The sequence below is a fragment of the Staurois parvus genome, unplaced genomic scaffold (genome assembly GCF_062004578.1).
Source record: "Staurois parvus isolate SC_StPar_1 unplaced genomic scaffold, SC_StPar_1.0 ptg000355l, whole genome shotgun sequence".
NCBI lineage: Eukaryota > Metazoa > Chordata > Amphibia > Anura > Ranidae > Staurois > Staurois parvus.
The window spans coordinates 1,030,674-1,174,852 of NW_028318151.1; the positions used below are offsets into that span (position 1 = coordinate 1,030,674).

Here is a 144,179-nt window from a genome sequence, read left to right on the forward strand (position 1 = left end):
AGACTCTAAGAAAGTTGCAGACTGAATTTACTTCTCTTTGACCTTTATTAAAGACTAAGTTTCTTTGGAATTTCTTTACTTTGTTTTACTAAAGTTCTCAGTTTTGTTCTAAATCAGATTGTGACTACATAAAAAAATAGAAAAAAAGTGCAAAGTAAAAATTCGATCAGTCTTATTAATTAATTTTTAACTTTGATTTGTCTCTTTTTTTGGAGGGGGGGGGGTGGGTGAAGAATATTTGTGACATATACAATGTGACCCTGGACCTGGTATGATTGGAGAGCCCTGCTCCACTCCTGGATGGTTACACGGTCTCACTTCTACATGGACTCTGTCAGTATAACCATGTGACCACTAGAGGGCAGTGTGACATTATCTCCGGTCTCAGGAAGTGGAAGGGACGAGTGACCTCTCTATAGTGAGGAAGGACGGTGGGTGACACGTGTGTGCTGTGGGGGGCTGTGTTGTCTGTTCTTGTGCACAGGATATGCAGGAAACTGTTTATGTTTCATTTATGCTGGAAGCCATTGCACCTCGCCTGGTACCATGAGAATGAGTGTCTTACAAACCATCATGCTGACTACACAGACTGGTGCAGGGAGAGGTGTTGCTGTGTGGTCAGGTATATAATGTGTACACCCCATGTAGCAGGATGCAAGGACAAAGCTCATTTCTTCAAGTATTCAGCGGCTAGAGCTGTCATGGACAAGGATGGGCAGGGGGGCAGGGTGAGGGCTCATTCACACTCTGCATAGAGTTCTCCTTGAGATGTGTATCTGGGGGTGTTTATGTAGGACTGCTTGTACACAGAAGGCCAGCCTGTGGCTGTATGCTGGTCATCCTATGAGTGCTTACCTGCATGTGCAGTTGGATTAGGGTTGCCACCTCATTCCTTTAAAACCGAACACATTAATTACACAGGTTCCGGGGCTAATTTATTGCAGATTAGGCACTGAGTTTAACCCTCCTGAGTAACGCTGCACCCAAATTAAATGTATGTCCTTTTTTCCCCACGAATTGAGCTTTTTCAATTTGATCACCTGTGTGGTTTTTATTTTTTGCGCTATTAAAAAAAAGACTGACAATTTTGAGAAAAAAAACAATATTTTTGACTTTTTTTCTATAAAAGTCTAGTAAACAAATGAAAAAAAATCAAATTTCGTCATAAATTTGGGCCAAAATGTATTTTGCTACATGTCTTTGCTAAAAAATAATCCCAATATGTGTAAATTAATTGGTTTACGTGAAAGGTATAGCATCTACAAATGACGGAATATATACTGGAATGGTGGAATATATACTGGAATTTTTTTTTTCACTAGTAATCAGTGACTTGCGGTGGACATTCTGACATGGGGAACTGACTTGGTGTCAGTGACATCCCCAGTGACACCAATACAGTGATCAGTGCTAAAAAAAAAAAAGCACTGACACTGTACTAATGATACTGGGCAGGAAGAGGTTAACATGAGGGGCGATCAAAGAGTTAGCTGTGTGTTGTTTTATTTTCCCAAAAATAGTTTACTGATATAAGAGCAGACAAGATAGCAGCATATAGAGCACATACAGCTATAAATCACATTCAGAACATGGACATGACATGTTGTCTCCCGTTTCGCAGACGGTACTCATTGTAAACTGTAATTCAAGGCCATGTGGAATGGAACAGTACATCAAACATTACAACCAATGGATACGCAGAGGAAAGAGAATATTAGCAATGTAGGTGTGTATGATCACGTCTTGAATCTCCACATTTAGGTATGATGGAGTGGTAGGAAGAGTAGGGTATGGAGGGCACTGAATGTTGTGGACGCCCTGGCTTACTTATTCATAACTTTAGTGTATGATATAGTTGCGGTGAGTCATTTTTGTGTTAAGGTAGGTGTATTCTGGTTGGTGGTGAATGAATGATAAGGTGGAGTGACAGGTGTGAAAAAAAGAGAGATGGGAAAGAAGAACTGAACGAAAAAGAGATGCAGGATGAAATGGTGGGGGAATATGGGGGAAGAAAGAAAAGAGAAAAAAAAAAATTTTTTTATGGGGGGGAGAAGTAAGGTTATGCGGAGGTAGCGTGTACAGGTACTAGAAAATTAAGATGGAGTACATCCCCGAGTATTAGCCAAGCCAGAGTGTGTTGTTTTACTGTGTGCTGTGTGTTGGTGCGTCCCTATAATTATTATTATACAGTATTTATAAAGCGCCAACAGTTAGCTCAGTGCTGTACATTACAAAGGGAGACAGAACATGCGACAGTACAGTAACAATACAATGCAATACACGAGGGGTTCGAGGGCCCTGCTCTTTCGAGCTTACAATCTAGGAATCACACTGCTTTAGATGGCTGTTCTGTGCACAGCCGTCCAAAGCAGTAGGCACAAGCTGACAGGGAGGAGAGCTGTATTGTTTATGTACAGTTCTCCCTGTCAGAGATCCTCGTCAATCACCCGCCAGAACCTGGTGATTGACAGCCGCAGCCACGAATGGTGGCGCGGGTAGGGTACACACCCTCCCCCCTACTTGGAAATGCAAAATCACATATATACATGATTTTGCACACCGTGCCTCCCTGTAGCAGTATATCTGCTATAGGGCGCTCGGGAAGAGGTTAAATACCATCTTAATCATTATTATTATGTGTTCGGTTTTAAAGGGATGAGATGGCAACCCTAGGTTGGATGTGCACCCCAGGACCAACACAGTTTGCATGCAGGGCCGCTTATCCATCCAAACCCAGGGAAGCCTTTTAATGTGCAGCTTCCAGCATCTGTGCAGGTTGCTGCAGAGATCAATTTTGTTTTGTTTGTTTTTTTAGCAGTGTACGGCTCTCCCGCTGGTGTATTTTTTTTTTTCTATCCATTACAATTACCTTAACCCTTGGGGAGTATCTAGCCAAACTTACATTTCTATTGCAGGATGAAAATCTGACATGTATCTTAGTAAAGACTTCTTAGAAAATCAGTGAGCCAATCACGCCAGCAGGAAATAAAGATTTTTGGAGGCATTCTGTACACAAACTGTGTGTAGTCCACCACCAGGTTGCCATATTGCATTGAATTGACAATTACCGTGCTGCAGATTAAAAAGGAAAGGTCATTTTTATATTACGACATGGCTTGCGTAGCAATTGTATGTGATAGATTTATATATACGCAATATGTATAAAGGTTGTTCCGATACCAGTTTTTATCGACAAATATGAGTGCCAATACTTGTTCTCAAATACCGATTACCGATACTTTTGTGGTGCAATTTGAACCCATAGAAAATTAATGGGTCAAATCGTACCGCATCCGCAGAGAAACTGCATGTAATTCAGGAATCGCGCCGCATTCCTGTTCAAAGCACATGTGATTCTTTGCACTGGGATTTGAGCCTATTCATTTTCTATGGGCTCGAATCTCCCTGCAAGGGTATCGGTTTCAAGTAGCAGAGCAGTAAACGAGCCCTTAAAGAATAAGTTCCTTTCAAAAAAAAAAATAAATGCATATATTTTTTGCAGGAAAAAGAAATGTGCATTTATTTTTTTTTTTCCTGCAGGAGCCTGAAAAGCATTGCACCTGTAATTAGTGGATCAGGGATGCAATGTCAGGCTTCTGCAGACAATCCCTGCAGCTTTCAGCTTTTCGTACCTTCATATGGACTGCCAGTTACAAAGCTGCAGGGCTTGTGAATGAACTACAAGAGTGCTCATCAGAACTACAAGCCATCAACTGCAGTGGCTGATGGTGGTTGTAATCTATCCATTCAAAGGAAACTGAATGAATGATGTTGCTGTGTGGACAAAACTCTGCATGAACGTGCTGTTATTAAATTGTGACAACAGGTGTGGGGAGCAGATCCTTCACCCGCTATCATACCCAGAGGGGTGAGGAAAATTGGCAGCAGGACCTGGAACATGCAACATGTTCCAAAAAGTGAACTTCTTCTTTAACCACTTGCCTTCTGGAAGGATTTACCCTCTTCCTGACCGGGCCATTTGTTGCTATGCGGCACTGTGCTACTTTAATTGGCAAGTGTGCGGTCATGCAATGCTGTACCCAAACAAATTTTTTTTTAACTTTCTGTTATAAAATATATCCAATAAAAAAATAAAATCTCTTGATAAATGTTGTCAAAAATGTATTGTAGGACATATCTTTGGTAAAAAACAAACAAAAAAAAAAAATCTCAATGAGTGTATGTTGATTGGTTTGTGTGAATGTTCTCACACCCTTATGCACTTGAGAACAGAGGTTTAGTAATCACTTATATAAAAAAAAGAAGTGTGTGTACACAATCGTATGTTTTGCCTTGTAATTCTATTTTAACCAGTTCCTACGCAGCCTATAGTACAGTGACAGATCCAGCTGGACGTCATATGATGATCGCCGCTGCTCTACGGCGAGATGTATGTATTGTCTATTGCCAGTACCATGTGACCGCTGTGATCAATCACAGCAGGTCACACGACACTTGTAAACAATGGATGGCTTCCTTTCATGTCATCCATTGTATACAATTGTATTGCTAGCTGTGATTGGTCACAGTGTATTATAAAAAAAATAGTTGGAGTGGGAGGATGTCATATGACATCCTCCCAGAACGAGAGAACCGCCTTGCGCCCGTCATTTCCTTATATGACGGGCGGGAGGCGGTTAAAAAAAAAAAGTTGAACTTTTTTTTTTAATTACTTAGTTTTCCAAAAAATTATGACAAAAAATTACAACTTCAAAAAATGTGCCATGCCTCTTACTAAATACCTCAGACTATCTACAAAAAGGGAGAATTTGGGGGATATCTGTACTGCTTTGGTATTTTTGGGCCTCAAGACATGACGTCAGCAGTACAGTAGGAATGATCGATTTTTAGATCTATACCTTAGTTTGTGGACTCTATAACTTACCTGCAGACTAAGTAATATGCACTGATTTTGGTTATTTTCACCAAATAAATGTAGCAGAATACATTTGGGGCTAAATTTATGAAGAACAATAATTTATTTGCAGAATTTTCTAACAATCGAAAACTTTTGTTTACTTAGCAGAAAAATAAAAAGCCCAGTGGTAATCAAATACCACCAAAAGAAAGCTCTATTTGCGTGAACAAAATGATAAAAATCTAGTTTGGGTACAGTGTTGCATGACCGCACAATAAGCATTCAAAATGCGACAGCTGAAAATTGGCTTTGGCAGGAAGGGGGTAAAAGTGCCCGGTATTGAAGTGGTTAAACTGAATGGGTTGTGTTACAAGGTAAGGGTTCACATATTCTTTAAATAGAAATTTCTGTGTGTGATGCTCATATGCAGGTAAAGTGGAATTAAAGGCACAAATAATTAGTTCCAACAGTCCGATGCATGTGAGGTCCCTCACCGGCATTGGCATCTTTTCCATGTGTTCCTTTGGGTGCCGATCTTGAGCAGTTTTGATTGCCTGGTTCATATGTGCGGGAGTACTGTCATCCCAGCACACTGGCAGTGTGTAGGAATGTAACCTGAGCTGTGCATGCGGAGATCATTGTATATTCCACAGAGGAGTGCAATCAGGCAGGTAAGTGCACATTGCACGTCTCTTATGCAATAAAAAGCCTGCCTGTTCGCAGTTCTTTATTTTTCACATTTAGCTCTGCTTTAAAGCAGAACACCAGGTTTCAGTGAACTTTAGTTTACTTCACTTACCTTAGGTTCACACTGATGCGGTCCGGAATTTGCAGCGTTTCTGTGTGAATTCTGCTCCGCCTCAGAATCACATCCCGTTCATGCAAACCGCTGCGGGTGTGTATGTTAAGTTAACAACACCCCGAAATCAGTCCGCAAAACGCGGTACGATGTGCAGAATTGGATCGCATAGGTGTGAATACCCATGTGATCCGATTCTGGTGTGGACCAAGAAAAGGGTCCTGCACCTTTTTGGTGCTGGTGCGATGTGATTAGAGCCATACAAAATGTATGGCTTCAATCGCACCGCACACAAATCGCATGTGATTTGCACAGGAATGCGGTGTGCTTCCTGTGCGATTCACATGCGATGTACCGCACTGCATATATGTGAACCCGGGATAACAGATGCAGCAGCTGTGAGAGCCATATAAACTGTATGTAGCTTCAAACAAATACAGTATACAGTGATGTGTTCTGGTAGAGGGACTAGAAATCAAGTCGGGCTAAGTGCTACTCAGCCATTCCAAAGGAGCTTTGTGTTCTATGAATGCATACAAAGCTTCCTCTGATAGGCTGAGGTGGGCAGATGACATCAAGATTTCCACCTCAGCCAATCAGAGGAAACCTTGTATTCATTCATATGGGAAGCCCCCACACCGCTGCCAGAACACAGCGCTGTATACTGTAGGTAGCTGATGCTAAATGCAGTTTATACAGTGCCCACATCCAGTGCATCTATTAATGAAATAAATGGTTTGTGTGGACCAGCTTGTTCCAAACCAAGCTCACTGAAAGTCCACTTAAACTGGCAATCGGCTTTAAGTTCCACTTAATCTGATGTTGCATTATATATGCCAAATAATAGTAGGAAAATTGCTTCTTTTTTTTTTCATTTTTTGGCTTCTCTCTAATTAAATCTAAAATAAAAACATCTACTAAATTCAAGACCTCATTGTCTCAAAATGGGTACATAAAAAAACATTTCCCAGTCCAAAGGGGGAAAGATTGTTACTTAAAATATAAGTACATTTTCAAACAAATGTGCTCATCTGTTTTTGTTTTTCCTCCTACTGACCTAAATTACCCCCTTTTCCCATACATATTTACCTCCATGCCATAGCAGTTAGATCCCTCTGAGTATATCTCTGTGCTAGCTGCGCCTGAGCATTATTTCCCTATAGACGTCAGAACTGCCTTATTTCTGCCTTTTTTAAGAGAATTTTAGTTGTTTGTCACACTGATTTATTGTCTCTAAACTTTGGGTTGCCTAATTAGATGAGGAGTTCTAAATTTACTGGCTGCGTGCTTGTTGCCCTCATTTTCTCTGACACCCCTTTTTCGCTGCCAGAGCCATTTTTGAATTTTGTACTCGGCTAAAAAAATCTTTAGGCCTGAAGATTATACAAAACCCCCAAACATTATATAGTTTAGAAAGCAGACACTCTAGAGCAGGGGTGGGCAAACTTTTTGACTTGAGGGCCGCAATGGGTTCATATATTGGACCCGGGGCCGGACCAAGAGTAGATGAATGATGTGTATGTGTCATCCATAGTAAGTATAGTAATATTCCCCCATAGTAAGCATAGTAATTAATCCCCCATATAGTAATTAATCCCCCATATAGTAATTCATCCCCCATATAGTAATCCATCCCCCATAGTAATTCATCCCCCATAGTAATTCATCCCCCACATAGTAATTCATCCCCCACATAGTAATTCATCCCCCACATAGTAATTCATCCCCCATATAGTAATTCATCCCCCATATAGTAATTCATCCCCCATATAGTAATTCATCCCCCATATAGTAATTCATCCCCCATATAGTAATTCATCCCCCATAGTAATTCATCCCCCATAGTAATTCATCCCCCATAGTAATTCATCCCCATATAGTAATTCATCCCCTCTATAGTAATTCATCCCCTCTATAGTAATTCATCCCCCCTATAGTAATTCATCCCCCATAGTAATTCATCCCCATATAGTAATTCATCCCCCCTATAGTAATTCATCCCCCCTATAGTAATTCATCCCCCCTATAGTAATTCATCCCCCCTATAGTAATTCATTCCCCATATTAATTAATCCCCCATATTAAGTCCCCAAGTCCCCCCTGTGTCAATTCACTTACCTTTACTCCGCGCGTTCCTCTCGCCGTATTCCCGCGCCGTTCCGGTGTAGCATGAAAATCTGTCTCCTATGAGGATCTGTCCCCCTCGACGTATCTGCGCATGTGCCAGTTTCAGGTATTAGCAGCCGATCGGCGATCTCCGGCACATGCGCAGATACGTCGAGGGGGACAGATCCTCATTGGAGACAGATTTTCATGCTACACCGGTCTTCAGGGCGGACTGTGAGAGGAGCCTAGCGGGAGCCTAGCTCCGCGGGCCGGATTAAAAGGTCCGCCGGGCCGTATACGGCCCGCGGGCCGTATACGGCCCGCGGGCCGTAGTTTGCCCATTGCTGCTCTAGAGAATAAAATAGTGGTAGTTGAAAATTTTTATGTCACATGATGTTACTGCAAAGGTCTAGAAAACACAACATTTCAGTAAAAAACACACTTACACCCCGGTCACATCAAAGCCGATTTTGAAATCGTGCAACTTACAGTGAAGTCGCATGATTTCCAAGTCGGGTGACCTGCCGATTTCAGTTGCGATTTGCAAGACATCTGACACAGATGTCTATACAAATCGCAACAAAAGTAGTGCATGTACTTCTTTAGAAATCGATGCGGATCTGACCAAGTCAGAACCGCACCAATATGACCGCTCTAATTGCAGACAATAGGGTGCAACTTGGCATGCGATTTGCATCACAGGAGTGCAGTTCGTTCCACACTCCTGTGGCCCATTTGCAGATGACAGCGGATTTAAGCTGTCTGGGGTAAGATCCTGACTTCAGGATCCACTCCAGAGTCTGGAGCAGCACCTGGCTGAGCCTCTCATTCACTGAGAACCTGAGCCAGCCACTTCCTCCTCCTCCAGAGCCCAGCACTCCTGTGAGTGCCCCGGGAGGGGCAGAGCAGGCAGAGGTGGCTGACAGTCGCCGCGGCGGCGGACGGACACCTAGGTAAGTATAATTGAGGGGGGGAGGAAAGCCCATTCTTTTCTTTTAACTTTTTATTTTCATCACATAGGGGATACAAAGTCCCCTATGCAGGGGCGGACTGACCATTTGGAAACTCGGGCACTGCCCGGGGTCAGTAGGGGGCCCCATGAGATGCCCCTGGTACTTTTTTCATAGGCTTTTTTGAGTTTGGGCAAGGACACAGGGGCCTCATGATCCCTTATTGCTCGGGGGCCCCATGAGGTGTCAGTCTGCCCCTGCCCCTATGTGATGATTTTTAGATGACAAGATCTCTTTCATGAGACATTCCGGGTCTAAAAGACCCTGCATGTCTCCTCTGGGCTTCACTGGATGTATTGCAATGCAGATCACATTGCAATACATATTTCCCTGGCTACTGACAGCATTGACCCGAAAGTGATTTCATACACGTCGCCTTCCAGGTCACAGCAAGGGTCCACCCGTTGCCATCCACCATGTCAGCCCCGAGCCCGTAGATGGGCACGCAGAGCCCGGAATACATGGCGGGAGTGGGTTAACATGAGGGGTGTTCAAAGGGTTAACTGTGTGGTGGGAGTGTTTTACTAGGGGCGGTGTGATGGTGCTTCACTGTAATAACACTGCTTTGGATGGCTGTGCTGTGCGCAGCCATCCAAAGCAGTGTGCCAGAGCTGACAGGGAGGAGAAATGTTGGTAAACAAAACAGTTCTCCCCGTTGGAGATCCTCGGAAATCACCGGGCGCCGGTGAGTAATCACCGGCCGGGACCAGGTGATTAGCAGCCGTGGTCCTGAATGGCGGAGCGGGTAGGGCGCACCCGTGCTGCTCTGTAGTAGTATTTCTGCTATAGGGCGGTCGGGAAGCCGTTAAAGGTGTTTATTTTTAACTGCTGCTGCCAATTTGACAGCAGTGCAAGTGTACACCCCTGAATGTAGACAGCGTGCACTAAAGGCTGTGCACCAACAGGACTAGCAAATTGGGAGCAGCTGCTGTGTCCCAGCAGACATGAATGGGACAGCCTGCAATGGGAACAGTTGCAGTACATGCTGCAGTACGCCCATGTGAATGAGGCATAGCCACAGATGAAAATAATGCATGGTGTAAAGCACATGGCACATGTGGTTCAGCTTTCTGTGAACTGGCCCTTTATTCTGCTTATGTGTTGGGTGCAGGACCAATGCTTGCCATGTCTATAGGTCACTGTGCTCAGCTGCTCAGCCACCAAATGTAATAAAGAAATTGTATATAGTGATCAGATAACTCTGATGCCTTTTCAGCAGGAAAGTGGTTTATCACAGCCATGATTAAGTACATTCTTGTGTAAAACATGTCAGCGTTATCTGACCACTGTGTGCATGCTGTATATGTTCTATACTGATAACCATTTTGGAGGCAGAGCAGCTAAGCGCGGACCTCATTCTTGACGAATGTGAATGTGCTGTGTAAGTGCAAGTGTACAATCCAAACTCGCACGTTCCTGTGTTAAACATGGCTGTGTGTTTAAGTGGGTGCTGCAGCAACCGTCGGCTGGAACCAAACATGCTGTCGCTCATTGTTTATATAATACAGCGCTGCTTTCAGCTGATACTTTTATTACAATCTGGGGAGTACTATGATACACCTGTGACCTCAATGTTTATATCCCCAGGAATGCTGTTTATACATACCTGATTATTGTATGGTTTATTTATTTTCGCAGTTTATAATGTTTGTTTACATTGATTTGAATGAATTTTTGGAGGGAACATGACATCATGGGGTGGGTCCGGGCTCATTTTACTTCTTCCTGATTGGTGAATGGTTTTCTTAAATAGTTTTCCAGTATCACATTGTCACATGCCTGATGAAGGGGTCCTGCGAGACTCTTAAACGTTACCTTGCTGTAACTATGTGATCGTTCATTAAATCTTTTGGACCCATATTGGTGATCTTCAGTGTGCTGGTGATATTCTTCTGTGCTGTGTAAGTAACCCATAACAACTAAGAAGATTTCAGTTTACTGATGGATTAGTTAAGTATGATTGGTTATCCCAGGTTACTGCACTGTGCACATTACCATGGTTCCTTTCACAGCCAGAAATTATATTGAATGCTTCCCCAAAAGGGGAAGTTCTGCTTTTAAGCCTTTTCCCCCCCACCGCTCCCCATTAAGGATTGGTACCTTTGTGGAGCTGGTACCCGAATTTGACAGGCACCTGCTCCCACTTCCGCTGCGATCGCCTAGGTGATTGAAAGCGGAATTTGTCCCCCCCCTCTCCCCGTAGTCTTCTGGGACATGTGACAGGCCCCAGAAGACTATGGGACCATTCACAAAGCACAGCGCTTCTCACGTGTGCACAGTGGCCCACACTGAAGATGCCATAGAAGAGGATGGCCAGTGAAACCAGCCGTGGTGAGGACACCGCTGGACTGAGGGACAGGTAAGTGGCTGTATTTTACAAGTCAGCAGCTACAGTTTTTGTAGCTGCTGACTTTTATTTATTTTTTTCCAGCTGGAACTCCGCTTTAACCTCCCTAGCGGTCTGATTATATCAGTATTTCTGTGCTCAAAGCAGTACATTTTTTTGCATGGAAATATGTAGTTTTTTTATTGTAGGCCTGTAATTTTTAGGAATAACTCACTGAAATCTGTCCGAACAAGAGTCTAGTAAACATCCCGGGTATGTTAAAATTTGGAACACAAAATCATAAATTATAATTTAATAAATAATCATAAAAAATAATATAATAATAATTTTAATTCAATAATATAATCAAACCAAAAACACTGAGATTTGAAATAGAGCGCCAAGTTCACACATCACTGAGCAAAGTCGCAGAATCGTTTTCAGTGTCTGATGACGAATTTCCCCACAAATCATTATCACTCAATTCTGCAAGTAGTTCTAATTTACTATCGCTGTTCTCTAGCTGGTATAAAACCGCTTTTGACCTAAAGGGACGCTTTTTGGACGCCATGGACATTTCTCAGTTTCCAGGCAGAAAGAACAGTAAATATGCAGGCAGGGCACAGGACAAAGCACTAGGGACAAAATGTATGTGAAATGGTTTGATACAGTAATGTTTTACTATGAGATTTTAGTGTATTTAGTGAATGTCACTTTTTGACATTTTTAAATTTCCTGCTGCTCCATCCCCGCGTGTCCCGACGTCACAGGGAACAGAACCCGGAAGACAGATGCCGGCAACGGCCGGAGGACATGGCCGGGGACGCTGCAGGGGACGCTGCAGGGGACACATTGCAGGAGCGCAGGTCAAGGTAAGTGCAGAAGGGATCCCAGAACAACGCTGCAGGGTATTCCCGAGTGTAGCTCGGGGTTACGACTTGTGGTGCTGAAACTTTACCCCGAGCTACACTCGGGAATACCTCCAGGGAGGTTAAGTATAGATTAGAAGGGAAAGATCTAGGTTTCTCCCTAAAGTGGAACTATCGTCTGCATTACTTACCTCCTCTCTAATGGTCACATGTCTGCAAAGACCCTCGCTGGCACCTACATCTTCCGGGTGTCGGTCGTTAGCTGTCTTGATTGGTTGGCAATGCATGTCTCTTCTGCGATGAATAGCCTGCATTGTAACCTTTTTCATTTTGACTTTAAAATATCCCTAACTTCTACTTGCTGAACGCGTGGTTCTATGAACTGTCTATTGGGGAGAGTAGGACATAGAGCAACATGAGGTGGTGGTAAAATACCAATTAAGAAACAGAAAATTTCAAGGTTTCATTATGTGAAAAGTACACATATTTGTGAAGTTAACATTTATTATGAGAAAATTATCATGAATCACAACAAAAGTAGTTCAAATGTCATATGCATTTTCAGCGTGCGCTGTGAGACACACTTCAGGAGTCTGCGGCCTACTTTTGCTTGAATAAAAAAATGTGGGAGATCTAACAAACGGGGCCCGAAATCTCAGTACATTGCACTAACCTTTGTTTGCATTCACTTGTGCAAGTCAATATTCCTATTGTTGTTGTCATCTTGTGACCAAATGTAATGTCAGCATTCAGGAGAAACTTAGCAGCCTATTTGTGGAAATAATCATGCTCACTTGATTTTAAGGCAAAGAGAAAGACAGCAACATTTTCCTGGTTGGCTTTCAGCAGTCACAGCGCAGTGTTGCTGTGTTTCATACACCGTGATAAAGAGGGAGGATTTTACAGCTGACATTATGAAAATGTATGACAATAACTATAAATTGTGTATTGCATTTTACTTAAGCTTAATGGGAAATATTGTAGTTTTCCGCGGCAGGCCTGTTAAAGCTTATGAACAAAGAATATTAGTTGAAAACCAAACTGACTGTAAGTAGACTTGCTTGGATGCATGCAGGTGCGCAGAACAGGGAGTATAATGCATTCGGAAACTGTATCTGAAATGTATTATTATTTTTTATTAACATATGATGTAAAAAGCTCCAACAGTTTTTGCAGCTCTTTGCAAAATAAAGGGAGACAGTACAGCTGCAATAGAATTCGAGACGAGAGGAAAAGGAGGGATTTGCTTGTGAGAATGTAAAATCTTAAAGGGAGGGGAAAGTGTGACAAAAGGTAGTAACTGTGGGGGGGGAATCATTTGATGGAGAAAGTGGAAATTTGGCCTCCCAAAACATATGTATTTTCACTGATCATCTAAAAGTGGACAGAATAGGTGATAGCAGGAGAGGATGGATTAAGGAGTTCCAGAGGAGTTTTGGAGATTGTAGTGAAGTTCTGGAGGCAAGCATAGGAGGAGGTAATGAGGGAGGTGAAGAGAAGTAGTACTTTGGAGGAATGAAGAGGTCTGTTTGGTCGATGTAGCTCAGAGAAGAGTGGTGGATGGTTTTGTATGCTGTTGTACGTTGTCAGTGGAGTGATTGGCAGAGAGGGGTGGTGAATATTAGGCAGTTGGTAAATTGTTTGGTCTCACAGCAGCATTTATAACAGACTGAAGAGGGGGTCGCTGATGTAAAAGTAGGACAAAAAGGAGGGAGTTGCAGTAGCCAAAGCTAGAGAGAACAACAGAGTGAATAAATATCTCTGTGGTGCTATTAGTTAAAGCGCTAGTAAACTCCGCTTTTGAAGTTGTATCTACAGGTAAGCCTATAATAAGCTAAATGGTAGAAAAACTACGCTTAAAGCTCAGCATTAAACAAAAATGAAAATCAAAACTCCCACAACTACTCACAAACACAATACCAGTGCTGAATAAAAAAACAAATGTGAACAAATACATTTGTATTTTTTAAGCCTATAATAAGGCTTACCTGTAGGTACAGTGAATATCTCCTAAACTTGTGCTGTTTAGGAGATACTCACACTGGATGCAGCCGGTGACATCACCGACGCATACGCTCTGAAGGGACGGCATACTAATACTCATGCTGTCCCTTCAGAACAGTGTGACGTAAACCATGACTCCCATGTGCATGCGCAGGAGTAGTGCCAAGGGAGTCACGGTTTACGATGACTTGCCAAGTTGAGCCAGGAATTTTTCTGTTTTGCTGTTTGACATGCGTCGCCCTTTCATATGCTCCTTGTTGTGAAGGCTAGTTAGACTGAGGCAGTGGCCATTGTTTGTACTGGGGAGTGGTGGAAGCCCTGTCAGTGGTGACAGCACAGCTGGAGGGCTACATCCTTAAGTATTTCATATTGTGCCAATATGCAATGCATACTAGCACATTATGCCATTGCCTTGGAGGAATGTTTTGAAGAGCAGCAGTTTATTACTGCTTTAAAAAGGGGCGTAATTTGGATATGTTACAAGGGTAAAGGGTGTCAAAATTTTAATATACTTTCTTCATTCTCTCTTATATGGGCATGTGGTTCAGTGGCTGCATACTGTAGTGGCCAAATCTTTAAATGCCTTATATGGTCCGTGAATAGGAACTAAAATAGTCTGGCTTTCAGGTGGTTAGGAATAAATTATACAATAAAAATGTAAGCTAAAAAGGATAAGAATTCAGCAGTCAAGCACGGAATAAGATGTATATAATTATAATAAAAACCTATTACACTTACAAAGATTGTTAGCGTAAGTGCTTGTAAAAAGCCCCTAATACTTAACAAACCCCCACATGGCAGCCAGCGGTGATACTATATGTTAAATAGTCCAGTTGCTGCAGTGGAACAGGTGGCAAACATCCTATGTTCTCCACTGCAGCAACTGAACCAGGGTTTGTCAACTGGGGTTCCGCGGAACCATAGAGGTCCCCAGTGATTCTGCAATGATCTACCAGTCAGTCACAGGCAGCTGAAGGGTAGATTGCATTCCTTCTGCTGACACATGCAGAGCTAGGCAGGGAAGTGACTGTGATACTGTTAGCTGTGGGGCGCTGTTCCCCGCTGGTCTCTCCTTTCCTATCCATATCAGGTGCTTGTATGTGACATCACCTGGGATGGACAGGAGAGGCCATCAGGAAACAGTGCGCCTCAAGAGGACTGATCACAGCTGCTTCCCTGCTATGCCCTGCTATGCTCTGCAAATGAAGGAAACCAGTACTGTAATGTACCATGCCGTGTGCCCCAAGTAATGTGCTCAATGTGTTATGCTATGCTGTGTGCTACATAATGTGCCCCATGTAACATGCCCTGCTCCCACATAATGTGCCCTGCTTCCCCCATGTACTGTGTGTAGTGTCTTCTCCTGCCCCTGTACACTGTATATCTCAAGTTGGACCCATAATTGAGCATCTGTGCAGAAAAAGAAAGCACACATTTTCACATTTAGATAGGTACATTTTAATATTGATTCTAATATGTAATACTGTTTCTAGAAATAATTGCTTATATCAACAGCTCGCTGATCATACCAATGTTCCATGTGAACATTATTTCAGAGGTTCCTCAAGATCTCAAACTTTTTGTCAAGGGTTCCTCCAAGGTAAGAAGCTTGAAGAAACCCAGAACTTGACTATTTGACATCCAACTTACCGCTGGACAGGTTGTAGAGGCTTCAAAGACTACATTGTGAACCTTTGCAAGTGCTTCCTCCAAAGAACTAAGGTATACCGCTCAGGCAAACAATCCAGATCAATCCACAACAGGTGCAGACTCTGGCTTGCCACCACACACGATGCAATAGGAAGACGGGTCAGCCGCACACCTGAGGATAGATGAATATAGTGTATATTTATTGATCCACAAAACACCAGGACATGAATACAGGACCTGTTAACGCGTTTCACGCGATCTCGTGCTTAATCATAACAAAGAAAACAACAAAAGTGCTGTCTTATATAGGTATTAGTAAAGAACACCTGTCCTAATCAGCACTCCTGAATCCTAAGGGTACGCCTACTAATACGTTGTAACAAGACATATAAAACCATTGTATCAAAAGTAGTGATCTCTGAGAACAAGAAGAAAGGAGGAAAAGAAAAAAGTAAAGTGAAGTGGAATAAAAGGAGAAACAAAGAAAGAGAAAAAGAATAATGGATAAAAATAATTGTGAAAAAATAATTATGAAAAAATTATAAATGAAAAATAGAATAACAAACAAATAATAAATATCCCAAGAAGATATGGGCTAAGAAGACACATTTGTAAATAATCAAAAATGTAAACATAAATATATGCAAAAAACGCATTTTGTGTTGAAAAAACACTGCAATATTTGTGTACAAATTGAGAAAACTAATACTTGGCAAAATAACAGATCCATCCTAGTGAATTGACCCTTCAGTTAGAATTACTGATCTTTACCGAGCTATTAGAATGACAGAACATCCAAGAACCTTTGAAGCGTTGTTCTAATCTTTCGTTTTTGTTTGTAAGCACTTCTGAGATTTGAACCTCAATAAATGGCTGCCGTAAATCAAACATAAAATGTTCAACAGTTTTCATGATTGTTTTCAAGCCATGCTGATTTTTCAGCAAAGCAACCAGCAATTTGTCTTTACAGAGACTTGAATCTGACAAGTTGGGTTCACACCCAGAGAACTGTTTTTATACAGCGTATTGATTGGTTAGAAACTTGGATTATCAAAGACCCAGAAAGATTGATAGAGTGTCACTTTTGCTAGATTTTCTAAATGTATTAATACTTGGATTAGACTGGATTGTGGCACTGCAGTGGTAAATCCTGCTCAGGAAAAGGCTGTGTTAAAGCTGCCATTAGCTGGCATTGTGCCGTGAAGCTGAGTTTGTTACTAATTACCCCTAAACTTCAAGGTTACAGTCAGAATCTACAATGTTCTCTCAACTCCGTATGCCAATCTGCCTGTCTCAACTCTACATGAATCAGAGCCTTTATCTTTAATAAGCACCGTGCTTATGTAGTTTAACTTTCTGCCTTTTTCCCCTCTGTACCCTAACAAAGCAGCGGGTTTTAGAACATTAAAAGGCCATTCTTTTGTAGACTCACTCTTTGGGCTGATTTTAATACTGCTTGAAGCGACTAACCATATGCCGCACCTTTTGTGCTTGTCTGGCTTTTGCTTTCTTTGTCATTTAATGAGAGGGTGCTGAGTTAACTATAATGCCTTTAAAAGGTACAGAGAAGCCAGGGGACATGTATGGTATTCAACATCCACACTGGTGACTCTCCTGCTTGGATTGGATCAAAATCATGGTTTTGTTTTGTTATTCATGTATACCTGTCACCTGTGCTAGATAGAAACAGAATGGGATTGATTTACTAAAACTGGAGAATACAAAATCTGATGCTCTACATAGAAACCAATCAGCTTCTGACTTCAGCTTGTTCAATTAAGCTTTGACAACAAACCTGGAAGCTGATTGGTTTCTATGCAGAGCTGCACCAGATTTTGCACTGTCCTGTTTTAGTAAATCAACCCCACTGTCTCAGACATGAATCTGTGCCATTTGATTTTTGGGAAGCCAGGTTTCAAAGCTATAGGCGAAATGATTAAAAAAACAAAGCCATTTAAAAAAACACAATTTCTAAAGTTAGTCATGCCTGCTTCCTAGCTTTAAAATATTCTTCTGTGCATCCATTTGGTCTGGTTATTATTTCTGCTGTAGTGTGAAATGTAAAATTTTCTATTCTGAGTCTGCAATTATTTCACTAGTGAGTTTCTATTCTGCTTCCTAAAACATGCTGACCGATGTATGATTGTCTAGCTGCCCAAACACTACCCTCGCCCACATTCAGACACTGTCGGCTTTAGATTGCATAGACCGCGTGTATGATTTAGTGTCATTCCCTTCTCTATCATTATCAACAACAACAGCTAGTACAGATGCCTCTGTCAGCTTTATGATTTTAGCTGGTGTGCAGTGGCTAATAGGGGTTTTAAAAAAAGGATTACAGCAAATTGCACATAGTATAATTTTGAAATAAGTTAGCATTTAAGTAGGTGTATATAAAGACTCGTACATATCTACATTTCATGGTTTCTATGATTCCTTATATATCTAGATAGATGTAATAAGTGTACTAGAATTTGAACTATATAGCAATTGTTATGTGGACGTTGTTACAGAAAACAAAAAATCTTCTGATTGTTTATTATAGGTGACTGTACTAAACATTGATTGCTTTATTCAGTAAGTCTGTGTCTGTAGTCTTGTGTCCTAGCTGCCATTTTATTTGGCATATCTTCCACTTTTTCTTTCTTTGTTGACCTCTCCTTCTCAAAATGCTAGTGGCCTGGCTGTCACACTGACCCTTTAATACTTCAATTTACAGACCCGGAATAAGTGTGCAGATGTGGGCATCTGATTTTTATCTGACTTTCCTGACCTGCATTCTTGTCCTAGGTCAGGAAATTAGAAAGTATTAAATCAGCATTACAGCCAAGTAACTGGCATTTTCAGGAGAAGGTCAGCACCTTATTATTATTTCATGACTTTGAAGAGAGCCAGTACTGAGAGAATTTTCTGTAGCGCCATTGTTCACTTCAGGCTGAATCACAATTGAATGGAATTTTACAACTCCAAATGCAAAAAAGTTGGGATGCTGTGTAAAATCTACATAAAAACAGAATGCAATGATTTGCAAATCTCATAAACCCACATTTTATTCACAATCAAAAACAAAAAACTTATCCAACGTATAAAGTGAGAAAATGCACCATTTTAAGAAAAAAATAAGGTCATTTTTAAAATTGGCAGCAACATGTCTCAAAAAAATTAGAATAGGCAACAAAAAGCTGGCAAAAGTAATTTGTACTGACAAAGAAGAGCTGGAAGAACATTTTGCAACTAGTTTTAATAATTGGCAATAGGTCAGTAACATGATTGGGAATTAAAAGGACACCTTTGAGAGTGTCTCAGAAGTAAAGCTGGTCCAATATAAAACACAATGTTCTAGACAAGCACTATAATCTAAAAGTAACCTGTATCATGGGTCTAGTCTTTTAAAAACATTCAGTGTTCTCAAAAGAGTTAATAATCTGGGCTTGCTACAACCTTGCTGCACCCAAGTTCAGCGGGCTCTGAATTCTGAAAGCAAATAAACACAGAGAGCGCACAGGCTCTGGTGCAGTACCCTTTAATAAGAACAGTAAAAAGTTAAAACTCAAACTAAATGCACTCACAATGCATAGCATGTCATCCTATAGACTGCTGGAATACAGTTCAACCAAGTCCTTTCACCGTCTCCCTATTAAAGGTCTCGTGACAGTGTGAGTGGTGTGTGTATTCCGTGAGGGCAGCCGCCTCTCCTTCTTTGAAAGAGAGGCAATTTACTTGAGCTGCATGACGTGGAAAGATTGTATTAAACTCGGCAGCACTAGAGGATCACAGTGGGAGTAGCCAGGACTGAAAATTTCAACCAACACATCATCCAACAGTATGAGGGACACTTTTCATTCATCGTACGTACCGGCCCTGTTGCTGATTTGTTTTGTTTTTTTCACTAAACTTAAATTAGACCACCTAACTTCAGTTAAACCACCTGACAATTTGTTTCTAGAAGACTGAAATGGTGAGACCAACTACTGTGTCCATTATAAAGGGGTTCTATTAGTTTACATGGAGCTATAACACCTAAAGGTTTATGAAAGCACTCAAAATCCCTAGTGGAAAGGAACCAAGGCAGCCAGATCGTGTTATTTTTTTTTCATCTTTAATGAGATTTATATCCTGTGTAACTTCTAATGTAATGCTGGGATAGCATAGATCACAATACTGTTAAGAGCTGTACAGTAGTGAGTGCATAGACATTTCTATAGTTGTTCATTGCTATTAAAATGTTGTTAAGCTCTCTGCCACAGTTATCCTACAGGATAGTTGTTTGAGTTGTTTTTTTTTAACTGTCATGGCAAATTGTCATTTCTACCTTTCAAATCGGGTTCTATACCACTGGCTGCATGTCTGGTTGTGTTTTATTTTGTACATTTTGTAAAACATTTGTAAAATATAATTTCTGTTTCCCACTAGCTGTCATTATCAGCCGAGTTTCCATTTTCCAGACTAAAAGGTCTCCCTTTTAGTAATGTACTTACTGCTAGTCCACACTGCTGCATTTTAATGCATTTTCACCCTCATTCAAGACATATGCCCTGACATTGCACATGATGAATAGAAAACTTAGATTGAGTTTATGATGGATGCTTTGTGCAGTCACTAGTTGAGTACTTTAGTACAGTAGAGGCAAACTGTGTGCTGTAGAGAAAATGGTTATAGAACGTTTGATGTGCGCTTGATATTTGGATTTCTGGTCTTCTGAGGACAAGTACTGTATAATACATGTTGATCATGGCAGTGAAAGCAGTTCAAACATACTGTATGCTGTCAGTACAGATGAACTGGGCTAGAACTGAAAGGCCATGGTAGGATAGCCACCCATACAGGAAATATGTAAGGTAAATCATGCACTTAAGAGCCAGAGAAAACATGGGTATGTTTTTATGATATTAATGTAGGAGGACCCATCTGAAAGATCGCACTTAGGAAGAGATCCAGGCAAGGACACTATACAAATATCCCTACCACTCAAAGAAAAACTAAACCTTTATCCATACAACATTCTTTCAACTTTCACAATGGCATGTATTTGATCTTGGGGTGAAAAAACAGAATACGAATGCAATGAGAAATTTTTAAAGATATGAGGTTGTGAAGACACTGAAAACAAACATTGAAAATTATATTTCTCTTTGGTTCATTGATGGACACAGCATCTTCTGTTCTCGACCACAGGGTTATATCGCCACCTACAGGTATAGGACACTAGGCAGAAAACTATAGGCAGTCCTGACTGATATAAACCCCCTCTTTGCATAGCAATCCAGTTCGTTCTGTCTATTGTCAGGAGTAGTGACCTAGCTCCCTGCTGGGACCTGTGGTTACATGAAATTTTTTTCCTGTTTTTTTTTCATGAGTGAAACTTCTATCAACAGCTTGGATGAATGAGGGGCTGAATAATATATCCAGTGGTCACCCCTGCCTGGCCAGCGAGCGCATGCAGACCCTAGCCACGCACTGGGTAGGCCTCAAAACCCCATTTGGGCCGGGGCGGCTGGCGAGTTAACCGTCTCGTGGGGACACATATGACTATGCTCTGGATGTCCGTGTCACAGTGTCTTCCTGGCTGACAGCCCCCACACTTCAGGGGAGAGGTGGTTCTGTCTATGGAGAGTACCCAGAGCTTCCCTGAACTGGTAAATAGATCTCTGCCCCCCCCCCTTCCAGGCAGGACGCAGGTGCTCCTCTTGGGATGGTCAGCTCTGTAGGGCTTTTTTCAGTTTTTGTCTGGCAACCATGTTCCCTATGTTCTTGCTGCCATAAGCGGTGGCCATTTTCTGGCAGCAGCATTTTCTGGCCTGGCAGCACTCCTGTGTGTTTCTGTGGGCCTGCTGTGCCTGGCTTTGGGAGGTGGGGCTATGGGGGCAATGTCTTTGGGGTCTGGCACTGGTTCCTCCTCTAGCAACTGCTCTGTGAGCCCAGCAGCAACCGGTTTCTTGGTGTCTGGCTCTATGTTGTTCACATGGGTTTGGTGGGTAGGGATATGGTGGCCATTTTCTTGTAGTCGCGTGATGGCCTCCCAGCTCTCTCCAGCCTTTTCTGTTCATCAAGTTGTTGCTGTTCCCAGGCTTCCTGACTGCAGTGTGCTCCTTGTTGCTCTTCAGTCTGCCTCTCCTGCTGTGGGACTGCTGGCCTCTCCGCTTTTGCCTGGTGTGATGAGCCCTGGTGCGATGAGCCCTGGTGCAGTATTCCTCCTCTCTGCTGGCCTGGGGTGCGGTGTCCTTTGGGAGTTCCCTTGCAACTAGTGGGCTTCCCTGGTGGTGCATTCTCTGTGGGTCCCTTTTGGAGATGGTCTTGATCAATCAAGACTCCCCACCGGTCCCCTCCTTGAGGTGGCGGGTCCCTCAGGGTCCTTTGTTCCCATTCACATGCTGGTGGCTTTAGGGCAGCAATGGGCAAACTACGGCCCGCGGGCCGTATACGGCCCGGCGGACCTTTTAATCCGGCCCACGGATGTGGCTGTCAGGATGTGTGTAGGCGGGGCAGTGTGACGAACGTGAGGGGAGGGGAGCTAGGCTCCTCTCACAGTCCGCCCTGAAGACCGGAACGGCGCGGGAACACGGCGAAAGGAACGCGCGGAGCAAAGGTAAGTGAATTGACACGGGGGACTTGGCTTACTACTTGGGGGGGAATAGTACTATGGGGGATGAATTAATATTGGGAATTAATTACTATAGGGGGGATGAATTACTATAGGGGGGATGAATTACTATATGGGGGATGAATTACTCTATGGGGGATGAATTACTATATGGGGGATGAATTACTATATGGGGGATGAATTACTATGGGGGATGAATTACTATATGGGGGATGAATTACTATATGGGGGATGAATTACTATATGGGGGATGAATTACTATATGGGGGATGAATTACTATGCTTACTATGGGGGAATATTACTATACTTACTATGGATGACACATACACATCATTCATCTACTCTTGGTCCGGCCCCCGGGTCCAATATATGAACCCATTGCGGCCCTCAAGTCAAAAAGTTTGCCCACCCCTGCTTTAGGGCGTAAGGTGAAGAAGAAGTGACCCCTGCCCTCTTCTGCTTTATCAAGCCACCTCGCACGGCAAAGGTGTTTCCTTACTTTGACAAATTTGTATACAAAGATTGGGAACGTCCTAAGAGACTTTTTGTGGTCCCAAAGTAGTTTGACATGCATTATCCCTTCTGAAGAAGTAGACCGCACCACCTGTTGTGGACCCTCCTATTTTCAGGCTGAATAAGGCTACTTTAATACTGGTGGAGGGGTCTTCGTCCTGCAAGGACCCAGCGGACAGAAAGGCGGAATCGCACGCATGATGCTCTTTACTGCTCTGGTGTCTCAGACCCTTACAGAAAAGGCCAAACTGCTTCGCCACGGCCTGGGCGAGGAGCAAGTTCCCCTGGCTGACATGGAATTGGTGGACCAGCTGATCCAGGGCCTTAAGTTTGTGTGTGATGCTTCCTTGGATGCGGCCCCCTTGCTCTCCAAGCTATCCATTTTGGCAGTGGTGCTTCGAAATGCGCTGTGGCTCAAATGCTGGTCAGCAGACCAGACCTCAAAAAGGCTTTAACGGATTTGCCTTTTCAGGGTGATCAAATCTATGGGCCTACCCTGGATGACAATCAATAATATTACTGGGAGAAAGAGTACCTTTCGTCCACAGTCCAGACAGGGTAAATAGCCGCGTCACAAACACAGCACCTCTTTTTCTGCGCACATCCCCCTGGATCTGCGGACAAGGGCTCCAAGCCTTTCAAGACCCCCATGGGGGGTACTAAGTGCCCCTGGACTGCCCAGCCTGTCAAGCTCGCTGTCAAGTCCTCTTTGGCATGAAGGTACGCCCCCACCTGTGTCCAGGGTGGGGGGTTGTCTGCACTGGTTTGCGGCCCCGTGGATCTCCCTGATTTCCGACAAGTGGGTCCATGACTTTATCCTGTCTCGATACAAAATAGAATTTAAATCCTATCCTCCAGAGAAATTTTTTTCCCCCCAACCTGCACCTCTCCTGCTCGCCTGTGGTCGTCGTATGGGGCTGTGCACAACTTGCTGTGTCAAGGGGTAAATGTTCCGGTTCTGGATGTGGAACGTTTTTGGGGTTCTATTGCAACCTGTTTAGGTTCTGAAAAAGGAGGGATGGTTTCACCTGATCTGGATCTCAAGGCTCTGACCGGCTTTGTGCAAGTGCAGAAGTTCAGGATGTCCATTTGGTCCTTAGTGGCCTCCCTTCACCAAGGGAATTTCTTGATGTCGATAGACATCAAATATGCCTACCTGTACATTCCCATCTGTGCTGGGCACCAGCGCTTCCTCTGTTTCACGGTGGGAGAGGAGCATTATCAGTTTGTGACGCTACCCTTTGGTCTTGCCTTCACTCCTCCAAGGTGTTTGCTCCGGTTCTGGCTTTGCTGAAACAACAGATAATTGCCATGATTGGTTATCTGGACGACCCGCTTCTCTTGATTTTGGAGAAAGTCATGGTGATCACGATCAGCACCTTGCAGGAGTTCAGGTGGATCTTGAATTTCCGGAAATCCACTCTGCTCCCGAGCAGGAAGCTGGTCTATCTGGGACTTGTTATGGACACGGCATTGGCAAGGTGCTTCTTCCACTGGACAAAGTCTGGAAGTGTCAGTCAGCATTTCAGCTGCTGCTTTCCCACAGGTGGTTCTCCCTCCACTGTTGCATATAGGTCCTGGGACTAATGGTATCTGCTTTCCCACAGGTGGTTCTCCCTCCACTGTTGCATATAGGTCCTGGGACTAATGGTATCTGCCTTTCGAGGCGGTTCTGTACACTCAGTTCCATACAAGGATCCTTCAGAAGAAAATCTTGTCCAAGTGGGACAAGCCCCCCAACTCCTTGGACTCCCAGATTCACCTGGATCAAAAGACCAGGATATTGCTACTTTGGTGGTATCGACTTCCTGTCCTTCAGGAGGGAAAATCTTTCTTTTCTTCCACTTGCAATGGACGGTGATTACAGTGGATGCTAGACTGTCTGGCAGGGGAGGAGTGCAGGGAGTGAGCTCGGCCCAGGGTCTCTGGTATTAGTTTTAATGTCCTGGAACTTCAGGCAATCAGGGTATGCCTAGAGCATCTTCAGGGGCACCCTCCCCAGGTCCATTTGGACAATGCCACGGCGGTGGCCTATGTCAACCACCAAGGTGGGACAGGGAGTGTGACAGCATCACTAGAGAACTCCCACATCCTCAAATGGGCGGAGCGTCATACGCCGGCACTCTCTGTTGTGCACATTCCCGGCGAGGACAGTTTGCAGGCATAGTACCTCAGCCGTCAAATGTTGGACCAAGGTAAGTGCTCCCTGCATCCTGGCATGTTTCATCAGATTTGTCTCTGGTGGGGCACTCCAGATATGGATCTCCTAGCATCTCGGTTCAACAGGAAGGTGCCGAGATTCGTGGCCAGGATGAGGGATCCTTTGGCGGATGGAACATTCTCTGCTGAAGTCATGGATCAATATCATCTCATATATGTGTTCCCTCCTCTCAAAACTTTGCCCCGCCTGCTGCGAAGCATAAAGGCCGAAGGCATTCCAGTCATTCTGGTGGCTCCAAATTGGCCCCAACACCCCTGGTATGCTGATGTGGTGCGGCTGGTTGTGGATGCCCCCTGTCATCTGCTGCTCAGGACAGATTTTCTGTCTCAAGGACTGATCTACCACCCTGCTTTACAGTCACTGGCTTTAACAGCTTGCCTATTGAAAGCCAAGTTCTAAAGGACGGGATTGTCTATGTCCGTCATCCCTACCATACTGAAAGCACAAAAGCCTTCTTCCAGGAAGATATACTATTGCTCCTGGAAGGCTCCTATGCCATGATGTGAGACTGTGGGTGTTCATCCCAGATTCCTTCTTGGTGGCTAGGATATTGGCCTTTCTGCAATGGGGCATTGAGAAGAAGTTGGCGTTAAGTACCATCAAGGGCCAGGTTTCTTCTCTGGCCATTTTCATTCAACGTTTTCTAGCCACACACTCCTTGATCCACACTTTCGTTCAAGGAGTTCAGCATGTGGTGCCTCCAGTACACTCCCCATTGCTGCCTTGGGATCTGAATCTGGTTCTTTCTGTTCTTCAACTACCTCCTTTTCAGAATATTAGGGAGATTCCCTTTCTTATGCTGTCCCAGAAGGTAGCCTTATTAATGACTATCACTTCTGCTCGCAGTGTGTCAGAATTGGAGGCCTTTTCCTGCAGGTCTCCTTATTTGGTTGTTCACAAGGACAAAGTGGTTTTCCGTTTGTGCCCTTCTTTTCTCCAAAAGGTGGTCTCTGCCTTTCATTTGAATGAGGACATTGTCCTACCTTTCTTATGTCCTAGTCTTTCTCATCCTAAGGAATTTGCTCTGCATGCCCTGGATGTGGTTCGGGCAATTTGGGTGTATCTGTCTGCTACCAAGTCTTTTCGGAGGTTGAATTCCCTTTTTAGTGATCACGGACAGGCTGAGGAAGGGTTTGACGGCATCCTCTGCCACCATTTCTAGATTAGACAGATGGTGGATCAAGCCTATACCATTAAGGGTCGGGTTCCTCCCTTTCCCGTAACGGTGCACTCTACTCGGGCGCTTAGTGCTTCCTGGGCTACCTGGTTGTCTGTGCACACCTTTACTAAGTTTTACAAGGTGGATGTCCCGGCATCTTCGGATGTTTGTGTAGGCTGCTAAGTTTTGCAGGCATCCATTTCAGATTCTGTTCCCTCCCGGGGGGGTTGTGTGTTCTGGTTGGGCTCTTGTTTTTCTGCTAAGCTCCTGTTCGCCTTGTTTTTTTTCTCCCACCCTTCACTTTGCTGGACACTGCTTTGGGATGTCCCTATGGTTGAGAAAAGAAGATGCTTTGTCCATCAATGAACGAAAGAGGAAATGGGATTATTTTTTTTTTTGCCTAGTTTCCTACTCCTGTAGGTGGCGATATAATTCTATGGTCAAGAATAGAAGATGCTGTGTCCGTCAGTCAACTCGGAGAAAGGGATTTTATGGCGAGTAACAAAAAAATCAATTTTTTTCCTTGTCCAGTGAGGGACAAAGGAAGTCATTCACCTTTTGGGTATACTTCTGCCAAAAGGAAGATTGTACATTTGGCAACTGCAAAACTGTAAGCCAAGCCAAGACTAAACCTTCATACTACCAAATCTTCTGTTAAGAGACTATGTTATTGTTTTACTTTTTGCTAGGACTTTTATTTAATTTTTCTTCAGTCGAGACTCTTCTCTACATCACTGCTAGAGCTGGTCTGTACTATTGCAGCTATTTGGCATAGCTGTTTTCAGCCCATTGTGTCTGGACCCCACTGTACTGGTCATTGTGGGGCTAGCCTGGAAGTGACCATCGGGCACTGGGTTACATGTAAGGTGAATTTTAGACCCTGTTTTGGTAACAAGTTAGCCACAGAAAGCTTGGCATTGGCTTAGACCTTGCCCTATCTCTTAAAACTCACTTTGAAAGTGGGCTGGTCAGTCCTGGAACAGGGAGCTACCACATTTTTATAGAAGGCTTATCTCCTTTAATTTCCCTGTTTCACACATATTTTGCTGTGGAAGGGGTTTACACGCTGTGGGACTGAACACTGACTTCATATACTGGGTATGCTGGGTGGAGTGTGTCTTTCCTGACATACAACGTTGAGAAAGTATCTCCCCACTGCTACTCCTGCTTGCAGAAGAGCCATGTGTAACTCAAGTCCTCTCTCCATTTCTGCTGCCCACTTAGAGTGACCTTGGTCATTTATAGCCATCCAACCCTTACCTGCTAGTTGTTCTGGGTGTTTTGGGAGTACCTGCGGCCTAGCTTTTGTACACTGAGCTTAAAGTGTAACTGCACTGCATCTGAGCACCAGAAAGCAAAAATGCTATTTCTTTCATTGCTAATATTCAGAGCAAACTCACCCATTCCTCCATGTGTCCATGCTTCATTTTGCTGAGAAATCACTTTGAAAAACACTTCCTAGCATTTCTGGCAGTGGCCATCTTGAGGGCAGATGATTAATGTAGCATTTACTTTCTGGAATCCATCTGCCCTTAGGTCAGGCATTGGCTAAGCTGAGAACCCTGCCTTCTCTCCTGAAGACTGTTGGGATGTATGAAATCATTTGCCTAGGCATGGAAACCAGGAAGTAACTGGAGGAATGTATAAAAAGTTTAAAACTAGTAAGTATGATGTACTTTACTATCCATTTACTGGTGCTAGCAGCATAAGGATTAAAAATAGTCCATGTTGGCAGAGAGTGAAGTTCCGCTTTAAATTTGCAACATGCCTGTTTATAGATGCAGAGGAGGAGTACCCACAGATCTAAATCCACTAACAGTTTCTGTGATGTTTCCTGCGTTCCTTCTGAAGGTGCAGACGCCTTCAACCTGGAATTCTGCTAACCTGTTTTCATATAATTTGTCATCAAACTCCTCCCGAGCTTTGCCAGATAGAGCCAAGTCCCCTGCTTTGTTGGCCAGGGTCACACAAGACTTTGGCCTTGTTTACATGGGGCATGTAAATCTATGCACCATGTGAGGGCCATGTACAGGGACTGGACAAAAATATAGAAACACTACATGATTTGCAGGTGTGAAAGTGACATGTTTTGCATTGAAAACGGAAGTGATGTAACATTCTGTTGCTTCCGCTGTGTATTGAGACACCTAGTTTACAGGTGGGAAGTCCCACTTTTGTCATTCACTGTGTGTGCTGCTAGTAATAGTCATGTCAGAACTTACTGAGTTTCAAAGAGGGCAAATTGTTGGTGCCCACTTAGCTGGCGCCTCTGTTACTGAAGTTGCCAATTTATTTGCGATGTTGCGAGGTACAGTATCAAAGGTTATGACAGCATATACAGTTTCTGGGATAATGTCATCTGATAAGTGGTCAACTGACCAAACAAGACAAAAGGATTTTGACACGGAATTAGAAAACAACTGCTGCAAAAATGACTGCAGAGCTCAATCTCAGTCTTCCAAAGCCCGTGTCTACATCCATAAACTGTGGACTATCTATCAATGTAATATCGCCTGAATTGAACTTCACACTGTTCCAAACCACCGGACATGTTTACATGTGCCAAACACCATCCCAAGCTTACAAACAGGACTGTCTTGTGCCAATGGTAAAGTAAGGTGGTGGCGCAGTCATGGTTTGGGCGGCCATATCTTGGTATTCTGCAGGCCCCATCATCACCTTGAAAGGTAGAGTCACTGCCAGTGACTATGTACAAATTTTGGCCAACCACGTGCACCCCATGTTTCAAACATTGTTTCCCAAAGACAGTGCCATTTGCCAAGACAATGCTCCAATTCACACAGTTGGTGTTGTCAAATTGCAGTTTGACGAGCATGCAGACGAAGTCTCACACCTTGCCTGGGAACCACAGTTGCTGGACCTCAATATCATAGAGCCACTATGGTCAAATGTTGGAGAACAAGGTTTGGATCCTGTGTGAACTAGAATGATTTTTGCATGAAGAGTGGTATCAGATTCCATTATCCACCGTCCAAGATTTATATTTGTCAATTTGCAGGAGAATTCAGGTTGTCTTGGATGCCAAAGGCAGTCCAACACCATATTGGGTAAGAATTTCATTCTTTTACCTGGTGTTTCCATAAATGTGTCCAACCACTGTATGTCGGCATAAGGATGCAGAGATCATCCTTTGCAGGCAGTCTCATAGCTGTCAAATGGGACACAACTGCATCGACACAGATGCTCCCAATGTGACATCCAGCATGGCTCTGAACTTGTCCTTTGTGGCCCAATTCTGACAATCCCTGGCTGGCACTGACTGCATATGCTTTAATTGTGTTCTTGTGCCTTCCCCTGCAGATTCTATGGCTATTCTACACATAGCCTCATTGGCTTTTGAGCTATCACTGACTATATCTAATTCTGAGTAGCTCCAATCTCTAGCTGATGAGATTATCTGCAGTCTTCAGCTATTACTCCACATGTAAAAGAAATTTAATTGTCATTATTAATATGGTGTGCACCACTGTAAAGATAGAGGATAAGCCTGCTGTGCTCCGTTTTTTCCAGAGCCCCTGAAGCTGCTGAAAACTCTCAATTGCACCAAGTCTTTGAAGCATGGAAATTGGAAGCTCCCTGACATGCCTTTGACACTCCTCAATCACTTCCTAGACTTGTTCCTGTTTGGAAAGGATTTAGTTAAACAGTGGTCCACTAGAGTAGTAGGGAATGTTCCTCCATTCTAGAACCTTAACGATGAGCGGTAGGACCCCTTCTTTAGAACTCCGTTCTCAGTGGTGGGCCTTGCCATTCACCCTATTTTGGCTTTGGCCAAGTAGGTGGTCTTTTCGCTACAGCAGTAGTTATAGCTTGTGGAGACTACGGCTGGAGCTTTACACTTCAGCTGTGATGGCCTGCTGGAAGCTTCTCAGCTGTCTCCTGCATTGGTCTTTTGTCAATACACATGTATGGAACACCCTTTTTAAAGTGTTGGTCTGCGGACCCTGTGTCCAAGAAGCACATGACTCACATGGTCTTCAAGGGACATCATCTCTTTGGACTGACCTTAATGTTATTATAATGGGTATCACTGGAGGCAAGAGCGCTCAGCTGCCTCAGGGTTCGAAGCCTAGGGAAATGTCTGCAAAGTCTCCTCGATGTCTTTACTTTGCTACTGGAGTTTGCACGTCATGACCTCCCAAACTTGGTTGTCTGGCAAAGTATGGGGTAAAAGCCTACTAAATTCTCAGAAAAGCTTTCATCAGCATGAAGATGCGTCCCCATTTTCCGAAGTGGCGGATTGTGTATTAATCCTTGTGGACTTATGTACACTATATTTTTACACCTGCTCTTAGGGGCGTCTGGTGTTTTTTCTTTCCTGCCTCTAAACTCCACTACATGTTAGCCTATGTGCCCATGCACACAAAGTTTTAGAGGCATTTAGTGGCAGGAGAGTTTAGAAGCAGGAAAAAAACCCCCACTGCCAGTGTGTCAAGGAGCAGCAGAGTTTTGGCAGAAAAAATGATTGACACTTCTAAACGCATGTAAATGCACGCTAGGAATGCTTAGCACTTAAACATTAATTTATTTCAGTGGCCAGTATAAATTATTTATTCTGGCCAAGTAAATAAATTAATGTTTAGTCGCTTGACACGGCTAAACGTGTTACATACTTTTACAAGTGTCAGGCTTTTTTTTTGCCAATATGCTTGTATGAGAGTTAGGAAAATGTCCTGTGTGTATGTGGCCTCAGGTGCTTGGATACAGAGAGTGATTTTTCTAGAAATACAAAATGAACCTTTGTACTTCCGCACCATCTTTTGGCTCCTCACTTTCGACTTTTTTGTGTTACCACACAAATGAACAAACTGACCTCTTCCCTTTGGGGTCGCCTGGACCAAAGTGCCATTGTCTCAGTTATTTGGGAGTTGCACTACAACCTGGTCATTGTTATCCTTCCCTAAGAGAACATCCTATCTCTTTTGGGGCCTGTAAGTTGAAGAAAATATGCATGGTATCTACCAGATCTACAATTCATTCCCTTCTAACAGGGACTTCCCTTCCTGGTTTCTGTGGTCAGTTAGGACGCACACCTACAGGTCCCAGTTCTTCCAGCGTTCTGACTTTTTAATCTTGCCTCTTCACTCTGAATGTTCACCAGGGTGATTGCCCCAGTATAAGCCCTAGTGCAGCCTTTCTCAACCTTTTCAATGCAGAGGAACCCTTGACATAACTTTCCAGTCTCAGGAAACCCCTGCTAAAAATGACTATATCTACAATTCATGATACATTAGTGTGATAGTCAGAGATAAGAATGCTCCTTACACTTGTGGTCATTGGGAAGATTACCTCATAGATTGCTAAAAAGATCAATGGTGTCAGTGGAACTTACCTGAGAGGCAAAATTTGCTGATTGCTCAAGGAACCCCTAGCAACCTCTGGAGGAACCCTGGTTGAGAAACCCTGCCCTAGTGTGTTTTCTTTGTATTCCCATTGTGTGATGCTTCGACAATCTCTTGTGGAGGAAATATTTAGCACGTACTCTGTTGGACAAAATCTCTCTGATTGTCCAGATGTCTCAATGATTTCATTAGATCCCAAATCTTCAGAACTCTGTGCTGGAATCCTCTCATCTACAGGTTGCTCAGATCAAAATGTTCCTTCCACAGAAATAAAAAAAAGACAAAAAAACTTCTGTCAAGAGATCCCTGCCCTTCATTGCGGAAGTTCTGTACCTCTCAGCTCTTGCATGAGAGTTGTGGGTCTGTGGGTAACTCTCATCAAGATAGACCCTTTTCTAAAGTCTCTCTCCAGACTGTCTCAGCACTACACTCTTCATTCCCACCTTCTGGAAGATTTTATCATTGGGTGTTAGCTTATCGAGTTGGGTAAGATGCATGGAGATCCTGCAGGTGCCTCAGTTTTCTGTTGTTTCTTGTGTTGCCCAGGCCCTCAGCTGGACTGCTTTTGATTGTCCTGCATGTGATTGATTTCCTGTATCCCTCAAGGGACTCAAAAGGATTTTTTGTTGAGTACAAAAATCCTATTTTTGTTTGTTAAGCTTAATGCTGTGTATAGACAGTCATGCCACTAACTTACATTTTGTGGCCTTTAAAGGATAAGTTCACCTTTCGTAACATGTTACACCCCATATTCAGGATGTAACATGTTACGAACAGACTGGTCACCGCTCCCCACTGTGACAGCTAGCAGGGGATCTTCTCCTCCCTGCTAGCTGTCACAATTTAAAAAAAAAACATGGCCTTGCAGGGCTCCTCCTGTCAGGCCACGTCATTCATTCACAATGTTTTGTGAATGAATGAACTATAAGTACCGACAGCCTTAGCGGCTTTCAGCTTGCAGTTCTCAATGATCTACCACGGCACTGTGGAGTGCTAGTTAATTGATTCTTCCTTTCACTATATCTGCTTGCCCGTACATCCCGTATGGGCAAGCAGATATACTTACAGGTCTGCAGGAGACTTGCATGGCACCAGCAGTCTGCTGATCACTGGGGCAATGCTTTAGTGGCTCCAGATCCCCCAAAAAATAATGAATGCACGTTTTTTTAAACCTATCGTTTAAAGCGGTAGTAAACACCATCAAGGTGACTTGTACCTGCAGGTAAGCCTATAATAAAGGTACAAGGTATAGTTCCTTAACATGCACCATTTGGAGATATTCAATATTTCTGCAGCTGGCGACATCACCAGCGTATGCGCGCTACACTCAGAGCTCTGTGCCTTGGCTGTGGCTCCCATGCACATGTGCGGGACCAACGCCATCGTGACCATTGAAACGGCCAGAGCACTGGGTGAAGATGTCAGTGGAGATAGTGCACTGCTGAAGGACTTTGTTTTAAAGTAAGTTTTTCATAATGTGCTAGTATGAATCACTTATGCTGTCAACTTGCAGGATGAAGTTTTTTTCCCTCTATGCTGACTTTACTGCCACTTTAACCTCTTCCCATCCACCCACTGCCTATAGATGGTGGATGGGAAGCTGTGCCGATGGGGGCTAACACCTTTATGTTATCCCTCATCAGCGACTTGCAGAGCGCGCACTGCTGTGTCCGGGTGATCACATGGTGTTTCACCATGTTTGCTGTGACCAATCACAGTAACCACATCGTAAACACAAAGTGAAAGTAAAGATCAATTCTCTCCGCTCTCACTGGGAGAGCAGAGAGAAGCGATGCTGCAGCCTTTATATGTACAGCAGCCTGTCACAGTGCTTGTACACTCACAGACTGCTGTGCCAGCTACCCCAGTGTCCCTAATTACTACCCCAGTGTCCCTGTTCACTGCCCATTATAGTTAATAAATATGCAGCCAGCCCGTCACCTGTCCCAGTACTCGCAATAACGCGGTCATACACATACCAATATCCTGATCACCGCCACACCCCACCCTGATCACTACTACATGCCATGCCAGTGCTCTCATCACCATACCCATACTAGCATCCTGATCACTGCCATACACCATATCAGCATCCTGATCACCCTGTATGCCATACAACATCCTGATCATCACCATACCCCATGCCAGCCTTCTGATCACCGCCATACTCCATAATCGCATCCTGATCACCCCATATCAGCGCCCTGATCACCACTATACCAGCGTCCTGCTCACTGCCATACCAGCGTCCGGCATTTTAGGGTCTCAACTGATCAATTTTCAAATATATATCCCATAGGTTTGGGTTATTTTTACCCCAAAGTGTAGCATAATACATTTTGGCCTAAATTTATGAAGACAATATTTTTTGCAAAATTTTATAACAAAAAAAATGAAAAATTATTATTTTTTTAATTTTGGGATTTTTTCATTTATATAGCAAAAATAAGAAACCCATTGGGGATCCAAAATAAAGCTCTATCTGTCTCAAAAAATGATAAAAATGTCACATGGGTACAGTGTTGCATGACTGAGCAATTGGCACTCAGAGTGTGAAAGTGCTGAAAGCTGAAAATTAGCCTGGCCTGGAAGGGGGTGAAAGTGTTTGGACTTGAAGTGGTTAAAGGCTAAGTTCACCTCTTGAAGAAAAAAAGCCTATACAATCAAGGGGCCCTAGTGAATATTAATAAAACTTTACAGCTCTGTAAAATGTTCATTAATTTTGTCATACCTATAGGCCATTTGGGCCACCTTGGAAGCCTGGCTGAAAGCCTCCCAGGTAGCAATACCCACATCCTTGCCTTATTTCTAGGATGTGAAAAATGTGGACACGCACTCCCTCCATTACAGGAGGGAAAACCAATGGTCTTTGCATCTTAGCAACAAGGCAGGACTAGGTGTGTTTTAGACATATTTCCAGGAAGGCTCATATGGCCTACAGGTAGGGTTGCCACCTCATCCCTTTAATCCCAAACACATTAAGTACACAGGTTCTGAAGCTAATTTAATTTAGATAAGGCAATAAGTGAGTTTAATTACCACTTTAATCAGCCACAGAACCTGTATAATTATTATGTGTTCAGTTTTAAAGGGATGAGGTGACAACCCTACCTATAGGTATGACAATAAAATTGACTGAACATTTTGTAGAGCTGCACAGTTTTTTTTTAAATATCTTCTGACTGCATATGCTATTTTCTGGAAAAGATGAACTTAGCCTTTATTGTTGATATGTGCCTCCTAGGGTTTCAGAGTTCCCACCATGGACATAGCATTCAGCCCAATGGAAAATATGTGGTACTGAGTTTCTTCACCATAGTGATTATCGTAATATGCAGGAAATAAGCTTTTAACCATTTTAATTATACACATATTAGATGTCGAGTGCTACTATAAGGACTGTCAAAGTTATTTGGTACTTTCAAAGGAAAGAACATAAGCAGACATTTGACATCAGATTTGCAGAAAAATATTCGGTTCTGGCTATAGAGATACAAATAGTCAAGAGTAGGAAGAGATGCACAGAACGTTAACACTGACGTAGCTTTAACAAAACTATATTTAAGGAGTAATTGAAAAAAACATCTTATGTAGGTGATCAGGATTTTATCCATGATTGTCTGCTATGTACAGTATGTCTATGGAGGTTTGCAATTACACAGATCTCTTAAAATGAGTATGCAGATACAGATTACTTTCCAGATAAGCATACTTATTCTGGACCACTGAATGTGTTAAAACCATGCAGGCACAAAAAAAATTAAACATCAAGTGAAATTAAAAAATATATCAGACATGCATGAGGGGTCTTTATTGTACTGTGTCAGCTGTATGCACTGATCAGGCTACAATGGATGTCTGTTATCACTCCCCATTATATTTCTGTACTGTTCTGTCTTTGTTCTAAGTACAACCTATGTCTTGGTTGCCCATATACTGTATTATTTCCTTATGCACTAGTTACCTTTCTAAGATTTTTTTTTATTATTTTCACCTCTTGATTCAGTCAGTAAGTCTGTTTTATTTCAGCTTTCAGACGAAGCTGTCCAGCAAAAGCAGCAGTTAGAAGGTTGAGACAAACCATATAAAACTGACAGGGGTATTTAAATGGGTTAGTTTTTATTCATTTATAAAACCTTTATCCCAAAACGAAAAAAAAAAAAATGTTGCTATAACTGCTAAAAAAAGTGTTAGCTGCAGTTTGGCTTTAGTTTTCTTGTCAAGTACATCTAAATCTGCTAGCACATAAAAACGCTACCCTCTCCCCAGACTGGCAATGCTGCTTCATCCAGAGTGGAGACACCCTAAGACAGGAATTGTGTTACTGGACAGATCACCATGTGAAAATTTAAAGAAAACATAAATAAATGAAAGCAAATGCAGCTGCCACATTTAAAGGGTAACACCACTTTTGTGGGGAAACAAATTGCAAATGGAAAAAATAATATAGCCTATACCATTTCTACACAAGCTATATTGTATTTGAATGTTATTAAAGATTATCTATACTTTTCAATCCGCAGTGCTTTTTTTCTGTAAAATTCAGTGCAATATGGCAACCTGTAGGCAACAGGGCGGTTGAACAAAAGTCGATTGGTAGATTGACTTGCGTTTAACCACAGTGGCCACACATAGATCGAAATTCGACAGGTTCCTGCTGAACCAGCCGAATTTTAATCCATGTATGGCCACCTACTCTTGAACCTACGAGCTACATTTTTTTACATTTATTTTAATGAGTACACAAAGGGACATATTTATAAAAGCAGTAAAATGTTAAATTCTCCTTTATATTCGCTGCAGGAAAATCTTCCTGGTTCATGTGTTTAAATGACAGTGATTTATTCGCCACCATAGGAATGTTACTGCAATATAAATACAGGGGTTGGACAAAAAAAATGGACACACTACATGATTTGCAAGTGTGAAAGTGAAGATATGTTTTGATTTGAAAGCTGAAGTGATGTAACACTCTTTTGTTTCCGCAGATGATGAAACACCTAGCTAGCAGCTGGGAAGTCTCACTTTTCTCATTCACTGCATGCGCTGCTAGTAATACGGAGTCATGTCAGAGCTTACTGAGCTTCTAAGAGGGTGAATTGTTGGTGCCCGCTTAGCTGGTGCCTCTGCGACTGAAGATGCCAATTTATTTGCCATGTCGTGAGTTACAGTATCAAAGGTTATGGCGGCATATACAGTTTTCGGGAAAACATGGTCTGATAAGCATAAGCAGTCTTCACAGGACTGAGATTGAGCTCAGCAGTCGCTTTTGCAGCAGTTTTTTTTCTTATTTCGGGTCACAATCCTGTGCAATATCCATTTTGTTTCTTCCGGTCAGTTGACCAAGTCGAATGGGCTTATGATTATCAGATGATGTTTTCCTGGAAACAGTATATGCCATCATAACCTTTGATACTGTACCTTGCGACACGGCAAATAAATTGGCAACTTCAGTCACAGAGGCACCAGCTAAGCGGGCATCAACAATCTGCCCTCTTTGAAGCTCAGTAAGCTCTGACATGACTCCGTATTACTAGCAGCGCATGCCGTGAATGACGAAAGTGAGGCTTCCCACCTTTTAGCTAGGAGTCTCATCACACAGCAGAAGCAAAAGTATGTTACATCACTTCCACTTTCAACGCAAAACATGTCTTTACTTTCACACCTGCAAAATAGTGTTTCTATTTTTTTTGTCTAACCCCTGTATGTCCTCAATTGTTAGGGTGCAAGTCAGTGCATAGTATTAACTGTTAGAGGGTATTGATAGATTTCACATTGCAGGCATGGCTGTACACATTATTTATTAATGGTTTTGTCTGGCATTGAAAGCTTTAAGCTGAACTGTGGGTACCAAAATGAACACACCAGATGAACGGTGGATGTCTTAGTTTGCCTTGCTACAAACTTGCCTCCTTTCTTAAAGGATAACCTATTCTGAGGGAAATAAATGGACTGCCATTACTGATCTCCTAGTCACCTGGTATTCATGCTGGATGAATTTCAAAGGGAAAGGCAATAATGGTAGCCTGCTTTTGTCAGCACAGTTTTCATTTTGCGGAAACCTTTCATGGTTGAAAAAAGGATGCTTCTATTGCTGATTTCTCATTCTGAAAATATAGTTTGCATGGCTGTTACTTTGATCCCCTTGCTTCAGTTTTTTAAGATTTGATCTTAGGGTGTCAGCATAACAGCCAAGCAACTAGCAATTTTATAGGGATGTCAGTATGGGCAGCCCCAAAAATTTATTTTAGGAAAAGTTTACTTTGATAAACTGACAACCATAAATAAACCCTCTCAGCGTTGGGAAAGATCTTCCTTTCAGGACCGAGAAGCAGGATATTTGTTTTTACTGAGCTTTGCTATTTATCATCTCATAATGAGTCTTCATGCACACTTGAGGTTTTTACAGCTGCTGTTTCTTTTTTTTTTTCTACAGCCAGTAAACCCCTCAGCATGTTATCCTATGTGTCCATGCACACATAGACTGTAATCAACGTTTTTTGTCTGGAAAAAAAAAACAAGAACTAGTGGGTTTTAGAGTTTTTAGTTGAAAAACACTCTAACGCAGAAAAATGTGGTAAAATGCCACAAACTGGCACTTTTGGATGTTTTTGGACCAAAAAAACTCAAATGCGGGAAAAAGCCGCTAATCACGGCAAAACAACACTGATGCAAAAATGCTAAAAAAAAGGCTGTAAAACGTAGGTTTTTAACGTGACTTTACACAGCTAACATTACCAGCGTTATCAAAACGCCCCTTGTGCATGGAGCATTATGACCCGTACCTCGATAAGAAAATCGTACGAAAATTTTTGCGGAACCACTAATCGAACGATTTTCTATTCGTTGATGAGCAGGATGTTTTAACCGATAATGATATTGTGAACGAAAACATCCAATTGAAGAAGAGTGAAAAATTTTGTAATTTCACATACAAACAACCAATTTTCTATGCGGTGGTATGACGGTCGTACGAAAAAAAATCTATCAAGCGCTATCACGCATGAGCGGAAACAAGATGACCCGGATATTTATGTCCCAGGAATTTTCGTAAACACGAACAAAAAATCTGAAAGTTAAAAGTAGATTGGCCTAATGAGATAATGAAACCAGAATTAGCCATATTATATTTTATGTATCACTGTTTATGTATATAGGTAATGTAATAAACTATTATACTGATTGCTATTAATTGTGTATATCGCTCGTTCTGGCCGGAAGGGCGTGGCTACAAGGTCAGACGCACACTGCATCACTTCCACTTGTACAGAAGACGTCAACACTACGTATTGCCCGGCGAACGATTTTTGTAGATTGGTTAATGTGGGTCACGATTTCGACCAACGAACGCACGCCTCTCGATCATCGGATGGTCAATTTTCTAATCGTGTATTCCCACCTTTAGTGTAAAGAGACTTGCTTCATAGACTTGTCTACAACAAGGAGTCCAGTTTTTAGATTTAACATAGAAGCCTGTTTGAACTTATTATAATTGGATTGAAATTGGAACTTCTATATATTTAATTGGATAATATAAAGTAATGTTACAAAAGGGCTTAGTCAATGAGTAGGTATGAATATAAAAGCACATCTTGCAGAATGATATTCACAATACGTCCAGTGTAGCTAAAAAATAGTGTTGCATACTGTGTTGGTTTTGTTCCTATGAAAGGCTGCCGCAGTTAGAATATTTCTTTCTGCTAAGAGGTTTCCTGCTAGGTATCAGATCCTGAAGAAAGCCCCAGTCTATTATTTCTTGTTTGATTTCATCCTCACTCAAAAATTTGCCATTGGGCTTTCTACTCAGACACTGTAATATATTCTAGTCATTTTATGCAGAACATTTCAGAAGCCTTCTGTGCATTTCATTCTAAATTTATGATATGGCAGATAGGAAATGACAGTGGCTATGTTGGGCCCATCCTCCATCGACAAAACAGAAGCTTGGATTGTAAACATCCATTTTTAGAAAATAGACCATTGTATACTGCTAGGGAAAGGAAAATGATAGATGAATAAAGGAGTAGCTAATGTTCGATAAATATTGGGAATAGTGAGGTAGATTATTAAAATTGATGAAAAGACAACACATTAGAAAACATTGTCAACTGTACAAATAGAGAGGTGAACCTTCCCATTGGGAACTCACAGTGCAAATAAAACGGGATAAGGATCTCATCCTAACCCACTCCATTCAAAACCTAAAAAAAAAAAGAAAAACATATTTTCTTTACATTATACACTTAAAGGAGAATTGTATCTGAGCACCGCAAACTGAAAATACTATTTAATTGATTTGTAATATTCAAAGAAATTCATCCATGTCTCCATGCTTTTATTTGTAAAAAAAAAAAACATTTTGAAAAACACCCCCTAGCATTTTTAGCTGTTGTCATCTTGAGTAAGGACAGATGATTAATGTAGCATTTACTTCCTGGAATCCATCTGCCCTTAGCTCAAGCATGCATGGTGTTCTTAGCTGGGAAATCCCCTACCCCCCGGATGAAAGAAATGCTCAAAGTACCCCTTGGATGAATGACATCTTTTTTCATCCAGGCCAGAAACCAGGAAGCAACTGAGGATATGTAAAAAAAAAGTTTAAAACAAATATACCTTTTAATCTATTTACAAACGCTAGCAGCTTAAGTATTAAAAATAGTTCATATCGATTGAGAGAGTTTTTGTTCTGCTTTAACCCATAGTTGATAACCATTGTTTCCCTCTTGTTCTTAAACATTTTCTAAGGGTTACCAAACCTATGGAATAAAACCTAGTGTGTAATTACTGTGCAATCCAGGGGACACCACCACAAAGAGGTGGTTATACTTATAAATGGGGTGGTACCTTAACAATCTGCTCCAGCAGAGGTTTCACAAACGCTCCTCTTTTCCTCAAACAGCACTGATCGTGATTGGCAAATTAGGACTTCTTTCTTTGAAAAGTTTATTTTGCTGAATGTTAAAGCATCTGACTTGGGCACTGGTCTTTCATTCTTACAGAAGATGTTCCATCTGAGATATTGGAACCAAGTGAGGTTTCTGCAAAAGGAGATAAAGAGATGCTATGTGACCCAGAGGGAAAAACCCATTCTCACTCTGTTTACTAAGGTGGGTATGGCATGCTACATGGAGTTGTTATATTGAGTTTGAATCACATACAGTGAGAAAAACATTTGATCCTGTGAAGATTTTGTAAGTCTGCCCATTTACAAAGAAATGAAGGTTCTATAATTTTTTATCATATGAGTATTTAAAATGATAGAGACAGAATATCAACCAAAAATCCAGAAAAAAACACATGATACAAATGTTATAAATGTAGTTGCAGTTCAGTGAGTAAAATAAGTATTTGATCCCTTACAAACCAACAACAATTCTGGCTCCCACAGACTGACATACAAACTATGGTTTATACAGTTCTGTGTATTTGCACCCTTCCTGATTTTTTTATTTGTTTGCATTTTACACTTAAATGATTCAGATCATGCAACAAATTTTAATATCACACAGATATAACCCAAGTAAATACAAAATGCAGTTTTTAAAGGATGATTTCATTTATTAAGGGAAAGAAGCTGTCCAAGCCTGCTTGACCCTGTGTGAAAAAGTAATTGCCACCTTCCTTTGCTAAATCATGCTTGAACTGTGATTAATCACATTATTTTTGGAAAGCTGAGTTAAATTTCATTTGCCACACCTAGGCCTGATTGTTGCCAGACCCATTGAATCTACAATTCACTTAAATAGAAGCTGTCTGACAAAGTGAAGTACGCTAAAAGATCTCAAAAAGCAACACATGCCATGATCTAAAGAAATTCAAGAACAGATAAGCAACAAAGTAATTGACATGTATCAGTCTGGAATTATTATTATACAGGATTTATATAGCGCCAACAGTTTGCGCAGCGCTTTACAAAATGAAGGTAGACATTATAATTACACTACAATTTGGTACAAGAGGAAACAGAGGGCCCTGCTCGTTAGAGCTTACAATCTAGAAGATGGGTTAAAAAGCCATTTGGCTTTGGGACTCCAGTGAACCATGGTGAGAGCCATTCTCCACAAATGGAGAAAACTAGGAACAGTAGTGAACCTTCCCAGGAGTGGTTGGCCTACCAAAATTACTGCAAGAGCATGATGATGACTAATCCAGGAGGTCATAAAAAACCCCAAACAACATCTAAAGAACTGCAGGCCTCACTTAAGGTCACTGTTCATGATTCAACATTAAGAAAGAGACAAGGAAAAAATGGCACCAAAGGGAGAGTTGCAAGGTGAAAGCCACTGCTGACCAAAAAGAACACAAAGTCTTATCGCACATTTGCCAAAAAAAATCTAGATTATCCCAAAGACTTTTGGGCAACTATTCTGTGGACTGATGAGACAAAAGGTGAACCTTTTGGAAGGTGTGCATCCCATTACATCTGGTGTAAAACTAACACATAAAAAGAACATACCAACAGTCAAACGTGGTGGTAGTGTGATGGTCTGGGGCTGCTTTGCAGCTTCAGGACCTGGACAACCTACCATAATTGATGGAACTGTGAATTCTGTGCTCTACCAGAAAATCCTGAATGAGAATGTCTGGCCTTCAGTTTGTAACCTCAAGCTCAAGTGCACTTGGGTTATGCAACAGGGCATTAATCCAAAACACACCAGCAAGTCCACCTCTGAATGGCTCAAAAGAAAATTAAGGTTTTGGAGTGGTCTAGTCAAAGACCAGACCTACTGTAACTCCTTCATACCGACTGTATGTATATATGTGTCCCTACAGAACTGGGCTTTTTTCCGTGGGTCTTCATATATGTTGGTGTTTGTGCTGAGAGTGTGCCGCACAGTGCACTCCCAGCACAGATACTGGACTGCCACCAGGATGCCTGGGTCCCGTACCAGTAACTTGAGCCTTCCCCTGTGTTTTTTTTTTTTCCTCTTTGAATGGGAGAGAAACATTGTTTCTCTCTCCCATGCAGGTAGAATGTAAATAAAAGTGTGTAGTATAAAATAAAGAAAAAAATCTAGATCAATGTTAGATTTAGGTCAGTGCCAGAGTTAGTGTTAGGGTCAAGTAAAGGTCAGAGTCAAAAGTTATGATCAGTAAATATTGGGCTGAATTTTTTTTTTTTAAATCATTTTAAACAGTATTATCAGTATCAGGGTCTTTTAGGTTGGATAACAAGAAGCAAAATGCACACTATTGTTTCTATACATTAGTACGGATACAAACCACAACTAACATACACATACAGGGGTTGGTGAATCAATAATATAAATAAAATGTGTCCTCAAGATCCTGTAAAAAATAAATAAAACATGTTCAATAACACGAGGGAGCTGTCAGCATGCATATACATAGAGAAGAAAAAAGCAGACTTAAGCTCAACTGTAATATGTAAATTCTATTATGTATCCCTGAAAAAAAGTAAGAGACCCAATAAAATCGACACACATGAAATCAAAAGTCTGTATTGAAAAACCTACACGATACAGAAACCTACTGTCTCATAAATGAAACCATAAAAGATCACCTCTGAAGCAGACTGTGTGACCGGCGAAACTGGTCAGGTTTCCAGCCTTCTATCCATTTGACAGCCTTCTCCTCCAGCTAAGAGGAGACAATGGGGTGTTCTCAGGCAAACATCTGTGAACTACTACCATTCAAGAGAACAGTTTGGATGTCCTGAGATCCAATTGGATGGCTAAGTATAATTTCAATTCATTTTAGACAATCATTCACTTGGAACTTTCTTCTGTGCTGGTGACATTCACTAATCATGCCTTATATAACTGAAAATATTCTTTGATGATGTCTAAATTGCCCATGGAGTCTTCTGGCATCCTGAGTTAGTTGGTGGCTCCCTTATTTGGCAATCTATCTACATAGTTGGAAGAATATTTCACATAAGGATCCGATCATTAGCATGACATGGTGCAGTAATTATATATATATATATATATATATATATATATATATATATATATATATATATATATACACACAATACACACTGTGGCTATATGTATGTGTGTGTGTATATATATATATATATATATATATATATATATGTACTGTATATGTGAAGAAACACAGTCTAACTGCCCCTGGAGTCTTCTGGTATTTTCAGCAGGCTGGTGGCTCCCTTATTTGGCAGTGAATCCATACAGTTTGGAGAACTTTCATATTATGATCTAATTGCAGGCATGACATATACATGAGGATACAGTATTTTTCTTTGGGATCCTTCCAATGATATATTTGCTGTAGTTTCTTTGGATTATATGTGGATTCATGAGTTCCTTTCATGCAATAAAGCCTTACAATTTACATATTTTATGCTCTTTATATGAATATATATATATATATACTGTATGTGTGTGTATATATATATATATATAATTATCAGGTTATTTCTATGCATGGGGAGGTGATGCTTTGTATTTTTCCCCCAGCTGCCATGGGTGGGTTTTTTTTATTAATTGGCCAATTATTTTTTCATTTATGAGACATTAGGTTTCTGTATAGTCTAGATTTTTCAATAAAGAGTTTTCATTTTGCATTTCATGTGTGTTGAGGTCTCTTACTTTTTCAGGGATACACAATAGAATTTACATCCAGGGGTTGGACAAAATTATGGAAAAACCAGGTAAAAGAATGAAATTGTTACCTAACATGGCATTGGACTACCTTTTGGCATCCAAAATGGCCTGAATTCTCCTCGGAATTGACAAATATAAATCTTGGATGGTGGATAATTGAATCTGATACCACTCTTGCATGCAAAAAGTGTTCCAGTTCTCACAGAGATGCCGAAGGCAGAAAATGAGCCTGAACCTTGTTCTCCAAAGTTGGCCATAGTGGCTCTATGATATTGAGGTCTGGCACCCAGGGAAAGTACCAGACTTTGTCTGCATGCTTGTCAAAGCATGATTTGAAAACACCAGCTGTGTGAATTGGGGCATTATGTTCTTGGAAAATAGCTCTGTCTTTAGGAAACAATGTCTGCACCATAGGGTGCACATAATCGGCCATAATTTATACATAGTCACTGGCAGTGACTCTACTTTTCAAGATGATGATGGAGCCTGCGCCGCCACTGTGCTTTTCCATTGGCACAAGATAGTCCTGGTCGTTAGCTTAGGACAGTGTTTGCCACACGTAAACACATCCGGTGGTTGGGAACAGTGTGAAGCTCGATTTATCAGCCCATATTACAGTCTTCCATCGATTGATAATCCACGATTTAAGGGTGATGCACCACTCTCTCCTCTTCTGAGCATTAATATCAGTCACTAGTGGTTTGGCAGTTGCAGCTCTCCTGTGAATGTTTTGTTTATGGAGTTCCCTCTGAATAGTTTTTGTGGACATGGGCTTTGGAAGAATGAGATTGATCTCTGCAGTCACTTTTGTAGCAGTTCTTATTCCAGGTCACAAGGCTGCGTAATGTCCTTTTTGTCTCTTTCAGTCAGTTGACCATGTCGACTGCCCTTATCAAACGACATTTTCCTGGAAACCGTCATAACCTTTGATACTGTGCATCACGATATGCAAATAAATTGGCAACTTCAGTCACAGAGGCACCAGCTAAGCAGGCATCAACAATCGAAACTCAGTAAGCTCTGACATGATTCCGTATTACTAACAGTGCAGTGAATGATGAAAGTAAGGCTTCCCACCTGTTAGCTAGGTGTCTCATCACACAGCGTAAGCAAAAGAATGTTACATAATTTCCGCTTTCAACGCAAACCATGTTGTCACTTTCACACCTGCAAATCGTGTAGTGTTTATATATTTTTTGTCCAACTCCAGTATGTAGTATCACTGCTATTGTCAGGAGCAGGATAATTTATTTGGAGTTGTTCTTTGGTGGTAGATTATGGTAGTAGCAAGAAATGTACAGCCAAATTAAAAAAATGTTTTCTTTTACTATTTTGGGCCAGTTTTCCCTTGATAACAAATTAAAAATCAGGTGATATCAAAAAACAAGGTATAATCCACCTGGATACATAGTACTTGATGATTTGTACGGTTTTACTAACACAAAGTTGCAAAATTGTGTGTAGGCATTTAGATTTGTTTTACTTTTAGGGTTAAATCAGATTGAGATGCTGTGGCATGACCTTAAACAGGCCATTCAAAACCATCCAATGTGGTTGAATTAAAACAATTCTGCAAAAAAGAGTGGGCCAAAATTCCTCCACAGCGATGTGAAAGATCCATTGCCAGTTATTGCAGATGGTTGACTGCAGTTGTTGCCGCCAAGGGTGGCACAAACAGTTATTAGGTTTAGGGTGCAATTACTTTTTCACATAGGGCCAGCCAGGTTTTGACAGTTTTTTTCTCTAAATAAATGAAATCATCATTTAAAAACTGCATTTTGAATTTACTCGGGTTATCTGTATATGTGTAATATTAAAATTTGTATGAATGACCCCCTTTTGGAAAGTAGATGGCCCAAGGTATAAGAGGCATGGTGAGTTTTCTGTCACACTTTTTTTGAAAATAAAAAAAATAAGTATTTTGTTTTTCACAAAGTCAGTTTAACAAGTTATTTTTCACACACAGCATAGGCATACTTACAATTGCACCCTAAAACACATTCTACTATGCATCCAGAGTAAAGGGATACCACAAGTATGAGACCTTTTCAAAGATACATAGAGGGGCCCAAAATACACCTTTGGGCTTTCAAGGAGTATAATTTAGGCATAAATTACACATCTAATTTTCTGACTACCTATCACATTTTTGGATGCCCTGGAGCTCCAGGACAGCGGAAACACCCACAAAATTAACCCATTTTTGGACAACAAACACTCCAGGGTATTTTCTGAAAGTGTAACTTAGTGAGCCTTTTGAAAATTTCAAAGGTTTCTGGAAAATGCATAAACAAAATGAAAGTGTATTATTTTTTTTTTTTTTACACAAAGTTGTCAACTAATAAGATCTGTCTAACACACATCATAGGCATACTTAAAATTAAACCCCAAAACACATTCTGCTACTCCTTCCAAGCATAGCTTTTTGAAAGCCTAGCTACACAGAGGGGTCCAAAATCCAAAGAACACCATCAGGTGTTCCAAGAGTACAAATTTCACACCTAATTTCCTGACTACCTATCACATTTTTGGAGGCCCTGGAGCACCAGGACAGTGTAAACTCCCACAAAATGACAACATTTTGGAAAGCAGAGACCCAAATGTATTTTCAAGAGCCATAGTGAATCTTTTGAAGACTTCATTTTTTTGACACAAGATTTTGGAAAATGTGTAATTAAAATGAAAATGAATTTTTTTTTTTTTTACACAAAATTGTCAGTTTAATAGGATTTTTCCTCACATACAGAAAACCACAATTACAAAAAATTGGGTCGCTGTGTAAAATCTGCATAAAAACTGATTGATTTGCAATTCTCATCAGCCCATATTTTTTATTCACAATGGAAAACATATCAAATGTTTAAACTGAGGAAATGTACCTTTTTAATAAAAAAAAGATCATTTTGAAATTGATAGCAGCAACTCTTCTCAAAAAGTTGGGACAAGGTTATATTTACCATGGTCTAGTATCCTTTCTCCTTTTAACAACACTCTCTAAACGTCTGGAAACTAAGGAGACCAGTTGCTGGAGTTTTGGGAGAAGAAAGTCCCATTCTTGCCTAATATAGGATTCTAACTGCTCAGCAGTCTCTTTTTGTTGTATTTTTTGTTTCAAGATTCTCCAAATATTTTAAGTTGATGAAAGGTCTGGACTGCAGGCAGGCCAGTTAAGCACCTGGACTCTTCTACTACGATGCAATGATGTTGTCATAGATACAGTATGTAGTTTAGCACGGTCATGCTGAAATATGCAAGGTCTTCCCTGAAAAAGATGTATGGATGGGAGCATATGCTGCTTTAAAACCTGGATATACAGTATCTTTCAGTATTGATGGGGCTCTTTTCTAAATGTGCAAGCTGCATATTCCATATGCACTAATGCACCCCTATACCATCAAAGATGCAGGCTTTTCAACTGAGCGCTGAAAATCTGAAAGGTCTCTCTCTTCTTTAGACTAGAGGATGCATGGCTACAAAAAGAATGTCACATTTCAATTCGTTTGACCACAGAACAGTTTTCTACTTTGCAGCATACCATTTTAAATGAGCTTTACCCCAGAGAAGTCGGCGGATTTTCTGGATCAGGTTTGGAGATATTCTTTGCATGATAGAGCTTTAACTTGCATAGCACAAATATTATGTTCACAGACATTGATTTTTGGAAGTATCCCTGAGCCCATGAAGTGATGCCCATCACTGAATCATGCCTGTTTTTAATGCAGTGCCATCTGAGGGCCTGAATATCACGGGTATTTAATGTTGCGTTTCGGCCTTGTACACGGAGATTTCTCCAGATTCTTGGAATCTTTTTATTATGTTATGTGCTGTAGATGATCATATACATTTTCTAAGTCTTTCCAGTTTTACATTGAGGAACATTATTCTGAAATTGCTTGACAATTTTTAGAAGCAGCATTTTACAGATTGGTGAACCTCTGCTCATCTTTACTTCTGAGACACTCTTGACTCTCTAAGATGCTCTTTTTATACCCAGTCATGTTACTGACCTGTTGAAACTTTACCAAAGTAGTTGCAAAATGTTCTTCCAGCTCTTGCTTCTTATTACCACTTGCTTTCCCAGCTTTTTGTTGTCCTGTCCCAACTTTTCTGAGACGTGCTGTTGCCATCAGTTTCATAACTACCTTATTTTTTTCTCAAAATGGTATATTTTCTCAGTTTAAACATATAATATATTTTCTATTATGAATAAAATATGGGTTTATGAGATTTGCAAATAATTGCATTCTGTTTGTATGTAGATTTAGCACATCCCCCCAACGTTTGTGGAACTGGGGTTATAGAACTACACCTCAAAACACATTCTGCTACTCCTCCTAAGTGGTGATACCACACATGTGGGACTTTTTCACTTTTTGGACTGATTATACAATGGACATTGTATCTTGTGCATCACACAAACAAGTTCATCGTATCAAAACCAATGTACTGTAATGGTCAGCTCTTAACTGAGTGGTTAGGGAATATAGCTTATTGTAGCGTCACCTGTAGTAGTCCCCGTTCCTATAAGCCAAGCAACCTTAGCCTACAAAGGCAAAAGAAGAAAGAACAAAAGAGTTCATGTGGGGTGCAGCTGTCCATAACGGACGACTGGGACTTGTGTCTCAGAAGAATGTAGTCAGTCAGATGTGCAGATGGGTCAGCAAACAGGCAAAGCATTGGTCCAGGCAACAGGCAGAAATATGGTTAATAAACAGGCCAGGGTTATGTGAAAAATGTGGAAAGCCATTTATAATTTTCCTTCCACTTCACAATTATGTGCCACTTTGTGTTGGTCGATTACATAAAATCCCAACAAAATACATTTCAATTGTTTGGTTGTAACATGACACAATGTAGAAATTGTCAAGGGGTATGAATACTTTTTCAAGGCACTGTACATTACATTTTTAAATGTGTAAGTTTCTATAATGATGCTGCATGTGTATATATAGTGTGTTTGTATGTGTGTGTGTGTATAGGCACACACACAGGAGCTGAAACAGACATGAGAGCCCTTGCTGCTGTCTGCATATGAAAATACACTATATTTCCAAAAGTATTGGGACACCTTTCCAAATCATTGGATTCAGGTGTTCCAATCACCTCCATGGCCATAGATGTATAAAATCAAGCACCTAGACATGCAGACTGCTTCTACAAACATTTGTGAAAGAATGGGTCTCTCTCAGGAGCTCAGTGAATTCAAATGTGGTACCGTGATAGCTTGCCACCTATGCAATAATCCATCCATGAAATTTCCTTGCTACTAAATATTCCACAGTCAACTGTTAGTGGTATTATAACAAAGTGGAAGCAACTGGGAACAACAGCAACTCGGCCACGTAAAATGACAGAGCGGGGTCAGCACATGATGAAGCGCACAGTGCGCAGAAGTTGCCAACTATCTGCAGAGTCAATAGCCAAAGACCTCCAAACTTTGTGTGCCCTTCAGATTAGCACAGCAACAGGGCGTAGAAAGCTTCATGGAATAGGTTTCCATGGCCAAGCAGCTGCATCCAAGCCTTACATCACTAAATGCAATGCAAAGCGTCAGATGCAGTGGTGTAGAGCACGCTGCCACTGGACTCTGGAGCTGCAGAGACCTGTTCTCTGAAGTGACAAATCGCGCTTCTAGGTCTGGCAATCCAATGGACATGTCTGGGTTTGGCGGTTGCCAGGACAATGGTACTTTCTGTACTGCATTGTTCAAGTGTAAAGTTTGGTGGAGGGGGAACTATGGTGTGGGTTGTTTTTCAGGGGTTGGGCTTGGCCCCTTTAAGCTCCAGTGAAGAGAACTCTTAAGGCATTCGCATACTAACACATTCTGGACAATTTCATGCTCCCACCTTTGTGGGAACAGTTTGGGGATGGCCACTTCCTTTTCCGACATGACTGCACATCAGTGCATAAAGCAAAGTCCATAAAGACATAGATGCGCGAGTTTGGGGTTGAGGAACTTGACTGGCCTACACAGAGTCCTGACCTTAACCCGATAGAACACGTTTGGGATGAATTAGAGCAGAGACTGCAAGCCAGGCCTTCTTGGCCGACATCAGTGCCTGGCCTCACAAATGCACTTCTGGAAGAATGGTCAAACATTCCCATAGACACACTCCTAAACCTTGTGGACAGCCTTCCCAGAAGAGTTGAAGCTGTTATAGCTGCAAAGGGTGGGCCAACTCAATATTGAACCCTACGGACTAATACTGGGATGCCATTAAAGTTCATGTGTGTGTAAAGGCAGGTGTCTCAATACTTTTGGCAATATAGTGTGTGTGTAATATTTTATATATACTTTAAAAAAAAGTGTTAAAATTTTTATTTTTCAGTCCTGACTGCAATAAAGAAAATATATTAAATATATAAAATCACTCAAAGAAAACTGTGACAGTGACTTTACGTTTAACACTAAAATGACATCATACCTTTAAATAGTTACCAATGGCAACAAGTTAGAAGTCAATTTGCTCACCTTAGCCTGTTGAAAGCGGATTACTGGTTGGCACAGGCCCTGGAATATCACTATTCATGGCACTGTACTTTTAAATATAACTTGTATCAATCTGAAAGGTGTCATGCTTCTTCAGTATAAAAAAAAAACATACTATTTTCTGTAAATAGTAGCATAATGGCTACTTGTACAACAATGAACTCTAGCAATATGCACCTTTTGTTGGCAAAGGACTGTAGCTGTGATGACAGCTTTGTATAAATGTACGCTGCCAGTAGTAAATCAGATTATGCTCTTTATATCATTCACTGAAGCAAAAACCCTTGTATAATTTCTCCCCTTTTATTTATTTTTTTTCCTCTTTATACTCTTGTCATATATACACAAGACGAAAAGATTGGCTCTGCATCTGAATGCATTCTAATCTCCTCTTGACTTATAACTGTAATGGGCTGTAATCAGAGGAAAATAAATCCATTTTTCTGCTGCCTGAGATTGAAATTTAAATAAGCAGAGCTAAATTGGCAGAGCATGACAACAGAGTATCAGATGAAAAATGGAGTTTGCAATGCTGACAACCTTTTTATACATCTATAAATAATTTCTATTCTAAAACACTCAATCTCAGAATGATAAACAGCCTTAGAATACCATCAACTTTCTGTTATCAAGCAGCCCATCTCTTCTTTGGAAAGCAAGACAGCTCCTGTTTATTTAGAATTTTTTTTTCTTTTTGGTTGTTAGGTTGGCGAGTGGACACATGAATGTTTGAACTGGTGCATAACATAAATTAATATGAAATACTCAAAGAGTAAAAAAACAAACACATTCATGGCTTTTCGAATCTGGAGAGTGATTTTGGTGCACATTACATTTATTCAATGCTCTATATTTGTTTCTGTAGCACATCTGATGCTTTGGCATGGCATTCTCTTCACTTCCATAATGGTGTTTTAGGTCGTTTTCAAAAAGGTCTATTTTTGCCACCCACCCCCACCAAATTAGTCTTATAAAGGCCTCCCTTGGACCTCTAACAGGTTGTCATAAGGTCATTCATTAGCTGCATGCTGTTAACACATTTTGCTGGTCACCCACAAATTTGTCAACATGTATATGTTTCTTCTAGTGTATCTTTTGTATATTTTGTTGAAATTTCTGTGAATAATGGGTACATTTTAAATGATTGTCACAAAACAAACAAAAATTCACAGCTCACTTACCAGCCAACCTACAACAAACCAAGTTATCCTAACCGTTCACAATACAACAGGGGGTTTAGTTTGCACACATTTGCAAATATATGTGTCAGCTGCAGAGGCCACGCCACGGCAGCCTAGTGTACTGCAGACCTAACTCTATAACTTTTGAGAGTCTCCATCGTTCGAGCACATATATAATAATGGATAGACTGAGGGCAAGTATGCCTGGAGGGAGCCTACCGTTCCTTAAAGGATGCACTGGACATTCAGCAATGGCAAAGAAGGCATCCAGTGTGTGCCCTCTCAACATTTATAGAGTTAAGGCTGCAGTACACTGGGGTGCTGTGACATGGCCTCTGCAGCTTACACATATATTTGCAAATGTGTGCAAACGAAACCCCTTGTTTTAACATGATCTGTTAGACAGGGTACCTCGGTTTGTTGCAGGCTGGCTAATAAGTGAGCTGGAAATTTTTTTGTTGTTGTTTTTCACCCTTCCATGTGCTCCTTGCTGCAAAGGCCAATTATAGGTTGGGGTGGTTTGTACATTTTAAACATTCACCTACTTGTTTTGACTTCAACTTAAACATTAAAATGTACAGTTGTGACCAAAATTATTCAACCCCCACTGAAATTGAGTGTTTTGGCCAGTTTGACATTGCTTTTGATCATTCAGTCATCTTGCTTACATTTACATTAAAGAGGCACTTGTAGGTCAGACAAATATAACATAACAGTTATAATGAAATAACCACAAATGTCTTTTCTGTGCTCACAGCATTATCAGTTTTATTCAACCCCCAAGTGACATTCAATCTTAGTACTTAGTACAGCATCCTTTTACAGTTATAACAGCTTTTAAACGTGAAGCATAGCTTGACACAAGTGTCTTGCAGCGATCTACGGGTATCTTCGCCCATTCTTCATGGGCAAAGGCCTCCAGTTCAGTCACATTCTTAGGCTTGCGCACTGCAACTGCTTTCTTTAAGTCCCACCAGAGGTTCTCAATCGGATTTAAGTCTGGTGACTGCGATGGCCACTCCAAAATGTTCCAGCCTTTCCTCTGCAACCATGCTCTAGTGGACTTGGAGGTATGCTTGGGATCATTGTCCTGTTGAAAGGTCCAACGTCTCCCAAGCCTCAGGTGTGTGACGGACTGCATCACGTTTCCATCCAATATCTCCTGGTACTGAAGAGAATTCATGGTACCTTGCACACGCTGAAGCTTCCCTGTACCTGCAGAAGCAAAACAGCCCCAAAGCATGATTGACCCTCCACCATGCTTCACAGTAGGCAAGGTGTTCTTTTCATCATAGGCCTTGTTCTTCCTCCTCCAAACATAGCGTTGATCCATGGGCCCAAACAGTTCTAATTTTGTTTCATCAGTCCACAGAACACTATCCCACAACTTTTGTGGTTTGTCCACATGGCTTTTGGCATACTGCAGTCGACTCTTCTTATTCTTTGGAGACAGCAAGGGGGTACGCCTGGGAGTTCTGGCACGGAGGCCTTCATTACGCAGTGTGCGTCTTATTGTCTGGGCTGAAACTTCTGTACCCACATCTGACAAATCTTTTCTCAGTTCCTCAGCAGTCACACGGGGACTTCTCTCCACTCTACGCTTCAGGTAGCGCACAGCAGTCGAAGTCAGCATCTTCTTTCTGCCACGACCAGGTAGCGTTTCAACAGTGCCCTTTGCCTTGAATTTGCGAATGATGCTTCCTAAGGTGTCTCTTGGTATGTTTAACATCTTTGCAATCTTCTTATAGCCATTGCCCTTCCTGTGAAGAGAAATCACCTCTTCTCTTGTCTTCCTGGACCATTCTCTTGCCTTCACCATGTTTGTAACCACACCAGTAAATGTCTAGAAGGAGCTGAGTATCACAGTCATTTTAAAGCTGCCTAATTGGTGCTTATTATGCTTGATTGCTGCTCGGTGACATCCACAGGTGTTTTCAATACCTGATGGAAAGCACCTGTATGAACCTCTGTTCTTCAGAGTGGTAGTCTTTAAGGGGTTGAATAATTGTGGCAATGAAGAAACCACATAAGAACCATTTACTACTGTATTACATAAACAATTGATGTCATTTTAGTTGCATTTGGGTAGTTACAACGTCCTTGTAGGATTTGATTCTGAATACAATTCCAAATGTACACTATAGTCCCTAAACCCCTTTACAGCATTGGGGGTTGAATAATTTTGGTCACAACTGTATCTGACCCTAACCCCTGTCAACCTAGACCCTTAGCTTAAGCCCTAAACTATAATAATACCTCTTAAATTCACTCTAAAAGAGAAACATTATTAAAATGTTGGTCTTTCCAAATGGAAATTTTTCAGCACTTGTGGTGAAACTTGCCCACCAACTCCTACCTATCCTTTCATTGGCCCAGAAGTAGTATGCAGATCAGAAAAATCTTAGAAATCTGCTTGTTCTAGGTCCTTGATTTAGAGTATTGACATCAGAGGGTCAGCCTGACAACCAAGCAGATAGCTTTTTCAGTAAGAGACATCAGTAGTGGCAGTTGCTGTTTCTGTTGTGACAAGTTTATTTTAATTCCCAAACATAACCTAACAATATCCAAAACAGTAAAGTGAACAATAATTTTGCATTAAGAATGTATTCTCCAAAAATGACCCAATCACTAATGTGTCAATGACATCTGCTTATATTACTATAGAAACTGTCACTGAATACAACTAACTGTTCATTATCGCACATGGGACCATGTGATTTAAAAGCACTCTTTGCTGTTCTACCAAATAAGCATGGTTCTGGTGCTTTAAAGGGGTAAACTTGTGGGTTATGAGTAGCAGAATTTAGAGATCTGCTTTCTGACTATCCAGTTATGAGCTTCTTACAGCTATGTGTAAGATTTATACAGTAGTTTGTTTACATCTGCTCTTTTTTACAGCATTTGGAATCAAATTGTGCATTGTTTAGGGTAAAATCCAAACTGTTAATACATTTCCTACAAAACTGTTTAAAATGAACATTGTATTTTGCAATACCCTTCTCCTCTCTAGTACTGTCCTCTACATTAATGCCTTTTTGCCACAATATCTCAGTCTTCTGGGTTAAATGATGCCCATTGTCAATAAACTTGGTAGACTGAAGACATTCGGTTTGTGGAGGGCACCATGGACCCACCTCTTGTGTAGGCATCACATTGGCTTCTTACGCCCATAGTATAATTGGGCAGTATAATAATCCTTCTCCACCAGGAGAAGATTCGAAGAGCAAGGCAACCCATTGCATCATGAGTCTGGACTATTGTGTGCTGGAATTTGTTTATATGTAGATGGAACATGTAAATGCTTGCCAGATTTGTATTTTGTGGAGTGAAGAACTTTGAAGAGTTTGAACAGCTTTGAACTTTTTTACTCTCTCCCCCCATTTATGCGATTTACCTGGTGTCATAGCATAGGTTAACCAGGCCTTTTTTTGTCCATCACTTATAGGATCCCTGTCCTCTTTGTGATGAAGCGAAGGAAGCACTTACACCCTATATGGACAAGGTAATGTATGAGTAGTGTACCACATTTGCATCTTAATGTTATAATTGGAAACAATAACAAACGCTAGAATTATATCAAAAAGACGTGAAAAAATAATGCAGTCTCCTACATTCCTATTTGCTAGGTCTGAAAATGACGATCTACAGATTTTTTTTTTCTCCAAGGTTTTATTTAGGCAACAAAAATACCACTTTTAATGCGATCGTACAATAATCTGATCGTTATTACACAGCTTTCATCTGAAATTATTTGAAGGGACAAGCACAAAACTTTTTCTTGTACGATACCAGATTGTACGATTTTCGTTTAATCAGTACAGGTTTAGTCCGAAAATACAATATGTTATGTTGCTTCCAAAATTTTATTCTGTCATAAGAGAATTTTTGTAACTTTAGTAATCTCTTCAGTTTGTCCATGGTGGGACCATATAGAGTAGCCATTTCCTGCCTCCTTTACTTTTTTTTTCTAAACCGTGATTAAACCAAGGCTCAAAATTTCAAGCCCTGAGCTACTAGCCAGGACTTAAGAGTTGTTCACCAACAGTTGCCCCACCCAACCCCTACCCGGGCCCGCTCCTAATTCTGCCCCTAAACATGCCCTCGTAAATTATCTCATAAAATTACACTGTTAAACCCACATTACATCAGGGTCCCCAGAATCCCACCACATTATATCAGGGTCCCCAAAGTACTCCCATATTACATCAGGGCCTCCAATGTCCCCCTAAGCACTACATCGTACTGAGACCATGCACCAAATACAACCATAATCCATAATTACCTTCTATCCAACCCAGCAATACCTCAAATGCCCCATCCTCTACCACACATCATCCTGAACCTGACCAAACTACTCATACATGTATGCTTAAACACACACATACAGACACATGTACACAAACATGTGCACACGCACATGTACATACACACAGACACATGTACATACACACGTGCACACAGATACTCGCACAAACAGAACACATACACACAGACACATGTACATACACACACAGATACACGTACACACACACAGTGTCAGGGATCTCCTCGATCCCCGCCGCGATGGGCTCGGCGCAGGCGCACTGCTCCACCCAGTACACGGGCACTAGGTCCGGGCCGGCCGCGGCGTTCGAGTTCGCGCATGCGCAGTAGAAGCCGCGGCCGCCCGCTGGGCACCAATGGCAGCGCAGGGCGGGATATTTAAAGGTCCCTGAGCTGTCATTTCGTTGCCTTCTGGTCTTACCTGCTTCCTGTGTTCCTGTACCTGTGCCTAGTAAGTTATTGACCCGGATTGCCTTTGACCTTGCTGATTTCTCCTGCCCAGACCCTTGCTTGCCTGACCTCTCTCCCTGGATGCCCCTTATTAGATCTGACCTCCTGCTGCTGACCTGGCGTGTGACCCGACGATTCTCTGCCTGCTCCCTTGTACCTTACCGTCCTCTACAATACCGACTCGGCCTGTCTGACTACGCACTTGCTCAGCCATCCATCCATCCATCCCATCGGGGTCACCCGACCTCCTCACATCTGGCTCTCCCTGGTTGGAGCCCCTGGCGAACACCACTACCACTGACAGGTGTGCTCAGTAGAGGCGACCTGGTCTCGGGGTACTACAAGTCCATCCCCACCATCAGGGGCCCTGGTGAACAAGTACCCTGGGGCTTAGACTCCGCGCTCTGGGCACGCCTGACCAGTGGAGTGCTAGTGGTGCCGCTCGGCGGCCCCTCACACACAGACACATGTTCATACACACACAGATACACAGACACGTACATACACACACACACAGATACTCGCACACACACACAGATACTCGCACACACACAGCCCTATAAAAAGTTGCAGTGCAGTACTTCATTACCTTCACTCACAGAGCCGGGTTCTGCACTTTAGAGGGAGGCAGAGAGCACAGCACGCACTCCTTCCTTTGCTTTCACTTTGCTCAACTATTGAGCAGTCTGACAGCCCCCAGTGTGAGTGACGGAGTCAGCCTTGAGTTCCGAGTCTGCTCAGCAAGATGGATCTGTGGGACACACTCGCCCCCACCTTACTTCCATTCGCCAATGTGAGGAGGCGAGTGTAAATTTCAAGGCCTGGATTAAACAGTTAACTATATAATCCATATGTACCATCCCTTAGGTAGGTCAGCCTTCTGTTAAAAACAACCCAATTCAGGTTTAAAATCGCCCATAAGTGCATAGTGTCATAAACGCGAGGTCGCTGCCACCAATATGCGACGATCCCACGATTGCCGTCACCAATATGTGACGAACGCGGTGTCAGACCCCAGCCCTTCTCGCCAAACTCGTGACCAAAGGACTAGCCAATCTAAAACCACGATGTCACGTGCATAACAATGCCACACCCAGCTGCACCCTGCAAAACGATTTTCCAGCTAATTGGAGCACAATCGATGTACTGGCAGCCTGAGCGATTGTTACTGGGTCATGTTAATTACGCAATTAACCCTTCACACTGCCACCACCTCCTTTTTGTACAGAGAAAGAGGAAACTCGGCGATATCAGCTATAATACTATAATGGTTGAGATAATCGTCTGTATAAAATGGTCACCGCAGGCCGGTTATATAGAGGGTTAAACAAACACAGTAGTGTTCTCTTTAGAGGCAGGAATTTGTAAATTGCAATAAAGAGCTATAGAAACAGTTCAACACTTTCAGAAGGAGAGATTTATTACTAAAAGGTCAAACAGGTGCAATACAAATATTTACAGAAAAAGATGTAACTAAGATATATATATAAATATACAGAGACCAACAGCACAGCAAAGAGATATCAGAGAAAGGTGAAAGGGTTAAGGTACTTGCCAATGTCCTCGGTTAGCAGATCCAAGTTTCAGAGCGAAAGTGCACGGGTCTCCCCAGGTGGTACTGATGTTAAAAAGGGAGACGTCTTCAACTTTTCTCTTAGGCCTGACAGCCCATTTTTGTAGTTCCCCAGCAGGGGGTGTCTCTGAAGTCAAGGACCAATACCCCGTTTTGGGCGTGGAGGTCTGGGCGGATACCTCAACTAGAGCCAAAATCTCCCATAACTCATATTTTGGCCCATAGCTTTCCATCTGCACAAGTGACAATCCACCTGCGGGTAGATTATTATGCAGCCAGTCTCTCATATTCCAAGATATGAGACATAGGGGAAAAATGGATTTTGAAAAGTGGTTATCTGATCGTGTTTCCTGGGAATGTTCTTTGAACTCCTGGAAAAGCTTGCCTTATCTTATACGAGGTGTTACATAGTGCACCTCGGCCAGACAGCCAGGCACCTAGCTCAGAAATGTTTTATAGCTCTGGGGTTCCCTGCAGTGCTGGCCTGACAGTGACACACAACCAGCACACACACACTGTCCAAATGTCTCTGTGCCTCTCAGAGAGGGAGGGGGAAAAGTATGAGGGGAGAAAATGGAGATTCTCAACAAAATGGAGGCCTGCGTCAGTCTCTGGGTATACGCTGTTACACATAGTAGCTTTCAAGCCTTAGAAAGGGGGCAAGTATTTTTTTTATTCATTTATTTTTTTATTCATAATTGTGTATGTTAAAAATAGAAGATGGTGACCTAACAGATTGGCTGATATTGGTAGGTATAGATAGTAGTCTTTTTGTTCCCTGTTTCTCTTCTAATTTGTGAAAGCATACTGCATACCCCCACTATTTGCAGAAATATGCTGTACTTAGTGTGGCATCATTAGATTGACTTCTGTCAAGCAGGTACAGCCAGAGATGGATTGAAATTCAACTATTCCCTTTTGAACCAGCCAAATTTTGACTAATCTATGGGCAGTGTTAAAGTGGTTACAAACCTCTGAAATGAAAAATAAAGTATACCCTTCTATAGTGTTTACTTGCCTTGATCCAAAGAACCTCTATTATCTCATAAATCTGCTATCTGCACAAGTCACTTCTGACATTTTATGCTGACACAAGGCAATCCTGGGTGGTTGCTTTGCCTCCCCACCCTCAATACACATCAGGTGATTGACAGGCTCAGCTCTACATGTTTTCCTATAAAACTGTGTAGAGGTGGATGTGTCCTTTCAGCTCAATGCTGTGCAGTGTGTGACATCAGATCCCTGCCCACTGCCTGGGGATGACCAGAAATGCTCTGTAAATTGTGTACTTTAAATGGCTGTAGAGGAGAGAGGGCTGCTGATAAACAGGTATAACCTATGTAGGAGGATCTCTGTACATCGCCTGAGGATACTCACATTAGTTGGTATATGTAAGAGTTTACAACCACGTTTATTTCACTGCCCGAGCAAAGCTAACTGTTCCAATAAATTTTGAGCCCAGCATTATATAATTTTTTTTACCCCAGCTTACCACCAAGTCTAGGGCATTTTCTACTCACACTGGCTACAGTCCAGCCCTCATACAGTCTAAAGGACTGTAAACTTGCCCTTTGCTTAGAAAGTTTGGAGACCCCGGCTCTAGACCATTGGAGAAAAGATTAGAAATGTGAAGATTTGGTTTTTTTGGGGGGGGGGGGGGGGGCAGAGGAAATCAGATTGTTGGTATAATCAGCTAAGTAAAATTCTGGCTACTAATAAAAGCTAAAGCTAAACCAATCTAGAATGCATATTTTAAGCCAGTGGCTAAAAGCATAGTCTGAGTGATTTCTTTTATTTATTTTTTTGCTTTGACATCTCCATTATTATTACTTGTTTTCCATTAAAAATTAACTTTTACAAGATTTTAGTTTTCTCATTGTAGGTATATTAGTTATAGTAGAAATCCTGAACAATATTGTATGCAGTATCACACAGGTAGTGTAGCAATGGGCAGAAATCAAAATGACATTGTGATAATATAAAAATATATATATTTATATATATATATTTTACATCTCATCCTAATGTAGATTGTTTTAATATGGGAAAACAGTGATTAAATATGACATTTTTATTGGATGCTATATATTAATAAAATGTAAATATTAAAAAACCCAAAATCTCAGTGGGACTAATACATTATATTTGTCAAATAAATTGCCTGCATGGATCGAATTCCACATATTCTTCTCTGCTCTAATCATATTTTGTCTTCTTATTGAAACACATATTTCACAGTGTGTGATGGCTCAGATTTCTGTGCTCAAGTCCCAGTATATTTTGTTTTCCGAGCAGAGACTGAGAGTAATTTGATATTTTAATGGAAATCAAAAGTCACAGTGAATTAATGGTGATGATTGCTGGAATTGAGGAATTTAGGTTGATAGTTTCCTGACACAAAGAGCTGCCACATTTCTCAACTATTTAATTTGCATTCAGACGTCTTTTACGTTATATGGATGAAGATGTAGCACTGGTGTCAGGGATGGAAGGAATCAATGTGGAATTGGTGCTGAAGAGCCTCTGCCATATGTTTAATATCTTTCGCTTAAGTGTTGTCACACAAATAGATGCTCCTTGGATTTCCTAGAGAGAGCACAGATTTAATTAAGATTTAATAAACAAATAATTGCGAACTGTGCGGCCAATGTACTGTCTTGGAAAGTTTAGTTACTTTTTGTCAGTATCATTAGATATTTCTCATTTGCATGAGCTGTAACTGTAACCTACACTAAGGGCCCTAATGCTGGTTGTAGACATAAGATTGGAGACGGTTTGATGCCCAGACACGGGCTTATTTACTAAAGCTAGAGAGCGCAAAATCAGACTCATTTCTGCATAGAAACCAATCAGCTTCCAGGTTTTATTGCCAAAGCTTAATTGAACAAGCTGAGGTTAGAAGCTGATTGGTTTCTATGCAGAAGTCAGCCTGATTTTGCACTCTCCAGCTTTAGTAAATAAACCCTGATGCGACCACTGAATGTTGGTATTTGTTAAAGCAATCAGTGAATGAACAAGTCTTTACCATCAAAGTGTGCATGTTCATGCATCTGTCATGGAGTATAAAGACACCTCTGGCTTTAGCCTGATCTTAGAGAAACAATAGTGATGAATTTAGCAAAGTCAGTCTGGCCATTCAGCTATTCCCGAGAATGATTGACAGGATGTGTCTTGGGGTACTTGGAAACAGTACTACTATTTGACAGTATATCCACAATTAGTAGTGGCATTGTACAATGGTAATCTTATGTCTGTGGGCCCCTAACAATGCTAACAAGAAAGGGGCAAGTTATCATGCTGTAACTTTGTATACACTGCAAACTGGAACCAGTGTAGGTGATCAAATGTCAATACCAGTAGACAACTTGCTAAAGGATTTCAAATGTGGATTGTCTGCATGGTTGGATAGTACAATTACCAGTTTTTTTTATCAATTTGAAAAAATGAACAAGTGTCATTTTTACGTGTAAATATCTGACTGAGCTGCTATGTGAAATGAAACCACTCAAAAACGTATATACAGACGCTACTACCTTTTAGATTTTCTCATAAGTGCATAAGCCAACATATACCGTATATAAATTTTGGTGCACCACTATAACCACATACCAAACTCAATATACATATTATCATCAATTGTGCAAACTGATGTCCACTACATATATACACATATGATTATAATAAAGAAAAAACATCAACAATATGTTCAAGCACATTGGGTGATTTATGAAGCACTACGATGGACAGTTAAGAGATTGTTTTTGTTTGTAAATCACATCACAGAGACTGGATATTGTTCTTTTTTTATTATAATCATTTGTGTGTGTGTGTGTATATATATATATATAGCACATTAGGTTGCACAATTAAAGTGTTACTAAGCCCTCAACCGCAAAAACAGTCTGTATATGCGGTAAAACATGCTTGGTATACTCACTGTGGTGCTTAAAGGGTTAAACATGCTTGGTATACTCACTGTGGTGCTTAAAGGGTTAATCCCTGCATTGTGGAAAAAGGATGTTTTGTCCTGCTTCTCTGATCCTCCCCTTCTTCTACTGCCCCCAATCCATTTGCTGATAGAACCTAGAAAGAGCCTTGGGGACAAGCTGCACAAGCTCAGTTTGGTGTGTATTGCTAGAGCACAGGGCCAATCAGCACTGTCCAGAAACAGAGTAGATGGTTATGCAGCCTCATAGGACAATCAGGGAAGAATGAAAACTCCTACTATAAGCTTTAACCAGTCACAAGACTGCAATACTGCTATATACTTCTGATGAGAAAAGGTATTTAGCAGTTTATATTTACTAAAATAATTGAATTTCCATGTTCTTTCTACTGTGGGAGACCAGATATAGTGAATGCAGAGTCCTGGGTTTAGTAACACCTTAATGATAATATTTATATGAAGTTTGGTATGTGGTCATTTGTGTGTGTATTACCCTTAATCAGTAATATGCCCCTCCTGGAATCATGTCCTGTAATAAGATAAAATTATGAACAACCAATTACGATAAGCCAGTTATAGGTTGGTAACAGTAATACCCACAATTAATGGAAACCTCTGCCTTTTCTCTGACTATCACCCTTACAGAATAATATTTTGTGAACTAGGATCACCATGTTAAAGGACCACACATAACATACATGACAGCAACATTACAACAGATAGGAGACAAGGACATAAAACTGCAGATGCTTATAGTACATATCAGGATCTCCTGATGCCTCTGTAATCTCTCAGCAACCCTTGCTTGTGTTTTACCTTTACTTTAAGAAACCGAACAAAATAAGGAGTTATGGAAGTTGCCTTTGTATACTACCTGAAAATGCTTGGCTTTTTTTCATTTTCACAGTTGGTGGTCTGGAACAAGTTTGTAAAATGCAAAGTCAGACCATATAATCAGCATGCAAATTCTAGCGACTCAATATATTGAAGTTGCTTGATCGTCATGGCAGTCAGACAGCTACAATTTTCTGCAGGTTTCTCTCAGTATTGGTCACATATCAGTTTAGATGTCTGCAACCTCTCAAATCAAAATGAATCAAAACAGAACTTGTTACAGTTAATACTAGGGTGAAGCCCCCCACAATCCTCAGCTCCAGCCTGCAGGTGCTCACCCCTCCAGGGTCTGGTCCTTCCACATTCTGCTCACAAGCCGCACATACCTTTATTTTGCAGCACAGGCACTTAACCCAGGATCCCCCTACTAGAGCGTTTTGTCCTCTGCTGGGGGTTAATGGTAGAGCAAAAGGCTTTCACTAAGATCTCTAAATGGAACAATCATGGCTGACTTTAAATTGTATATCATTATTCTGTAATAGCATTTACTGCACAGTCAAAATATTATTATTAAACCCTTATTTATTAAAATACCCTTCTATACAAATCTATCCTAATTAGTTGCCTAAAATACCTTTCTATACAAATCTATCCTAACTAGTTGCCTAAAATACCCTTCTATACAAATCTATCCTAACTAGTTGCCTAAAATACCCTTCTATATCCTAACTAGTTGCCTTGTTGCTTACATATTTTACTTTGTGAATAATTTTGTTTTCCTCTCTAAGGCTAGTTTCACTCCTATGTAGGTTGCGTTTGAGCAATTTCTGCATTGTGTTTTGCGTTTTTGCTTTTGCGTTTTTGATGCGTTTTGCTTTTCTTTTTTTTTTTGCTAGGCAGATTTAAAATACAAAACGCAGCAAAAACGCAATACACGCTTTTCTGCAGCATTTCCATTGAAGTCTATTGAACCAAGCAAGTCCCTGACGCTTTCCAAAAAACGCACCGGGTGAAAATTTGCAGATGTGAACATGTCCCATAGGAAATCATGTTAAATGGACTGAACGGTGTTTCTGCAAAACGCTGCAGCAATTGCTTAGATGTGAACCTAGGGTAAGGTTTCCCCTTCTTCAGCTTCTAGGTTGAGAGTGCGTACACTCTTTCTGATGCCTGTGTGCGCACATTATTAATGCACGATAAATAGCAGAGAGTTTCTATATTTCACTGAGGTGTGAACAGCTGGCGGGCGGGGAGGCGGGTGGATTCAAGTTCAGTGGGAGAGTGTGTTTGCAGCCTTGGTTCCATTGAGACAGACTGGCAATAGGTGCCACGGCAACACAAGAAAAACTAGTAGCTAAAAACAAAAATGAAGTGAAGGCAACATGGAGAAACAAAGAAGCTTACAAGTACGTGTGGCTATTAAATAGTTACATAGTTAGTCTGGCTGAAAAAAGACAAAAGTCCATCCAGTTCAACCATTAAATGTGATGGCGTTTTTGTTATTTCCACATTAGAAGAACTAATTTAACAATGTTTCTAAAGAAGTACTCTTAGCAAAAAGTGTGTTTTTGTTGCAGTTAAACACAAAGCTACACACAAAATGCGTAATATGCGCTGTGCCATTATAATCAGAGGCACTATTCACTTTATATATGTTTAGTGCCCCTATAATAGCATTATTGTATCTTATGCATTTTAACTGCACCAAAAATACACAAGCATGAAATGGGCATTACACTTCCTAATAGTACATACATGGATTTTTTTAATAGGAGGGTTTTCCTTTCTAAATGGCCATGCAAAAGCTAAAGTTAACAAAGTATATGAGCCGAACCTTAATAATAAACTATATGTGATTTTGTACAAAAAACCATTAAAGAGTCCCCATGTCTCTTTAACAGAGGAGTCCCTAGAGTTGGTGTCACCCGGTGCGGTAACACTTGGTGACACCCCCTCCGACGATCCCCGCAGAATGGATCAGATCTGCAGAATGAGCATAATGGATCGGACTCGATCCATTATGCTCAATCCACAGATCCGATCCATCCTGCGGGGATCGTCGGCTTTCTTTACAACTTACCTTATCGGGTCCGATGTCACCCCGTATAGGTTGCATGCCGACGATCCTGCGGGGATTGTCGGCATGCAACCTTAACGGGGTGACACCGAACCCGTTACAAGAAAAGGTAAGTTGTAAAGAAAGCCGACGCTCCCCGCAGGATGGATCTGATCCATCCTGCGGGGATCGTCGACTTGCTTTACAACTTACCTTTTTGTGGAGTGGGCCCATGTCACCCCGTGTGGTCAGTGTCACCTGGTTTGGACCGCACCCCTCGCACCTGACTCGGGACGCCACTGCTCTTTAACCACTAAAAGTCCGGACACTTTTATCCCCTTCCTGTCCAGGCCAATTTTCAGCGCTATGACACTTTGAATGGCAATTGCGCGCTCATGAAAGACTGTACCCATATGAATTTTTTAGCATTTGTTTTGAGACAGTTAAAGCTTTATTTTTGGTGGTATTTATTCACCACTGGGATTTTTATTTTTTTTTGCTATATAAATGAAAATGACCAAAAATTTTGAAAAATTTTTTGCAAATAAATATTTCATCATAAATCCTGGCCAAAATGTATTCAGTTATCTTTTTAGTAAAAAAAAAAATACCCAAATTAGTTTATAACTAAAAATTATAATTTTTAAAAAAAATTTTTACATTTAGATTTTAATTTTTTATATTATTATTTATGTTTCTTTTTTTTACATACTGTCACCCTAGCAGTACAGTGTCACCATGGTGACACTGTATTACTTTTTTTTTTTTAAAAAAAATTTTACACTGATTGCTTTTACACCCTAAAGGCTGTAAAAGCAATAATTTCTCCTTCTCTCTGGCTGCATTCTTGCAGCCATTGAGAACTACTGTGTGAGCTGTGATTTGTCACAGCTTGTCACATGGTACAAGACTGTTGTGAATAGCCTTGTACCATGCGATCTCTGTGATCATTCACAGATTTCACACATAGTAAGCAATGATGTCAGAAGTGACGTCTTGCTTACTACTCTGCATGTGATCACTGATTGGCCAATCAGTGATCACATGATTGGGACCTCGCACAGAGATCCCATACGACGATCCGGAGGACACAGCGGGCATCGGATTGCGGTGCTGCGTGCTCCGAGGGTGCGTGCACAAGCAGGGGGCAGGGAGGCCGTTTATATACAACGGCCGGATAGGAGGTGGTTAAAAGAGAAGTATGGTATTTATTTTCAAATTATATTTACATAGCTGGAAGCAGCATCGGTCCCCCACAGGCTCCAAATGTGAGAACCACATGGCCACTGATCACTGAGTTCTTACATCCGCTCTGAGCAGAGAGCAGTGACTGTCATTCACTGCTCCCTGCTCTGCCTCCCCGCGCTCACTGGAGTGCTGGGCTGTGGAGAGGGAGGGAGCAGCTGGCTCAGGCTCTCAGTAGATTGCTGAGAGGCTGAGCCAGGTGCCACCTCAGACTCTGGGATAGATCCGGACTTTGAAGGTCAGGATCTTCCCCAGCCTGGATCAGCTGAGTGACGTCAGCTGACAGCAGGTTTCGGCCCGCTGTCAGCTGAAAACAGGTCACAGGAGTGCAGAATGATCCTCTGGAGAAGTACAGCCAAAAGAACTTTAATCTCCAATCAAATCCTATAGCAATTTTACCTCCAGAGGATTTATCACCCTTCATGACCTGGCCATTTTGCTACTTTAACTGACTATTGCATGGTCATGCAACATGAAATGTATATACTTTTTTTCTCCCTAAATAGAGCTTTCTTGGTATTTGATCACCACTGGGTTTTTTATTTTTTGCACTATAAACAAAAAAGACATTATTTTTTTTAATAAATTTAGGCCAATATGTATCCTGCTAAATATTGTTGGTTAAAAAAATCCCAATAAGTGTATATTGATTGGTTTGCACAAAATTTATAGCGTCTACAAACTATGGTATGTATACCAGAATTTTAGTTTTTTTTTAATAGTACCGTATTTTCCGGCGTATAAGACGACTTTTTACCCCTTGAAAATCTTCTCAAAAGTCAGGGGTTGTCTTATACGCCGGTAACGGCATGCTGAAACTTTTTAGGGGGGGCGGCGCGCTGCCGCCGCCACCCCCCCCTTCCAACAGAAGGGAAACTAAGTACAGGGGTGGGCAGGGGCTGCTGTCTCTTACCTGGCTCCGGTCCCACGACGATCCGGTCCAGGAAGCGTGGCTGCTCCTTCCTTCGGTTCGTCCACTGGATGTTCGCGCGGCTGCTCGGCTTCGCCTCCTCACCAGTGATTGGCCGCCAGAACTGTAGCTCAGGAAAGGCACACAGGCGGCCAATCACCGGCGAGGAGGCGGAGCTGAGCGGCCCCGTGAAAATCGAGTGGAGATGCAGGTAAGTGTGCCGTGCTTAGGTGCTGCTGCAACCACATATGCTGGCTGCAGCAGCACCGTACTGGAACAGGGGTCAGCAAGTGTCAGTGGGAGGAATAGTGCCCCATCGTTGGTGTCACTGATACCAATGATGGGGCATTATTCCTCCCACTGACACCAACGATGGGGCACTTTTCATCCCCCCCACTGACACCAACGATGGGGCACTATCCCCCCCCCCCCCCCACTGACACCAACGATTGGGCACTATTCCTCCCCCCCCCCACTGACACCAATGATGGGGCACTATTCCACCCCCCACTGACACCAATGATGGGGCACTATTCCACCCCCCACTGACACCAATGATGGGATACTATTCCTCCCCCCCCACTGACACCAACGATGGGGCACTATTCCTCCCCCCCCCCACTGACACCAATGATGGGATACTATTCCTCCCACTGACACCAAAGATGGGGCACTATTCCACTGACACCAATGATGGGGTGCTATTCCCCCCAATGATACTAATGATGGGGCACTATTCCTGCCACTGATACCAATGATGGGGCACTATTCCTCCCACTGACACCAATGATGGGACACTATTCCTCCCACTGATACCAATGATGGGGCACTATTCCTGCCACTGATACTAATGATGGGGTGCTATTCCTCCCACTGACACCAATGATGGGGCACTATTCCTGCCACTGATACTAATGATGGGGCACTATTCCTGCCACTGATACCAATGATGGGGCACTATTCCTCCCACTGACACCAATGATGGGGCACTATTCCTCCCACTGATACTAATGATGAGGCACTATTCCTCCCACTAATACCAATGATGGGGCACTATTCCTCCCACTGACACCAATGATGGGGCACGATTCTTCCCATTGGTGTGCACTGGAAGAGGGGTAGTCTTATACGGCGAGTATAGCCCAAACACTACATTTTAAACAGGAAAAGTAGGGGGTCGTCTTATACGCCCAGTCGTCTTATACGCCGGAAAATACGGTAGTAATGGCGGCAATCAGCGACATAGCAGGACTGCGATATTTCGGCAGACAATCTGACACTGACACTTTGTGGGAACCAGTGACACTAATACAGTGATCAGTGCTAAAACTATGCATTGCCACTGTACTAATGACGCTGGCTGGGAAGGGATTAAACATCTAGGGCGATCAAAGGGTTAACGGTGTGCCTAGCCAGTGTTTTTTGTTTACTTTCAGGTGTATTTACTAAGGGATTGCTGGATTTTGTTCCCTGCTTAGCAGGGAAAACAAATCCAGTGCATCCCCACTGACATGACGGAGCTCTGCATTATTTACACATGCAGAGCTCTCTCCAGCTTGTCTCCTCTCCGATTAGTGGGTGTCGATGGCCATCCATTGGCCATCACCCACTGATCGACTTCTGCTGCATGCCCCCTACACGGAAGTGCAGAATCATATATATATATCACTGGATACTGACACAGACTACTAAATGTTTTCCTATACCAATTACCAAGCACTATGCAGTGCATTCATAAAGTATTCAGACCCCCTTTAATTTTTTATTTTGTTATTTTGAAGCCTGATACTGCAGGTGTGCACATTTTCTTTTCATTCATCTACATTCAGGACCCCATAATGACAAAGTGAAAACAGAATTTTAGAAATGTCTGTGAATTTATTAAAAAGAAAACATAAAAATATCACATCATGTACTTAAATATTTAGACCCTTTACTCCGTACTTTGTTGAAGCATCTTTGGCAGCAATCAAGTCTTTTCGGATATGACGCAATAAGTTTTGCACCTCTAGATTGGGGGATTTTCTGCCATTCTTCTTTGCAAATCCTTTCAAACTCAGTCAGGTTGGATGGGGACTGTTGGTGGATAGCCATTTTCAGGTCTCTCCAGAGATGTTCATTAGGGTTCAAGTTAAGGCTCTGGTTGAGCCACTCTAGGACATTCATAGAGTTGTAAAATGAAAGAACCTCCTGCGCTCAAGAGAAATGTTCTGGCAAGAGTGGACTGCAGATCTTCAGCCACTCCAGTACTAGAAAAACCCCCTGAGGGCTGGTGAAACCCAAAAGACACACTAGAAAAACAAGAACAGAAGGGCACACCAGCCTTGTTCATTACCTTTGTGATTTCTTTTATTAAAGTGATAAAGCAGATGTCTGCTCACAAACGGCATGCAATATCAACGTAGTGGACAAGGTCTTGTAGGACACTATGGACATTGGTGGACTTGTTATTTTAAGCCGTTTGTGAGTAGACTTTTTTTTATCAGTTCAATAAAAACAATCACAAAGGTAAAATGCGTAAGGCTGGTGCTCCCTTTTTGTTTTTGATTTTCTGGTTATTCACAGAGTTGTTCCTAAGCTAACCCTGTGTTGTCTTGGCTGTGTACTTAGGATTGTTGTCATGTTGAAAGGTGAAGCTTCGCCCCAGTCTGAGGTCCTGAGCGCTGTGGAACAGGTTATCATTGAGGATAACTCTGTACGTTGCTACATTCAGCTTTCTCTCAACCCTGTCCAGTCTGCAAGTCCCTGCTGCTGATAAACACCCCCCACAGCATGATGCTGCCACCACCATGCTTCACTGTTGGGATGGTATTGGGCAGGTGATGAGTGGTGCTGGGTTTCCTTCAGACATAACATTTAGAATTGAGGCCAAACAGTTCAATCTTTGTTTCATCAGATCAGAGAATCTTTTTCCGAGTCCTTCAGGTGTTTTATTTGCAAACTCCAAGCGGGCTGTCATGTATTTTGCATTGAGGAGAGGTTTCTAGCCACTCTGCCATAAAGCACAGATCAGTGGAGGGCTGCAGTGATGGTTAAGTTTCTGGAACTTTGTCCCATCTCCACACAGGATGTCTGGAGCTCAGTCAGAGTGACCATCAGGTTCTTGATCACCTCTCTTACTAAGGCCCTTCTCCCCCGACTGCTCAGTTTGGGCAGTTGACCAGCTCTTGGACGAGTTTTAGTTGTGCCAAACTTCTTCCATTTGAGAATTATCGAGGCTGCTTTGCTCTTGGGAACCTTCAGTGTTGCAGAACATATTTTTGTAACTTTCCCCAGATCATTTCCTTGCAATAATTCTATCTGTGAGATCTGCAGGCATTTCCTTTGACTTCATGGCTTTTGCGCTATTACAGTATGAATTGTCAGTCGTGAGGCCTTTTATAGAGAGGTGTGTGCCTTTCCAAATCATGTCCAATCAATTTAATTTACCACAGGTGGATTCCAATCAAGGTGTAGAAACATCTCAGCAACGATCAAGAGAAATGGGAAACATTAAACTTCAAGTGTTGTTTCAAAGGGTCTGAATACTTATGCCCATGTGATATTTCAGTTTGTCTTTTTTCTGACTGAGTATAGGTTAATAGGAAAAAAAATAATTTAAACAGCTGTAGTATCAGGCTGCAACATAACAAAATTGAAAAATTAAAAGGGGTCTGATTACTTTATGAATGCAGTATATACATTATACATGAATTCATATGTATTTGGCAAACACTAGCTACAGTGGATAGAAAAAGTCTACACACACCTGTTAAAATGTCAGGTTTCTGTGATGTAAAAAAATGATACCGATAAATCATTTCAGAACTTTTTCCACCTTTTAATGTAACCTAGAAAATGTTCAACACAGTTGAACAACAAACTGAAATCATTTAGGTTGAGGGAAGTAAAAATAAATGACTAAAATAATATGGTTGCATAAGTGTGCACACCCTTAACCTCCATAGCGGTATGATTATGTCAGTATTTCTGTACTCAAAGCGGTACATTTTTTTGCATGGAAATATGTCGTTTTTTATTGTAGGCCTGTAATTCTTAGGAATAACTCACTGAAATATGTCTGAACAAGAGTCTAGTAAACATCCCGGGTATGTTAAAATTTGAAACACGAAATCATAAATTATAATTTAATAAATAATCATTAAAAAAATTATATAATAAAAAATGTAATTCAATAATGTAATCAAACCAAAAACACTGAAATTTGAAATATAGCGCTAAGTTCGCACATCACTGATCTTAGTCGCAAAATCGTTTTCAGTGTCTGATGACGAATTTCCCCGCGAATCATCACTTAATTCTATATGTGGTTCTTGTCGCAAAAACTGCACAAAACACAGTGAAGTACGCAGTACAGCCATTTTGTAGGCACCTCCATCTTGGTACAGACTATATATTGTGTCTCTCATTTCTCATTCTCCTTCCCCCTCCCTTCCTGAGAGGAACAGTGACAGATGTGTGTGTGTTAAAAGTGTCACTGGCAGGTAGAGCAGCAGGGGGCCCAGAGCTACAAAGCACCCCAAGAGAGACAGAGACTAGCTGCACAAGGACATGTGTAATTTCTTACTTCGTAACCAAGATAAGGCAGCTTTTCCCAGGAATTGAAGAGATTGTAACCTCATAAAACCTAGCAGCTAGGTGACAGAATTAAATGAACATTCCTCAAGTCAGTTTGTCCCCTATGTTTAATATCATGGATTATGAAGATGTTGGTTCTAATTCAGAGTCTGCCCGACGATCCCTCCCTAAACAGAGTATTGGTCAGTTACTCAGAGCCACCCCCCTCCTGGGAGACTTTAAAACACAGGCTAGCAGGCCTAAAATGTTAAGTTGAAGACATCTCCCATTTGTAACATCAATACCACCTGGGGAGACCCTTTCGCTCTGCAACTTGGATCTGCTTACATCAAAGGCTTAAATGGCAAGTAACTTAACCCTTTAGCTTCCTTCCTATTATCTCTCTGCTGTGCTATGGTTCTTTGTGTGTGTGTATATATATATATATATATATATATATATCTTAGTTACATCTTTTTCTGTAAATATTTTATTGCACCTGTTTGACTCTTTTAGTAATAAATCTTTCTTTCTGAAAGTGTTAAACTGTTTCTAAAGCGCTTAATTGCAGTTTACGAATTCCTGCCTCTAAAGAGACGCTACTGTGTTTGTTTAATCCTCTGCTCAATCGGCCTGCGGTGATCGTATTGGACAGACGACTTTTCAACCATTACAGTGTATATTTGATAAAGAGAGTTTCCCCTTTCTCTGTACAAAAAGGGGTGGTGGCAGTGAAGGGTTAGTTGCGTAATTAACCCGACCCAGTAACAAGCGCATTCAGGCTGACGGCATATCGATCGGTTGACCATTAGCTGTAAAATCGCTGTGTAGGGTTCAGCTGGGTGTGGCATTGTTACGCACGTCACATCGCGGTTTTAGATCGGCCGGTCCTTCGGTCACGAGTTTGGTGAGAAGGTCTGGGGTCTGATGATGCCGCGATCGTGACATATTGGTGGCAGCGATCGTGAGATTGTCGCATGTTGGTGGCGGCGACCTTGCGATCGTGACAGTTCTAATTTACTATCACTGTTCTTTAACTGATCTAAAACCGCTTTTGACCTAAAGGGACGCTTTTTGGACGCCATGGACATTTCTCAGTTTCCAGGCAGAAAGAACAGTAAAAATGCAGACAGGGCACAGGACAAAGCACTAGGGACAAAATGTATGTGAAATGGTTTGATACAGTAATGTTTTACTATGTTTTAAATTTTTTAATTTCCCACCGGTTACGTCCCCGTACGTCCCGACGTCGCAGGGAACAGAACCCGGAAGACAGATGCCAGCATCGGCCGGAGGAGATGGCCGGGGATGCTGCAGGGGGGACATCGCGGGAGCGAAGAACAAGGTAAGTGATCGAGGGATCCCGGAGCAACGCTGCAGGGTATTCCCGAGTGCAGATCGGGGTTACCACTTGTGGTGCTGAAACTTTACCCCAAGCTACACTCAGGAATACCTCCAAGGAGGTTAAACTAATACTTTGTTGAAGCACCTTTTTATTTTATTACAGCACTCAGTCTTTTTGGGTATGAGTCTATCAGCATGGCACATCTTGGATTGGCAATATTTATCCACTCTTCCTTGCAAAAACACTACAAATCTGTCAGATTGCCAGGGCATCTCCTGTGCACAGCCCTCTTCAGATCACCCCCACAGATTTTTCATCGGATTCAGGTCTGGGCTCTGGCTGGACCACTCCAAAAGTTTAATCTTCTTCTGGTGAAGTAATTTCTTTGTTTATTTGGATGTATGCTTTGGGTCGTTGTCATGCTGAAAGATGAAACTCCTCTTCATATTCAGCTATCAAAAGCCTGAAGGTTTGTGCCAATATTGACTGGTATTTGGAACTGTTCATAATTCCCTCTACCTTGACTAAGGTCCCAGTTCCAGCTGAAGAAAAACAGCCCCAAAGCATGATGCTGCCACCACCATGCTTCACTGTGAGTATGGTGTTCTTTTGGTGATGTGTAGCGTTGTTTTTGCGCCAAATATATCTTTTGGAATTATGGCCAAAAAGTTCAACCTTGGTTTCATCAGACCATAACACATTTTCCCACATGCTTTTGGGAGACTTCACAAGTGTTTTTGCAAAATTTAGCTGACCTTGGAAGTTTTTCTTCGTAAGAAACGTTTTCCGTCTTGCCACTCTACCCCATAGCCCAGACATATGAAGAATACCGGAGATTGTTGTCACATGTAACACACAGCTAGTACTTGTCAGATATTTCTGCAGCTCCTTTAACCGCTCCCTCTCCGCCCTATAGCAGAAATACTGCTACAGGGCAGCACGGGTGCACAAAATCGTGTGTGTGTGTATATGTATATATATATATATATATATATATATATATATATATATATATATATATATATATATATATATATATACAGTTGCAAGAAAAAGTATGTGAACCCCTTGGGATTACATGGAGTTTTGCATGAATTGGGCATAAAATGTGCTCTGAACGTCATCTAAGTCACAACAATAGAAGAACACAGTCTGCTGAACATAATACTACACAAACATTAAATGTTGTCACGGTTTAATTGCACATAACATGTAAACATTCACAGTACAGGGAGGAAAAAGTATGTGAGGCCCTAGCTTAATGACTTCTCCCAGAGCTAATTGGAGCCAGGAGTGAGCCAACCTTGACTCCAATCAGTGTGATGATATTGGATGTGTTGCTGACAGCTGTCCTGCCCTTAAAAAACACACACCTGTTTTGGGTTTACTGGTTTTAAGAAGCACTGTCTGATGTGAACCATGCCTCGCAGAAAAGAGCTCTCAGAAGACCTACGATCAAGAATTGTTGACTTGCATGAAGCTGGAAAGGGTTACAAAAGTATCTCCAAAAGCCTTGATGTTCATGTGTCCACGGTAAGACAGACTGTCTACAAATGGAGAAAGTTTAGCACTGTTGCTACTCTCCCTAGGTGTGGTCGTCCTGTAAAAATGACTGCAAGAGCACAGCGCAGAATGCTGCATGAGGTAAAGAAGAATCCCAGCGTGGCAGCTAAAGACCTACAGAAATCTCTGGCACATGCTAACATTTTTGTTGGCACATCTACAATAAGGAAAAAAATAAACAAGAATGGAGTACATGGGAGGACACCACGGAGGAAGCCATTGGTGTCCAAAAAGAATATTGCAGCACGTTTGAAGTTTGCAAAAGAGCACTTGGATGTTCCACAGCACTACTGGCAGAATATACTGTGGACAGATGAAACCAAGATTAAGTTGTTTGGGAAGAACACACAACACTATGTGTGGAGAAAAAAAGGCACAGCACACCAACATCAAAACCTCATTCATCCCCACTGTAAAACATGGCGGAGGGAGCATCATGGTTTGGGGCTGCTTTGCTGTCTCAGGGCCTGGACGGATTGTTGTCATTGATGGGAAAATGAATTCCAGAGTTTATCAAGACATTTTGCAGGAAAACGTACGACCATCTGTCCGCCAACTGAAGCTCCGCAGAGGATGGGTGATGCAACAAGACAATGACCCAAAGCATATAAGTAATTCAACAAAACAATGGCTGCAACAGCACAGAATACGCCTTCTGGAGTGGCCCAGTCAGAGTCCTGACCTCAACCCCATTGAAATGCTGTGGCATGACCTTAAGAGAGCGATTCACACCAGACATCCCAAGAATATTGCTACATTGAAACAGTTTTGTGAAGAGGAGTGGTCCAAAATGACTCCAGATCGTTGTGCAGGTCTGATCTGCAACTACAGGAAACGTTTGGTTGAGGTTATTGCTGCCAAAGGAGGGTCAACCAGTTATTAAGTCCAAAGGTTCACATACTTTTTCCTCCCTGCACTGTGAATGTTTACATGTTATGTGCAATTAAACCATGGCAACATCTAATGTTTGTGTAGTATTATGTTCAGCAGACTGTGTTCTTCTATTGTTGTGACTTAGATGACGTTCAGAGCACATTTTATGCCCAATTCATGCAAAACTCCACGTAATCCCAAGGGGTTCACATACTTTTTCTTGCAACTGTATATATGATTTTGCATTTCAAGGAAGTGGGCGTCATGGCCTCGGCTGTCAACAGGGGTGGACTGACAACTCATGGGGCCCCCGGGCAATAGGGGATCATGGGGCCCCTGTTTCCTTGCCCAAACTCAAAAAAAGCCTATGAAAAAGGTACCAGGGGCATCTCATGGGGCCCCCTACTGACCCAGTGCCCGAGTTTCCAAATGGTCAGTCCGCCCCTGGCTGTCAATCATCGGATCCTGGCCCTATACCTTCTGAAGTGGGTCCTGGTTGGTGCGATATTGTTTGAGAAAGGTGTTTTTGACCCTGTAGGGTCACTCCATGGAGGTGAGGGGGCATTTTGCCTAGTGTCTGATCTCCTCCTTTTGAGTATACACCTTTAAAACACCAGCATAATTGAAGTACTATAGAACGTCTTCACTGATTAAGGTGTTTTAGACTTTATGGTTTTGGTTGGATCACATGGAGTTTATCTGATTCATTATATGTTGGGTCATCCATATATGTTCCTTTTGGGACTTATTTTGGTCCATATCATTTGTGTCACTTAATTAATTATTTATCCACTTTATCCCCTATTTAGGGGTCACTGTTATATGGTTCACTTTTATTTATTCATCAATATTTTTATTTTATTCGTATGTCCTGTCTGATAATTTTTTTTAGCAACAAAGTTGCGTTACATAAGCCTTGTGGCTTATTTTCACTATACACAGTTTTATATTGGTTTTGGTTTTTCACTTTTATTGATTCTCACTATGTGCACTATGAATTTGTATATATTCTTTACCTCCTATAGCAACGATTTAGTTGCAACACAGTAGTTTTGCAGCATCTTTTCACAATACAGCAATATTTAGTGCTTAATAAGCACTGTCTTGTTGGGATCCTATCTACGGATGATATCACTGTTTATGTTGGCACCATTTATGGCTAATAAGTAGTATTATTTTCACTCATAGTCACCTATTTAATAATAGTGGTGTACCTAGGTTACCCCTTTTGTATATTTTGGGTGTTTTCCCTGTTATCCACCATTTTGGATGTTTCATGTGTATTTTATTCAACAATTTATTTTTGTGATTTGGTTTATATATTTGCTATGAAAGATATATTATGAGGAATATTTCTTAAAGACATTTATACATACTTATAATTAGCACAGCACCAATTACTCTTTATTTAGTATTTTCCCATGTGGTATATGGTAAGGTGTTAGCAGCTTTACATATAGACTAGGAGACATAGAGTGTGGGAGGACTATACAGATATATTTGCAACTTTACCTATAAATGTTAGTATCCAGTTATATCCTGTGTATCTAGGAAAGAATCCAGGCCTTTTATAAAGCAATCCACACTGTCTTCACTGTGTTCCATGGTATATCTAATGCCTTCAAAATTCTTTTGTACCCTTCTCCTGACTGATACCTTTTAACAATGAGATCCCTCTGATGCTTTGGAAGCTCTCTGTGGACCATGGCTTTTGCTATAGGATGCAGCTAAGAAAATGTAAGGAAAGACATACTAGAACAGCTGAACTGTATTTGGGGTTAATCAGAGGCACTTTAAATGATGGCAGATGTGTACTGACTCCAATTTAACATGATCTTGAATGTGATTGCCTAGTTCTGAACACAGCTACATCCCCAGTTATAAGGGTGTGCACACTTCTGCAACCACATTATTTTAGTTTATGTTTATTCCCCCTATTTACATGCAATCAGCTGTGATTGGACACAGCTGATCACATGGCCGAGCCGACATCTTCGGCTCTTTCCGTTGATCGGTGATCCGTTGTGTCCGAGGGACACAGCGCACTACCATTTGCCGCTCTGTGCGCTCCCAGAGCCACGCATGCGTGGTTAGAGTGGAAGGACATCATATGACGTCCTCCCAGAATGAGAGACCCGCCTTGCCCCCATCATTACCTTATATGGCAGGCGGGCGGGAGGCGGTTAAAGGTGGAAAAAGTTCTGAAATTATTTATCTGTCTAAATTTTTTTATATCACAGAAACCTGATATTTTAACAGGGGTGTGTAGACTTTTTATATCCACTGTAGCTAGCGTTTTCCAAATACATATAAATTCATACATAATGTATATAGTGCATTCATAAAGTAATCAGACCCCTTTTAATTTTTCAATTTTGTTATGTTGCAGCCTGATACTACAGCTGTTTAAATTATTTTTTTTCCTATTAACTATACTCAGTCAGAAAAAAGACAAACTGAAATATCACATTGGCATAAGTATTCAGACCCTTTGAAACAACACTTGAAGTTTAACTCAGGTGCTTCATATTTCTCTTGATCGTTGCTGAGATGTTTCTACACCTTGATTGGAATCCACCTGTGGTAAATTAAACAAAGGCTGCTACATGACAGCACTAAATAACTACCAAATCTAGTTACTATCTGGTTGCACAAACCTCAAAAATTTAATAAAAAATGTCCTTTACTTTTCTAAGTCTAATTAATTGTCCTATGTGCGCCTCCTCCCAGACACTGCTTGCAGCAGGATGAGTGCAGTAACAGATTCAGTGCTGTCACTCTAGAATGCAGGTGTGACTTCACAGTGATAATGCTGATAACCAATGCCCCCTGCAACATTTTCTCTTCCCACTGTAGTTCAAGCAGCCTACATAAGTGGCAATGCTGCTCTGACATCAGGAGCTGCATTGTTACCACACCATCACAGCAATTGCATTATTTGGAATTGACTGACAGGCTCCTCAGGTAATTGTTGGAATTTACAGGGGGCTAAAGCTCCATTCACATTTGTGTGTCTCCAAAGTCGTACAATCTCCAGTGTGACTTTGATCTGACTTTACATTCTCTGGACCAAAGCCGCACCAAAGTAGTGCAGACACCTTTTTAAAATTGCAGCGATAAAATCGCAGATTTGAACGGGTGCGTTTAAAAATAATAGACTGTGATTTGTCATGTGACTTTCATGAAATTGCATGACAAGTTGCACAACTGTGAATGGAGTCTAAGAGTTAACTGTAAGTGCATATGCATTTGCTATTATACTGTATGCTACAGCACATTTTTTTTTAAATGTGAGACCCTAATTTTAGTTTAGCTGTTTTGATGATGCTGACTCTGTCACAGTGTTTGCCCATGCTGAGGGGAGCTGAGGCTGAGGGTATGTTTTTGAGTAGTGTGGATCTCTACTAAAAGATGCCCACAACATTCCACCGAAACTGCCCTATTAAAACTCACCAATGAGCTACTAACTGCTAAAACAAATGGCCAGTACTCCATACTCATACTCCTAGACCTTTCTGCTGCCTTTGACACAGTTGACCACCCGCTCCTCCTCAACAAACTCCACTCCATTGGCCTCCATGACTCTGCTCTTTCCTGGTTTTCTTCCTATCTATCTCAGCATACTTTTAGTGTCATATACAATACCATCTCCTCCACTCCTCTGTTGGGGTACCCCAAGGTTTTGTCCTTGGGCCTCTCTTCTTCTCTCTCTACCTCTTCCCTGGGCCAGTTGATAACCTCCCATGGCTTCCAATACCACCTCTATACTGATGACACCCAAATCTATCTTTCAACTCCTCAACTCACCCCTTCAATCTTCTTACGTATCATAAATTTACTGAGCGACACACCTGTATGGATGTCACACTGCTTCCTCAAATTCAATCTTTCTAAAACTGAGCTTGTAATATTTCCTCCTCACCATGACTTTACCATTGAAATCAACGGTACAACCATTGGTCCCTTCACACATGCCAGGGTGCTAGGTGTAATCCTAGACTCTGACCTCTCCTTCAGCCCACAAATCCAATCACTTGCTAAATCTTGCCGCCTCAACCTCTGCAACATTTCCAGAATTCTCCCCTTTCTGATTAACGACACCACAAAACAGCTTATTCACTCCTTGGTTATCTCCTGCCTCGACTACAGCAACTTCCTCCTCACTGGGCTGCCACTACACAGGCTATTCCCCCCCCCCCCCCTTCAGGCTATTATGAATGATGATGCTAGACTAATACACCTTACTAACCAATCCATGACTGCTTCCTCTCTCTGACAATCTATTCACTGTCTTCCACTAGCCCAACGTATAAAATTCAAAATACTAACCACAACATGCAAGGTCATCCACAACATCGCCCCCAGCTACATCACCAACCTCATCTGCAGATATCACCCAAACTGTCCTCTCTGCTCCTCCCAAGGCCTCCTGCTCTCCAGTTCCCTTGTTACCTCCTCCCATGCTCACCTCCAGGACTTCTCAAGAGTATCTCCAATCCTCTGGAACTGCCTGCCTCCTTATGTCTGGTTAGCTCCTATCCTGTCCGCCTTTAGATGATCCTTGAAAACTCATTTGTTCAGGTAAGCCTACCCCACCTCCACCTAAGAACTGTACTTGAGTCACCTGCATCAGATCATCCCCTGCAGCTATCACCTTTTGTACCACCTCCCCTTCCCTTTAGATTTTAAACTATTATAACCCATGAGAAGGGCCCTCCAATTTCTTCTGTATCAAACTGTATTGTAACTGTACTGTCCCTTTTATATTGTAAAGCTCTGTGTAAACTGTTGGTGCTATATAAATCCTGTATAATAATAATATAATAATATTGTTATGTGGTAGATAATCTGTAGGTACAATGTTATTGCAAACTGTTAAATGTGTTAATTGTGATGGCATACATAACACATACAGTGAAACAAAAGAAAGTTTCACACTGTCAAGGCTTTGAAAGAATCACTTACAGTAATTGGGCTTTGCAGTGGTGAATAAGCAAGCTATAATGTGTGTTTATGAGCACCGGAAGTACATGTCAGCTGCAGGCTTCTCCTACATGCTAAAAATATCATTGATAAGCAAACATTCCATTTTCTCTGCCAGAAAATGATTAATCTTTCTCCAAACCATATTCAAATTTGTCTGAATGAGGTTGTGGTGGGACCAAAAAGTTCACTAATAAGAGCAGAATAGGCAGTTTTTTGGGAATGAATCTTGTAAATGATGACAACCAGACCCGAAATACCACTTAAAAACTTTTAAGATGAGAAAGCATATTACACTAACCAAACTCCACCAATACACATCTGGTTGTATTGCATATATAGAGCAGCGTACAATGTAATAACACTGGCAGTAACAAGCAGAATGAATAAAGCTGGAGCTCCTTGTTAATTGTAAGCCTAAAATGTTCATGTCATTCAGAGACCTGTATACCCAAGCCTAGCATACTGAATTTTCAGTTTGTATGTGTGCATGCTTTTAATGCCAGAACAAAATACAAAGGCCACCTGGGAATTTAGCAGCTGAATACAATGACTAAACCTGGAGGCGTATGGCTTAATATATGGTAAGCAGGGATACGAGACCATTTTATAGCTATGGTTAACCCTTCTCTGTGGTCCTGTGATAGCACATTCTGCAATACATTTTCCACTGACGTTAGAGATTACAGAGTGGTCAGCAGGATGTTGCTGTGATTGAAGAGCAGAAGTTGGAACAGTGAAAGATTGTATGAAATCACAACTCAGAACTTCATTGGCCCAGACATGAACTATTCCAAGTTCAGTTTACTCTGTCCCAAATATTAGTAAAGCTTATAAAACATCTCGTATAGCAAGCATGCACACTGGTTTTGTTCATATAGATTGGTTTTAAAAATATTTATTCCATTAAAATTTTTGTACAATGTGTATTTTATAGAAAATGCAAGGTTTGTGAAGAGATTTGTTTTGGTTTTTAGGATAATTCATTCAAGTTCATTATTATGTCTCTGATCATTTTTATATGGAATAACTTCAGAGCAGGTAATGTACTATTTTAGTTTAATACATCTACTTATAGAATAGTGTTGTAATTTATATTTCTTAAAATTTAAATGAGATTTAGGAAAAGCGGATATGAAGAAAATCAGTGAGAAAAGTGAATTAAATTTATTCCACGATATCAATTCATAAGGATTTTTTTCTGGAAACTGGACCCCATTTTAGATCTCTACATTGTGGTGGAACTTAATAACTTGTAGGCCCCATAACGGTAAAAAGATGTTTAGCTATTTCTGCAGAATCTTCTAATGATTGACATACAGTAATATCAAAAGGGAGCATTGAAAACTGATACCCATGGAGCTGTTTGCCCACAGCAAAGTCCTCTGCAGAGTCTAAACACCATGGAATCAACATAGGCACTAGATGCGCAATACATCCAGTGTTCGCTTAGCCTAAGCTGTAAGGAAGGGAATGAAAAAAAAAAATCTGACTTTTTAGTGAAGCTAGGCTGACTGCTGTGTCACTGACTATATTTCAGAGGTGTAACTAAAGGCCCTAGGGAAACATCTGAACTGGATATGCTAACATTTAATAAAATGGGGTATAGTTTACTAGTTTTTTTAAAGCATATCTAAACCCTAAAACAAATATGTAGCACTCATCAAAAAATTAAAGAAACACTTTTTAATCAGAGTATAGCATCAAGTCAATTGTCCTGGGATATTGATCTGGTCAGTGAAGTAGCAGAGGGGGTTGTTAATCAGTTTCAGCTGCTTTGGTGTTAATTAGAGATGAGCGAATTATTCAAAAATTCGATTCGGCTGATTCGCCGAATTTGCGGGAGAAATTCGATTTGATGCGAATTTATTCGCTACGAATTTAACTTATAAAAAGGGTTTCTAGGCTTCAGAGAGCCTTTAAATTAGTGCAGAACACTGTACCTTTAATTTAAATGCCCTTGGAGATGAGGAAGGAGAAGGAGAAGGATGAGAAGAAGGAGAAGGATGAGAAGAAGGAGAAGGAGAAGGATGAGAAGAAGGAGAAGGATGAGAAGAAGGAGAAGGATGAGAAGAAGGAGAAGGATGAGAAGAAGGAGAAGGATGAGAAGAAGGAGAAGGAGAAGGATGAGAAGCAGGAGAAGGAGAAGGATGAGAAGAAGAAGGATGAGAAGAAGGAGAAGGATGAGAAGAAGGAGAAGGATGAGAAGAAGGAGAAGGATGAGAAGAAGGAGAAGGATGAGAAGAAGGAGAAGGATGAGAAGAAGGAGAAGGATGAGAAGAAGGAGAAGGATGAGAAGAAGAAGAAGGATGAGAAGAAGAAGAAGGATGAGAAGAAGAAGGATGAGAAGAAGAAGAAGGATGAGAAGGAGAAGGATGAGAAGAAGGAGAAGGATGAGAAGAAGGAGAAGGATGAGAAGAAGAAGAAGGATGAGAAGAAGAAGAAGGATGAGAAGAAGAAGAAGGATGAGAAGAAGAAGAAGGATGAGAAGAAGGAGAAGGATGAGAAGAAGGAGAAGGATGAGAAGAAGAAGAAGGATGAGAAGAAGAAGAAGGATGAGAAGAAGGATGAGAAGAAGGAGAATTCCAAGCCGGCAAAAAGTGTATCTGCAGAGCTCCGCTATTTCTTAGCGGAGCTCTGCAGATACACTTAGCGGAGCTCTGCAGATACACTTTTTGCCGGCTTGGAATTCTTCTTATTTTCATCCTACTTCTTCTTCTTCATCCTCATCCTCAGAAGAAGAAGAAGAGGATGAGGATGAAGAGGAAGAAGAAGAAGAAGAAGAAGTAGGATGAAAATAAGAAGAATTCCAAGCCGGCAAAAAGTGTATCTGCAGAGCTCCTCTATTCTGCAGATACACTTAGAGGAGCTCTGCAGATACACTTTTTGCCGGCTTGGAATCCTTCTTATTTTCATCCTACTTCTTCTTCTTCTTCATCCTCATCCTCAGAAGAAGAAGAAGAGGATGAGGATGAAGAAGAAGAAGAAGTAGGATGAAAATAAGAAGAATTCCAAGCCGGCAAAAAGTGTATCTGCAGAGCTCCGCTAAGTGTATCTGCAGAGCTCCGCTATTTCTGACAGTTCTCTGACATTCACTCCATACAGCGGTTGAAACATTGTATCTATTTGTTTCCATCAATGGAAACAAATAGATACAATGTTTCAACCGCTGTATGGAGTGAATGTCAGAGAACTGTCAGAAATAGGCTATTTCTGACAGTTCTCTGACATTCACTCCTCAACCGCTGTATGGAGTATTGAATGTCAGAGAACTGTCAGAAATAGCCTATTTCTGACAGTTCTCTGACATTCACTCCATACAGCGGTTGAAACATTGTATCTATTTGTTTCCATAAATGGACAGTCAGAGAACTGTCAGAAATAGAGGAGCTCTGCAGATACACTTTTTGCCGGCTTTGAATTCTTCTTATTTTCATCCTACTTCTTCTTCTTCATCCTCATCCTCTTCTTCTTCCGAGGATGAGGATGAAGAAGAAGAAGAAGTAGGATGAAAATAAGAAGAATTCCAAACCGGCAAAAAGTGTATCTGCAGAGCTCCTCTAAGTGTATCTGCAGAATAGAGGAGCTCTGCAGATACACTTTTTGCCGGCTTGGAATTCTTCTTATTTTCATCCTACTTCTTCTTCTTCTTCTTCTTCTTCTTCATCCTCATCCTCAGAAGAAGAGGATGAGGATGAAGAAGAAGAAGTAGGATGAAAAGAAGAATGAAAAGAAGAAGAATGAAAAGAAGAATGAGAAGAATGAAAAGATTCTTCTTCTTTTCATTCTTCTTTTCATTCTTCTTCTTTTCATTCTTCTTCTTCTTTTCATTCTTCTTTTCATTCTTCTTTTCATTCTTCTCATTCTTCTTTTCATTCTTCTCATTCTTCTCATTCTTCTTTTCATTCTTCTTCTCATTCTTCTTTTCATTCTTCTTCTTCTTTTCATTCTTCTTTTCATTCTTCTCATTCTTCTTTTCATTCTTCTTTTCATTCTTCTTTTCATTCTTCTTCTCATTCTTCTTTTCATTCTTCTTCTTTTCATTCTTCTTTTCATTCATTCTTCTTCTTTTCATTCTTCTTCTTCTTCTTTTCATTCTTCTTTTCATTCTTCTCATTCTTCTTTTCATTCTTCTCATTCTTCTTCTCATTCTTCTTTTCGTTCTTCTTCTCATTCTTCTTTTCATTCTTCTTCTTCTTTTCATTCTTCTTTTCATTCTTCTCATTCTTCTTTTCATTCTTCTTTTCATTCTTCTTCTCATTCTTCTTCTTCTTTTCATTCTTCTTTTCATTCTTCTTCTCATTCTTCTTTTCATGAAGAAGAAAAGAAGAATGAGAAGAAGAATGAGAAGAAGAATGAGAAGAAGAATGAAAAGAAGAATGAGAAGAAGAATGAAAAGAAGAATGAAAAGAAGAATGAGAAAAATGAAAAGAAGAATGAAAAGAAGAAGAATGAAAAGAAGAATGAAAAGAAGAAGAAGAAGAATGAAAAGCAGAAGAATGAAAAGAAGAAGAAGAAGAATGAAAAGAAGAAGAAGAATGAAAAGAAGAATGAAAAGATTCTTCTTCTTTTCATTCTTCTTTTCATCCTTCTTCTTCTTTTCATTCTTCTTCTTCTTCTTTTCATCTCATTCTTCTTTTCATTCTTCTCATTCTTCTTCTCATTCTTCTTTTCATTCTTCTTCTTCTTTTCATTCTTCTTTTCATTCTTCTCATTCTTCTTTTCATTCTTCTTCTTCTTTTCATTCTTCTCATTCTTCTTTTCATGAAGAAGAAAAGAAGAATGAAAAGAAGAATGAAAAGAAGAAGAATGAAAAGAAGAATGAGAAGAATGAAAAGAAGAAGAAGAAGAATGAATTGAAGAAGAAGAATGAAAAGAAGAATGAAAAGAAGAAGAAGAAGAATGAAAAGAAGAAGAAGAAAAATGAAAAGAAGAAGAAGAATGAAAAGAAGAAGAAGAATGAAAAGAAGAAGAAGAATGAAAAGAAGAAGAAGAAGAATGAAAAGAAGAAGAAGAAGAATGAAAAGAAGAAGAAGAAGAATGAAAAGAAGAAGAAGAATGAAAAGAAGAATGAGAAGAATGAAAAGATTCTTCTTCTTTTCATTCTTCTTTTCATTCTTCTTCTTCTTCTTTTCATTCTTCTTTTCATTCTTCTCATTCTTCTTTTCATTCTTCTCATTCTTCTTCTCATTCTTCTTCTCATTCTTCTTCTCATTCTTCTTTTCATTCTTCTTTTCATTCTTCTTCTCATTCTTCTTTTCATTCTTCCTCTTCTTTTCATTCTTCCTCTTCTTTTCATTCTTCCTCTTCTTTTCATTCTTCTCATTCTTCTTTTCATTCTTCTTTTCATTCTTCTTCTCATTCTTCTTTTCATGAAGAAGAAAAGAAGAATGAAAAGAAGAATGAAAAGAAGAAGAAGAATGAAAAGAAGAATGAGAAGAAGAATGAAAAGAAGAATGAGAAGAATGAAAAGAAGAATGGAAAGAAGAAGTATTCCAGTACAGCAAATAGTGTATCTGCAGAGAGCTCCGCTATTTCTGACAGTTCTCTGACAGTTCCTTCACATGTACAGCGGTTGAAACATTGTATCTATTTATTTCCGAATAAAAACATCTGTATCCTAAATGGAAACAAATAGATACAATGTTTCAACCGCTGTACATGTGAAGGAACTGTCAGAGAACTGTCAGAAATAGCGGAGCTCTCTGCAGGGACACTTTTGCCGGCTGATCGGGAAAAATCCGATTCGCGCACCCGAATTATGCAAATATTCGGATTCGACGCGAATCGAATTTTTCCTGAAATTCGAAACGAATTCCACTTCGCCTGGTTCGATTCGCTCATCTCTAGTGTTAATGAAGTTAACAAGAGTTGCAGTAGATGGGCAACAATGAGATAATCTTCAAACCAGGAATGGTTTTACAGGTGGAGGCCACTGACATTTTTTTCCTACTTATCTTTTCTGGCAGTTTTTCACTAGTTTTGCATTTGGCTAGGGTCAGTGTCACTACTGGTAGCATGAGGTGATACTTGGACCTTGCAGAGGTTGCACAGAAGGTTTGCTGCGTCTCCCAGCATAGTCTCAAGATCGTGGAGGAGATTCCAGGAGACAAGCAGTTACTCTAGGAGAGCTGGGCAGGGTCGTAGAAGGTGCTTAACCCATCAGCAAGACCAGTATCTGCTTCTTTGTGCAAGGAGGAATAGGATGAGCACTGCCAGACCAACAGCAGGCCACTGGTGTGAATGTCTCTGAGCATACAATCAGAAGCAGGCTTCAAGGGGGTGGCCTGAGGGCCCAACGTCCTCTAGTGGGCCCTGTGCTCACTGCCCAGCACCACAGAGCTCGATTGGCATTTGCCATTGAACAGCAGAATTGGCAGGTCCACCACTGGCGCCCTGTGCTTTTCACATATGAGAGCAGGTTCATCCTGAGCACATGTGACAGACGTGAAAGGGTCTGAAGAAGCCGTGGAGAACGTTATGCTGCCTGTAACATCATTCAGCATGATCATTTTGGTGGTGGGCCAGTGATGGTCTGGGGAGGCATATCCAAGGAGGGACGCACAGACCTCTACAGGCTAGACAATGACACCCTGACTGCCATTAGGTATTGGGATGAATTCCTTGGACCCATTGTCAGACTCTACACTGGTGCAGTGGGTCCTGGGTTCCTCCTGGTGCATGACAATGCCCAGCCTCATGTGGCAAGAGTATGCAGGCAGTTCCTGGAGGATGAAAGAATTTATACCATTGCATGGCCCCCACTTTCGCCAAACATAAATGCAATAGAACACCTCTAGGATATAATGTTTCGGTCCATCCAACACCGCCAGGTTGCACCTCAGACTTTCCAGGAGCTCAGTGATGCCCTGGTCCAGATCTGGGAGAAAATACCCCAGGACACCATCCGTCGTCTCATTAGGAGCTTGCCCCGACATTGTCAGGCATGCATACAAGCACACGGGGCCATACAAACTACTGAGTACCATTTTGAGCTGCTGCATCATTTTTTCAGTTTGATTTTTGCGGTCTCTTTGAATTCAGTCCTCTGTTGGTTGATAATTTTCATTTCCATCAAACGATGAGGCATCCTTACATTCCTAACACATTACCTAACCAATTCATATTTTTCCCCATTGAGATGTGATGTGTTTTCAAAGTGTCCCTTTAATTTTTTTTGAGCAGTGAATATTGCAACCTACCAGACCTTAGATGTGATACCCGCTTTCTTAAATTTTTCAGGCAAGGGCATTTTCAGCAAGTACAGAAAATATCTGTAGATGTTTCTAGAATTACAGTGTTATTGTCACTTTCTCTGAGCTGCAAGAAAGCACACATAAAATTGTGTATTGTGTAAACTACTAGTCCTGTCCACCCACCATGTAATGGATATAAACAAAGGCAGAAATGTTTTAATTACAGCCTGTGTACCAATCACAATTGCCCCATAGATACAGTGGAGAAAAAAAGCATAGACACGGGGGCAGGGGCGGACTGACCATTTGGAAACTCGGGCAGTGCCCGAGGGCCCGGGGTCAAAAGGGGGCCCCATGAGATGCCCCTGATACCTTTTTCATAGGCTTTTTTGAGTTTGGCAAGGACGCAGGGGCTCCATGATCCCCTATTGCCCAGGGGCCCCATAAGTTGTCAGTCCGCCCCTGCAGGGGGGTTTATTTACTAAAGCTAGTTCACTCAGAATCTCATACACCTGTGCATGGTAGCCAATCAGCTTCTAACCTCAGCTTGTTCAGTTAAGCTTTAGCAATAAAACTGGCAGACTGGTTTCTGTGCAGAAGTGCATGAGATTCTGAGTGAGCCAGCTTTAGTAAATAAACCCCAAAAGGACAGGAAGTATGATATTTGAAGTATTATTAGATGAAAATAAAAGAAGAATGAAATAAAAGAAAACTCATGCATCCACTACTTCTAAGGCCTTGTTCACACCCATGCATTTTTTTGTGCTTTTTGCAGAAACACACTACAGTCCATTTATTATTATTATTATACAGTATTTATAAAGCGCCAATAGTTCGCTAAGCGCTGTACATTACAAAGTGGGACAGAATATGTGACAGAACAATACCAATACAGTGCAAAACATGAGGGGATTGAGGGCCCTGCTCTTTCGAGCTTACAATCTAGGAGGGAGGGGATAGTGGTACAGGAGGAGATAGCTGTGGGGGATGGAGTGGTAGGAAGAGTGGAGGAGGGCGGCAGGTTAGCAGGGGGTGGGGTAGGCTTTCCTGAAGAGATGGGTTTTTAGGGTGCGCCTAAAGGAGAGGAGAGTAGGTGATAATCTGATGGGTTGGGGCAGGGAGTTCCAGAGGATGGGTGACACCCTGGAGAAGTCCTGGAGGCGGGCATGGGAGGAGGAGACCAGGGAACTAGAGAGAAGGAGGTCTTGTGAGGAGCGGAGTGTGCGTGCTGGGCGGTACTTGAATATTAGGTCAGTGATGTAGTTCGGGGCAGTATGGTGGACAGCTTTGTACGTCAGTGTTAGGATTTTGAATTTGATCCGTTGCGCAGTCGGAAGCCAGTGGAGGGATTGGCAGAGGGGGGTGGCGGAAACGGAGCGGTTGGTAAGGTGAATGAGTCTGACAGCCGTATTCAGGATCGACTGAAGCGGGGATAGCCAGCGGCTAACATGGTTTCCTATGGGACACGTTAACATCTATGCATTTTCAGCTGCTGCACTTTTGGTAAGGGTCAGGGACTTTTTTCCCTGCAGCAAATTGCCACATGCATAGGTGTGAACCAAGCCTAAGGACCGACAGGTTACAATAAATTTTAGTTTTTGTGTTTAGATATGCTTCAAGCCAACTAATAGAGCACAAAGAAAGAGAAATGCTGCTTTGTTCTATTCAAAATATATTATTCACACATAAAAACAAAGTAAATAGTTTGGTTTGCAGAATCACTGATATTTTCTTTGTAGCAGATCACATACCTACAAGCTCCGGTTTCTTGTGTGTGCTCATGGTAGAGGGTGGCAGCAACCCCCAAGCCCTGGGTCAGGACACCGACCAACATGTAAATCAACAAGACTTAAAGTGTTACTAAACCCACAACAGTAAAATCAGTCTGTATATGTAGTAAAGCATGCTTGTTATACTCACTGTGGAACCTACGGGGTTAATTCTCCACATCGTGTAAAAAGGATGTTTGATCCTGTCTTTTCTGATCCTCCCCTTCTTCCAGTGTCTCCTAAATATCTCCTGATAGAACAGAGGCTCGGGGGCAAGCTGCACATGCTCAGTTTGGTCTGTATTTTTAGAGAGTTTTTTTTTTTCCCTTAGGAAAGCGCATGGAAAGCACAGGGCCAATCAGCACTGTCCAGACAGAGGTCGGGGGTCCTGCACCCTCCTACAGGAGAATGAAAACTCCTCCTACAAGCTGTAACCAGAGCTCTGCTGGACACTGTTAGAAGTCACAAGACTGCTATATACTGCTGATGAGAAAATGTAATTAGCAGTTTATATTCACTAAACAAATTGCACTTCCATGTTCTCCGTACTGTGGGAGACCAGATATAGTGAATGTAGGGTCCTGGGTTTAGTAACACTTTAATGAGCAATCCTGCTAATATTACTAAAGCTAGAACATAAAAGGATTCATTTACTAAAGCTGGAAAGTGCAAAATCAGGCTCATTTCTGCATAGAATCTAATCAGTCGAGAAAGCTACAGAGACCTGGGATGAGATATGTACCTCCAGCTATGAGCTGGATAAGGCAGGTGGGAGTATACAGTGCACTGTGCCCACATCTGTAGGAGCAGCAGCTCTCTGTACAGGTGGAGGAACTTTTGCTCTGGTTTCCTGAGTTGGGGCCATATTGGTTCCCGCCATTGGTACAAGTCCCCGAGAGAGCTACTGGAAGTGGGAAAACAGGTTCTTAGTAAATGGTTCCTGAGTGAGCTTAGAGGATTTCTGGGCTTTTTACCCTCTGAAAGCTGAAGAGAATGAAAGTCTGTGAGCTGTGAACTAGGTAGCGCTGCACTCATTTTTTTTTTTTTACATTAAAGTATAGCTAAACACGTTTTTTTTTTTTAGTTTTGGATAGAGTGGAGAGTGATTAGAACACATGTTGGGTTTTTATTGCTGTATGTGCCCCTATTAGGGAGATTTACCATCTTTATTTGCCCTGCTTACTGTTGTCACCATAGCTGAAAGTGAGGGTGAATTCCAAATTGTGAATTTTCCCCAGAACAGTAATATAGGGGAAATCTTCCAGTTAGACACTAGTTCTGGTGACAACTAGGATTTCCTTACTTTGGAGGGATTTCCGTTCACTTCCTGTTTTGGCTATGGGACAGGATGTGAAGCAAAATGTCCCCAATGAGGCACAGATGGGAAAAAAAAAAGAAAAAACCTGAAAGGAGTTATTGCTATTACTCTTCCTTGCTCGATCCATACATTTTAATAAACCTCAAAAACAACGAGAAGAAACAGCTTGCATATTTTTGATTGCAAACCACATTACACAATATGCATTATGTTGTAAAAAGTATTACATTCTTAAAACCAGTTCACAGAAAATTTAGATTTTCTGCCTGGCACCCCCAAGAGTGCATTTGGCACAATTATCCTTGCAAAAAGATACCGACACACAGCATCTAGTTCACTATTTTATTAACAATATATTTTGCCCAAGAAGTAACAGTTGCTTACACATTTCAGCTTAAATGGCCTTAATAATAGATAATACACTCCATATTAAACACTGCTAAAATACCATCCCAACATACAATGAACAGGGCAACAATCAGTAATACATGCCAAACACATGGCAATAGATAAGGCCATTATAATCAATAGAAAACATTATTATTATTATACAGGATTTATTTAGCGCCAACAGTTTGCTCAGCGCTTTACAATATAAAGGGAGACAATACAGCAACAATACAGTTCAATACAAGAGGGTTATTAGGGCCCCGATCCTTGGAGCTTACAATCTAAGAGGGTGGTGCTGGTGGTACAAAAGGTAATAACTGTGGGGGATGAACTGGTAGGAGGAATAGAAGATTACGTTATTAGCTGAAGGCAGAATAGGCTTCCATGAAGAGAGAGGTTTTCAGAGATCGCCTAAAAGTGGGCAGAGTAGGTGATAGTCTGATAGATTGGGGTAGAGAGTTCCAGAGGATGGGGGAGGCTCTGGAGAAGTCCTGGAGACGAGCATGGGAGGAGGCAAGGGAGCTAGAGAGCAGGAGGTTGTGGGAGGAGCGGAGAGGACGTTTGGGAAACACAGAATTGCACTGTATGTGATATGAGATGTGAAACAAGGCCTTAATAAAAGTACGTAGTGGAATAATTTAGTTGTCCTAAGCTTTGTATTTACTGGTATTAGGAATGACAAAGCAGCCATGCTTATCAGCATGTCTAAGCGTAATTTATTTTCCTTTCTCTAGGGTTTGAATAACTGGCCACTCTGCTCCTGTGATATTAGAATTTGCTAATAGTCAGCTCACGTTTCAACTCCAGGAGCTCCTGCTGTACTATGTCTTGGAATTCATTGATCACTGTGCTTCTAGCCTGCATCGTATCCCCTTTATTGGGTATGTCAGATTGAGATATACCATATTGGGTAGCAGACTCTGAGCACAAGAATCGAGGCTTAAAGGCCTAGTTCACCTTTTCAGGAAGAATTTCACTTTTCATAATAAATAGGTGTCCTAATGTCATTTCTGGCCCAGCCATCTCGATTTGCTTCCCTCTCGCTTACCTCAGCTATGGAAGCTTTGAACTTTCATCTGTCTGTTTGGATGTTTAACCACTTGCCTGCTGGACACTTTCACCCCCTTCCTGCCCAGGCCAATTTTCAGCTTTCGGCGCTGTCGCACTTTGAATGACTGTTGCACGATCATGGAATTCTGTACCCGAATGAAATTTTTTTTTTTTTTTACACAAATAGAGCTTTTTTAGTGGTATTTAATCACCATTGGAATTTTTTTTATTTTTTGCTAAACAAACAAAAATAGGCAAAACTTTTTGAGAAAAAAAGTTTTTCTTAGTTTCTGTTATAAATTTTTTTAAATAAGTAATTTTTCTTCTTCACTGATGTGCACTGATAGGTGACACTGATGGGCATTGATAGCACTGATCGGTGGCACTGATGAGGCACTTTAATCATTTGTAAATTTGATTTAAACACTGTTTTTCCCAACAAAGGGTTAAAGATCTCAGGACTTAGGAGCTAAATACACTTTCCCTTGGTTTGTTCCGCTAATTGCACTTTGAAATGGTTCAGAATAGCTTGCAGGTGGAGGAGTGCATCTCTGATGTTGGGTTACAATTATTCTTGGTTTTTCAATTTATTGTTTGTATTTTCTAAATGTGTGGGCTGGAACCGTTTGACCTGTGTTGTTACATTTGTGTTCCGTTTTCTTCCTTCAAAAGGGAAATTAAATATTTAGCAACAGTGAAGCTCTTGATTACAGACAGTTATGTTCTTTTAATACACAGTAGCACATAATGAAGTAAGCAGAAAGCTTTCACAAATCACTTTGTGCAGAGATAGTATAGGTTTTGAGTAACATTATAGAGTCTTAACAGTTCTACAGTAGAATACAGTGGAATATATAATGCAATAGTAGGCAGCATCTAAAAGTGTAAAAGGAAAACCTGCCATTATGTTTTTTTATTTTTGATCATAACCTCTTTAGCTTTGGAACTTTAGACAAAATACATATAGTATGTTACCTGTGTTACGTAAAAAAACTCTATTTGGCCAGTCTTGTGATCCAGGTATTCCTGCCAAACAGCTCAACCACTGTCCTGACTTTACTTTGGTCCACTGAGGGAAGGCAGTGCTTGCTACAGTGGGCAAGAATGCACATTACGAAGGACTCCTCAGGGGTTGCCGGTTTTCAGTGCTGACTGCCCTGCAATCTCTGCCACTGTCATCTTCTGGTTTTCTTCACATCTGGCATCTTCACTCTTCAGCCATTGAACAGTCACTTATGATGTACTTTCTGCACATGCATGCTGGAGTTACATCCTTTTGGCCCTGGACTCCATTCTTGGCATTTTGCAGATGCTAGGAATGAGCTAGGAGTGTATCTGTACTGTGCGTGCGCCACAGGTAGTGTATGCAAGAAAAAAAATTTCTAGGAGCTGTATTATTTTTCTTTTTTCAGGCTTTTTTTTCTATTTTCATCTGGTCATCCAGCTAGTAAGTCTGTTGTTTTTCAAAAACACAAGCTCTCCAGCAGAATGTATCAGTTTACATGGATGAGACAGACCATTTATTGCTAGCTTTTATTTATTTATGCAAAACCTTTATCCCAAAAGAAAAAAAAAATTTATAACTGATTATAAAGTGTTAGCTGAAGATTGGCTTCAATTTGTTAAGCAGTGTAAATCTGCTAATACATTTAACACTACTCCCACCCCTGACTGATAGTGCTGCTGTGCCTCCTGTGCTCATTCATCCAGAGTTGTGTCTCACTAATACAGGAGTTGTGTTGTTGGCTAAATCACCAGGTGAAAACAAAGGGGAAAAAAAGCCAGAAAAACTGATGAAGCTACAACATCTAAAGATTGGCTGCATTGTATTGAAATTTTGGGTTTAAAACTACTTTAAAGTTTAATTCTACTTTAAAGTGTAATTGATCTTTACGTTTAAAGTATAACTAAAGGCAACTATTTTTTTTTTTCGTTAGTTCTGGATAGAGTGGAGATGGATTAGAACACAACAGGCTTTTATTGCTATCTGTGTCTCTGTTAGTGAGATTCACGCTCTCTATTTGTCCTCTTCGAGAGTGAAAGGATTCCCAAATTATATGCAGATTCTCTCTGCATTACCCCCTCTCCCCAGCGTTGCCAGGGAACAATATTTATGATTGCATTCTGGGTAATAACAATGGAGAAACGTGTACTGACACACTGCAAATCTTCCAGGCACCCACTACCACATCCCACTGAAGTGCTCACACATCACATCAACATACCACAGAACATTTGTGAACACTTTATGAACACTGCTTTATATTATGGAGAGTGTAGCAAGTGAAATATGGTCAACAGTAGGTGATAGGATCAATTCCTGTCTGTAGCCCAACTTGTCCTCGATTATTTTTCACCAACAGGCCCAGGAGAAATAAAGCTCCAGACACTGAAGTGTAAAAGCTAAATTTCAGAAATTTTAATGCAAGACAAAAACTGTTATACAGAACTCGATAGGCGTTACTAGGCCAGAATGACCAATTAAATATTATGCTCTTATCAAAGAAGATATAAACTACAAATGGCTGATGAGTACCATATAAGGTGATTTCGTTTACAGAAAAATGAAACTAAACTCAGGAAACGAGAGTTTAGTTACAAACAAAACTCAAAACAGAAACTAACTGTTTACATATCTAGAAATGGAGGCATTATACAAAATGAATGGCAGTTAAAAAGACATATTTCTTAACAGTTCCTCCCTTTGTCACAAAGTGACAAGACATCAAATTTCACAGTTGTTTCCAATATGCATCTGGGTTCTTTAAAAGCTTGTCAAAAATACACATGGAAAGTTTAGCAACAACCTATTATTATTATTATAGAGTATTTATAAAGCGCCAATAGTTCGCTCACATTACAAAGGGAGACAGAACATGTGACAGTACAGTAACAATACAATGTGATACACGAGGGGTTCGAGGGCCCTACTCTTTTGAGCTTACAATCTAGGACCTAGAACACAAATATTAGTAAAAGACAGAACAAAATCAGCATGCCTACTTTCTGAAACCATCCAAAACAATCTCCAAAACTTCCCAACCCTTTAAAAGGATTCCAGCCATCTTTGGCTATGGATCTAGCTCAGCTTGTAAAGCATTTACCTGGGCTGTATGATTCTCAATGACTTCATAATAATCTAGAATCTCAGCAGATGTGTTCTGTATCCATGTACAACACTCATAGTCAGTAGTAGACTCACACAGTCCGGTCAATGCTACACCCAAGAAAATTTAACAGAGATATACTGTCCTGCCTACAAGCCTCCCAGTTTAGTAAACAAAGTAATAAGTCATCAATGTACTGGAGCAACGTGGAACCATTGCGGGGTACCCAACCCTTCAAGGATTCTAGGAGGGCCATGGAATATACAGCCAGAGAATCCACATAGCCTTAGGGCAATCTGGCTCAGGTTAACTGTTTGCTGGCCAGAGTGAAATTTAACAGTAGTTGTGTCTCTTTGTCAACTTGGATGGAATAAAAAAAAGCATTGCTTAAATCGATCACAGTATAACACTTTGTATCATGTAGAATGGAGGTAAACAATGAGGGCACATCTGAGACAATGGGTGCTATTCTCCTTTTCCCCTATTTATGTTGCTATCTCTTTCTAGGATTATAATTATGTTGTAACCCCTGAAAAATGTGCTTTGTTGGTAGATTTGGAGACCTCAAAACATCCAGCGGCGTCTTTCTCCATCATTTGTTTTTCAAACATACCTGCATCCATCTCTGTCCAGTTTGAAATAAGCTGTCTTATTAACAGCGAAATTTCAGGTCTGAATCCTGCCATCAAGGTATGGTGCCCATTTCTGCACTATCCATATCCATCCCAGCTTCTTTGTTCCAGACTTTTCTAAATCCTTTCACATGCTCTGTCACTGTATCCTTTGTTCCTTGCTTACAAGCAACAGCAGTTGCTAATGATTTTCTACTTTTCCATATTCACTCCATCTCGGCTTTCACCTCCTCCCACACCTTTTTCTGAGTGTCTTCCTTCAGTCTTACATGAGTGGTTGCCGGGGTTCCAAGATCAACTAGAACATGTACTGTAGGCAGCTTAGTCCTGTCAAACTCTGAGTCCATGTCATATCCCAAAATTCCGTCAATTATTAATTTCATTATCAATTTCCTTGTGTGGTTTCTTTAAATAATTTATGCAGGCAGTTGGATTCTTTGTGGGGTCTGGACTATTCTTTATAATGTCATTCATTTCTGTCATGTCCATGGGCTTTATTACCACATCATTTCCCATTACAATGTATGGAAAAGCTACATTTTCCCCCTCGTCATTCTTTCCTTTCTCACCCGGGACTACTGCCAGGTCTCTCTTTTTCTTCTTTTCTTCCTCCTTCTGCCCTTCCCTCCTCCCCCTGTTCTGTACTATCAGGACTCTATCAGGTATATATTCTGTCTGTACTATGGGAGGTTGTGGTGGTCTGTCCACCCTTGGAAATCTGAGGAAATCATCATCTTTTTTTCTTTTTTTTTTGGAAAAGCTGGATGTACTTCTGTATAACTTGGCGGAGTAGTTGGTGGGGCTAAAGAGTGGAGATTTACATTACTGAGCTCTTGAGTGTAACCAGATGCATATTTCAGCCAGTGAAGACCTGCTGCTTTCATATACTTCATATCCCATTCAGGGTCCCCTGAAAACCACGGGAAAGTTTCCTTATCTCCCAAACACAGTCCCATTAGCATGTACATATGTAGCTTATCATTAGACCCATCTGTAGGAAAGGGACTACTGCTTTTCATACCGAGTGACTACTTGGCAATATTCTCTATGAAAGGGACCACATAATAATCATCCCATAACAATACCGTTATCACATATTCCTTATAAGTTAACCTAAATTCAGAATTTGCTCGTCTTTCTTTCTTTTTCTTAGACATATCACTTAACACTTTACGCAGATGCTTTAGAACATTGGGCAGAGGCCCTTACCATGGACTATACCCATCTTTAAGCAAAACAGTTGTTAGGCAAAGCACTAAATTATTACAGTGTCAGCACTTATTCTCTGAAGCAAAGAGGCTGTAACACCAACCTTCTCAACAGTTCAGGAATTTAACGCTTAAAAGCATGGACCTTGTAATATTCCTATTCTATAACACAAAAATGCTAAAGAACAGTTTCTTAACATGCAGCAAATAAGCACTTATACTTCTAAAATGGCAAAAATAAATGAGGACTCCTATGAAGCCACAATATTATTCCTGCCTAGGCAATTTTTCCCCAGAGTTTTCAAACCTCTGAATTCCCTTTGAGGTTCCAAACTTTAAAGACTCCCCACGAGACCCAGTGATTTCAATGAATTTGGATACTATTCCCGGGTTTCAAATGGGGACTATCAAGGTAAAGACTAAGACGTATTTTCAGCTTACCTGGATGGCTGTGCCTTTGTCCCAAAATTCTGACACCAAATTAAGAGGGTCAATTACTGTTTGTAGCACAACTTGTTCTCGATTATTTTTCACCACCAGGCCCTGAAGAAATAAAGCTCCAGACACCAAAATGTAAAATCTAAATCTCTGATAGTTTAATGCAAGACAAAAACTCTTATACAGAACTCAATAGGCATTACTAGGCCAGAATGACCAATGAAATATTATGCTCTTAACAAAGAAGATAGAAACTACAAATGGCTGATGAGTACCATGGAAGGTGATTCCATTTACAGAAAAATTAAACTAAATTCAGGAAATGAGAGAAAAGTTACAAACAAAACTCAAAACCGAAACTAAGTGTTTACACATCTAGAAATTGAGGCATTATACAAAATGGATGCCAGTTAAAAAGACATATTTCCTTACAGTGGGCAGAGTTAGGAATTCCAAAAATCTCTCTCTCCACCCTCATATTCCCTCTTTTTTTGAGATTATAGGCGTTTCTTCTTACAGTTTACCATGACTGCTACTCTTGCTGACATGGGGCCAGTGGTGTACCCTTTTAGGGATTGTGTGATACTGCTGTCCTGTAAGTGCTCTGAATACCTGCCTTCAATTTATTATGCATTCATTGGTGCCAAGGTGTTTAATATTTAAGTGTTCCCTTTTGTTTTCTGTCATGTCCCTTTGGGCTCAGGGCCATACTTACAAGCATATGTTCTGCTTTGCCTGTCTACACTCTACTGGGACTTATATGGCTGGTAATGGCCCGTAGACCTTATGGAGGACTCCAAATTTCTGTGTCCAGGACTTGGGAGGGGGGGGGGGGGTTGTTTTGGGATTTTGGTGTTATATTTGTATTTTTATTTCTGTGATTTTGTATCTTTTTTTCCAAATCAAACTTAGAACTCAAATGAAAATAAAAATAAAATAAAGAAATAAAAAAAAAACATTATGGAAACAAAATCTCTGTTTAATATCATGTCTGACCTTTACGTACCGGGGTTCAGGTATAGTCTAAGGTCAACTTAGTTGTTCTGATAGAATGCATGGTGCCAGCTTTATTTAAGGGGTTTACCCCTATAGAATTGTTTACAATGGAGGTTGGTGTCCAATACATTAATAGGTCCTAACTGTTAATCCGCAGATACACCATAATGTCATTTCACAAATTTAAAAAAATTAAAAAAATGTATATTTGAACCAGAATTGCATGTCACTTAAACATATTTTAATTTGCAAAATCACTTTACAGTAGGTGGCCCTCATCGGATTTTCAGAATTTCAAAGCTGTCCATGACAACATTTGCAACGTCTTCTGTAGTGTAGATCACTTTACTACTATGAACAGGAATGGTCATTAGTAATATGATAGAAGTATGACCTCATGCTGTTACAAGATACTTGTCTGCAAAGTTATTTTTTTCTCTTGTTGAGAGGAATAATAGAAATGGCTTTCTGTTGACTAAATTTTGTTTATGGAACTATTCATGATTTAACCTGTTCCCGCCTGGCCAATAGCAAAATGACGGCTGAACTGGACTCTCGTCGATCTGAGTGGGCGTCATATGGCATCCTTAATTCACTGCATATCCCCCAGAAAGGCACTGCCCCTTCTAATATAATTCATTGCATAAAAGCACATAAAGCATTAGAAAGATCACAGAGTATATCAATCTTAGGAACGGGTGCAGAGACCCGACGCGTTTCGTACATTAGCTACTTCAGGGGTTCAAAGGGAAATGGCTGTCTTTTCATGGTCATCCAAAGAACTTTTTAAAACATTCTGTTAAAATATGGCATATTTTTGGATTCTTCTTACACTGTCTGTCCATCACATGAAAGGGGGGAGGATGGTAATTGGTTGCTATTGGCAACACATAATTCTTTTCAGATACATTTATATGCAAGGGCCGTAGTTTTAAGTTTTTTTTTTTTTTTGCTTTTCAAGAGAGACAATCTGTACGTTAGGAACCATTACTGCATTTGTTGTATCAGATTATCACTTTTTTGTAGAGCTATAGCTGCAGCTAGAATATTCCAGCATTTGGCACTTCTGGGCATGTTGAATGCCTGCATCTCCCTATTGCACCCTGTGGCAGGCACCCATTTCAACCTTATGCCACTAATGTATCCCTGCAGCCCCAAATTGCCAGTCTGGTTGTTTAAACAGGGTTATGCACTAGTTTTAAGCAAACCCATTGCTATGCCTTGGCTGGGCAAAGCACATGTTTGCGTTAAATCCTCAACAACCAGGCAACTAGCATTTTCAGCAGATGATCAAAAAAAAGTTGCCTACATATTCACTCCTTTGTTATATCTTGCCTTGACTATTGTAACTCCCTCCTCATTGGCCTACCTCGTCGCCGGCTATCCCCTCTTCAGTCTATCATGAATGCTCCTGCCAGACTCATCCACCTTACTAACTGTTCTGTATCTGCCACCCCTCTCTACCAATCCCTCCACTGGCTTCCCGTTGCCCAACGGATAAAATTCAAAACACTAACAATAACGTATAAAGCCATTTATAATTCTGCCCCAAATTACATCACCGATCTTGTCTCTAAATATCACCAAACCGTACTCTCCGCTCCTCGCAAGACCTCCTACTCTCTAGCTCCCTTGTCTCCTCCTCCCATGCTCATCTCCAGGACTTCTCCAGAGCTTCCCCCATCTTCTGGAACTTTCTACCCTAATGTATCAGACTATCGCCTACTCTGCTCACTTTTAGGTGATCTCTGAAAACCTATCTCTTCAGGGAAGCCTATCCTGCCCTCAGCTAATACTGGAATCTTCTACTCTTCCAACCAGTCCATCCCCCACAGTTACTACCTTTTGTACCACTAGCCCCTCCCTCCTAGATTGTAAGCTCCAAGAAGCAGGGCCCTCAAATCCCTCTTGTATTGAACTGTATTGTTGCTGTATTGTCTCCCGTTATATTGTAATGCGCTGAGCAAACTGCTGGCGCTGCATAAATCCTGTATAATATTAATAATAATAATACATATTTCTCATATTACAAGTCTTTTCTTTTTTTGAAATTTTTTTTAAATTAAATTTTAAAAGCAATTTAAAGATACAAAACAGAGCCTATAGGGCATACCCAGGCTCGGTACCACGCTTAAACAAGTTACAACATAATTATAACAATTAACAATTATTTAACCTGTACGCTCATTCTCAAGGTATGACAGGACAATCTTAAACACCAAAACTCCAGAACAAACTCTGAACTAGGAATTGTACAGGAATGTCAATTCAGGGGCTCCAGACCAACGTGAATAACCAAACAGACAGGGATTAGAGTTAGATCTATAGAAAGGAACACTGAAATACACCTGGGTTAAGTCTAAGTGTCCTGGTCCTCAAGTGAATCTGGAGAATCAACCCAAATATCCCATATTTTATGAAACTTATAAAGGTATCCCCTTCAGATGTAGGTGGCCTTATACAATGACAGCATAGAATTAATTATCTTCTTCCAGGAGTTAGATGTAGGGGCATTAGGGGACTTCCATTGCAACACAGTGGCTTTCCTAGCATAAAACAATAAAAATTCCACTAAGGCTCTGATGGCCCTACTGTGTGTCAGCGAATCAACCAGCCCCACCAGACATACATCCACCGAAAGTGGTACTTGAATGGTAGTAACTGAAAAAATACAGGCCACTACCGACCCCCACAAAAACTGAGCATGTGGGCACTGCAAGAAAATATGTATGAAATCCGCTGGGGTCACCCCACATCTCCAGCAGTCAACCCGAATTGAAGGATATATTCTGTAAAGACGAATGGGGGTAAGATAATTTGCAGAATTTTAAACTGGATCATCCTATCCTTAACTGAGAGCAATGGTTGAAAGGAACATTCCCAAGCATCCTCCCCATTGTCCAGGTTTGGAGAATCAACTAGCCACTTACTTAAGCACTTCCAATCGCTTATGAACAGAGGGAAGCACTTCCTTATATATGATAAAGACAGGCTTAATCAGCGTATCGCTTCTAATTAAATTCTCCAAATTTGATTCATACGGAGCCATAGCTGTCACTGGAAATTGTGTATAAGTGTGTCTGAGCTGCAGGTATCTAAACAGAAAGGTATTTGAGAGAACATATTGCTGTTTCAGACTATCAAATGTACGTAATTCCCAGGGTCTTTGCAAAAGTGATAAACGAAATCTCTGCTGTTTCGACTCCCAAAAAAAGGAAGTGAGACATATTGACTAAACGAAAATATGATTTCGGGATCCAGACAGGTGAATGGCGCAACTTATAGAGGAAGTCCGGCAGCAACTTCATTTTAAAAATATTAATCCAACCCAGCAACGTTAGAGGAAGACCTTCCTAGGCCTTTAATTTGATTTTCATGTTAGTTAACAAGGGGGCCAGATTCAAGTTACAATAATCACTGGTAGAAGGGGAGATCGAAATGCCTAAATATTTAATTTGACTGGCCAAGGGAATATTGGGATCAGCCTGCCCGCAAGCACCTGGATCGATCAGATAGGATTTGTGATTTTGGCCAATTGACATGTAACCCCGAGTAGGCAGAAAAATCAGAAATAATGTTCAGGATCTCCTTAAGGGAGGGGCCTGCATCATTAAGGAATAAAATGAGATCATCAGCATACATGGCCACTTTTTCACACAGTTCTCCCAGCCGAATGCCAGCCACCTCTGGGGAGCAGCAAAGGACAACTGCTAAAGGTTCCATCATGAGGGCAAACAGAGCTGGCGAAATCGGGCAACCCTGTTGAGTGCCCTTGCCAACTTGAAAGGAAGCCAAGAGTGTCCCATGCAATTTGATTTGGGCTGTCGGGGAATAGTATAGTAAATGAATCCACATTCTAAATTCTGGCCCAAAACCCATGCATTCAAGCACCACAAACATATAAGGCCAGGCCACCGAGTCGAAAGCTTTCTCTATATCTAGAGCCACAAGAACCCGAGTAGCAGAGGTCTCTGGGTGTAACTGCAAATGAGTAAATACCCTGCGCAAATTCACATCAGTCGATTTCCCTGGTATAAAACTGGTCTGATCAATGCTAACTAGGGAAGACAAAAGTTTTGTCAATCTGGCGACCAGTATTTTAGTAAAAAATCTTAAGATCATAGTTGAGCAAGAAAATAGGCCTATCCAATGCACAATGAGAATAGTCCTTGCCGGGTTTCGGCAATAAAACTATATGGGCCTGATACATGGAAGGGGGCAATGAAACCTGGGTCTTACACTCTGAATATAAATGAAGAAGTCTAGGCACCACTGTGGGAGCATACTTCTTATACCACTCCCCTGGTATACCGTCTGGGCCATGAGTCTTGTTACCCGGCAAGGACTGTATAGCAGACTCAATTTCCTCCACCGTGATATCCTTGTCAAGTTCCACAGCCTCCTCCTGCTAAAGTCGAGGAAGATCCAGAATGGACAAATAACACTGTTCAACAGGTAAAAAGTTTTGGGCATAAAATTAGCTAATCTTACATAATTTTGGGGTGCTGAAAACGAAAATGACCCTAAAAAATGTTGATTGGCTCTAGTTTGCATGATATATTCACCCATCTAATGACGTAAGCCATTCAAAATTATGATGCAACTTTAGCTGCATATTGCGCAATTGATACTGGTGACCAATAGAAAATTGCATGTATACTGAGATGATGCAATATTAGCCTTTAATTGCATCACTTCACTGCATAAAAGCTGCAGTATCTGTAGCTGATTGTAGTTCGACAGCGTCTTTACATTTCGTTTTATGCTTATATAGGCTACTCAGTAATGCCTCGAACTTGTGTGAATAAAGCAGATAATTTCTGCTATATCTGCGGTGAAATAACTTTTATCTCACAAAATAGGAGGATAACAGGAATGATTAAGAAAGCCTACAACTTGTATTTTGGTTGCAAGATAGGAGACCAGGACAAGAGTTGGGCACCACATATATGCTGCAATTCTTGTGGGACGGCACTGGAGCAATGGTTGAATGGAAAAAAGGCATCTATGCCTTTCTCTGTGCCAATGATTTGGAGAGAGCCAACAGATCATGTTAGTAATTGTTACTTTTGTATGGTGCTTCCAATTGTAAAAGGGCTAAATAAGAAGAAAAAGTTATCTGTGCACTATCCAAATATTCCATCGGCAATACATCCAGTTCCTCATGGAGAGGGGCTACCAATTCCTAAAGCACCAGAATCCTTCGTGGTTGAGTCAAGTGAGGAAGAACCTGAAGCGTGTAGTCACGTGCAGTTGTAAGAGATAGCCCTTTCCTCGAATACAAGAGAAAAGCCAAGAGAAGCAAAACCGACACAAACTGAAGACAAAACTAGTGAGAATCCTAAGTATTAAAATGATTCAACTTAGCTTATGGCTATAATTTTTCTTGGTAATCCTATGCAATATATTATGCCATTTAGGCTTTGTTATGTAGTCAATATCACTTGCTTTATATTTGTGGAAAGACATCTATCTATATAATTATTGTGCATTATGTAGTCATTACGCCTATAGTAGAAAACTTTCCGTTTACAGAAAAACTAGAGCCAATTGACAAATTTCATTGTTATATTTGAACTCAGAATGTGAAATTCATTAAGAAATGGATCCTTTTGTTTCCAAAACTGGCAAAAAATAAAAATTTGTTGAACAGTGTAATCAGAGAGGTCGGAGCCAACCACACTAGAACTAGCACCATAAAGACCACTATAGTAATGCATGAACTCCTGAAGGATACGATCAGGGTCAGAAGTTACAGTGCCATCTGCACAATTGATATTTGAAATAACCGTGTGGGCCCTAGAATCCAGCAGATTAGCCAACAATTTGCCGTTTTTGTCCTCAGACTCAAAAACCCTGCCCGCCAGAGATCTGAGATCCATTTTGGTAGCAGAGGTTAGGTGGAGGGACAAATTACGTTTCGCTTGGGCAAGTAAATTAAAATTAGCTTGGGTCGGCGAATCAACAAACCATGCTGCCGCAGACGTCTCACACTCCTCTAAGTGTTGTAACTCCAAGGACATATCCCGCCTAACCATCTTAATGGCCGATATATATTCCCCCCAAATATGTGCTTTAAACATGTACCATACCATAGGAGCAGAGGCAGAACTGTCATTCACCTCCCAATAAAGGAACATGGCGGGAGAGATCACATCCCCAACCTTGGGGTTCTGTATCCATTTATTGTCTAAACGCCAACAGCCAGAATGATGGGCATTGGACAGGGTGACCCTGAGCTCCACAGGGGCATGATCCGACAGACCCGAAGGTAAATAGGAGACCTCTCTAACCGTGGACAAAGTGCAAGCATTCCCAAAAATGATTCCCAAGAATGAGGTCTAAGCGAGAGGCCGATTTGTGCGTGGAGGAAAAACAGGAGTAGGCTCTGGTGAGGGGGTTTTTTTCATCGCTAACTTTCAGTAAACTCAAATGCCTGGGCCCATTGAAGCTCCAAGGGGATTCGATGAATCTAAATGTGCATCAAGTATTGAATTGAAATCACCAGCAATATATAATTGTGAAAACTGAAGGAGAGCTAGATTTTCATATATGGTATATAGAACCTGTGGATTGAAGGGAGGAGGGACATATACATTAACAATAGCAAACACGGCCGCTCTAATTTCCAGGAACAAAATAATGTACCTGCCAATGGGATCAGTAATTAGGTGCACTACCTTATATGCTAAGAATTTATTTAGAATAATGGCAACTCCCCTGGCATAACAGGAATAAGTGGAGTGAAAGGAATGTTGAATCCAGGAGGTGGGTTTCTTGCAGGAGCAAGATATGAGGCTTATAGCGGTTCAAATATTTAAACATAAGCGCTCGTTTGAATTTGTTATTAAGACCCCTAACATTCCATGATATTACTTTCAACTCCATAGACTAAAGGTGGCATGTAGAATCAGTATCAGAGATCCACAATCTAAAAACTGAAATTCCTCAGCCCCAGGGAGTGCCAGAACCCCAAAAGCATAAAAAGGGAAATAAAGGGTAATTCACAAAAAAATCAGAGAGCCATATGGGAAAATGAGCGTACACTTCAAAAACAATAAATAACTCCCTACTGACCATAATCCCCAACAGACAACTCAAGTTAGTTTAATTCCCTAGACAAAAACTGCAGTGTCTTCAGCAACGATCTGAGCTGGAATAGAGAAAACGGTGCTCCAATATATAGTCATTAAAGAAGAAACTGGGTGGATAGCTGAAGAACTCCGTATAGAGGCAGAAACATGTCTCAATGCGGGATACTCCCAATTAACAGATGGTGGTAAGGGGAGAGTAATGTGAGCTGATACTGAGTAATAATTATACATTATGTTAGACAACATTATACACCAGCAAAAGAAAAAAAAAAGGAGAACTCAAGTTTCCCTTATACAGTGAGGAACAGAAGTATTTGAACACTCTGCGATTTTGCAAGTTCTCCCACTTAGAAATCACATTGTAGGTGCATTCCCACTCTGAGAGACAGAATTTAAAAAAAATTCAGGAAATCACATTGTATGATTTTTAAAGAATTTATTTGTCTTGCACTGCTGAACATAAGTATTTGAGAAAATCAGTGTTAATATTTGGTACAGAAGCCTTTGTTTGCAATTACAGAGGTCAAACATTTCCTGTAGTTCTTGATCAGGTTTGCACACACTGCAACAGGGATTTTGGGCCACTCCTCCACATAGATCTCCTCTAGATCTGTCAGGTTTCGGGGCTGTCACTGAGCAACACGGAGTTTCAGCTTCCTCCAAAGATGTTCTATTGGATTTAGGTCTGGAGACTGGCTAGGCCACTCCAGAACCTTGATATACTTCTTACGGAGCCACTCCTTGGTTATCCTGGCTGTGTGCTTTGGGTTGTTGTCATGTTGGAAGACCCAGCCACGACCCATCTTCAATGCTCTGACTGAGGGAAGGAGGTTGTTGCTCAAAATCTCACAATAAATGGCCCCATTCGTCCTCTCCTTAATACAGTGCGGTCGTCCTGTCCCCTTTGCAGAAAAGCACCCCCAAAGCATGATGTTACCACCCCCATGCTTCACAGTAGGGATGGTGTTCTTGGGATGCAACTCATCCTTCTTTTTCCTCCAAATACGAAAAGTGAAGTTTAGACCAAAATGTTCTACTTTGGTCTCATCTGACCACATGACTTTCTCCCATGCCTCCTCTGGATCATCCAGATGGTCATTGGCAAACTTCAGACGGGACTGGACATGTGATGATTTGAGCAGAGGAACCTTGATTGCATGATGCATGATTTGAAACTATGACGGCGTAGTGTTCTACCGACAGTAACCTTTGAAACTATGGTCCCAGCTCTCTTCATGTCATTGACCAGCTCCTCCCTTGTAGTTCTGGGCTGATTCCTCACCTTTCTTATCATCAGTGATACCCCACGAGGTGAGCTCTTGCATGGAGCCCCAGTCCGAGGGAGACTGACAGTCGTCTTTAGCCTCTTCCATTTTCTAACAATTGCTCCAACAGTTGATCTATTTTCACCAAGCTGCTTGGCAATTGCCCCGTAGCCCTTTCCAGCCTTGTAGAGGTCCACAATTTTGTCTCTGGTGTATTTTGACAGCTCTTTGGTCTTGCCCATGGTAGTAGTTGGCGTCTGACTGACTGTGGGGTGGACAGGTGTTTTTAAAGAGCTCAGACAGGAGCTACTAAGTTAGATTAATCAGTGGAGTAGAGGTGGAATTTTTAAAGGCACAGTAACAGGTCTTTGAGAGCCAGAATTCTTGCTGTTTCTTAGGTGTTCAAATACTTATGTTCAGCAGTGCAAGACAAATAAATTCTTTAAAAATCATACAATGTGATTTCCTGAATTTTTTTTTAAATTCTGTCTCTCAGAGTGGGAATGCACCTACAATGTGAATTTGAGACCCCTCCATGATTTCTAAGTGGGAGAACTTGCAAAATCGCAGGGTGTTCAAATACTTCTGTTCCTCACTGTACATAAAGTAAAAAAAGGAGGCAGCATGAAATAAATAAAACAACAATATAGCAGGTCCAGGTTTTCGGCACACCACCAGGTCCACAGGTAGAAATGACCACAATCTTCCCATGGGTGACAAAAAGCAAAAGAAGTCAGAGGCAGTGTCTTAGTCTGAAGAAGACAGGCATAGATCTTACCGCAGCATGTTCAACCAGGAGTCCGCCTCTGCTGGGGTATCAAAAAATTTTGTTGACCCTTCATGGTGCACACATAGACTACTAGGGTACAGCAGGCCATATTTGATGTTACGATCCCGTAGACGTCGGCGAACTTCAGTGAATGTCTTACGCTTCTTTTGCAACTCTTGTGAAAAATCTGGAAACAACAACGTTAGCGTTGCCAAACTGTAGTGAGGGGTGTTTCCTGGCCTCTGCAAGAATACGATCACGATCCCTATAATTAAGGAAGCAAACTAAAAATGGGCGAGGGGGTGTCACAGGAATAGAGCGGCCCACAGGTACCCGATGAGCCCACTCTGCTACATACGTAGGAGAGACTGTGGTTAGATATAGGAGATCCTTGAAAAAAGTCTCTGCAAAGTCCGCTGGCCGGTCCCCCACAGCCCCTTCTGGCAATCCTAAGATTCTGATGTTGTTGCGCGGAAGACGATTCTCGGCATCATCAGATTTAGCAGTCAGGAGCTTGACTGTCTGCTGAAGATCCGCAAGCACATCCTCATGGCGATTGGTACAATCCTCCACATGCGACATCCTGGCTTCAGATTCTGACAGTCGGCTTCTGATCTTATTTAAGTCTGATCTGATAAGGTTGCATTCTTCCCCCGACTTGTCAATCCGGACTAGCAGTGAAGTCTTACTGTGCTGAATGGCTGCAAGAATTAAAGATGTATCCTCAGCAGGTGGGTGATCGGACTGAGGAGCAGGAGACTGCTGCTCCGCTCTCTACCATCTCTGTCAGAAGGGCCTGTATCTTTTTGGTCAAGATGGTGTCGAAACGTGGGGAATGAGTCCCTGCCGCCTCTGTCCCCTGTACTTTGCTTGTCTGAGCAGCAGAGGAGCGGTGTTTGGACGGCATCATTCTGTGCCCCGGTGTCAGCTGTACCCCTGAGAGGTATAGGGAAACTTTAGATTACCAGAGAAATAGTGGTCCTCATCCGGCCACGCCCCCATATTACAAGTTTTCTTGACCAGAAGCATAACCACAACCTAACCTTTAGCCCACTCCCTAACAAAAATTAACCCCTAAAACTGTTCACTTTATCAACACAGAAACCTGAGGCAAGAGGCGTAAGTCACTGACACCAGTAAGTGGAGCACCTCCTAAAAGCAAAAAAGAGATAGACTCTCTGCTTTTTTTTTTATTCCATGTGTATTAGCTCCCGATTTTAACAAACACTGCCCAGCCATGGTGTAACCTGCAGGCCTCCATGGTTAGGGTGGGTAACAAGACTACTAGTTCTGTTGTAATTTTGAAGCAAGGGAGTGGATACAGGCACTTAATATGCATTTATCCTTTCTGAAGGCTGAGAAAAAAGGTAACAGTGTTACATAAAGTGCAGTAATTCAAGGAAACTAAACTGGTTCTGCCTTTTCATATGTTGAAATAAGCCAGACAGATAATTTCTTTGTGGTTACAATAGGTTCCTGCTTTATAATATATCAAAATCCAATGTCCATATCAAAGAATGTCTGGGTAGCAGTGACCATAACATGATTTAATTTATTGCTGTAAACAGCAAGCACATACGGCAAAAATAATACCGCTCAATTTTAAGAGAGCTAATTTTTTCAAGGCTAAGAGCTGCTCACCAAGACTTAGACTGGGAGGGAATATTGGCATGAATGAACACAACACAGAAATTGGAATTCCTCAAAAAGACTGTAAACACACTGCAATATATATTCCCATGGGCAACAATTTTAAAAGGCCAAAAAAATCAAACCTATGTGGCTTACAGCTAAAGTTAAAAAAGCTATAGATAATAAGAAAAGAGCTTTTATTAAATATAAAAATGAAGGCACACTATCATTGTTTAAACATTACAAAGAATATAACAGAATATGCAAAAAGGAAATAAAGGCCACAAAAATGGAAAACGAACGACAGATTGCAAAAGATAGCAGGACTAACCCCAAAAAATCTGCAAATATATTAATAGTAAAAAGGTCCGGTCCGAGCATGTAGGTCCTTTACACAATAATCTAGAGTGGGTGAGTGGGGACAAAGAGAAGGCAAATTTATTAAATACCTTCTTCAGCTCTGTGTATACAAAGGAGCATGGGGGAGTTCTTGTTCATAATGGGCATGGCATTGACATGGCTCCAGATGATGCACATTTGCTCACAATTGATTTGATCCAAAAATATTTAGACAGAATAAAGGTGAATAAAGCACCTGGACCGGATGGCATACACCCACGGGTCTTTAAAGAATTGAGCTCTGTCATTTCAAAGCCATTGTTTCTAATTTTTAGGGACTCTTTAATGACTGGCATAGTACCACTGGATTGGTTTAAGGCCAGTGTGGAGCCAATATTTAAAAAGGGGTCAAAATATTTACCAACTAATTATAGACCTGTTCGTTTAACTTCTATAGTTGGGAAGATACCAGAGAGTTTAATAAAAGACCACATAGATGAGTTCTTGCTGGAAAAAATATTTAAGCAACAGACAGCATGGATTCATGAAAGAAAGAAATTGTCAAACAAATCTGATTTCTTTTTAAGAGGAGGTAAGCAAAACCTCAGAGGGGTGGCGGTGGACGTGGTATACTTGGATTTTGCAAACGTGTTTGACACAGTTACCCACACATGGCTAATGTGTAAAGTAAAGTCTATAGGCTTGGAAAAACTCTGAATGGTCTAGGATTGTCAGTGGTGTACCCCAAGGTTCAGTGTTGGGACCCTTACTTTTTATTATATTTATAAATGCTATAGGGTCTGGGATTAAAAATACAATTTCATTCTTTGCAGATGACATCAAGCTGTGCAGTGGAATAACATTCTTACAGGATGTCGCCAACTTACAAGCTGACCTCAATGCACTGTTCAATTGGGCAACTATGCGGCAAATGAGGTTTAATGTTGATAAATGTAAGGTGATGCGCCATAAATTAATATGCATGCATCATACATACTGGGGGGGGGGTACAACTGGGGGAATCAATGATGAAGGATCTGGGAGTTCTGGTAGATCAAAAACTTAATAATGGCATGCAGTGCCAAGCTACAGTTTCTAAAGTGAGCTAAATTATCTCTTGTATTAAAAGAGTTATAGACTCCAGAGAGAGATATATAATTTTACCCCTGTACAAATCATTAGTAAGACCTCATCTGGAATATGCAGTTCAATTTTGGGCACCAATTCACAAAAAGAACATTGGGGAACTGGAGAAAGTACAGAGAAGGGCAACCAAAATGATAAGAGGCATGGAGGAGCTCAGCTATGAGGAAAGATTAGAAGAACTGAATGTTTTCTCTCTTAAGAGATTAAGGGGGGATATGATCAACATGTATAAATACATCAGTGGTTCATATAGTGAACTTACTGTGGAGTTATTCACCCTGAGGTCATCATAGAGGACAAAAGGGCACTCTTTACGTCTGGAAGAAATGAAATTTAATCTCCGAACACGAAAAGGTTTCTTCACAGTAAGAGCTGTGAAAATGTGGTTCTGGCCAGCTCAGTGAATTGCTTTAAAAAAAGGTCTGGATTCTTTCTTGGATGCACAGAATATAACTGGTTACTAACATTTATACGTAAAGTTGATCCAGGGAATATCTGATTGCCTCTTGGGGGATCAGGAAGGAATTTTTTCCCCTGCAGGAGCAAATTGGATCATGCTTTGCTGGGTTTTTTCCTTCCTCTGGATCAACTGTGTGTGTAGGATTATAACTTTTTTTTTATGGTTGAACTGGATGGACTTTTGTCATTTTTCAGCCAGACTAACTATGTGACAAACCGACCTTTTTTTTTTTTATTTGGATAGTTTAGAGAAGGGCTACAGCCTCAGGTTTTAAATGAGGTCTGATGTCTTCATTTTCTCTTTTAACACTCTTCCCCTGGACTGGAAATAAGGGGCAATCTCCTCATTAAGGAACAGTAATAAAAAAATAAAAACCTGAAAGAGGTTTGAAAACTCCCCTCATTCTGCTAGAACACTTACTTTTATTACTGTCTGTGTACAAATTAGGGAGTTGTCTTCATGTCCTGTTCTCTCAGATGTTCTTTAAAAAAGATAGCAAGTGAAAAGAAATATCTAAGGGGACACCAACCACAATATAAACCTGAGACCCTTCCCCATTTTTACCAAACCTAAAAACAAAGAAAAGATGTCTTGGCTAGAATTAGGATTTAACTATGTGTTGTCATTGAAAAATTCTAGTATAAGATTGTGTTTTCGTGTGTTAATTTTGTACTTTTTTTTTAGTTTGTTTTAGAACAAGTGGACATCACTCTCCCAGAAAACTCAACCTGGTATGACAGATATAAATATGACATTCCTGTTTTTCACCTCGATGGACAGTTTCTGATGATGCACAGGGTGAACCTTAAGAAGCTGGAAAAGTCCCTTAGTAAACTGGAGCTGCAAAACAGAGAAAACTGACTGATTAGTATTCATTATTCTGTGTTAATATAGTAATCCAGAGCAATCAATGCGATCACATCACTGTATAAGCGACTGTATAACGTATAATGTTGCCATGGGCTATTGTACTTTGCACCTCATCATTACTCTGTACATGTCTTATTGAGTAAAACTGAATTGATTCCCCCTTCAATACATTGCAGCTGATGATCAATTGTCTTTTATCGGATGGGGCATTTGAACAAGTCGATTGCTAGATCACCTTCTGTTCAACTGCAGTGGTGGCACATGGATTACAATTCAGCTGCTCCCTACTGATCAAGCCAATTTTTAATCCCTCTATGGCCATCTTAAGACAAATAATGTACATTATCAATAATATTATGATCAATAAAGCAACTGGCAAGTGCAGAAAACCAGAGTAGGCAATCAGAATTTATCTTACTTGAGTACAGCAAATTCAAAGTTGGTTGTTATGGGTTGCATTATAGCATACATTGTCATTATTCGCTGCTTTACTTTGTTGCATAAGACACATGGGTCTTATAGATTAATAAAGCGGTCCCCAACATTTTTTAGTACCAGGGATTGGTTTTGTGGCAAGCAATTTTTCAGGGACTGGAAGGAGATGGAGTCAGTCCTCATCACAGTCCCTACCTTTATATCAGTGTCCACAGTCTCCCTTTCACCCAGTGTCCTCAGTTTCCCTTCACATCACAGATCACAACCTCCCCTTTACAGTGCAGTCCCCTTTATATCTCTGTGCCCCTAACATTCACAGCCCTCCTTCCTCTCTTACCTCACTGCCCCCCTTTCAATCTCTGCCTCCCCTGCACAGTCCTAAATTTGGAAGCCAGAGGCATTTATCAGCCTGTATGTCTTCTTCCGAGTCTCCCGCCCGCCCGCCAATGTCATCCTATCAGCAGGGCAGGGGGCATGAGGAACTTCAGATCTGGACGGAGGGTGGGAGCTGCCAAACTTATCGTGTTAACAGGATGGTGATTAATATGAAAAGACTCCCACTCTACGTCCAGATCTGCAGCTTCTGCCCTGCTGATAGAAGGACATCAATGGCCGGGTGGGAGACTCAGGAGAGGACACTCAAGTTGCTAAGTGGCAGACAACGGTCGCTGCTCACCTGCTGCTGTGCGGTCCGGTAACTAAAAGGCCACAAACCAGTACTGGTCCACAGCCCAGGGGTTGGGGACTTCTGTATTAATGTATTGGTTATTGTAAGTGGACAGCTAAAGCAGCACATTAAAATATATCCATCCAAAGGGAAAGTATTAAAATGTATGCCATCATTTTTGTATATAGTTTTGGATAGAGTACAGTAAAAAATTTGAACCCCATATTTATTGCTGTGTCCCTGCTAGGAAGATTCATACTCTGTTTTTGTCTTGTCACAGAGACAGAGAGTAATGGGAAATCCCAAATTTTACAGTTGTCACCAAAACAAGATTAGAGTGAAAATCTTCAATGGGAACATCTGTTTAGTTGACTGAGAATTCCCTCATGAGATTTCCATTCCCTGTTGCATCTCCTGGAAAGGAAGTGAATGGAAATCTCCCCAGTGTAATACAGACATAAAAAAATAAACTGATGACTTCTGACCCTTCCTTGCTGTATCCAAACTAAAAAGTTAATTTTGGCTATACATACACTTTAGGACAAGCTTATTGGTGCATAATGGGTGCCAATTTTTAATTCTCCTGTTTGAATAATCCTTCTAGCAGCTCTACCAGAGACTTCTGAAACTACTTTGCAAATATAGATTTTCTGCAGTATGATATATCCATAAGCATAAGCACAAAACCACATAACTGTGCTCAGACCTTAGGTGCGTCCTTCCCTCCCCATGCCATATAAGTGAGCCTCGGGGAAAGAGGGGAGTGTTGCATTTTATAGACATTTTACTTACAGGCTGAGTGGGTTTGTTGCTGAATTTCTATATAAAAAGTACACTTGTTCTTTAATCACTTCGGCTGTCACACCTGTATACATATTATGGACCAGAGCAGTTTTTACATTTATGCTATGGATTTGTTTGTTTATTAAGATTATTAGAAGATAACAAAGATAACACTGTGTGGGCAGCACAATGGCTAAATGGTTAGCACTTCCGCCTGGCAATATTAGGGTCGTTGGTTCGAATCCCAACCACGGCACCTCCTGCCTGGAGTTTGCATGTTCTCACTGTGCCTGCATGGGTTTCCTCCGGGTACTCCGGTTTCCTCCTATACTCCAAAGACATGCTGGTAGGTGAATTGGCTCCTGTCTAAATTGGCCCTAGTATGTGTATGTATGAATGTGAGTTAGGGACCTTAGATTGTACGCCCTTTGAGGGTTAGGGACTGATGTGAATGTACAATATATATATAAATGTAAAGCACTGCGCAAATTGACGGCGCTATATAAGCACCTGAAATAATAATATCTAGATTAGGGTTTTTTGTCATTGCATTCACTTTTTGTATTCACTCATTGTATTTACTTTTAATGGCATTCGTTAAAAAATGGTATTACTGCATATAAAAAGTACACATTTTATTCTTTAATTTGTCCCATTTAAAATTACATGAATTTTACAATTCTGGTGTAAAGCAATGTAAAGTTATTTACACATGAACTATATGTGGTTTTCTTTTTGAATTTTGCATGTTTTTCCTATATAACATTTAGAAAATGTTATTGAACAAAAGGACTAAAAAGCAAAAAATGTTTACTATTGATTAAAGAAAGAAAAGCAAAAAAAAAAGTTAACATAAGGAAAGTTAATTTGGGTTGTTTGGGTTACTTATTTAATTAGTAAAAAAAATAAAAAAATATTAGATTAAAAAAATAATTTTAAAGTACAGATTGCTTGATGCTCAATACACAAAGAATTTCAGTTTTTCTTTAATAGCTAATATTGAATGTTATGCAAGTGTCCTGAAGGCATAATGTGCAGCACTGACATATTGATATATTTACACTGAAAAGAAAGGTAGTCAGGTAAATGTTTACAAATGTCTGATTTTCCTGCTTTTGTTTTCCTGAGAATTTATGCTGCCGTTTTCACCAATGTGCTGCCTTCTTTATGTTCCATATTTGCTTATCTTTTCATATACACATAGGTCAGATATGTATTCTTTAAGAATGTAGAATCATGCAAACAAGGAAGAAATCACAGCATTATTTAACCAGCTGGTGAATTCTGCCTCATCTCAGCATTTGTTTGTATGGAGCGTGCCCATCTCTGTCTCACAAACTTGGGATAGATCAACTGACTCAAGAAACCTCTTCATGTACATTAAAAAGAAACATCATGTATCTCTATAAATCAGTGAACTGTGCTAAAGCTACATTGAAGCTTTTCTGATATTGCCAGTTCCTTATCACATGGTCACTAACCAGAAATTTAATATACCTTGCAGCTGTCCCCATTTGACCGAATAGATCTGATTTCAACCATTAAAAGGATGGTTCTTAGTAAAGTGCCTTTTTAGTCAAATATGGGCATATTAGGGGAGTGTTTGTATTCATATCTAAGTGTTTCCCAGTGGTATAACAAGGCCAGCTATTGCGGGGAACCTGCAACAAACAACATGTTTGTGTAACTAAACTGGGGTAAATGCACAATAAGAGGTATATAATAGCAGCAACAGAAAAGGATATATCTTTTTTTAAGAAAACAAATTGGATGCAGGAAAACACAGCAAATGGCACCCAATAAAATTTTACATAAAGGTGCAAAAGCCTAAATTTTTTTTTACATCAAGTGTGAATTATTTTTTTTTGTTCTATAATTTAGATGCTTGATCCTTGCCTCCTGACTTTATATAAAGAAATATATTCAACATTTACATTCCTTTCATTCATATCTAAAGTGCTTATCATTCTTGTCCCCAAGCCAAATACAGACTCTTGATTCAGCATCCTGTAGACCTATATCTTTACTTTTTAAACGGATTTTAACATTTTAGCGAACGTGCTTTCCATCAGGTTTAATGATTGTAAAGTAAATTTGTTTTTGTAAACAACAAACATGTCATAACTACCTGCTCTGTGCATTGGCTTTGCACAGAGCGGCCCTGAACCTCCTCTTCTGAGGTCCCCCACCAGCGTTCTTGTTGTCTTCCTTTCAGTGTCTGCCCCCATAGCAAGCACTTGCTATGGGGGCAGACATGTGGGCTTAATCTCAAGCCGGGCTTGTAACGATTATGCGCAATAAAGAAATGGAAACTGTATGCGACAGCCATCTTGATAAGGTCTCAGCCATTTTGTTTTTCATGAATCTTTCACCCCTCCTCCTTCCTTTTGAAATGGAATTTGTAGCTGTAATTTGTAACGGACTTGAAAAGAGCCTCTTATCTTAAATAAAGAACAAATAGAGGCCAGCTCCAGAGCTGTAAACCGCTAATTGGGCTTGGCAGGATGTCTATTTTGCAAAGACGCTTTCCTCTGCCCTATCGTAAAACAATAACTCAGTCAGCTGTCACACATGACCTGTTAGGCATTAGAGCTTAGGAATGCAGAGTGTGCCATAAAAAATCTATTCTACATGTAACCATTTCACATACAGTTCATAACATCCAACATGAACTGGGCTCATTAATATTAGGTATATATTTGGATATAAAATTTCATGCCAAGCCAAACGAGGTCCTACATGAGTTTGTTAGCACATAGGAAAGGGAAGAAAACAGTATCTTCCCTCCTGGGTGACAAAGGTATGCTGTGTTTGGTATCTCTGAGTTTGGAATATAATTCTGAATATTAATCTGCCAGTTTCTAGAATACCACCTTCACCTACTGGAAGTTATTAATATTAGAATTAAATTGCAGTTGGGACTTGGTCATAAACTTGGTGACCTCCTAGAACCCATCCCCTAAACCGGGTGATTAGTCAGTTGTTCTCAGGTGACACCCCGTTAATATCATAGAAAAGGACTGACAGGCCTGGAGAAGAGAGCACTCATTTAACATCTACCAATAAATATCTAACGGACTTGAGAGCCAAGGCAACCTTTTTGCTCGGACAATTGGATTCTGCTAAAACCAGGACTTTGCAAGTATTCTGCTTTCTTAACTCCTTTCTTTTATTTATCTGTTGCTTTATTGTTCTCTTTATGTCTTTGTAACATCTTTTTCTGTAAATATTTGAATTGCGCCATTTTGACCTTTTTAGTAATAAACCCTATTTTGAAAAGAGTTGAAACTGTTTCTAAAGCTTTTAATGCAAACTAAAGAATCTCTGTCTCTTGAAGAGTACTACTGTATCTAATAATCCTCTTAACATACTTGTCTGTGGTGACAGTGTGTGTTGCAGACGCTTATGCTAATATAGTGTTATTGCTAGGATTTGTGAGTTTCCTCCTTCTCTGTAAAAAGGCAGTGGTGGCAGTGTGAAGGGTTAATTGCGTAATTAACCTAATCCAGTCACAATCACTCTCAGGCTGCTGGCACATAGATTGTGGTCCTGCGAGCTGGAAAATCTTTGTGCAGGGTGAAGCTGAGAGTGACATTGTTACGCAAGTGACAGCGCGGTGTGAGATTGGCTGGTCCTTTGTCACAAGTTTGTGAGAAGGGCAGGGGTCAGGTGCCGTGTTCTGTCACAGGGCTGTGTGTTTCTTTTGAAACAGCGTGGCATGGCTTGGCTTCACCCCTGCTTCCTCCTCACAGGGTTTAATTTGCAGGAGCTAATGTCTCCCACTGCTGCCTCCATGTCCAGTCCTGGGCTCAGGTAAGTATTTAGGGCAGGCTGGGGTGGAGCTAACTTGGATAGTTTTTAACCTTAATGAAGAGGATACATTAAAATAAAATAGAAAAACCTTCAGAATTTATAACCACATGAATTAAGTTTTCCAAACCATTATACACCCAGATCAAAACACCTCACTTAACACAAGATATTTTTTCATGAATTTACAAGCCTTCTGTGACAGGGTAGGCACTAAGATTTTAGTAAATTTGGATGCAGCAAAGACATTTGATTCTGTGGAATAGGGCTACTTGTGGCTAACATTGCATAGCTTTGGGTTTGGCTTTCGATTTATTAAATATTTGCAACTCTTCCATAGACAGAGTTTGTATCAATTGGTAGAAATCTGAGGTTTTTCCACGCACCAGGGGCACTAGGCAGGGATGTCCCATATCTCCCCTCCTGTGCCTCATTGTGGTAGAACCTCTGACTGCTCAACTCAGGGAACATCCCAATATTAACGTGTTACTAAACCCAGGACCCTGCATTCATTATATCTGGTCTCCCAGAGTACACACAACATGCAATTGAAAATGCAATTATTTTAGTAAATATAAACTAAATACCTTTTATCATTAGCAGTCTTGTGACTATCGGTGGCACTGGTTAAAGCGTGTAGGAGGAGTTTTATATTCTCTCTGACTGTCTTATGAGGCTGCATAACCCCTGACCTCTGTCTGGACACTGCTGATTGGTCCTGTGCTGATCACATGCACCATCCCAAAGAAAAAAAAAATCTCTAGCAATACACACTAAACTGAGCATGTACAGAGTAAGGCTACTTTCACACTGAGGAGTTTTTTAAGCGTTTTTGCGTGAAAAAAGTGCTTGAAAAGCTCAAGAAAACTGCTTCCCTATGTATCTGAATGTATTTCTATGTATGTTTTCACACTGATGCGTTGCGCTTGCAGTGCGGTGTGGTGTAAAAACCTCTGCTTGCAGCATCTTTGGGGCATGTTTGGGGAGTTACAAAAAATGCCCCAAAAACGCCTCTTCCCATTGAAATCAATGGAAAATGCCTCAAAACGCCTCTGAGAAGCGTTTTTAGCGCAGTTTTAAGTCACGGGTTTCGTTAAAAAACGTGGCAAAAACACTGTAAAAATGCCTATGTGTTTTTGAGGCATTTTTGCGGTGGATCAGTGTGAAAGTAGCCGAACTCCCAGAGCTCTGCACTATTAGCAGATGGACTGGAGACAGTAGAAGAAGGAGAGAATCAGAGAAGACAAGATCAAACAGCCCTTTTACACAATGCGGAGGATTAACCCCTTAGGTTCCCCAGTGAGTTATAACAAGCATGCTTTACTGCATATACAGACTAATTTTATTGTTTAGTAGCACTTTATGGGTCTACAGGTGGCAGAACTTGTTGAAAAAGTTGGATTGTACATTGATGATTTGATTTTATATTTAGAGGACTCAGACCTACTTATTACAGCTCTCACTGTCATTAATGATGTTGGTGGTGATTCAGGTCTTACCATTAACTGGTCAAAATTACAAATTTTGTCTATTGATTCTTTCTCTATTACTAGAAAGTAGGCCTTACTTTTGTTATGCAGGAGTAGTATAATTGTATATCTCAGTATAAATATTTCCAGGAAACTATGGGATTAAGATTTAGAAATGTTGAAGCTCTGCTTACTACTGTTAAAACTAAGATTGGCATATGGTCTAAGCTCCAGATTGGTGTCATGGGATGTATTAACCTTGTTAAAATATTATTCTCCCAAGAAATTCTTTATATTCCTTGGCATTGTCCAATCTACTTGCCCTTGAAATAGTGTTAGATTTCCTACCTAAAACTTTTATCTGGGGCTCCAGCAGACACAAGCTGAACTGGTTCACTATGAAACATCCTAAAGAATTAGGAGACCGAACGTTGCCCGACTTCAGTTTATACTACGTGGCTTTACAGACTAATCATACTTTTCTAGTGGTGCACTGCTGAAGCTCCTCGGTCTGTGTAGCTTATGGCCCTGACAGTGAAAACCCTCCCCTAGACTTCTTGTCATCATTTGTGGGTATAAAGATTATGCCACACCCTGAGCTCTGATGTTGACGTGGTATATAGCTCAGATCTTAACTGGTGTGCAACTCAAATAATTTTCAGATCTAAAGAAGAAATGTAATTTGCTAGATTCTCTAATTTTCCCAAAACCTTCAGCTTAGACATGTGATCAACTGGAAATTAGGGCCTATATTACCTGTGGTTGCAGATATTTGTTTGGCTGCCACTATAGTTAGAGCTTCTCCCAAACAAATGAGTTCAGAATTCTACTCAGCCTTTCAGGTCCCCACATTGAGACCCCACGCTTATAATAAAAATATTTTGTTGGAGACTAATTTGGGTCCTATGGATGATGTAACTTGGGAAGAGGTTCTTACCAGCTACCAATAAGTCTCTCTGAAAGTTACTGATGAGCTTACTCATCTATTTTTACTTTATCATACCTATTTGATGCAAATTCAGTTAGCAAGATATAAACCGCCGTATAACAATTATGGCCTCAGTGTCAAGGGGCCCCTGACCTCTTTTTACACCTGCTCTGCGCCTGCCCAGACACTAACCAAATGATAACCTTTTTGCATGATGTCATGGGTGCCCTGGTACAACCGGACTCTCTGCTATGCATGCTGGGTGCTACCAAGTCTTTAGAATTAAACATTTATCTTCACACTTTTTTTGCAGGAGGTGTTGTTTATTTCCAAGATGTTGATAGCTAAAGTGTGGTGCATGCCTTACAACAATGGAAAGTGGAAATTAACAAAATGCCCCTATGTAAAAAGCTGATCTATAACCACAGAGTTTGCCCCCTTAAAAAAAAAATCTAAACGTTTGGGGTATGTAGTAGGAAGTATCTTTTACTTCTGTTAGATGCAGCTCTTACTTGAGTTTGAACAGTAGTTCTTATGTGTTTAGGTCTGATGTACTCAGGCTGCATAGCCACATACCTATTTGTTAAACAGTTCCAAATATTCCTGTTTTGAGGCAGCACACATGACTTTTAGTATAGGTTTCCTAGTTTCTCAGCACATCCTACTACAATTATATTACAATTAAATGCGTTTGCTGTAATATAAATTTGTATTTATTCCTGCAAACATGCAGTGATTGAATCTCTTATTTTATTTGTCAAACAATTTGATAACTTGCTAATTGTCTGTGTAATACATACATTTCGTCTGTGTATGATATATTGCAGAGACCTTGTCTTCTCTATTTCTTTTGATTGAATATGCAGAACATAGGTATAATGTCTTGTCAGGATTTGTTACTGTATGCCCATTTCAATACTAATAAAAACTCTTTTGGGTAAAAAAAACAAACTATAACTTAGATTTTAGTATGGCATTCAGTATGTGAACCATTGTGGCACACACCAACTAGTAACCAATTAGAATAATCCTTACAGTGCTTTTCCATATTTTATCAAAGGTAATTAGGTAGGTAGGTATCATATATAATCACCAAAAAAAAACCCATAAATTGTCCAAAAAAAAAAAAAAAAAATCCAATGAAAAATCCAGTGTCCAAACAAAAAAGTTCCAGATTTCCAAACTTTATCATCCAGTAGGAAGGATTGAATCCTATTTCATCCCGTGATACCTCAAAGAAAAAGATATATAGATACTCTAGTGCATTACCTTTATATAAAAATATATATATTCACTCTGTGCAAAAACACAACCTAAGAAAATGTGCAAAAACTTTTTTGTAGAATTAATTATTAATTATATATAGTGCACATATAAACTATAAATTAAACTGTGACCACTCCGTGAACACTGCAACACTGTGCATCCACCAACACCAATAGTATTACATACTATTACCCTCTGTATATATATAATCAGCTCATCAGCATTCAATCAGAGATCTTCTATTTCCTCTCCAAAGATATTTTCCAAGGTCCTCAAAAGACAAGAAGGGTCTCAAGTCTCATATCCAAAGTATAGGGAAAGATTTTAATAGCCACTTACATTTAAAATTCCACATTTCCAGCTCCAAACATGGCTCCTATGCAAGTTCTACCAAACAAATGCAGTAAGCCATGTGTGAACAACCAACAAAATGGCCGCGGCGACACTTCCGGTCTGCGTACGTGCGTCTTGACGTCACACCCTAACGCGTTTCGTCACTTCCGGACTTCGTCTGAAGGGATCCCTTCAGACGAAGTCCGGAAGTGACGAAACGCGTTAGAGTGTGACGTCAAGACGCACGTACGCAGACCGGAAGTGTCGCCGCGGCCATTTTGTTGGTTGTTCACACATGGCTTACTGCATTTGTTTGGTAGAACTTGCATAGGAGCCATGTTTGGAGCTGGAAATGTGGAATTTTAAATGTAAGTGGCTATTAAAATCTTTCCCTATACTTTGGATATGAGTCTTGAGACCCTTATTGTCTTTTGAGGACCTTGGAAAATATCTTTGGAGAGGAAATAGAAGATCTCTGATTGAATGCTGATGAGCTGATTATATATATACAGAGGGTAATAGTATGTAATACTATTGGTGTTGGTGGATGCACAGTGTTGCAGTGTTCACGGAGTGGTCACAGTTTAATTTATAGTTTATATGTGCACTATATATAATTAATAATTAATTCTACAAAAAAGTTTCTGCACATTTTCTTAGGTTGTGTTTTTGCACAGAGTGAATATATATATTTTTATATAAAGGTAATGCACTAGAGTATCTATATATCTTTTTCTTTGAGGTATCACGGGATGAAATAGGATTCAATCCTTCCTATTGGATGATAAAGTTTGGAAATCTGGAACTTTTTTGTTTAGACACTGGATTTTTCATTGGATTTTTTTTTTTTTTTTGGACAATTTATGGGTTTTTTTTTGGTGATTATATATGACACTGTAAAGTTTAATTAGAGTATTATTATTTTATCACAAAAAGGTTATAATATATGATTATTGCACTTTCTAGGGAGAAGGTATGACTTTTTGAGGAATTTGGGGTGGAGGAGGTTATACAATTATTTATCTATAGGTAGGTAGGTAGCTAGCACAGTTTCACCACAGGAGAAAAATAAAACCCCAAATAGTCAATAATGGTATTAAGATGGCATTAATTATTTTAGTCACCTATGTTTAAGTGAAAGTTTGTATGAGGATTACTTTACAGTCATCATTTTCAGGGCACATTGCTATTTGTTTAAAAAAAAATGTTTTTATTGTATTTATTGTGATTGTATTTAAATTATGTTGATGTGGCATAAAGTTAAATTAGCGCCGTGTGCTGTGCTCATTGCATAGAACATTTATGCATTGTTCATGTTTAATTTAACACCGACTCATGTAAAATGTCATTTTACAGCATAGACATTAGTATTTTCATCACATTTCTTCCCAAAAGTGTCAATAAAATTGTGTCCTGATGCAATGCGCAGATTCCTAATGTGATAGGTGCAGTGTAGGAGCACCCTGCCCGCTGGAGCACAGCCAGACTTAAATAAAGGAACCTTGTCCTTTCCCAGTGGTGACCTTCACTACTTTGTTCATACTGTCGTTCACAATAAGTGGATCTATACAGTAGTTAAATGTTATTGTTTTGTATTCCTTTTCCATATAATGTATTGCTTCCACTCATTAGATTGCTTTGTGGATACACAATAAGCCCTTTTAAAGGAAACCACCAACCATTGTAAGATACATTTTTTAAGTAGATGCACATATGTTCCATGCAGTTTTTTCTTTATATATTTGAATGCTCTCACTGAGGTTAAGAAGTCTTTGCAACCTTATAGAAATTTTCTGTTAGTAGCGAGAGACCAGCTTTTTAACTCCATTGATTTAGCAATAGTTTTTCTATTTGAGTATTCTGAAAGGTAACATTTTGGCAATTAATTTAGCGAGTGTCAGTACTGCAGTTACCTCAATAACTAGGAACTAGGAATCCTAAAATATTGTTAAAATGATATAAAGGATTTCAAAATGAGTTATCTTAAATTGAGAAATAGCCCTCTATAACCATCTGGTATTTTGCTGAATATATTTAGGGGTAGCATTTGCCCAAAAGGAAGCCTATTTCAATATTTTTCAAAGGATAAAGTTTGTTTCAACAAAAGAAAAAGGGACAGTTGTATGATTACAACATCTTCTTTTTTTAGGAATGGAATCCCTTAAGTTAAATCACTTAGCTGAATCAATAGCTGCTTGAATCAGAGTGCAAGATATATTGTATGGGTAGCATCCAGCTGTATACAATGTCTTCTGTGCTGTCAACTAGAAGGTGTAAAAGTGCAGGAATGGCAGACCACTACTTCAAATGGATTTTTTATGTGATTAGTGCTAATTCAAAACTGGGAAAGCTATAATAAGCTGTCATAAGGGCTTCATTCTTAAATTATGTAGTTTTCATTATCAATAAGGAATAATTGTGAAGGGCATACCTTTAAAAAAAATAGTGTCTTAATATTGATTTTGTCAATCAAATCCACTGCTTACACCTTGTGGCACAAGATGGTATCTGGTTAGCACCAGGAGTCGTTTGTTACTAGCAGGGAGTGTTGGGCACAGGAGTCACACTGGTCTTGCCCCCTAATATATAGTAAAATTCTGAGTGTTGCAAGTATTTTTGTCTGGTTTGTGGGGGGGTATCGTACAGGTATCTTATCCCTCTAATGTGACTAACTCAAAATCTTTCAACACAGTCAGCATAAAGGTTGTTTTACTGAATCAAATACCCTGTGATTATTAGGTAAGAGTATAATTATTTTACCTAAATAATGTAATCTAGCGCATTTTAACCTTTCCTAGCTTATGTTCAACAAACAACGGATGGCACCATCATCAAACACTAGAACAAAGTAGCAAAGCCTCACCAGCTTCCGCAAAGACGGGAATTTTTATTTTCTCAAAGTGCTCTTTGAGTGTGTGTGAGAATGAATGCCCCTGCTTTTTCTGAATTTGATGCGCTGGTGAAGCTTTGCTACTTTGATCCTGTAATTCTTTCAAATGCCTTAAGTGTACTGAAAATTGTTTAAGAGCCAACTTCTATTAATTAGCTCTGTTTGATCACTATTGTTTGGGCTAATGTGTTAAAGTAGATAAACAAAAAGGATTTGGTCATGGACGGTAATGTCTGAGTTCATTAAGGGTATAGGGCATCATAATTCACCCAATATCAGGTAATTTATTAGATTTTGGGATTAGTACAATAAGAGACTCTTTCATTGACAGTAACTAGTAAAATACCAGTGTGAAGTGCTATGGTCGTATTTGGAGGGCCAGTATATTCTGCTAAAAACGTATCCAGATGGTCCAGTGAAATGTATTACAATATAAAGAAAGTTCTAAGTCTAAATGGAAAAATAAAATAAATCCTATGGCAATATGGATAATGTTTTTTGTCAAAATGATTAAAGCATACTGGACACCAATGATACAATACATCATCTTAAATTACACATGCTCTGCATATTGACCCCTAAATAAATACAGATTTTCTTCTCCATCCACACTTCATAAACTCCATGCCTCCAATAGTCACTGCAGGTTAATATGACCTGTCTTAATTATTATCAAAGGCAGGTAATCATCTACAGTAACATTTGCTAAGCCTTTGCAATATAGACAAAACAACCAGATTAACATTTTTTTTTTACTTTAATGAGTTCCCAATCCAACATCCAACAATTCCATCATAGGAGAGAGGGAACATTTTTTTGTACCCCAATTGCAATGTTATATTTGAGTTCTACTGTATAATATAAACTGAAAGTGAAAAGCCTACACTGCTTTAAGTTTTTATTATGTTTCTGATGTAAGAGTTAATCAGTGGGTTATCTATTACGCATCAAGATACTTCTTAAGTGAGCAAAAAAAATATCTTGGCAGTGTGAAGTATAAGTGCATGGCTATGATCAATACAGAAAGAAAATTATACTTCCATTTAATCCATATTTAACTGCATTGCTGGCAATGAGATTAGCATTGGAGTTATTGCTAAGATGCTAAGAGAAAAATATGAAAAAATTAAGCTTTTTTTTAAAGAATGTTCAGTGTTTGGATTTATTTTACATTCTTTTTCCTATACAAAGATGAAAAAGCAATTGTAAGGCTTTATCTCTATGTTAAGTGGAAATAAAGAACAGCCCAGGTCATTTATTCTGTTGGCTTCTTTTTATATAATTAATTTGTTTTAACAGAGATTCCTGGAAGGGCATGTACATTTTATTGCATTAATTAACCGTTCTATATGTATAACTTTATCTCTTCATTTTATTTATGCCGTTTTTGTGCACTTTTTTTACCGTTCACATTATATCTGCCAAGTGACAAACCATAGCTGTCCACACTATTGTAAATTTAGATACTGAAATGATACATCAGCCAAAAGTCTGTCATTTTTAGGCAAATTTATGTGAACTATTTGCGTAAATTAAGTGACCACAGTTTTCCATCCTGTAAAGTAATGGAGGCTTGTAATGTGCTGCATTGTCCTAATGTTGTTTTGCCTGTCAATACACATGCTTTTGCCCTACCGATAGTACAAAGATGCAAAACTGTCACCTAAGACTGCATATGACCCTCCAATCCTACCTTTTACAGGGTCCACAAAGTTCTGCAACTCCAGACAAACTTGCATACGGTAGAATAGAAATGGTTGTAAAATTACTTATGTTCTAAAGGAGGCATCCTTCAATTGCAGTTCTACAATCTGTTTCAGGACTTGGTTATGGGAGAACTGTAGATATTTTTTAGTTATGAATGCAAGCTTGTTGATAGAAAACATTGCAAAGGTACTCTTCCATGCCTGCCAACTCTCCCGAAATGCCTCAAAATCCTAATGATACAAATTTCATGTCTAGTCTTCAGTTCACCATTTTGTTCCTTTTTTGCCTATGAGTACTATGATGGGATGTGTTTACTATAATGACATTGATTTGTATTTATTCTTTATTTTATATTCTATACATATTTTGCTTAGATTTTCCCTTATTTGATAAATATATATTATGTCCATTTACAGTTACAATTGCTATCACGGGACCATATAGCCAGTTTATAGGCATTTTTTACAATGGCAATAGTTTTAAATAAATTATTTGTAACTATATATGTGTTTCTATAGTTGTACCTGCTGTCATTATTTCACTGGTATAGTACTATGTGTTTTATTTTCTTCAGCAATGGATGTGATGTTCTAACATTAAGGAATTAGTTGATGGCAACTGTTTTGCAACTTTGCAGGCTTATAGGAAATGTTATTTTTCACCAGTTACAAATGTTTATATGTCAATTTAAAGACCATGTTATACTGAATTCAATGAAAAAAAACAGAATTCAAATATATGTCGTACAAAAAAAGTTATGCTTGCCTTAGTCTAAAAAATAAACACAAGTGTGAAGCCCTTTTATGACACTTTTTGTTTATGTATAAAAAAAATCTACTTTCTTGCTAGAAAATTACTTAGAACCCCCAAACATTTTATATATATATATATTTTTTTTTTTTTTTAACAGAGGCACTAGAGAATAAAATGGTGGGGTTTGCAATTTTTTATGGCACACAGTATTTGAGCAGTGGTTTTTCAAGCTACTTTTTGAAACTAAGCTTTTACCACAGTCTTCTGCTGGTGTGCATGATAACTTATCAACTGATAGCTGTTCACTTTGTATTTTCTCAAACACAGCATCCTTAGCATTCCCTTAGATGTACATGGAGCTGTAAATCTTTCAAATAACATATGTTTCCTGAAGTTATCTAATTTATATCCACTGCAAAGACCGTTTTACTCAAACTCCATCACATGTTAGCAGATGAGTTATTATGTGTACCAGTATTACTTATGATGCTGCATTTCACAAAACTCAAACTGGCCTGCTGTTGTGTATCACTCAGATTGCTTTTAGATTTTGTGACATATGGACAGGGTATCCCAGACACTAAGGGGCCTACTTATAAAAAAATATATATATACATACTGATGTGTGCATGCCATTTCTATGCATATCAGTTTTGGGATTTGTTTGCGGGCTGTTATGTATTGGATACAATAATGTTTTTTGGGCTCATGTGATGCTCTTTATTATAGTGGCTTATTAAGATATGGAAAAAAAACTGCTAAAACCAGCAAATGGTGAACTAGAAAAGTATCAGACTGATATACTCCCCTGATTAACAAAACCGGCACTCTTGCTCTTATAATTAAGACAAGAGGAGCAAAATTTCACCAAAGAAATAATGTACAAAGATATTTAACTATTTGAAAGATCTTTAAAAAATTGTCTTGGCATTGTAGAGATGCTGCTTTGCATGTAATAAACCCCCAAGCCATAAAACCCAGAAGAACAGCTTAACTTTTACTTTATTGCAGGCTGTATAAATACTTTCATTTAGACCCGAATTATTTGATCATTATTAGATTTTTACCCAATATCGCTGAAGTAGATGTCTATGGGTTTCTTTAGGAATAAGGATACTTCCTAACCAAAGGAGGCCCAGTAGGACTGCTTGGGTTAAGGAGAAGGTTGCTGACATGACTTTAGAAATTATTAGTAGTGAGTGCACACTGACTTTAGCCTGGGCTGACTAGAGATCTAGCTGCCTGAAAATGATATCAGAGGTCACAGTACTTGGTTTTTGCAGTCAGCCTCAGCCTGGAGATGAACAGGATTGTTCTTTGCACAGCTCTGTGGATCAGTATGAATTCTAATCTAGTTCTTTGAGGCTGTGTCCTTCTTCAGGCCAGTCTTTCCAGGACAGAGCTTCTCATTCAAGCAGTTTTTCCTTCTCTCTCTCTCTCTTTTGCTGTCTCTTATATCCTCTCGAAAACATGTCATGTCCTCCGAACACATCATATTTGGTAAACAATTAGCAGCGTGAATTTGAAAGCTATTCATTCATGCAAAAGTGGCAGTGTCTTTTTCCACCGTGATTGAGGGCAGAACGGTCAGTTATTACTAAGACCCTTTTGTCAAAGACACAATGAATCGGAATATATTTCAAGATTGTCCCAAGTCTAATTTCCTTGCATAATAAATTTATCAAGTTATTAGATTCATTTGGAGATGAATAGTTTCATTTAACTGATTTATAATGCAGTCTAACATTGAGGATGTCAGTAACTTACACTAATAAGCTGGATCGGTGTACGCCGCTAAAAATTTATCACTCATTAATGTCAGCATAACGGAATGCACAACCAGACAGGGCAGCCGAGAAATTAGAGATGATGAATCTGCCTCAAGCATTGTAATATTGAGCAAGATTGACATCAGCTTTTCACCTGTTCTCTTGCCTAATCCATATGCTGCAGTTTCATGCAGTCCTAGAGAAATCGCTAGCTAACTAGCTGCTAAGAAAAATCATGAAGAGTCAGTGCTGATTCTTTTCACACTACGCGGGCTTATAGACAAGAGTAAAACTGATAAAATCTTTACTTTTGTTTTTTATATATACAACAGTGCCATTGTTATATAACAGTTTATCTATGTCTGTTATCTGCATTGAGCTCAGGCAAGAAACAGGGCAGATTTGCAGCCTCACTCTGCTGCTCTGACATGAAGGGAATTCAAGCAAATAGTTAAGATCAAGAAGGTATGGCTACAGCACTATAATGATTCAAGTACGGGGATTCAGATTATTGCACATGCCTATTGATGGCTGGTTGTCTTTAACTTTAACCACTTGCCACCACCCCCCCCCCCCCCCCGGGCCAATTCTGACATCATACGTTTCTGAAATCAACAAGTTTTTTTTTTGCTCGAAAGTTACTTAGGACCCCCAAACATTATATATTTTTTTCAAAGCAGAGACACTGGTGAATACAATGGTGGGAATTGCACTTTTTATTATCATACAATATTTGCACAGCAGTTTTTCAAACGCAAATGGTTTGGAAAAGATACACTTTACTGCATTTTAGTGTACACAAGCACAATATAATACCTATAAACACTCCACAGCGCAAAAAAATTATTAATGTGTAAAAAAGTCCAAATAGAGTCCCAAAGATACATAAAAATATATATAAATTGTGCTCAATCCCAAAAAATAGTGCTCAAAAAAATCTTCATCCAAAATGTGCTCACACCATCCGTGATTATTGATCCAATCCCCACTCACCAGATGGAATGGACTCTTTGCTGGTATGGCTAAAGAGTCAAACAAGCTTTATAGACTGGGTATGTCCTCCCCAGATACCTCTGCACTTGATATCCTCCAAAAACGATTCCCACAATTAGATGGCAATGAAAAACAAATAAAAAGACACAAATAGTGCAATACTGTAAAAAAAAACTCTTTAATCTAAAAAAGCTGCCCTTTATGCACTCACATGATAAAAGATATGTTCACACTTTCATAATAAGCCCAGAGGCTCATATTATATGACACAAACCCATAATTTGCAGAAGTGGACTGGCAGTGAATAATATGAATTGCGTTGAAAGGAAAGCAAAGCAGGAAGTCACTCCAGAGCGCCGCAAACCGGCGTGCGCTCCACTCACCGGACGTGACGTCACTACGCATCCATCGGAACCAGAAATATGTTGATGCGTTTTGCCCCTCCTAGCACTTTTTTTGGTAAGATATAAAAGAATGTGTAATGGCAAGTAAATAGATACCAAACATGTATCGCTTTAAAATTGTGCACGCACGTGGAACAGCGGCAAACTATAGTACTTTAAATTATCCATAAGCAACACTTTAAAAGCCTTTACAGTTACCACTTCAGAATTACACAGGAGGTCTGACTACATCATATATGTAAATTTTTATTTTGACAATCAAATTGCATATTGTGTAATCAATGATTAGGGCTTTAACTGCTGCTTTCACTGGTTCAGTAAGGTTGTAATCTTGATACAATCTCAGATACTCTAGTCATTCTATGCACAGATCTGTTAGAAGTGCAACGCTACCCCCAAAGGAGCTCTTGGATAGATAGGTCCTTCTGTCTACCCCCAGTATTGACCTGCCCTGAACTGACCCAGAACTCTCTGACACATTGGTGGTATAAAGTAGGCTTTTAAAAAGGAAAGCCCTGTAAAGGAATATTGGTTAATACAGAAAAACAATGGCAAGGTAATACAAAAAATTGTAGGTAAACAATTGAGTTAGAACCAGATATAAAGGACAATGTGCTAGCCTATCTGTAAAGCTGGGGTCCTAACTGTACCACTGTCCAGTGAGTCTGTGAACAGTCTGTAAACACTGGGGCCCACGTTCTCTATACATAGTGCTCAAGAAGTGTATAGCAAACTCGTAGCCAAGAGGAATCTCACCACAGAATTTTGTCTCTCAAATGGCCAGGCCACACAGTGGTTTCTTCTTCTTAAAAAGCTTTTTAAGGGCTATTTTCTCTTCTCTAAAAGCTTTTTAAAGGCAGTGTAGACCATAAATATGCTCAAACCAAAAATCACTTTCAGCCAGGTAATACTGTTAGGCTTTGGGTTGGATTGGAGTAGACCACTTAACAGTAATAATACAATGATTTGACTGCATCTTATGGACTTGTGAGTGTTCTATGTTAACTGCTGCAGACATATTTCCAACTAAGCATATAGGATCTACAGTGGATATAAAAAGTCTACACACCTCTGTTAAAATGTCAGGTTTCTGTGATGTAAAAAAATTAGACAAAGATAAATAATTTCAGAACTTTTTCCACCTTTAATGTAACATAAAAAATGTTCAAAAAACTGAAATCTTTTAGGTGGAGGGAAGTAAAAATAAAAAACTAAAATAATATGGTTGCATAACTGTGCACACCATTAAACTAATACTTTGTGGAAGCACCTTTTGATTTTATTATAGCACTCAGTGTTTTTGGGTATGAGTCTATCAGCACGGCACATCTTGACTAGGCAATATTTGCCCACTCTTCCTTGCAAAAACATTCCAAATCTGTCAGATTGCCAGGTTATCTCCTGTGCACAGCCCTCTTCAGACCACTCAATAGCAGGGGCGGACTGACAACTCATGGGGCCCCCGGGCAATAGGGGATCATGGGGCCCCTGTATCCTCGCCCACACTCAAACCATATCTAAAAAAGCCTAGGAAAGGTACCAGGGGCATCTCATGGGGCCCCCTACTGACCCCGGGCCCTCGGGAAGTGCCCCAGTTCCCAAATGGTCAGTCCGCCCCTGCTCAACAGATTTTCGATCAGATTCAGGTCTGGGCTTTGGCTGGGCCATTCCAAAACTCATCTTCTGGTGAAGCAATTCCTTTGTTAATTTGGATGTATGCTTTGGGTTGTTGTCATGCTGAAAAACTAAGTTCCTCTTCATGTTCAGCTTTCTAGCAGAAGCCTGAAGGTTTTGTGCCAATATTGACTGGTATTTGGAACTGTTCAAAATTCCCTCTACCTTGACTAAGGCCCCAGTTCCAGCTGAAGAAACACAGTCCCAAAGCATGATGCTGCCACCACCATGCTTCACTGTGGGTATGGTGTACTTTTGGTGATGTGCAGTGTTGTTTTTGCGCCAAACATATCTGTTGGAATTATGGCCAAAAAGATCAACCTTGGTTCCTTCAGACCATAACACATTTTTCCACATGCTTTTGGGAGACTTCAGATGTGTTTTTGCAAAATTTAGCCGGGCTTGGATGTTTTGCTTTGTAAAAAAAGGCTTTGTCTTGCCACTCTACCCCATAGCCAGACATATGAAGAATATCGGAGATTATCACATGTACCACGCAGCCAGTACTTGCCAGATATTCTTGCAGCAGCTCCTTTAATGTTGCTGTAGGCCTCTTGGCAGCCTCCCAGAGCAATTGTCTTTTCATCTTTTTATCAATTTTGGAGGGGTTCTTGGTAATGTCACTGTTGCACTATATTTTCTCCACTTGATGATGACTGTCTTCACTGTGTTCCATGGTATATCTAATGTCTTGGAAATTCTTTTGTACCCTTCTGCTGACTGATACCTTTTAAAAATGAGATCCCTCTGATGCTTTGGAAGCTCTCTGTGGACCATGGCTTTTGCTGTAGGATGCAACAAGCTCTCTGTGGACCATGGCTTTTGCTGTAGGATGCGACTAAGAAAATGTCAGGAAAGATCTACTAGAACAGCTGAACCTTATTTGGGGTTAATCAAAGGCACTTTAAATGATGGCAGGTGTGTACTGACTCCTATTTAACATGGGTTTGAATGTGATTGCTTAATTCTGAACACAGCTACATCCCCAGTTATAAGAGGGTGTGCACACATATGCAACCACATTATTTTAGTTTTTTATGTTTACTCCCCGCCCCCCCCCCAAAAAAAAAATATTTCAGTTTTTTCTTTCAATTGATTTGTACAGTTTATAGGTCACATTAAAGGTGGAAAAAGTTCTGAAATTATTTATCTTTGTCTCATTTTCTTACATTACAGAAACCCGACATTTTCTATTTCAATGGTTTTTATTAAATTTTTTAAACAGTATAAACAGAGGCAATAAAACACGCCCACGCAGGGGCTATCAATTGCACAGATAAACAAAATGCAAAATAAAAAAAAGGGAAAAACAATGCTCTAATGCCAACAGGGCAAAAGGTACGCCCACGCAGGGGCTATCAATGGCACATAAGTTACAAAACATTAACGTAACTGATTATAACAACTAAATGCAGCTGTCCAGTCACACCAAAAGCAGAGAGAGAGAGAAAAAGGAAAAGAAAAAAAAAAAGGGGGGGCAAAGAGCAGGGATTCAAGAGCGCCAATACCGAATGCCATTACATCCCCAGACTAGCCGGGGGGAGTGAGGGAAGGGCACATTGCAACCACGGCTCCCATATTTTCAAAAATTTACGATGGGAGTCGTTGCGGATACTCGACATCTGTTCGTTGAGCATCATAGTGGTCATACGATCCCGCACCCCCTGAAGAGGGACAAACGGACTCTTCCAGGCCTGAGCAATTGTTCTAGTGGCAGATAAAAACAGATAGGAAGCCAACTTCTGCTGGTGAGCCAAGAGGCCCGGTATGGGGCAATGAAGCAAAGCATACCGAGCATCCCGGCGTATGGAGAGATGGATCAAGGTAAAAAGGAGGCCAAATACACGAGACCAAAAACGAAACAGTCTCGGACATGACCACCAGATATGCAATACATCACCACGATGGCCACAACCCCGAAAACGTTGATCACTACAGGCAGGGTTAGCCCGGGCCAACCGAGCCAGAACCCAGTACCAACGAAACAATACCTTATAGGCTGCCTCCAATGTGGTCGTATTAAATGAGCATTTAGCTATGAGTGACCAGGCCTTATTCCAGTCCTCCGGATCCACAGCCACTCCCAGGTCGCGCTCCCACTGAACAACATATGAAAGAGAAGTATGCGATGGGCGTCTGTTCAGAGCTGCATAAAGAAGGGATATAAGGCCCGGAGTGCCCGGACGCTGTTGGCAAAGCTGTTCAAAGGCAGATTTCTGGTACAGGAAAGCAGAAGTACCCCGCAGCGAGAGCAGCCAGTGTCGCAATTGAAGATATCGAAAAAATTCCACCGGGGGGATATTCCGGGATTCCCGAAGAGAGTCCCAGGTGGGAAAGGACCGAAAAATCAAAAAGTGTCGCACCTGCGAAAAACCATTAGTCACCCACCAAGAAAACGCCCCTGGGTGATCCAAACCCGGTGGAAAAAGAGGGTTGTTAATAATTGGGAGCAAAGGCAGAAAAGGTGACATCAAGCCACCAGAGTAACGTACCGAGTCCCAAACTTGTAGGCCATGAAGTAACATCGGACTCAGTGCCATAGGGCGCAGGGCAGGGGGAAGCCATAGAAGCGTCGACAGTGCGATAGGGTCACAATTAGGTAGTTCCTGTCATCTGCAAAAAGGTTCAGTTTGAATTCCTGTCCCGCGTAAGCAACCCCCGATACATTGCGATCGGTCCGAAGCGCTAAAGCCAGCGGCTCAAGCGCCAGGACAAAGAGCGCTGGGGACAGGGGGCAACCCTGCCTCGTCCCTCGCCCAATAGGAAAGGGATCTGAAAAATACCCAGCGTATTTGACGGAGGCCGAAGGAGAAGAATACAAGGCCTGAATCCAAGAAAGAATAGAATCCCCAAAACCCCAACGAGACAGCACAAACCGCAGATATTCCCAGGATAGAGAATCAAAGGCTTTATATATGTCTAAAGACAGTAAGAATCCCGGGATTTTCCACTGTTGCAGAAAATGTATAAGATGGACCACCTTACGAACGTTATCACCCGCCTGCCTCTCGGGGACGAACCCTACCTGGTCCCTGTGGACCAGGCTACGCAAATATTTATTGATGCGAAAACTAAGGATCTTGTCCAATATCTTCAGGTCTTCATTAAGAAGAGAAATAGGCCGGAAGGCTTGCGGTTCCTGTACATCATCGGTCGTCTTAGGAATCATGGTGATATGCGCTCTAAGCGCATCTGGGGAGGGCGAGGAGCCCTGTCGTAACGCTTTAAAATACTCAGCCAAAAAGGGCGCCAACAAGGCTGAAAATTTCTTATAATAAAGACCGGAACAGCCGTCGGGACCTGGGGCCGTGGTGGACCGTAAAGATTTGATAGCTTGGAGCACTTCTGGTACAGTGACACCGGCGTTGAGTGCCACCTGTGCTGCCTCGGATAACCCAGGAAGTCGGAGATCTTGAAAGAATGCCTCTGCTTGAGCCACGGGGAAGGGATCTGGTTTAGCGTAGAGGCATGAAAGGAAGTCTGAGAAACGGGAAACAATCTGCTGGGGATTAGAAGTACAGCCACCTGTAGGAAGTCGCAGTCGAATCGGTTTATGGGGTTTCCCCACAGAATTGAGTTTCCTGGCCAGCATCGGGCCTGGCTTATTAGCACAGGAATAAAATTTGTGTTTGGTCCAACGCAGGGCCCGTTCCGCCTCCGAAGAGGCAAGTAGGTCCAACTCTGCCGCCAGAGTGTCCCGAGCGTGTTTATGGGCCGCGGATGGAGATGACTTCCAACGTGCATCCGCAGAGGCCAGGAGAGAATGAAGCTCTAAAAGTCGGCGCTCCCGCTCCCGCTTCCGGACCGCCGCCAGCTGTATAACATGACCCCGCACCGTGGCCTTATGCGCCTCCCATAGGGGCACTGCCGAGGAGACCGATCCCGCGTTTTCCGTGAAGTATGTTCGTAAAAAAAATTCTATTTGTTGGCAGGTAGCCTGAGTGGTCAATAAAGAATCATTGATGCGCCAATGAAAAGGGCGCCGTTCTGACCCAGAGAGGGCAAGGAGAAGTACCAAGGGATCGTGATCCGACCAAGGCGAGGAGGGAATAGTTATCCGCCTGACCAAGGGAAGCTGCTGAACCTGCATAAATATATGATCAATTCTACAAAAACTATCATGAGGACTGGAATAGAATGTAAAGTCGCGTTCCGTTGGGTGAAGCTCCCTCCAGACGTCCGCCAGCCCCGCTGTCCGCAGGAGAGAGCGCATACGTTCCTCCAGCACCAAGTCATGAGAAGGGGCCGCCCCCCGTGCGCAGCGCCTATCCAATGCGGAATCCAAAGTAACATTTGAATCCCCCAAAACAACAAGGAGACCCTTGGAGTGTCGTAAAACAATGGTGCAAAGATGTGAAAAGAATTTATCCTGAAAACGATTAGGCGCGTAGTAAGAGACAAAAGTAACCTCCTGGTCCCAGAGGGTGCCTTGCAGAAGCAGATACCTACCCGTGGGGTCCGCTATATTCCTAGCACAGACAAAGGGGAGATTGCGTTTAAAAGCGATCAGGACACCCGACGCTTCTCAGGAGCCGAGGCCGTGTAAAAGGTGGGATAGTGAGGTGAAAGATAACGCGGGGAGGAGGACTGAGAAAACCTGGTCTCTTGTAAACATACCACGTCAGTTTGTTGCGATTTGAGGTGATGAAAAACTTTAGCCCGCTTCTGAGGCGAATTGAAGCCTTGAACATTTTGCAAATGAATTTTCAAAAGGGGCAAGGCCATGGCGACATCTGCGCAACACGCTCAGCAGAAAAAACCATAAAGCAGCTAGTATTTCCGCTCCCAATGGCGATCGGGCCGTGGCGTCCCGGAACCCTGCAGAAAACAAAAACAAAAAAAAACCAAAGAAGAAAAAAAACAAAAAAAGAAAGAAGGAAAAGGACACAAAAAGAATATACAATAGTGCAATCGTGTCACGCCAATGGTGACGTGCATCCTACAAATGAAGGATACCAGTTAGGGGTGGCTCTACCACCGGACACATGGCTGCAAATGGAAACATCAGAAACATAAGCCCTCAGGGGGCAAAAGGGCAATAAGGCAATAAACACAATAGAACGGGGTACCAAAGCAATAAAACTAAAGGTCCCAGGAGCTAGGCCACCGTGATGACCTCCCCATAGCAACCCAGAGAACCATGGGGCCAACCACCTCTCACCCAGCCGGGCTTACCAGATCAACCTCCCACCCCGAAACCCGAGGGAACCCTCACTCCGTGCTACCAACAAAAACGGAATACCATCACCCAGGCCCAAAATAGGCTGCGGCAGCAGAAAGTCATAATTCTTGAGTCCATGAGGAGACCCCCCCCAACCAGGGAAGGAACCCAAGGGGGCACACTGGAGCAGTCCCAACCCGTAATGCTGACAAACTGGGGGAGCCCTAAGGGCCAAACTCATGGTACCGTCAAGGAAGTCCATCGGTGAGATGATACATGGGAAGTCCAAGACACATCTTCAGCCCGGAGAAGAACAGGAAGGACTTGATCGCGAAGGGGTCTGAGGGAGGGCCCTCTTCCTATTGGACGACCGCTCCCAGATGCGGCTTGGAAGAAGCGGCCTCGCCGGGGATCCTGAGGAATGTGCCAGGCTCCGATCCGCAGCCTCAGGCGAAAGAAGGTGTAAAGATTCCAGGAGAGAATGGGCCTCCTCCGGTGTAGCCACAGAATGACTGCGGCCCTGGTAGGTGAAGGTGAGGCGAAACGGGAAGCCCCAGGCGTATTTGATACTGTGTTACCGAAGTGAAGGGCTTCAATTGGCGACACTTCTGAAGAGTGGTCTGAGAGAGGTCCGCAAAGAGCTGGTAGCGATGCCCCTGGAAGCTGAGGTCAGGGTTGTTTCTGGCCGCCAAGAGGATAGTTTCCTTAGTGCGGTAATAAGTAAACTTGATGATAATGTCCCTCGGGGGCCCATCCGGTCGTCTGGGGCCCAACGCACGATGTATGCGGTCAAATTCAAGCCGGTCAATGGGAACAGCGGGTGTCAGCTCCTGAAACAGAGCTGTAGCAGTAGAAGTAAGATCCGTGACCGTTTCCGGGATACCCCTTAACCGCAGATTGCCACGGCGGGAACGATTTTCGAAATCCTCAAGCCGTAGCAGCGCGTCCGCCAATTCTTTCTTGAGGTCGCACAGATCCTGTTCGTGATTTTCCATGACCGTGGCCGCAGTGTCCATCTTATCTTCGAGGTCGTTCGTCCGGTTGCCCAACTCGCGAATCTCCTGCGAAAGACGGTCGGCCAGCTTGGAGGTAGCGGAGGACAACTCGGACTGCAGCATGCATTGGAATCGGCGCAGAAGCTCAGCATTCCGCAGAGATGGCATAGGAGACTGCAGGGATGGCTCTGATGCCAGGTCCTCCACACTGCCAGGATCCGATCCACCCATGGATGGTGACAGCGGGGGACACAAAATCGCGGCTAGGGCTCCATCTGAAGTCCTGGGCGGGAGCCGCGAACCCGTGGCCGGGGTCCTGGAAGTCTGCGGCGGCCGGCCCAAAATCGAGGCCCCGGCTTCAGCCGCGATCTCCGGCGGGTAGGCCGCAAACTTAGGAGCAGCCCGCCGGGAGCTGGAGGCACGGGCACCGGAGAGACAGGGGGCCAGAGAGGAAACAGGGGGACCCCCCCTGAGGAGTGAAAATCGGCCGATGTGTCCGGCGGCCGAGGAGTTAATTTAAGAAGCAGCCATCCTGGTTGCTGCTCACGAGCGCCCCCCGAAACCCAACATTTTAACAGGGGTGTGTAGACTTTTTATATCCACTGTATATGCATATATAGTGTGTGTGTGTATATGTATGTGTGTGTGTATATATATATATGTATATGTATATGTATAATATATATATATATATGTGTGTGTGTGTACAGTATTTAGCATAAATGAGTACACCCCAAATGATTTGTCAGAAAACCTTTACTTTCCTTGCAGAATCAACATTTTTTTATGGGACACTATACTACAAAATACTCCCAGAAATGCGGGCTATTGATTGCAAACTAGATTTGTTAATTTGCACAAATAAAAAAGTATTTTTCCTAACAAATTAATTCAAGGCCATGTTGCATAAATGAATACACCCCAATGAAAGTCTTAGGAGCAAAGCTAAATTTTAGACAACAAAATCCTAATTCACAAGAATTCAGCTACAGGTGAGTCTAATTATTCATTAAACAGGTGTCCAGCAGACAGTTGATTATAAAAGGGCGTTATTTGACAAGGCCTGAGATAGAAAATAATTTCTACAAGAAGGATCAGCAAAGCTTTACTTATCAGTCAGAATACTGTAACAAAAGTGATACAAAAATTTACCAAAGATGGAACTGCAACCATCTTACAAAGATATCCAGGTTGTCCACAGAAGATAACATCCTAACAGGAGCATCTTCTGATGAAAAGGGTTGAAGAAAATCGCCATGCAAGTTCACTGCAGTTAGCTAAAGAAGTAGAAAGCCAAACTGGGATGATTGTTTCCCATGACACAATACAGTGTACACTGCAGAGGATTGGCATGCATGGGTGTCGTCCAAGAAGGAAACCTCTCCCAAAACCCGCCTAGAAATTGCCAGGGCCCATGCTAAAAAAGAAGACTACTGGGACTCTGTACTCTGGAGTGATGAGACCAAGATAAATGTTTTTGGAACTGATGGCTTCAAAACTATATGGTGTCGGAAAGGTGAGGAGTACAAAGAAAAATGCATGGTGCCTACAGTGATGCATGGTGCCTACAGTGAAACGTGGTGGCAGTGTCCTTCTGTGGGTATCATGAATTCACAGATGTACTGCTCTGTATTGAAAGAGTACCCATTGAGATATTGCTTGAAATCTTACTTTTCAATAGGGGTGTACTCATTTATGCTGAGCACTATGTGTGTGTGTGTATATATATATATATATATATATTGTTTATGCAGTGTTTATATAGCGCCAAAAAGTTTGCTCAGCGCTGTACATTATAGTGGGGGACAGTACATGAGACAATACAGTAACAAAACAATATACAAGAGGTTCGAGGGCCCTGCTCTTTCGAGCTTACAATCTAGGAGGGAGGGGATAGTGGTACAGGAGGAAGTGGCTGTGAGGGATGGAGTGGTAGGAGGAGTGGAGGAGAACAGCTGTTAGGTGAGGGTGGGGCAGGCTTCCCTGAAGAGATGGGTTTTCAGGGTGCGCCTGAAGGTGAGGAGGGTAGGTGACAGTCTGATGGATTGGGGTAGTGAGTTCCAGAGGATGGGGGAAGTCCTGCCTATAGCTAGAATAGCTAGCATAGCAAAAGCAGAAGTGCTTTTTTTCTAAATGACTGAGAGCTTTTTTGTTTTTTAATAACAATTAACACAGGAGCAACAAATCACGCCCACACAGGGGCTATCAATTGCACATAAAAGAAGTAGAAAATTAAAGAAATCAGTGCTCTAACACCAACAGGGCAAAAGATCGCCCACGCAGGGACCATCAATGGCACTTAAATAACAAAACATAAATATAACTCAGACTAAAGGCAGCTATCCACTGCCACACCAAAAACAAACAGAAAAAAAAAAGAAAAAGGGGGGGGGGGGAAGGAAGGAGAAGTGGAGAAGAACGAAAGAAAAAAGATAACCAAACCAAGAGCAGGGATCCAAGAACGCCAAAGCCGAACAACATCACATCCCCAGACTAGCCAGGGGGAGTGTGGGAACGGTATATTGCAGCCACGGCTCCCACGGCTCCCATATTTTCAAGAATTTACATTGGGAGTCGTTGCAGATACTCGACATCTGTTCATTGAGCATCATAGGGGTCATACGGTCCTGCACCCCCTGAAGAGGGACAAACTGGCTCTTACAGGCCTGAGCAATTGTTCTAGAGGCCGACAAAAACAAATAGGAAGCCAACTTCTGCTGATGAGCCAAGAGGCCCGGGATGGGACAATGAAGCAAAGCATACCGAGCATCCCGGCGTATGGAGAGATGGAACAAAGTGAAAAGGAGGCCAAACACACGAGACCAAAAACAAAGCAGCCTCGGGCATGAGCACCAGATATGCAATACATCACCACGATGGCCACAACCCCGAAAGCATCGATCACTGCAGGCAGGATTTGCCTGTGCCAAACGAGCCGGAACCCAATACCAACGAAACAATACCTTGTAAGCCGCCTCCAGCGTGGTCGTATTAAATGAGCATTTAGCTATGAGTGACCAGGCCTTATTCCAGTCCCCCAGGATCCACAGCCACTCCCAGGTCACGCTCCCACTGAACGACATATGAAAGAGAAGTATGCGACGAGCGTCTATTCAAAGCTGCATAAAGAAGGGAAATAAGGCCGCTGTTGGCAAAGCAGTTCAAAGGCAGATTTCTGGTACGGGAAGACAGAAGTGCCCCGCAATGAGAGCAGCCAATGCCGCAATTGAAGGTAAAGAAAAAATTCCACCGGAGGGATATCCCGTGACTCCCGAAGAGAATCCCAGGTAGGGAAAGACCGAAAGGTCAAAAAGTGTCGTACCTGTGAAAAACCATTGGTCACCCACCAAGAAAACGCCCTTGGTTGATCTAAACCTGGTGGGAAGAGGTGGTTGTTAGTGATTGGGAGCAAAGGCAAAAAAGGTGACATTAGGCCACTGGAGTAACGTACCGAGTCCCACACTTGTAAGCCATGGAGCAAAATTGGACTCAGTGTTGTGGGGCGCAGGGCAGGGGGAAGCCATAGAACTGTTGATATCGCAATAGGTGCACAATTAGGTAATTCCCAGAGAGGTATGTCTGAGGAAGCATGCAACATGGATAGCGGGGCGATCTGGCTTGGGTTGTTGTCAGCTTTTAATCGGTGGCTCGGTAATCAATATCTGCTGTAATTAGCGTGATATTAAATGTATGCACATACTTAAAATATTGTATCCCTGTGGATTATTATATAATAAATCAGCACATTATTGTACATTTGTTTTGTTCTCAAGCATAACATGTAAACATATGTTTAGAATAGTTCTTAATCTTGCCAATGAAATACACAGCAGTTTTTCACGATACTGACTTCTGGATTGCATTCTTTGTCTTGGTGGGATAATTTTAACTTTACGTTGGCAAGTGCTGATTTTTTGTTTTGACTTGTATTTCTGTGTAAAGGAATGTGTTACTTTACTAAATATATTTATACCATACTTTGTTACTGAACAAGATCACAGCGGTATACAAAATGTGAACAATGTGGAAATAACTAATACTAGTGACTCCAGCGGTGCAAAATCACAGGTGATGTTACCTTACCCAACTCTAGTGGAAAGCTGCATAGAGTTAGAAACTCAGTTCTGCTATGTGTTGACACAGTGAAGATAATTCAAAATGGCTGCACCCATCAATAACTATTATGTCATATATGAGACTGGACACTCACCGACACAATGGAAATGTATTTCCATAGTTTTTAGTAATGGATCACTCTATTCTACTATTCCATTAAAGAGTATGGCAGGGCCAAATAAATATATTTAATACATCTATGGAATGCAGGCACATTCCCCATGTTTTAACCCTTTATACACACTACACGTACAGAAAAATAAATGTTGTCTCATCAATATGGAGTGCTCCTTCCCCTTAGTCCTGCCTACATCTACATTTCTGATGTATTACAAAGAACACTGACCTCTCCTTCTCTCCCCCCCCCCCCAAATCTCCATAATCCCTCCTTGGGCACTAGCAGTGAGCAATGGAAGTTACCAGTTCACAAGTTTTCTGGCAAAACCAACAGGTATTTGTGGACTTATTTAACAGATATAGCAAAATACTTTCAATTGTATATTTATCAGACCAAAAGGAGGTGAATAAAGTTCAATATTAGGGTTTATGTAGACTTTAACAGACCAAAAGGGAGAAGACCAGATGTTCACATACCTTCCAACTTTGTTTGTTGAAAATGGGGGACACCCAAGGATATAGAAGACCCGCAGAACTCACTGTGGAAAAAATATATGTGGCTAAAAAGCACTGAATGTTGGGTGTGGCTTAAAGGAGCATGGTTTAATAGAGTTTAAGCCTAAATTTGGTACTCAGTGTGCAGTCCTTGTACTTACAACATACTCTACAATTACTATTCTATAAATAAGAAAAAAAAATAATGTAAAAAATCCTGCCACATATGTACACACAAATGCTGTCAGGGGCTGAGGAATACTTGTTGCCAATATTAAACAAAGTATACAAAGTTCCCATTTATATCTGAGTCCTCTCTTCACATCAGGAGTCCCTCTTCTTACATCAGTTCTCCCCTTCACATCAAGATCCCCCTTCACATGAAGAGTCTCTCTTACATTGAGTGTCCCCTCCTTCACATGAGGAGTTCCTTCTTGAAATTAGGAATGCTCTTTTACATCAAGAATGCCCCTTTACTGTACATCAGGCGCCCCCTTTACATACCTTTGTATAGCAGGGTTTCGTGGAACTCTAGGATTTCCTCCAAAAGGTTGCTAGGGATTATTGAGCAATGACCAATGTTTGCCTCTCAGGTTCCCAGTGACATCTCTGATCTTTATATCTCTAAGGAGGTAATTCTTCCCAATGACCATAAGTGTAAGGTGCATTCTTCCCGCTGACCATTACACTAATGTTTGGTGAGTTGTAGATATTGTAATTTTTAGCAGAGGTTCCCTGAGACCAGAAAGTTATTTCAAGGGTTCCTCTGTGTTGAAAAGGTTGAAAAAGTCTGTTTTATGGCGTGATATGATATAAACAGCAGTCAGCCCCGCAGTATAGATAGTAAGTATAGTAAGTGGACTCCATCATATTATTGTGAAACCATTCCGTGGTTCTGCAAGTGCATCAAATCAGGAAAGGTCTGGCACTGTCACATGACTTTTACATGACCTGGTTGCACTTTGCAGTGACAAAGTAAACTTAATGAATCACAGGATCGGCAGCTAATTCATGTTTACTGTATATTCTCCTGCCCTGTGCCCACTGAGCAGCAGACTGTGACACCAGAGAGTGGGGTTGATGTGCGATAATGCTCTGCTATGCAAGCATTTATGTCAAAATCCATTAGAGTTCTGCAAATTCCATTACGCTCAATGCTAGGTTTTGTTTTAAAGAATTCTGGGCAAAATTATTATTATTGCAGTGGGGCTGTGCCTGCACAGCATGATTAACTCTTGTTTTTGTCTAGGGCCTCGAAAAACAAAGATATGCTTACCTAATCTGCCAATCCTCTGAGTGCAAGACCGATCCCCGCTGCTCCTGCCCCCCACCC

General features: G+C 41.0%; 1 protein-coding gene across 2 annotated transcripts; it reads left to right on the forward strand.

The window, feature by feature from the left end:
* Nucleotides 1–365: 365 nt before the first annotated feature.
* On the forward strand, nt 366–112,247 carry CUNH5orf63 (chromosome unknown C5orf63 homolog). 2 transcript variants are annotated; one of them, XM_089684766.1, is made up of 4 exons: nt 366–431; nt 40,480–40,587; nt 55,190–55,246; nt 111,896–112,247. In XM_089684766.1, exons 2-4 carry the CDS (start codon nt 40,483–40,485, stop codon nt 112,070–112,072), a joined length of 339 nt encoding a protein of 112 aa, XP_089540892.1. In that variant the 5' UTR covers nt 366–431; nt 40,480–40,482; the 3' UTR covers nt 112,073–112,247. The 2 variants fall into 2 exon arrangements, with proteins under 2 accessions (XP_089540892.1, XP_089540893.1); XM_089684767.1 differs by lacking the exon at nt 366–431 and adding an exon at nt 19,318–19,470.
* The last annotated feature ends 31,932 nt before the right edge of the window (nt 112,248–144,179 follow it).

What these genes read in the sequence shown, in the direction of transcription:
- CUNH5orf63 (XM_089684766.1), top strand. Translation starts at nt 40,483, where the DNA reads ATGTTCCATCTGAGATATTGGAACCAAGTGAGGTTTCTGCAAAAGGAG. An exon ending in TTCTCACTCTGTTTACTAAG is followed by an intron (nt 40,588 to 55,189) that starts GTGGGTATGGCA and finishes CATCACTTATAG; the next exon opens with GATCCCTGTCCTCTTTGTGA. An exon ending in TTACACCCTATATGGACAAG is followed by an intron (nt 55,247 to 111,895) that starts GTAATGTATGAG and finishes CTTTTTTTTTAG; the next exon opens with TTTGTTTTAGAACAAGTGGA.